Source organism: Psammomys obesus, unplaced genomic scaffold, assembly GCF_907164565.1.
Source record: "Psammomys obesus unplaced genomic scaffold, mPsaObe1.curated_primary_1811, whole genome shotgun sequence".
NCBI lineage: Eukaryota > Metazoa > Chordata > Mammalia > Rodentia > Muridae > Psammomys > Psammomys obesus.
In genome coordinates, this window is record NW_026596039.1 from 4,357,489 (window position 1) to 4,501,667 (window position 144,179).

At 44.0% G+C, this 144,179-nt stretch overlaps 2 protein-coding genes across 2 annotated transcripts in view; both read right to left on the bottom strand.

The window, feature by feature from the left end:
* Positions 1-22,546: 22,546 nt before the first annotated feature.
* Tecta (tectorin alpha) lies at positions 22,547-92,410 on the bottom strand. Its single transcript, XM_055622125.1, has 23 exons — positions 92,347-92,410; positions 89,300-89,433; positions 86,466-86,753; positions 82,670-82,807; positions 82,094-82,259; positions 77,776-78,188; positions 71,442-72,012; positions 68,961-69,553; positions 67,143-67,716; positions 61,258-61,859; positions 52,871-53,432; positions 45,500-45,699; positions 40,926-41,309; positions 38,793-39,079; positions 36,938-37,233; positions 33,826-33,936; positions 32,466-32,668; positions 31,389-31,552; positions 30,688-30,936; positions 25,905-26,067; positions 24,273-24,360; positions 23,899-24,015; positions 22,547-23,276 (listed from the first exon to the last, which is right to left on the bottom strand). Exons 1-23 carry the CDS (start codon positions 92,408-92,410, stop codon positions 23,176-23,178), a joined length of 6,468 nt encoding a protein of 2,155 aa, XP_055478100.1. The 3' UTR covers positions 22,547-23,175.
* Positions 92,411-105,574: 13,164 nt separating this feature from the next.
* Positions 105,575-144,179, bottom strand: part of Tbcel (tubulin folding cofactor E like) — a 60,373-nt gene continuing 21,768 nt past the window's right edge. The window contains exons 3-8 of the mRNA XM_055622126.1: positions 144,117-144,179; positions 138,879-139,060; positions 137,129-137,385; positions 133,275-133,401; positions 131,612-131,728; positions 105,575-109,377 (exon numbers count right to left, since the gene is read on the bottom strand). The exon at positions 144,117-144,179 is cut by the window's right edge and continues 77 nt beyond it. Of these exons, the coding sequence (XP_055478101.1) occupies positions 109,059-109,377; positions 131,612-131,728; positions 133,275-133,401; positions 137,129-137,385; positions 138,879-139,060; positions 144,117-144,179 (1,065 nt within the window). The 3' untranslated portion in view covers positions 105,575-109,058. The remainder of the gene's footprint in view (positions 109,378-131,611; positions 131,729-133,274; positions 133,402-137,128; positions 137,386-138,878; positions 139,061-144,116) is intronic.

Consider the following 144,179-nt stretch of genomic DNA (forward strand, 5'->3'; position numbering starts at 1 on the left):
CGTGGAATATAGTCCAGTTTGAAGTCAATCACCCAACACTACACACACACACACACCTGTATGAATATATACATACATATGTATATTCTCACCTCTGGAACCTATGAAATAGTAGGCATGGATGGATTGTGGGCTGAGAAGATGCATTTCCGACTAGTTTCTGATAAAAACTTTGGCCACAGGAAATAGGCAGAATGGCTCTCACAACACAAGGGCTTTATTTAGATCTATGTTAATCTGAAGTCTCATGAAAAAGTTGAATTTTCTCTTAATTCAGTTTGACAGGTGTTTGGATTCCTGCCATGGGGCAAGCAAGCACTTTGCTAAGTCTGGAGAGTGAAGTACATGAACTCATGTACCTGGGGAGAGATAGCAGTAGGAGACAGACAAGCAGCCAGGCAATTGCCCCAGGGTGCAGTAGGTACCATCCACGCCACGGGCACCCAGGGGCCACTTCCTCAAAGACCTGGATTTGCTGTCTTTAAGGTAACTGATTTTTAGTAGGAAGTCTGTATGTGTTCTCTGTGTTCAGTGTAATATTTGGGAGCATGTATATACTTTAGAAGCTTATTAGCATATACATTGCATATTCTTTTTGGTTTTTTGTTTGTTTTTGTGGTGAGAACACTTAAATTTACCATTGGGTTTTTTTGTTTGTTTTTCTTTTTTCTTTTTCTTTTTCTTTTTTTTTTTTTTTTTGGTTTTGGAGCTCAGGACATTGTGGCTGACTACAGTTGCACTGTGGCACGCAACAAGTCCCTTGGACTTGTTTCTCCTGTCTCAGTGCAGTTTTACTCCTTTCACCAACCTCTTCCCACAGCGCCATTGCACCACCTCTCCCCGAGACAATAGCTTGAGAAGCATTCGGTAGGTTTTGTGTGTGGTTCATTTTAATGTTTCAAAGATAGTATCAGTGAGTGTAAAGTTCAGCTCTGTCTTTTCGTATTCCCCGTGCCAAGAACCATGACAAGTTTCGGTAGGGCACAAGTGCACGGCCTGTGTGGAAAGGGGAATTCTTGTACACCACGCATGAGCAGCTGGAGTAATAGATGTTCGTAAGTGCTTTGCATGTCTGTTCCTTTTAGGTGTAATTAAAATAATTGTTCCAGTGTGTAGGTCACAATATCTGCTGGTGAGCAACTTATAAATATGCTTCCTTTGAGACACTGGAAAGCGGTGATTAAAACACACGGGGTGGGGGATGTTCTGGAATGATTCAGTCGAGCATCACTTTAGATGGTGAACACAGAGTGAGAAAAATGAAAGCACACATCACTTCAACATACTTGAGAATATCTGCTTTTCTCATGGGAGAGGATTTTTCATGTTTCTCATAAACATCTACTAAGCTGCTAATACATACTACTCAAATTATTCTGCATAGCATCTATGAGGCATCAGAAAATCAAAAAGCCTTTTCTTTTCTTTTGTTTTTGTTCCAAGACAGGGTTTCTCTGTGTAGCCCTGGCTGTCTGGCTGCTCTGTAGATCAGACTGGCCTTGAACTCAGAGATCTGCCTGCCTCTGGTTCCCCAGTGCTGGGATTAAAGGCATGTGCTACTATCACCAGGCAAAAGTAACTTTCTTTCTTTCTTTCTTTCTTTCTTTCTTTCTTTCTTTCTTTCTTTCTTTCTTTCTTTCTTCCTTCCTTCCTTCCTTCCTTCCTTCCTTCCTTCCTTCCTCTCTCTCTCTCTCTCTCTCTCTCTCTCTCTCTCTCTCTCTTTCCTGTTGGTTTTGGTTTTTAGAGACAGGGTTTCTCTGTGTAGCCTTGGCTGTCCCGGACTCACTTTGTAGACCAGCTGGCCTCAAACTCACAGAGATCTGCTTGCTTCTTCCTCCCCAAGTTCTGGGATTACAGGCGTACAGCACTGTGCCTGGCTAAAAGTCATTTTTTAACTAGTACCCTATGGCCCTTGTTTTGTCATGGAGTCCCTGGCTTCCTTACACCCTTGCCTAATTTTTGACTGAGATGACAAAGGGAATAGAAGGTGGAAAATTTGAAACCTGTACTGGAGAGGAGAATAATACTGGGTGGCGTGTCTTATCTTCTCATAGAACTCTCAGGATCAGTGTGAGTGGTGGCTCTCTCCCTGCTCGGCAGGAGGTGTCTGGCGCACAGTTATCATATCAAAGCACTTTTTGCAGAGATCATGATGCATATTCTGTTTTGGAGTGGGCAGGGCCTCACTGGTTAGCCAAGCCTGGCCTCAAACTTAAAATCCCCCTGTCTGTGAGTACAGACTCGCTGAAGTGCACACTTCTTGAGATTTCTTCCTGCTTCACAAATTATACCAGCAGGAGTGACATCCTTCACGAGTCCCTGCCGGGAGATGTTGTCCTCTGTCATCCTCACTGATGAGTGGACTTGAAACCCACCAAAGGAGTAGTGAGGAAACATTAACTTCAGCTGCATGACTCTTCAGTTCCTAAAGAAACGAATTAAACTTGACCAATAAAGAATAAGTTAGTTAATACTGGCACCCTCGTTCAACTTGAAAATCAGACAGCTACCACCTGTACAGGCTATTCCCCAGTATTCCAAGGAAAAAATGAAAATATCACAAGGTGGCAGGCTTAACAGTGATGCCTCAATCATCCCTCATTATACTGTGATTTAGAAAAGTCATTTTCACTAATTTAAGTAAAATTTATTGTTTCCAAAAGAACGTGGCTGAAGAAGAGTCTGACAAAGTCGTCACAGACAAAACACAAACATAACATCCTAAGTAAAAAGATGAAATTAAGTGTCTGCATGTGAAAGCCATTACCGTGATTCATTGTGTATATAGTTTACAGAACTGTGTCGAACCAAATGCTAAATTATTGTAGTAAAGATTAGAAAACTTTTTAATGAATCATCCTAGAAAATGACACATCAATTTTTTTAGGATTAAGCCAAAATTTTTTTAAGAGAGATATTTGTATTGTCAAATGCTTAGGTTAGGAAAAAAGAGACTAGTTTAATTGGTTCAGCTTCTGTTTTGAGAATTCATAGGAAAAAAGCAAAAGTAACTAAAAAAAAAAAAAAAAAAAAGGAAACAAAATGAGCATAAATTAATGTGGCAGAAATATGATTTAAAAAGATTAGCAACATTAAAGGCTGGCTTTCTGAAAAATAAATAAAGTTGGGGCTGGAGAGATGACACCGTGGCTGGGTGTTTGCTTTTCTTCCTGGAGTTTGGTTGCCAGAACCCAGGTACAGATACTCACAACAGCCTATAATTTTATCTCCACGGGATCCAACGCCCTCTTCTGGCTTCCATGGGCACTGTACTTCTGTGCACATACCCACACACAGGCACACACACACATATATGTTATTAAAAATTAAATCTTGAAAATATAATAAATAAGTATAATAACTTATGACATAATATTTAATTTTATTTAAAAGTTAATTAAAATTAAATTTGATTAAAAGTTAATTAACTTTAAACTTTTTTCAACAAAAATTAAAATTTTTTAAATTAAAAATTAAAAAAAATTAAAGTTCAAATTGACTCAAGAAAAAAAATAAAGAATTAGATGATCTTACCACTGTTAAGAAATTGATTAGCTTCCTTAGGTTTACAGATTTTAGTATGATTATCCTATATTATGTGTCTAATGTCTGCTTATAAGTAAGTATATACCATGTGTGTCTTTCTGCTTCTGGGATACTTCACTCAGGATGATCTTTTCTAGATCCCACCATTTGCCTGAAAATTTCATGATTTCCTTGTATTTAATTGCTGAGTAGTATTCCATTGTGTAAATATACCACAATTTCTGTATGCATTCCTCAACTGAGGGATATTTGGGTTGTTTCCAGCTTCTGGCTATTACAAATAAAGCTATGAACATGGTTGAGCAGATGTCCTTGTTGTATTCTTGAACATCTTTTGGATGTATGCTTAGGAGAGGTATAGCTGGATCTTGAGGTAGCACTATTCCTAATTGTCTGAGAAAGCACCAGATTGATTTCCAAAGTGGTTGTACAAGTTTACATTCCCACCAGCAATGGAATAGGGTTCCTCTTTCTCCACATCCTCTCCAGCATGTGTTGTCATTTGAGTTATTCATCTTAGCCATTCTGATGGGTGTAAGGTGAAATCCCAGGGTCATTTTGATTTACATTTCCCTGATGACTAAGGATGTTGAGCATTTCTATAAGTGTTTCTCTGCCATTCGATGTTCCTCTATTGAGAATTCTCTGTTTAGCTCCATACCCCATTTTTTAATAGGGTTACTTGATTTGTTGCTTTTTAACTTTTTAAGTTCTTTATATATTCTGGATATTAGCCCTCTGTCAGATATAGGGTTGATGAAGATCCTTTTCCAATCTGTAGGCTGTCATTTTGTTCTAACAACAGTATCTTTTGCTTTACAGAAGCTGTTCCGTTTCATGAAGTCCCATTTATTGATTGTTGATCCTAGAGCCTGTGCTATTGGTGTTCTGTTCAGGAAGTTGTCTCCTGTGCCAATGAGATCAAGGCTCTTCCCCATTTTTTCTTCTAACAGGTTTAGTGTGTCTGTTTTTATATTGAGGTCTTTGAACATCATTCAGAAAGGCAAACAGGATGGACATAGGAAGAGGGAGAAAAAAGGGAACAGGAGCCTATCACAAAGGGCCTCTGAAAGACTCTATCCAGCAGGGTATCAAAACATATGCTGAGACTCATAGCCAAACTTTGGGCAGAGTGCAGGGAATCTTATGAAAGAAGGAGGAGATAGAAAGACCTGGAGGGGACAGTAACTCCACAAGAAGAGTACAGAACCAAAAATCTGGGCACAGGGGTCTTTTGTGAGACTGATGCTCAAAATAAAGACCATGCATGGAGATAACCTAGAACCCATGCACAGATGTAGCCCATGGCAGCTCAGCATCCAAGGGGGTTTCCCCAGTAATAGGAACAGGGACCTTCTCTGACATGAACTCATGGGCTGGCTCTTTAGTCACCTCCACCTAAGGGGGAAGCAGCCTTACCAGTCCACAGAGGAAAACAATGCAGCCAGTCCTGATGAGAACTGATAGACTAGGGTCAGATGGAAGGGGAGGAGAACCTTCCCTATCATTGGACTGGGGGAGGGGCATGGGAGGATAAGAGGGAGGAAGGGTGGGATTGGGAAGGGATGGGAGAGGGGGCTACAGCTGGGATACAAAATGAATAAACTGTAATTAATAAAAATAAAACAAAAATAGAAATAAATTAAATATATTAAAATGTATTCCCCAAAGAAAATTCTAGATCTTCATAGATTTGGAGAGTGAAACTTCAAAATAAAACAAAAACAAAATAGGAAGAAATTTTGATCTACAAAAATAATTGTTGACAAAGCCAAGTATTATCTAGAACTCACAAGAGCCGCATAATTTTGGGTTGAAATTCCATGAAGAAATACGTGTGAATGAAAAAACATAAGGAAGTGTAAACTAATTATTAGCAAGATCACAATGTCAATGGGTTAATAGTAATCTTATCACATCCTTTACTAACATAGGAAGTCTGAGTTTTGAAGTCAAAATGATATGTTCCTGCATAAGTAAAATTTTTGTTCTGTCAAAAATGCAAACTAAGTATATTATAAAAGCTAAGTGACCACCCAAAATGGATACAAATACTATGTTCATCATAGTTTTATAAAGGTATCTGTTTGAAAATGAATCTTTGGATATAATGCAATTCTTATTAAAAAAAAATTCTAACAGTTTTTGGTTGCTTGTTTTGATTTTGGAGAACTTGAGCTGACTTTAAAATCTGTATGCAAGAGCAGAGACCCAAGACTATCTAAGACATCTTAAGAAAGAGAATAAAATAGAAAGATGTGCTCTTTGGTGTATTGAGATGTGTTATAAAACTATAGCAATTTTTTTTTTTTTAGACAATGGTTTCAGGCCATGATAGCTCAATACATAGAGTGAAAAAAAATCCATGTGTAAAGGGGCACTGAAAATCAATGGAGCAAAAATAGGCTATCACGTAAGTAGGCTTAAGCTTCTATTAGCAAGTGGTAAGAAAACTTGAATTTTATTTCACTTTCACAGAAAACACGATCCTTGTACAATCATTATGTAAACATGAAATTTTTAGTTAAAAACATAGGAGAATAGCTTTACTCTCCTAAATTTGGGGTAAGAAATGATTTTTTTTAAACCAACACAGTGAAACACTACTAATTATTATTTATGGATTAAACCAGCTGTATTAAAATTAAGAATTTGTGTCTGTTAAAAAGAGAGAACAAAAATAGATCTCAAGATGGAAAAAGCATTTCAGAACATGTAAGTGTAAATACTGGAATCCAGACTATAAATGAATTATACGACTCAATAAGAAAGTGACAAACAACTAATTAGACAGATGAACAGCAGACACCAGGAGATGACGGTAAAAATGGTACAGGAATTCATGTCTGGATAACTCACCTCGGCAGGAATGGAACGTAAGGTTTCTTTCTTTAAAATTGGGTCCTTATGAATGCAGGTGACCACGTACTGGGGTCTGCCAATAGCCCACAGACCACTCAGACTCAATAGCAGATTGCAAAGACTGATGGCCTGGGGACACAGCTGGACTTGTGCAGGTCTCAAGGAACCATAACAGGCGCACTTGCGCACACAAACAAGTGCATTTGCAGCATTTAGACAAAGAAGCACCGTCCAACCTTTAGGCTCATTGGTTAAGTCTAACATGGTAGGAGTCTCAGGAGTTTCCAAGACCCGAGGCCTAGTGATGGGAAGCTCCCAGGCTAAAACAACGGGATGTTTTTGGTTAGGGCCGGGAATATTAGGTGAAATTACAGTTATGAGCTAACACGGTGGAAATATTGTCAAGCTTAAGCCTAACACATGGAGGCCAGAAGAGGGCACCAGAACCTCTGGAGCTGGAATTAACAAGAAGTGATTTCAGTGTTTGTTGGGCACTGAAATCAGGCCCTGTGCAAGAAAAAAATACATTCTCTTAACTGCTGAACCATTTCTCTCCGGTCCCCTTTACATTAAAACCTTGAAATGTAGTTTCAGACTCAACAGACTTGGGGGAAAAACAACTTTGTAAAACTGGATGTAGGCAAGACAGCACAGCGGTGGAAATCCATTCATGGAGACATATTGGTAACAATCATTTGACAAAACCATCAGCATCGCCCTTGTGAGGGTCTGTATTCACCATTGTCCAGCAAATCCAGCTCATGTAGACATCTGTTGAGAAATTTTTAGGTTTGTGCACCAGAAAACAGGAAGGAAAATGTACATGGTACCATTGTGTGTGGCAAAGTGTTCATGGGTAACAAAGTGGTAAATTGGGGCTTACAATGAATTCCTAAGCCGTGATAAAAATGAATGAACTAGAGCTACATACATCGCCCTGCGTGCTTCTCAGAATGACAAGGATGAGCGAAAAGTTCAAGTCTCTATGTACACAGTGTGATATGATCTCTCTTTCACACAGTGTTAACAAAGAACACAAGCATTGCTCAGGAAACACACACAGCTGTTCAAATCACAGAGAAAGACAAGTGAATGACCACTGAGACAAGGCTTTATAAGCTTCATTGAGGTGGGCATTCGAGGCACGTGAGCTGTCTTTGTTTTGCAGCTACATAGTTGGCACATGAAGGTCATTGCTGTGATAGTACCCAAGAGAAACAATTTAAGAGGGGGAAAGCTTTTTTTTTTTTTTTCCTTCTTCCTTTTGCTCATGGTTTTAAGTTTCGGACTGTGGTAGGAAAGGCAAGAGAGAATCATGTAGCAATGTTGCTGATTTAAGGGTGGTCAGGAAGCACACACAGAGAAAGGCAGGGGTGAGGGAGAAGGCTCTTCCTTCAGGAGCCTGGCTCCATTAACCACTGCTGCTTCTACTCCACCTTCTGGTAGTGATGCCATCAAGTGGCTTGCCTATTGGTTAAGTCAGATCCCTCGTGACTTAATCACCCCTCATTCACCGAATGTAGCAGCCTTCGGTCTACCAGCTGGGACTAAGCTTTTGGTACAGGGACCTTTTGAAGGGACGTGTGATATCCAAATTCTGACAGGACCCATTACGAATGTCCTGTCTGTTATAATTCTTCAAATTGTATATGTACTTTTTTATAAATGTGAAATATGTCACAGCCAAAACATAAATTAAATATGTATAATTCTGTAAATATTTGGACATTTTCTTTGATTACTTGCAAATATGTTCCACAAAACAGCTTAATAAATTAGAAATCACATTCCTAAGCTAAAATAGCATTAACATTAGAAAACTTTATTGACTTTTGCTGATATTTATAAAATGCAGTAGAATTCTTACATATTTCAAAGTTTTCAAAAACAGACTGTATAGACTATTTTCCTTTCTGTGCTGTTATGATACAATAATTATTTGAAATGTAATCCTTTAACAATTTTTGCATGCTTCATAACATATATTTGTAAACTCATGCTGACATTCACTTTGGTGGGATAGTGTAAGTTGAGACAAATGTTTTTCTCTTTGTGAGCAAGGGAGATCTGGCCTCACCCCTCACCTGGACAGCACTGTAGAGCCGATCCTGGTGGCATGGGAGCAGGAAAGCTGGCCCTGAGGATGTGAGAGCAGGAGAACTCTTAGTACTAGGGTGGGCTGGCTCCTCCGCTTCCTGGAGCAGACCTAGAGGGCTGGCTCTGATGGCATGAGCTGGGCTGATCAACTCAGACACCACCCAGGTCCAAATCCAGTGCTATACGTTGGTCCACCCCAACATCTACCCTATCTATGAACTGCTGGAGCAGGTGGGGGGGGGGCAGTCCTGTAGAACCAAACGTGCAGGATCTCCAGGACACGGGGCAACAATGGGATGATATCTGAGAGGAATCCAGATGAGGATCCAGTACTGATAGTATAGCAGAAGTTAGGGGCCTAAACCAGAACAATGACTCACTGCAATGAACATTTGTTTGCAAGTAAAGCTGTTTGGGCAAAAGGGCATACTGTGTGACACACTGCAGCGTCCATGGCAAGATGGTTCTTATTTCTTATTTTTATTTTTTGTTTTCTTCTGGGGCAGGGAGAGGTTGCAAGGGTGGAAAGTGGATATGGAGGGACGGGAAGAAGAGTGGGATTGGGTTGCATGACATGAAAGTCACAAAGAATCAATAAAAAAGTTTTCTTTTAAGTCTCTCTGTAACATCAGCTGGCCTTGAACTCATGGCAGTCCTTCTGCCTCTGCCTTCCAGGTACTTCGATAACAAGTAGATGCCACCATTCCCAGTAAGATTTTTTTTTTTTTAATAAAAAGATATTTTTTTTTCTTAAGATAAGATCTCACTCTACATTACAGGCTCCCCCTTGAAATCATAATCCTCCTGCCTCAGCCTTCTAAAACTTGGGATTATAGGTGGACATCACCCAGCTCCACTACTCAGAAACCTTCCTACCAGGTTATCCAATTGCAACCCATTGGTCAGGACAGGGTTAAGCTGCATCGTTCAAACTGAAGGTGCTTAAGACCCCCAAGAATGCACCCCAAGGGTGCTGCTCCTCAGCATGGCAGCCAGGATTCTGAGCAGTTTGCAGAGGGCCCTAGAACGGCCATCTTTTGAATCACACCTCACACAGTTCTACCACAAGTAGAACTTACCTGCCAGTTTTGCACTAAACTCAGACTTCAGTTAAGAGACAATTTCAGAGAGCTAAGTCCATGGCCTAGCCTATACAGACCTCCTCTTCCTGAAATCAACTTGGATATGATGCCATTGACCTATACGGGAGGGCCCCATAAGGAAGAAACAGCCCTTTGAATTCATGCCAGCAATTGGAATGGAGATGTAATTGAACTACAATACAGGGTGAAGGCAGATCCTGGAGCCTCATTTGTGGTGAGTGCTGGGGCAGAGGTGGCTTCTTGCTTCCTTCTTCACAGAGCATTTATGAGGTAGTGTTTTCTGTTCTCTGTGTCAGGGATAATTATACTATTCTTCATGACACATAGACTTGACAGTCTGGCTCTGCCCCAGCCATCTGATCCTTGGTTTAAATGGGCTGTCATCACTGACAGAAGGAGCCTCCTCTAGACAAGAAGTGACTCATTGGTACGCATTACCAAACAGTTACATCTATTTTTTAACTCTCACACAAAATAATTAGCCCGAGAATATATTTTTTTTAATCCCATAGGCAACTGAGTGGCTTTGGCATTGTTTGCTGGAGAGCCTCGTGGTCCATCCTTAGCACTCGTGTAGCATTTTATCCCATGCCCGTAAAAAGGTCTAAGTTTCTTCTTATAATATTCATTCCCTCTCCTCATCTACTTGCATTTTTTTAATCTAAATGTTCTGTTTTCCTGTTACTGCTTTAAAAAAAAAATGTTGGGCTACCTTGAGAAGAAGGGAGAAAGTAGAAGTAGGAACACAAATGAGAGAAGACCTGGAAAGGTGAGTTGGTCAGGTCGGGCTTAGTAAGTTCAAGCATGGTCTCAGTACGGGCATCGGTTCATTGTACACTCCACCATGAACGCTCTTCTTCCTCCTGTTATTCACACAGTAACTTGACATTACTGCAGCACGTCCTCACAAAGTCATGAGCTCTTTGCGGTTTTGCAGTTGCTTTGGTGTTTGCGCAGTTTTGAGACAAGGTCTTGCTAGGTAGCCCAGGCTGGCTTTGCCCTCCAGCTCCTTCTATCCCTACTTGCCAATTGCTAGTACAGGCCTGTACCACAAATCCAGACTCTTTATGGAGATCTAAGCACCACTGTGTTGCTTTTGCTTACAAAGTGGTCTTTATTGCCCCATAAAACACTCGAGGTGAATCTTTTCAGTTAATTGAAGAAAACAAAACAAAACTTCCCGTGTTTAATTTGGATTACAACTGGGAAACAGGTCTTCTTCAGTTTTTCTTGGAGTCTTTAGGTAAAGGTGGAAAGTTATTTTTAATATTCAGGTATTCACTGACTGAATTTTCTGTAATGCTTGTTTGTGTCCGTGGATGTATGCACATGCCTGTAAGGGTGCATGTGCCCATATGTGTAGAGGCCAAAGGTCCATCTCAGAAGCCATCACTTGGGCACTATCCACCTTGTTTTGAGGCAAAGAGTGCTCTGATTAGTTGGCACTGACTGGCCAGTGAGCTCAAGAAATCTGTCTGTCTCCACCTCCCCAACTCTGTTGATTGATTTTGTTTTTTTCATCTGAGTTCTAGAAAACAACGTCAGGGCTGGGTGTGGTGGTATACGCCTTTAATCCCAGCACTTGGGGAGGCTGAGGCAGGTGGAACTATGTGAGTTTGAGGCTAACCTGGTCTACAAAGCAAGTCCAGGACAGCCAAGGATACACAGAGAAACCCTGTCTCAAAAACAAAAAACAAAAAAACAAACAAAAAAAAAAAAAAAGAAAGAAAGAAAAAAGAAAAACTTAGGTTCTAATGTTTGCCAGGTTCTGGTTGAATTTTCATAACCAGAAGCAAATGTTTGTGGTCAAAGCCACATTTGTATGGCTCAATATCTTAAAAAGAAGCCCCAGCTTTGGTTTGGTTTTGTTGCACTAGTTTAGAATATTTTCATCTTACATTTCTACCTGCTGATACCATTTAGCAAAAAGACCTAAGTGCATTAATAACGGGTCGGAAATGAGTGTTTACATAATTTTTAATAAATGCAATCTGCTCATTTTCTTTTCATTAATGCATTACTGTTTAGTAGCTTTTAATTTCTTTTGCCTTTCACGAAAGCCTACACGCTGGATGATTTTCCTTCTTAAATGGCACTTCAGCATTCAAAACCACCAGTAAGCTCTGGGAAACTATTCCCACAAGAGACTTCTGGAAAAAAAGCTTTTCCAGTAAGTGAATCAGTGTTTTTAAGATGCTAATAACTGTGCTGATTTGGTCCCTCCTTGGATTGCAGTTAAAATTAATTGAAAAACAACCAAACATTCCTACGTTTCACACAGAAAACAAACAGTGTCAGGAAATGGTGAGCAAGCAAAGCAGATCTCATAGTAATTAATGGCACCCTTTCAGAGACATTGAAAACTAGTGACTTAGCATGTGAAGATCTTTTTCTCACCATTTAAATAATTTATAATATCAAAAGGAAAAGAAAAGCTAATTTGATTGTCGTCTTTAATGATTTATCTTATTTTGAGTTACCTGTATGTCTATACCCGTGTGTTGATAGAAGCAGGCCAGTGCAGTGCCTGCAGAGGCCAGAAGAGGGCATCAGAGTCCCTGGAGCTGGGACAAGAGGTGGGAGCTGCCTAGCGTGGGTGCTGGGAACAGAACTCAAGCCCTCTGTAAGACCAGGAGCACTCTTAAGCACAGATCCATCTCTCCATCCTCATAGGAATAGTTGTCTGCTGGCTCACCTTCAGCACAGCTACTCTACAGGGCTACCCGATGCCCCTGAGGTAACACAAGGTTGTTTTTTTGTTTTTCTTAAATGACTGTACAGTTGGTGCACACAAAGACACATGCTCTGTGACCGAGCTGTTCTCTTCCTTAATACTTTGGGAAGCTTGTCATTCATCTGTACATTGTACAGCTCCTCAAAAGGGTTAAATGCCTTGCCTGAGACCCGCTGTGTTCAATGCGGTTAACGGCTTCACCCTGCTTCAAATCCCTTCTTCACATCATCCTTTTTAGTTTCTGGTCACTCTTCAGTCTTCTAAGACGGCTTCTCCCTTTGTTACTAGTCTCTAATTTTTAAAGTTCTCTCTCTCTCAGGCCCTTCACACACTGAGCTGTCTTCCAGAACTCTGATTTCTACTTTTGGTTCCACATATCCTTGGTCTCCATCCTATGTCTCTCTCTCAGTGCTGCCCCGAGTTTAAGATACCATCAGGATGGACATGGCCGCTCTACACGGCTGGTCTGACGAGCTCCTGCCAAACCTCCCGCTGCCTCCTTGGTACGTCATCTTGGATTCCTTACAGACATCTCACACTCAACATGTATAAACTCAGCTCTTGGTTTTCTTTCTCAAACGACTTCAGGTTTCTCCCACCTCGGAGCCATCTATTTCCTCCTACATTCATGTCTCAGGGCGGATGCCAGAATCTGTGACCCTCTTGCACAGTATTGGCATATAACCTGCTCACATTATCCTGAATATCTTAACTTACCTCTGGGTTACTTAGTGCAACACAAATGGTATGTGAGTAGTCGTGATGCTAAATTGTTTAGGAAAATATCAAAAAAGAAAAAAAAAAAACTACAGCAATTAAGTGTGGGAGAGGGCACACTTCCCACAGCTTTACATGTGGAGGTCAGAGGACAACTTTAATGGGTTTCTCAGTCTAATGTGAGCTCCGGAGATTAAACTTAGGTCATCCAGATTTCTTGGCACACCCTTTTATTCACTGAGCTGTCTTACTAGCCCTAGCATAAAAAAAAAAAAAAAAAAAGTAAACTGAATGGCTTTCTCATTCTCCTGGCTACCTTTCTAACCTTTAAGCATACTAAGTTAAAGCACTCTATTCACACTGGCCAAGACTAACAACTCCTCCTTGCTCTGTCCTGTCTGAAACCCTCTCCTGACTCCTCCGTATTCAAGCCTGCCTGCTTCCTCCTCCCCTCCCAGGACAAGTTGTGAGCGTCAGTTTTCTCCTTCTACCATGTGGGTCACGGGAATGGAGTCTTTAAAGGCTGAGCCTTCTTGCTGGCTTGCTCGTGTCGGTCTGGAAAGTCACTTTCAGCTCACGGATTTCCACTTCACACCAAAGCATACTGTCTTTTCTATGGGGGCACTAGACTGGCATGTGTGAGCTTCTAAGTTACTTTGAAAGAGAAGCTGGCTTCTGTTCTGCCTAAACAACCCAAGGCAAAGAGGTGGGCTCTTGTAATGGGCATTTCTTTCCTCCCCTTTCTTCCTCACCCCTCCTCCTCCGCCCCACAGGGGTTTGTTAGCCAGTGTTACATGTTCTAGTGTCCTATCTCATGTGTTTTAATGTAAGCCTTGGATATCATTTTTCTTTGAGATCAGTTTAAGAGCACTCTTTTTTCTTTTTTTTTTTTTCCTTTATAAAAACATTACCAAACCTCAGGGCCCCTTTCCTGTTCCTCGGGCCACAAGAGTTCTTCAAGAAAGTGAAAGGCCATTAATTGGAGACAATTCAGATTCAATAGTCGGTTCCTGATGCCATGAACTTGTGGAAGTAGGTAGAACTTATCCTAAATATCTACATGGCTTGTAAAGAAAAAGATTAAAGCCAAAATCCTAAAACTCACAAGAATGAAGCTTTTTCCTTGCAACTCACCTGGAGCCCTGAAACTTCACACACACACACACACACACACACACACACACACACACACACACACACCTCTAAAGAAATAAAATGGAACCTGCCTGAAGGAAATGGTTTTACAGCATCTTAGGGGGGAAATTATGGCTTTTCCTTGAGGGACAACCAATCCAATTCCTATAGATTGGCTTTAATATTTACTTGCTGGCTCTTCAGGGCAATCCATTAACTTTTTTGTTATGAAATCTTGTGTTTATTCAAAAGGAATAGTATCGAGATACTCTTTTTCCTTTTTTCCATCAGTTTAGCATCCATATTTTGTTAAATTCAACTTTCTTCCTCAGGGCAATCTTGTCTATATACATTTCTCTTCTCAGTTTTCCATTGCAGTAGGTTTTTATTCATGTCTGAGAGGCAGTGTTCACATAATGTTTTCACATAGCTCAGCATTAAGGTAATTTTATTTATCTTGGTGCTGGATAATCTTATGTCAACTTCGAAAACAAACTAGAGTCATCTTAAAGGAGGGAACTTCAACTGGGAAGATGCCTCCGTAATATCTGGCTGTAAGGCATTTTCTTAATTAGTGATAAATGGGGAGGGCCCACCCCATTGTGTGTGGAGTCATCTCTGGGCTGGTGGTCCTAAGTTCTGTAAGAAAGCAGGCTGAGCAAGCCATGTGGAGCAAGCCAGTAAGCAGCACCCCTCCATGGCCTCTGCACAGTTCCTGTTCCAGGTTCCTGCTGGGTTTGAGTCCCTGTCCTGGCTTCCTTCAGTGATGAATTACAATCTGGAGGTGTAAGACAAATAAACCCTTTCCTCCCCAACTTGTTTTTTGGTCATGGTGTTTCGTTGTAGCAATAGTAATCCTAACCAAGACAGCCTTTTAGTACTACCTGCCTAAGTGTTTAAAAAAAAAAATAACCCCACCTTCTCTTGATATATCTTGGAAATGATGATACTTTTGACATAATCTGGCCAATGAAACTAGCTGACGATCCCGTGAGAAGTGGGGACCAGGGTGGGGCTCACCTCAACCTCTGGCCCCTTTGCAACCTCTCTGCTATTCCCAGTGTTTTGTTCCATGATTGAGAAGATCTTCTCATCCTACCTCCACAAAATGAAAGGGCTCTGCAGCTCACATTTTCCCAGCCCACATAGATTTGCTTTTTTTTCTGGTGTAGAGGAACAACTCCGAATAGAATTGGTATAAATAATGTAGGAACCAATGAAAAGGCTTTCTTTCTTCCTTTTTTTCCTCCAGGTGTTTATATAAGTAAAATGTTAGACACAGATGCCAATGGTCGGTGACCCAAGTTCATGTTTTAAGAAAGGACATATTTTTAACAAGTAACCTTAACAGGAAGAATTTTGTTATCATTTTGTATGTGCGTGCGTGCGTGCGTGCGTGTGTGTGTGTCTATCACTCTCTGCCTTACTCCTTTAAGGCAGGGTCTCGTTCTGAAGCTGTAGATAGGCTAGTTTTCAGTAAATCTCAGCAACCCTTCTGACTCTCACTTCCACAGCCCAGGCTGCCATGCCTGGCTTTTTATCTGGGCACTGGGGATTTGAACTCAGTCCTCATGCTTGAGCAGCAAACACTGTGACCTACTAAGTCATCTCTTCAGCAACCCTTGCCGTTTTCGTTGTCTCTGCCACATCAGAACACCTCAGAATGCTACTTTGTGGGGACTTTGATTAACATCCACATTTTACTGTAAAATCTCAAGCCTCCATACTTATCCGTCTTCTCATTCCATGCTCCCTACAAAATATGGGGATCCCTCTCACAGTTGCACTCGAAACCTTCATCCCTATTCAACTGTGGAGATAGTGGTTCCTTTGGTTTTCATGAATCTTGGTGCCTTTTTGGGAGTCTAAGGAGAATGCTAAATTTTGTTGAATCTGTGCTTTTAAATTATAATGCTGACATTACAGTAAAGTTCTTATGGTCATGATGATCTGAAACAACCTATTATAACAAAAAATTATTGAGGGTTGTAGGGTGGAGATTCATCTCCTTAGGACTTAGGCAGCCATTGTTTTGGGGACAGTTTGCCTGCCCAGAGTATATTTAAATTAGTGGTCACCATTGGGTAAATGGTTCACTGTGGTCCAAGGGGATGCTGAAGGTACAGGTTGTAAGACGTTTTGCTCTCGATTAATTTAGTTTCCTGAATTAAAGTTGAATAATGAAAGTAGTTTTCTTTGATAGTCTGCAGGGCAGAGCCTTTCAGAGGCCCTCTGTGGCCGGTTTCTAGGTTGTTTCCTGTTTTCTTCTTCTTCTGATGTCCATCCTCTTTGCCTTTCGGGATGGGGATTGAGCATTTTAGTCAGGGTCCTCTCTCTTGATTAGTTTCTTTAGATGTACAGATTTTAGTAGGTTTATCCTATTTTATATGTCTATATGAGTGTGTATATACCGTGTGTGTCTTTCTGCTTCTGGGACAGCTCACTCAGGATGATCCTTTCCAGGTTTCACCATTAACTGTTGGGCAGAGTGTATGGAATATTATGTAAGAAGTGGGAAATAGTAAAATCTGGAGAGGACAGGAACTCCACAAGGAGAGCAACAGAACCAGAAATTTTGAACACAGGGGTCTTCCCAGAGACTCATACTCCAACCAAGTACCATGCATGAAGATAACCTAGAACTGCACAGATGTAGCCCATGGCAGTTTAGTGTTCAAGTGGGTTACGTAGTAATGGGAAAAGGGACTGACTATGACATAATCTGATTGGCCTGCTCTTTGATCACCTCCCCCTGAGGGGGAAGCAGCTTTACCAGGCCACAGAAGATGACAGTGCAGCCACTCCTGATGAGATCTGATAAACTAAGATCAGAAGGAAGGAGAGGAGGACCTCCCCTATCAGTGGACTTGGGGAGGGGCATGCATGAAGAAGGGAGAGGGAGGGTGGGGTTGGGATGGGAAGAAGGAGAGGCTTATGGGGGGATACAAAGTGAATACAGTGTAATTAATAAAAGTTAAAAAAAAAAAGGAAAGAGAGTAGTTTTCTACAAAAAGACCAGGTTAAAACTACAGTGAGAGCATGCTAGCCTGTGAGAGACATGCCTTAAAAATCCAAAAACTCTGCATGGGTCAAGATTCCGCTTATCTTTAATTAATATTCAGGGCATTACCACTCTTCTCTCTTGGAAGTTCAAAGTAGACGTATATAATCTGAATTTTTTTTAAACAGGCAAACTTGTGTCTGTGTTATTCACATCTCTTTTTTTTTTTCTCATTTTTGTGCTGTGAATATTCTTATGTGACACCCAGGCGCGTTTACATTAGATGCTGAATCATTTTCCCCTTGTCAAATCAGTTTGCCAAATTGCTTTCTGATCATGCCTCTTCACGTGGCAGACTCCTTGCTCTGCATGGATGCGAATATTCCTTAACAATATGTTGCAAGCATCACTGAAAAGATTCATGAAAAAATGTTAACAAATGAATGCTTGCGACCACACATACACTCGTGAGACCACAGGTCCACATAAAAAGACATGAAACACACCTAGGACCATAGTGAATACTGAATTGTAAATGTTTACGAAAGTTATAGTTTAAATGTGGAAAAACCCCCACTGCCCACTGCCCCCTCCCGGCTGGGTCATTGTTTAACCACTCGGTCCCCCCTGGTGGTGCTGTTTGGGAACTGTGGCCCAGCTAGGAGGAGGTTTCTTGTTGTTCTTGGGCCTTGAAGGGGATGTTGTTCCTGGTTCCAGCCATAGCTGTCTGCTTTCTAATCAGCCACAAGGTAAGTGAGATATAGAACAAGTCCTAGAGGTCATAGACAGCTGCATCATGCCATCCCCAGCACGATGGACTGTCGCCCTTAAAACTATGAGCCCAAATGCATCCTACCTTCCTTAAGTGACTGTGTCAAGCATTCTGTCATGACAATAAGAAAAAGACCCAATATAGCAGATAAGCGAATTATACTAGGAGCCTTGTTTGTTCTGCCTTGGGCTAACACATAAGCTAGAAGCAAAATTCTGTGTGACTCTAGTCTTTAAAAAAAAAAAAAAACTTTAATAATCTGAAAAGATTTAATGCAAATATTTGCAAGCCCTGAGGCTATTAAATATGTTATTTTTTTTCAATAAAGTGTTCTATCCCAATTAAAATAGGAAAACATCGCTGGATTTTTTTTTTGTAAGCTGAAATATGGCATAAGGAAATTTAAGAGTTAAGAGGAGGAAGCTAAGAACTCTGCTTTTGTGGGTTCCTGGTTATTAAAGTATTATTCCCATTCAAATATGTCTCATTAGGAACTGCTCATTATGGAATAAATATACATAAAAACATATATATATAACTCATATATGCATACGAGTGGGGCCACATTTTTCCGTAGTACTTGATACTATATATGCTTACCACTTCTGTAATGTCTCCCCCAACGTGGAACATGATTCAAAGCCAATCAATATTAAATACAGTAGGATAACATTAGTCATGGATGCTCCTACATTTGCATAATGTATTGCAATTTCATCTAATGGGAGAATATCTTAGTTCCCCAAATATTTCACAATGGATATTTTATGCTAACAAACAAAACAACAGCTAACCTAGAGGCTGTGTGCAAACAGAAGCATACAACAAAATGTACAGTGAATATTACTTCTCCACTTATTTCCTCGGCATACAAAATTTGATTGCCGAGTTCTTCCTGGAATGATGAGTCTTTTGTATTTTATTTCTATCTATAGACGCTGAGATCTGTCCCTCTGCCATGCCAATGTTTTCTTAGAAGAGAGCCATATTTCAGTGAGCATAATTAAACCATCACCAACAGAACCTTCCATTAGTCAGAGCAGAGAGTTACTGCTCTCCCTTGGTAGATACACAGCAAAGTAGTTTACATTCTGCTGTGGGGGGAAAGGCCACTAAATATTTCATGAGCTCTTCTCAATCGGATTGTTTATTTCACAACATTTTAAAGAGATACTTAATTTTTCTCAGCAGCTATTTTTGTCATCGTGTTAGAGAAATAGATCTTAAGGGCAAAATTTGCATGGGATGCCCAAAGCCGGTATTTTCTCGGAGCAAGGCTTACTGTGGGCATAAAAATAAATCTCATGGTGTTCTTCAGAAGATGCCCTTGGCATTTGAATTGATTTCTAAAGCTATATTGTGGGAATGTTCTGTGTGTAAGGTGTGGGGAGGCGGGGATTGTGATTTGATTGCTGTGGTCTGAGATAATTTGGGTTTCATGATAAATTAAAAATAGACACTAGAGGGTGCTGTTTGATCTTCTTTTTCACTGGGCTGACTGCTGTGGCCGGTACACCCATGCACTGGAAATCCCCCAGGATTCTGCAGGACAAAATTGCAGTGAGATACATGGGTTAGAGATCCCCCAAGGTTTGAAAGGGAGTTGGAGGGTTCTAACAGGGGTAGTTTCTTAATTAATTCAGAATTAGCAAGAAGTAATGCTTTGTACCCCAGTCCTGGCGGCTCTTATCTTTTGATAAGTACTTAATTCCTTTGGTTACAAGGAATTTTATTAGATTTCAAGCTCTCGCTAAATGTCAAACAGTTCTAAAAATAGCTGGAATATTAGGCTCTGTTAAATAATTAGTGCTCTCAAGCTCTGCCAGGAGGATTTTGAGTAAAGCACACACCTAGCACTGGTTAAGAAACCAATTATAGAATCCCCAACTGTCACAAATGCCAGTCCCCTGATCCTCAGTGTTTTCCATGGTATGAAATACTATCGATGAACTTTTCAACTCCCGTTTTCCCTCTTTTCTGCCCTTTGCTGACCGTAGCCCCCCAACCTGCTTCCCTCCTCAAGTACAAAGAAAAGATAAAGTTCTAGAATTATCTTTTTTTGTTTGTTTATGTGTTTGAGATAGGGTCTCACACAGCCTAAAATGGCCTTGAATGCCTTAGGTTATAGAACCTAGCTTTGAACTCCTGACCCGACCCCCCCATCCCCTCCCCTGCCTCCACTTCCTGGGGATTAGGATAGTAGAGATGTACCACCATACCTGGCTCCCTAATTATCTTAAAGTATACTGTCACGTGGCTTATGTTTACCTGGCATCATTTGCTGGCATCAGCATATTTGAAGGCCAGTACAGTACTTGCCATCAAGCCTAAATTTAATCTCTGGGACACTGAAGGCTGAAAGAGAGGATCATCTGGCATAAGTTGTCCTCCGACTTCCACGTCTACAGGTGAGCACACATGGACAAATAAGTAAATGTGAGACAGAAACTAAAGGAGATTCAAAGAAAAGCATATGTTCTCATTTTACAGGAAGAAAATAAAGATGAGGACTGGAGACATTAAATGATTTGTGTTTGGAGCGCAGCATGAGAAGCCGGGGGTGGGACCTGGCTTCGCTGCCTCTCAAGAAATGGGCTAAAGGGCCTGTCTGTGTGTTGTCATTTCTGTGGGAGTATTTCTCAACTCAGAGAGAAGTGCTTGCCCTGAGGACAGCACGAAGCCATTGCTGCTGATTTCTAGCCCCCTTGGCAGGCTCAGGGACAGTTTTCAACTTACAGGGTCTCCGGAAGTTGGTTACAGTCACGGGGCCTGGCCGTAGCCGATAGAATGGGGACAGCAACAGCAAGTGAGCAGATAGAGAAGTGCCTGGGTGAGGGGGAGGGCACGGTTCTGCACAACCTCTTCCCTGGATGCCACACATTATACTGGAAGCATCAAAAAAAAAATAACGACACCTCCACCAACCTTCATTCCAGGAGGCCAACGGACAGCCAAGTCCACAGAGATAAACAAGCAGCCAGCATTTGTTGTTTAAGCCTCGGAGACGTGAGGGCTTGTACTATGGTGCCATAGTGTGACTTATTCTGATTATATACAACCTAAGGACTTCAGCGAGTGAGCAAGATGCCATGGTCAAAAATGTGGCAAAAAAAGGATTTGATTTTATTTTATGTGTGTAGTATGGTATGCTCGTATGTGCACATGCTCACGTGCATATGATTGCATATGTGTGTGCATATTTGCATGCATGCATTGGAGGCTCAAAGTTGATAGCAGATGTCTTTTCGTCATTCTCCGGTTTATTTCTGAGTGGGCCTCTCTCAGATGAACCCGGAGCTCACGGATCAGATACATTTACTAGTCATCTTGCCTCAGGGATCCTGTCTCTGCCTCCCAAAGTTGAGATGACCTGGACACCACACCCTTCCAGCTTTTTCGTGGGTTCTGAACTCTGGACCTTTAACCCAAATACCTGCTTTAAAAGCTCCACCAAAAGCAAGACAAAACAGTTTTCAATTTAGTAGCTTCTAATGACATTGTTATGAGAATCAATAAAGATAAGCTGCTAAGTAGTATTTCATTTCCTTCTTGGATGTTTTTGTTCAAACTTTATCTCCGAAACCGAGCGAGGCATTACTGTGCTTGACCCATCTGGCCTGTCAGGCTTGGAAAGCCCTGATGGTTAAAATAGCCCGTCTGAGTGTTCTGGTCTCAAGGAGCCAGGAGTTGAAGTTTTTGTGTAAACAGAGAGCACACAACCACCATTGGTTTCTGTCCCAGCAAGGATGACTATTGAGAATGGGCTTGGATGGATTGTTTTGAATCCTTTGTTCACATTCATTATTTTCCCCAAGGTGTCCAAGCTGAAGCACACACTAACCTACGTCCATCTGTCCCCATCCTTCTCCTAGCTCCTAGGCACATGTGAATGCTCAAACCTGCTGGAACTTTCTGGTTCTCCCAACAGGGGCAGTTCAGGGAAGACTCTGCCTACACCTCACTTCCGCAGCTCAGTGGCAGAGAGAGGCAGGTGCCTTTGGCAGGTAAGATGACAGCCATTGCTCAGTGTCCATGTAGATGGATAGATAAATAGATACATAGATAGATAGATAGATAGATAGATAGATAGATAGATAGAAAGATAGATAGATAAAATTTAAAGCTTTGCATTTCTGTCTGTTCAGTTTTTCAGAGTTCCCAGATATTATTTCTTTTTAACTGCTACTAATTTGAATCCAAGATACCTTCAAAACAAATTTGAAGTATGGTTTACTTTGTTTCTAACCTTAGAAAGGAAGGACCCCCCCTCCCCCCAGGGAAAGATTTCACTAGCCCTGTATCTTGTAGTTAATTATAGCATGTGCTTTTGTGCCACCTACAAAGGAGGACGCTGCCTGCTTCTCTTCTACAGAGTACCTTTGTGCTCTGAGGATGCTTTGTGGGCACAGGTCGGCAAGGACATCACACACACGTTAAAGCTCTGGCTGACAATGCCCACCCACCCCAGTGGCTACTGTTGTTTCCTTTTTGTTTTCTAATTCTGGCATGCTGCCAGTTTATGAACAGAACTCAACCTCTACAGGAGTGAGTCCGGCTACCGAATAATGAGAATACTTGAACACAAAGTTTATTTAAAGATAAAACACATTTTAAAAAATTATTTGGTTGATTTGTAAAAAGTGAAGGACTGGGTTTGTGGGTTAGGATAGGGTGGGTGAGGTTCTCCAGGTCTGCAAACATTATATCCAGTGGCTGAAGCTGGCATGGCAAGGTGGAGGCCACAGAAGGTGGGGGAGGGGCTAAGCATGAACAGGGGCCAGTGTTTGTACCGTCAGAGCTCACCCTTCTCAACAGCACAGAGGTTCCTTAGAGGAAGTCATAGCTTCAATTCAAAGTTACAGAAATTGCCCTATCTCTAACCACAGGGATCCTGAAACAGCAGGGGACAGACTGACTTTTCTAGCCAGATTGCCCGGCAGACTTCTATAACCAGAGGCTTTTCTGACTGGCTCTTAAACTGAACCAAGGGTCTCCGTTGCCAGCCTTTTGGCATTTAAGGGTAAATGCATGCTCTTTTCCCTCATTGGCTTTGAAAAGCTGCTGTTGTGTACTGTGGAAGAGGAGCCAGGAACGTTGGTGGCCCCGGATCTGACTGCTGGAGGGAGGTGGCATGAGTTTGAGAGGCTGTCTTGACTTGGGGACACACACTTTTATACCTACAGGGACTGAAGAAAGCACCTTGAGTTCATTATGAGGTTGTGCCTGATTTATAGACAAAATGCCACAGTGAAAGCTGCGTCATGATGAGAAGAAGTGTCCAAACTTGAAGTTCAGCTGAAGAATTAGAGGCTGCGGACAGAAAGGAACATAGTAAAACATGTCAGTTCAACAGGGTTCAGACCTGCCTGACAGCACTCAAATAAAAGAATTTTTTTGGGGAAGGGGAAATCCAAATGGCTCTGATTAAGAAAGGGGGGAAAAGTGTTTGGTTTTGGTTTTTGAGATAGGGTCCCACTATACAACCTAGCCTGGCCTCCTGCTCAGCTCCCCAGGGGCTAGGGTTACAGGTGTGTTCCATGGTGCCCAGCTACGGCTAGCAACTTCAGCACAAGAGGATTTGGGTGTCAGATTTACAGCCAACACAGCCTTGAAATTACTGAATCAACTTAGTCTTAGTTGTTCCCCATATCTTTTAAATGAAAGGCCAGGGACCCAAAAGGTTTTGTTGTGGTGGTGGTGGTTGTTTTGGTTTGGTTTGATTTTGTGTGAGTGTGTGTGTGTGTGTGTGTGTGTGTGTGTGTGTTTTGTTTGTTTTTGTAATGGTATAAGGAGTCCTTGGGTGTTTCCCTATCTTTGAGATTCTCTGGGATTTTCATAGGTAAGATGCTAAATGGGCCTCAGTGAGTTTCTCCTTGTGGGTAAGGAATGTTCTAGGTCGCTTAGCTGCCTGCACCCCTCAGAAGAAGCCCACCTCTGCAGCTCCTGCCATCCTCCTGCAGAGATCCCGTCACACAGCTACACAGAGGCCCGTCGAGCCTGCTGGTGCAGATCTGCTCACATCCCCCGTTGTCCTCACACCAGTCTAGCCCTGAAAATGAGAACATGGTAGACTTAATAATAGAAATATCAACCCCGCAACTCATAATCAAGGTGGGGAGGGGCCTTTAAGGAGAGGAAAAAAGAAAGAGTTGTTAAAAGCCAATGAAAAGGTTTTCCTAGAGGACACAGGCACTCCACTCATACTGTGTCCTAATCTGCCGGACACACATCACAAGAGAGGCACACCTGAGCCCTGAACTCCCCTTGACTTAGTCATCTGTAGTGTGTTTTAGGGAACATACATACTTTTTCTCCTAATGGGTCCCACTGAAATGATCTGTTCTTTGGGCTCTTTTGAATAATCTGTGGCGATCCTGGAATTCTGTGGGCAATTCTGAAAGACAGAACACCAGAGGGGGATTTCACACAATTAAGCTGATAACTTATTCTTCACCATGTTTCTACCTCCAAGAGAGACAGCGGCTTCGGCCTCCAGCACTATCGCTGCTCAGATTAATTAGAACCAATGCATTCTTGATCATCGAGCCCACTGGGACTCTAGGCTTTATGTCAAGCAGAATTAAATATACTCTCCACACTAGAATGAGATTCAAAGGGGCTCACTGTTCAGGAATGAAAATTGTTGGATCTCTTCTGATACTAATGTATGCGGCACCATCTGTAAGTAGCTCTGACCATAATTCACATCTCGGTTCTGTAAACATGGGATCAGCATAAAGATGGAATGTGAAAGACCAGGAATGAGGATCTAGAGCAATACAATCTTGAGGACTTAGCCATCCGTGATGAGGACACCTGTCTGGCATAGAGGAGATGATGGGTTTTGCCCCTCATTTGCAACCTCAACCAGCTCCAGACTGTCAGATCCTAGTGCAGATCTGATGAACAGAATATCCTGAGTTTGAGGACCAATGGAGCAGAGCTCAGCCCATAGGCTATTTAATTCAGGATGCATGATGCAGTACTGTCCATGAGACTACTGTGATGGTCCTTACCCAAGCCAAACTTGTCTGTTCAGAGTATAGACATTCTTGGAAACATTTGCAAGGTGTTACAACAGGAGAATAAATACTCCTGATATTTAGAGACCCATGAAGCTGCTAGCACCCTACACGGCACAGCTCAGCTCTCCTATACAATTACTCCATCCAAGATGTCAGTGGCTCCAGGAGCCATGTCTCGTGTGACATCAATCCTTGTGGTATCTCAGAAGCTGAGGAGTGTAATGGAAGTTTTTGTTTCTAACTCAGTTATGTTATGTAAATAAGTTTTTGTTTTAATCCCATGTGTGGGATTATAGTTCGGGTTTGTTTTTTTGTTTTTTTGTTTTTTTTTTTTCCACAGCTGATAACTGCCTCCTGCGGGGTATGGTCTTTATCAGCTGGTAACGGGCTGCCTCATCATGCAGCACAGAGAGGGGCGTGGTCTAGGACTCTGAGAGATATAAATAGAAGAGCCTGGAGAGGGAAAAGGTGGCCTGCGGCAAGGGGCAATTTGGAGAAACCAGAGACGGATTCTGTGGAGGCTTGGAGACAGACCAGAGAGATGTTTCAATGCAGATGCTTGGAGGAGACTGCTTGCTGCTTTTGCTGTTGATGAAGAATTGGTATAGCCCTAGGAAAGCCCATCAACCCTAAACAGCAGGGAGAAGGGACCCTTTCTCCCCACTAACCTTCTCTCTTCTACCTAGGGTTGGGGGTTTGGAAGGGAGAGGCTTTAAGGAACCCCAAATAAAGTAGAGTTTAAAAATGAAAGCAAGAGAAAAGTACATGGACATCATCTACTATGTTCACTCTACCAAATATGACCACTACTCCCGAGTGCTTTTTGATGACCCCAGTGCAGCCAACAGGTATCCACAGCCACTGTCTCGAAGCAAGAGGGGGGCTGAGCACTTCTTTTTTAAAAAAAACTTACAATCTTGCAGGAGTATTTTTCTGAGTCACAGAGGGACACCGCACAGTGAAGATGAACCTCGTCATAATCTCCGATGAATTTGAAGACAGTGACATGAAAACGACAGGTTAGGGACACTCCGTTCTCCTCGATGCCAATGGTGTTATCTTTGATGTTCTGACACCTAATCAGGAAAATAAAATTCATGAAATCCTGGCTCTGCTTTTTTTTTCTCCCTCTCTCTTAGAGGTTAATCCTCATCTTCATTTCAATTTTTCACATCTCACATAAAATGGTTATAAAAGCTGAAAACGACTTTGCATTTGAAAGTGACCTCCCTCCGGATGTTTTGGGGTGCTGTTTGTTATCCCTCCCTCCTGTTTTCACTGTTTGTTTTGAAACATCTCCTGCCACCTTGAATTGTTACCCTCACTGCTACCACCAACAAAATGTCTGTGGGGACCGCTCTCAATTTCCCCACGCTTCAGAATCTCAGCCCGCCCCCTCACAGTGCTGTGTTCTACCGAAGACAATTTAACAGATACAGTCCTACTTCCTCTGTTTTCGCCAGTTAATTATCGATGTTGGCAAGGGCCCTGATTCAAACCCCGTGGGGACTCTTCCCACGCTAAAGTAGGTAGGAGCTGGAGGGAAGGAGGAACAGGATGGATGAACCCAGGAATTGTTTTGGTGGAGGGGGACGGCCTCTTTCCTACCTCCCTGCCTTTTTGAGGTCCAGCCAATGCTCAGTTTCCACCTCCAGCACATCCCCCAGGCTCAGAGATTTTGCTCAACAACTCCTTAAAAGTTCTCCAATGTCTCTTTGCTAGTGTCTCCCCCCCCCCACACCACCACCAGAAAACCTTTCTGCTCTTTGTTCTTGGACCCCAATCTATAGCATCCACTTCCATATAACTATCTCTCATGCTCATGCCTGAGCCAAGCAGGAACAGGTAGCCTTTCCTGAATGTGGCAGCAGCACCCTGTTGAGTTCCTTGAGTGTAGGTATCAAGTCAGTCACCACTGTAGCTCCAGCACACTACACGGCATATTTCCTTTTGTTTTTTGTTTTGTTTTCTTGTTTTTTGTTTTGTTGTTGTTATTTGTTTTTGTTTTTTTGAGATAGGGTTTCTCTGTGTAGCCTTGGTCGTCCTGGACACACTTTGTAGGCCAGGCTGGCCTCGAAACTCACAGATATCGACCTGCCTCTGCCTCCCTGACTGCTGAGATTGCAGGCATATGCCATTGTGCAGCCTGGCTCTACATGGTATATTTGAAAATCATTTTTAGATAGATGGATGAGTGAATAAAAGAAAGAAGGAAGGAGGGAGGGTGGGAGGGAGAGACACAAGAAAGGAAGAATGAAGGGAGAGAGGAAGGAAGGAAAGAAGGTGGGAGGATGGGAGGGAGAGACATAAAGGAAGGAAGGAACTGCGTGTGCGGTTGTGGCCACTGTGAGCCCACAGTAGCCAAAAGACTTTCCAAGTGATAAAGATTTTAAAAGGTGCCTCTTTTTTCTTTTTGTTTCTTTCCCCCCAAGCCCACAGGATTAAATAGCTCAGCAATAAGGAAAATTAAAAATTGAAGTTATCCTTCAGCGTTCCCACACCTATTAGTTTTCGTAATTAGACAAAATGCAACTTGCTTTGCAAAGCAATAGTCTCCTAAATGCTCTGAAAGAAAAACTAAGCATGCCAGTTTTCCTTGTCATTATTATTCATTTGGAGAGTCTAAATCGGTTCAAAGATTTTCAGTCTCCCAATCCTCACAGGGACCATCCCTTTTTAAGCAGGCCCCCACCTCTCTCTCATGTGGACTGCATGTGGTTTAGGTATCAGAAAACCATGCAACACAGCAGAAGGGAGTGGGGATAACAGTCCATATACCTCTCTTAACGTGAGCAAACAAGCCACATGTATTGATTAACTTTTTTTTTCTTTTTCTTTTTCTTTTTTTTTTTTTTTTTTTTTTGCCTGTCTAGGCACTTGAACAGAAGGGAGAAGTTGCCTGCGTCCCCAGATGCCTGGGCTGCTGGCAAAAGCTGGTATTGTTCCTGCCCTCCTCATAGCTGGGGAAGAATGACCGGCCTTCCCCATACGTGAGGAGGTTCATTTTGATGTATATTCCTTAAACCGAGCAGGCTTTCCCACCGGTTCATAGGGGTATGGGGAAAAACAATAAGCACACACCTCCAGGAGAGGTTAGAAGGACTGCTGGAGTCTGGTTCTCTCAGAGGATCAGATAATTTCCCACATAACAACGGTTTAATTTGAAGGCCTTTATTTAGACAGACCCAAGGGTAAGCTGAGATTTATGAACAAGCCTGCTGGCTTGCTCTCCCTCTCTGGGTCAAGTCCATTAAAGACTATTTTTAAAATGCTAAATACCACCTCGTCCTTCAAAGGAGACCTAAAGTTTGTCATTTGGGTTTATAGCTATAGAATGTTTTGTGTCTTAGTTCTTTCACTTTGATAAAGGAATATAGTAAGGGGAGGGAAGAAACACGGGAAAAGAGAAAACGGCGCTGAAAATGCTGTCTTCAAGGACTGAGGGACACCTAGTAGACCCTCTGTGTCTTGGAGGGCTGAACATCTATTCAGAAAGGTGAGGCTTTAGTGAGGTCTTTGCTGAGAAATTTCATAACACACCTGGACAGTGCACCAGGAATCACGGCATTGAGGTCACTGTGTCCTGACACCTATCACAACTCCTTCTCTGTCTCTCGCTGGTTGGCCTCAGGTAACCACCTCTGCCTAACTTCTCTAAGGTGTGTCATCAGCAAAATAGTGAATATTTACAACTTCCCCAGAGCCACACTCCTCTTCTCTTAGACCACTTAACACTTTTCCCACAGTCACAAAGCTAATGACAGCTTCTAGAGCAGCCCTGGCCCACCACAGAGGTAGATGGCCACATGGGCCAGGGAGCTCCCGTGGTGCGTTCTCCCAACAAGGGTGACACAAGATGGGCGAATCACATGTCCTTCCTGGGAGTCTGACCTAGAATTAGATGTGCTTGGCTTCTAGTAATGACAACATATCCAGAATGTGAGGCCAGGATGCCAGAAACTGACTAACCAGCTCAATGACCAAGGGAAACAGATGAATAAAGAGAACAGGAAAGCCTTGACATTTCCTTGAATCCAATCTTCCCTGAAATTCACACATATCTGGGACCGAGTTTATAACCTTTAAATTCCTTTTTTTATTTTTGTATAAGTTAAATAACACTGGCTTCTACCAGTTATGATAAAAACAATCTGATTAGTGTAGTCACCCAAATTAAGAATCCCCGTACTAGGTGATGAACCCACTGGAAAGTCAGATGACGGAATGTGTGGCCTTCTGCTGGTGTACGAAATGTCATGGTGTTTTACACTTAAAGCAAGTGTATGCATATACATGCCATGGTAGTAAAATAAAGGATTAGAAAAATGTATTAGCATAAGCATAAATTGCCTGGCACAAGCAATGTTTTTTTTGTTTTTTGTTTTTTGTTTTTTTTTTGTTTTCACTCATTCTTATTGTTTGGTCTAGTCCTCTCATTCATTAATTGAATAAATTTTGTTGTGAAACCATGTTTCAGGAAATATATGAGGGGTAGACATACAATGATGGGTATAAAAAAGACTGATGAGCAAAAGACCCCTCTTAGGACGCACGCTCCACTTTCTATGGTTTTCATTGTTCACACTCAATCCCAGGATTAGAGGGAAAAGCTCAGAAATAATTCATTAGGTTTGAAATTAGCTGCTGTTCTAATTACTGTGATGGAATCCTGGGAAGCCCTGTTCCGGCCAGCCAGAAGGTGAAGCATTCCTTTGTCTAACGTGTCCACACTGTATGTGCTACTGACCCACCAGCCGTGTGGCGGCTTCTCAGACATCATATTGACTGCTGTGGAATCTCAGTGACTGCGCTAGCAATCTGTGTGCAGTGGCCTGAGGCTGAGTCCCCAGGCTGACATCATTCACCTTGCTCCTCCCATCGCATCAGCACCGTGTCTCCCGAACCCTCACCGTAAGTTGAAGGGTGAACGCACTACAGTAAGACATTTTGGGAGAGACTACACTCACGTGACTTTCATTGTACTATATCGTTTCAATAGTTCCATTTAATTCTTAGTTATGATTGTTAATCTCTTAAGGTGCTCAAAATTTACAAGTTAAACTTTAATATGTAGACATTATGCAGACACAATAGAAAATGTGGATTGTTCAGGAGTATCTACGGCTGCAGGTTGTCACTGGGAGTCTTGGCATAGGTCCCCTCTCAGAGAAGGGGGAACCACAACATTCTGATTTCTTTTTTGACTTTCAACATTATTGCTGTCATTGTTCAGGGGTACTAGAAGCTGACCCAGAGCCTAAGCGCACACTCAGAGACAACTCTACTGCTGAGCTCTACCCCTAATCCCTTCTTTCTTATCCCCACATCTGTCCCAGTCAGTCCTTGACCTTCAGCTCCATCCACTGCATCTTTTATTTTCAGAATGCCAGGTTCCTCTCTAATTGACGGTTGAAGCAGGCTGGACATAATCCCTTCTTCAAAGCATCATATGGTAAATGCCCTATGTCAGGAGATCTGCCACAAACTTGTGTGACTTTAGGAAAGTTGCTGGATCTTGTGCAGTTTATCTCCCGGGGTAGGAGAATGAGATGAATCTGCTGAGACAGAATGCCAGTTCGGTGGGTGTCAACAAAAGTTAGTGCCTATTCCCGCTCTTAAGAGATGACGGAGAGAACGTTACACTAAAAGCTCCGACTCCATTGTCAATGGCAAGGCTGCCATGGCCACTCACTCACCCTCCTTCAATGATGAAGTACCGAAGCTTGTCGTTGCTGTCTCGGGAGGGGGTGGCGTAGCATTTGTTGAGCGTGAGGATCAAGTGTGTGGAGTCAGCTCCAACCACGAAGACCCCCACATAGAGCACATCTCGAGTTGTCAGCACAACCTCCCCCTGGCGGTAAGGGTGTTTGTAGGAGGCGTTTTTGTAAAGCGCCATCTTGGTGGTGAAGCTGCCCTCTTGAGTTGGAACTGTCAGGTTGATGACACTAACAGAGAAAGAATCATATATGAGGCAAGGAACCAAAATATAAATAGAATAAAAATAAGAGCCCCAATGTTATTTATTCAACTAACTGCCATTTTCCAACTTAAAATGTAGAGGGAAGGCAAGGCAGGCAGTTTTAATGTCTAAGGCTGCCTTGTATAATTTGGTCCCTACACGGGGCAATTTACATATAAATAAAATTAAATAAAATAAAAAATTCAATTTATCAGGCCCCCGAGCCAAATTTCAAATGCTCATTGGTCACAGGTAGTTACTGTATCACATAATTCAGATATGAAGCCTTCCCGTCATTAGTCTAGAGCATCTTGTTTCCAGAAGCATGAATTATACTTTCCCCGGTGCTTCAAAGACAAAAGCTAGCAATGCTGATGCAGCTAGCCTTAGCTGACAAGAAGAGAGAAAGCACGAGAGCAGCCCATGAAATGCTTTTACCTTAGCATAGGCTTCACAACAGAGTCCAAGGAGATCTTGATATCCAGCTCATATGCACAGGAAAATTCCACATTGATCGTGCGGTCCCTCGTGATGATGTTTCCCGTGTTGTTGGCACTTTCGATCCAGATTGTGTTCTTGTACATGATATGAGTGCCATTGGACTGCAGGTCAAGGGGAGGTTGGAAATCATTAAATACGAAAGTACGCAGCCAGCAGTTAAACTCCATCTCCCGGAATCACAGAGAGGTGGCTTTGTTCCATACCAAACCCAGAGGCTAGAATACATCAGCATGGAACCAGCCTCAGACCAGCCGGGAGAGAGAAGTGTAGCCGTAGACATGAACAGTGCCTTTCAGCCTGATAACCTTGAATGTCCATGAAAGACTGATTCCATGTACCGCTGAATTCCAACTATAATCAGATATCTGTTGGAACTCGGGTTAGACAAAGCGTGAGGTACTGGCAGTGACAGGTGCACATAAATTGAATCGGCAATTCTGTTTCAGTCCTTGACTTGAAATCTCTCTGCCAACAAGCCTTTGACCAGGTACATGTACAAGTACCAGCCGAACAAGTGAGTTTTGCCTCCTTAAGCCATTCTCCCTCTGATGAAAGCACTAATGGACAGAGGCGAAATCTTTATTACATCACAGGACGGAACAAGAAGAGACGTGAGGTGCTTAACCAAACACCCAATGCTAAATGTTGGGATCCAACTCCTTTCTTCAGCTAATACCCTTATGACCTAAAATAGCTCGACAAGGCTCTATTTACCTAGGAAGGCAATAGAAGCATAAGAGAGGGGATGAAAGTCTTGGCGATAGAGAGAACAGAAGATGGCAGTGAGCAAACCAAGAGGGGGGTGTACCATTTAGCATGTTCTTTCAATTCACTCAACCACTTAGCCCCAAATGATGATCGTACTTCCTGTCTTTGATTTTTGTATATTCTCTCTGCTACTCATCCACGAGTGTATTTCTAAGCAGACTGCCCGGACTGTAAGGAGGATCAATGTACAAACTCCAGGAGATGTCACTACCTCAGCCCAGTGCTCCTCCCGCCCTGTCTTCTCACCTGCACAATGTTTCCACAGTTCCCTTTGGTGTTGTTGATTTGAAAGGAGATAAAGTCCTCTCCCTCGATGCCAGTGCATTGCCTGTCATTGATCCTCACCCCCTCTCTCTCAAAGCCCAGCTGGAAGAGCTTGCACTTAGATATGGACACTTCCATCTGGGCTGCCTTGCAGGTCACCTCTGCGTCAATGATGTCATGGGAATCTGTGGAAACAGGAGGACAAGCCTGTCAGCGGGAAGTCAGTCAGCTGCAGGGGTGGGCTGGGGCACCCACGGCCATGTTTCTTTAGAGGCAGGAAACAATCTCCACTCAGAGGCTGTAAGCATTTCTAATTAAGCTTTGATCACACCAAATGAGTACATGAATGCATTGAAAGCAATAACTTGGGCGTTGGTGTAGGCTTATTAAAAAGATAAGAATGCTAATAAAGTGCCTTTTGTCTTTTCTGTAGAATCCCGGGCCTTCCTCCCACACACCCTGGTGGCAGGTACTTCTGTGTAAGTGACACACAGAATCTGTCACAGTGTGTCTGGCTGGGGAGCAGATGCCTCAGGAAGAGCAGTGCTGGTCTGACCTACCACCTGCTGCCCTCAGCTCAGCAGAACCCAGCAGGACCCGGCGGGTGCCAGCAGAGGCTTTTTCTGCGAGTATATAAGCACTATAGAAACAAAGAAAAAATATCCTCACGTGCCTAGGTGAGGTGCACTGTCCCCTCCTAAGGAACATTCCAGCCAATTGGGATTTTATCATGAATGATGCTAAGTTTAGCATATGATTGTGAGTTACTTGGTTTGGAAAGGGTCGTGGAGCCAAAGGCCAGAGCACTTCCCCTTTAAGCTGACTTCCAGTTGGGCTCAGCTGAGGACAAGCCCATTTCTAATCCTGGAGAGCTAAGGTTAGGAACAAGAGAAGGAGTGTTAGCTAGCTACTGTTCACATCAAACATTTCAGCTGTGTCTTTAGGATCAAAAATCTTTGGGCCAGATAATGCTAGCTTGCAGTCAGTTTAAGGCACCTGGCACACCCCTCCTACTTTCTTCTTGTTGGCATCAAACCACTTTAGTTCTTTGGGAGTCTAAAAGACCAATTTGGATCTCTCTGATGTTACTAGGACTCAGGTAGGCCTGACTGATTGCATCCACAGACATATTTGCATGTTTGAACCTACTGAAGAAAATGGTGCAGCTCTGAGGAAATGAACATCAGCCTACTTTGAAACTGTCCGATTGTTTCCTGGCTCTTGAAAACTTTGCTTTTAGATTTCAAACAGAGTAGGGGAGCACACACAGCCCCCTCACTGGCACTTTCCCTGATAAGCTTCCTCACTGGGCCTTCTGGGTGGAGATGTGCTAGTCACTCACTGTTTCCATAGGGGGGCGGCTCAATGCAGCCACACAGCTCTCCTCCATTGTCCAGCTCACAGGTCCTGTTGGGACAGTCCGCCCCCACACAGGGGTCTTCAACCACTCCTGCTAAAAAGGAAAACACAGAAGCACACAATTTGATTTTCACACCTACATGCAGTAGCATTGGTTTCTGCTCCAGATTTGACACAGTCTAGTCGGGGAATGGTCAGATGAGTGGGCGCCTGCAAGCTGACAGATAGGGTGAGCTCTAAAAGTTAATGGCAAGTGCTCATGATTGGAAGTTTACTGTGGCTCTGCACTAATGCCTCAAGCTGAAACTGAATTAGCATGATTGGCTCTCACAGATATTCCTCAACCTGAGTTTATAACCCCAGTTTAATAGCTAAAACTTACCCAAGGTTATTCAGCGAGGTAAGGTATAGAAATAAAATACTAAAATACAGACTTTTATCTACCAAGTAATTCTGTAATTTCTGCACCTGTCATATCATATCACAACGAATATATCCACATCATGTTATAGCTAATATCTTTTGTATATATTATAATTACTTGAATTTTCTATACTTATAGAAAAGCCAGATCCAAATAATTTGTTTCTCTGTTTCTAGCACCAGATATCTTAGAGGCAGTGCTCAACAAATATTTGTCAATGACAAAAGCCTTAGGACTCCTAAGATCGCAGAGAGACCCCTCCTAGTGGGACTTTTTTTGATTCATGGTGCACCTTCTCCATGAATATCTACTTTATTTTATAAAATGGGCAAATCAACAACTATACATAATTCTCCAACTAGATCAACAGTGCCATTTTGCTAAAGGGAAAAAAGAATACAGGTAACGTGAAAGCTTGGAGGATGTAAGCACCATTGTGCTGTTATGAAGAATATTTCTGTAGCAGGTGGCTCTTCCTGCAAGTACTCCGCACCTCCATTTGACACTCACTAACCAAGAGCATTCCCTTATGGTGGTTCTCAACCCGTCTAATGCTGCAACCCTTCATAGTCCCTCATGGTGTGTTGACACCCAACCACAAAATTGTTTTATTGCTACCTCATCGCTGTAATTTTGCTACTGTTATGAATTGTAATTTAAATATCTGATACGCAGGATATCTGATATGTCACCCCAAAGAGATTGTGACCCACAGGTTGAGAACCATTGCTTTAAGAGATTTATTTCCTTACGTGATGAATCTCCTTTCAACCAAGAGAGAAGAATCCTTTTCAATGTGCCATAGCTTTTTGTTGTTGTTGTTGTTAAGGAAACAGTTGCTCATCATGAGCTAACATTGCTTTGAGAGGTTTTGGGGGGTTCAGAAAGATCACACAGGTCAGTCACAGAAAATAAGCTCACAAGATCAATTGTATACGCTGTATTAATTAATAACAAGACTAAGCCAGTAATCTTCTACTAAGCAAGTAGATTTTTTTAAAGTGATTTCACCACAGACACATGCAAAAACAAGACTAATAGCAAAACCCAGGGGCTGGAGAGATGGCTCAGCAGTTAAGGGCACTGGCTGTTCTTTCAGGGGATCCAGGTTTGGCTCTCAGCACCCATATGACAGCTCACCACCATTTGTAACCACATTTGGAGGGATTCAGCTCCATCTTCTGTCTTCTTCAGACACCAGGCACACACATGGTACACATACGTATATACAGACAAATATTCAAACATATGATTAAGAATATTTTTTAAAAATGTACAGCCTTCACTACACACACCTTGGTCAATGTGGCTGTCAAGTCTTTCTAGTGAGGGACTAATTGTACACAGTGAAAGAAGATGGATGGCTGAGCCCTGTGCCTTAATTTCCAGAAAGACAAGTGAAGGAAAGGCATCGGCATTATTTAAATGTATTTATTTTGAGAAGGCTTCCTGTTTTTAAGACCCTCTCACTACCCACCCGATGTGTTCTCTGTGTGACACAAGAGCAGGCACGCAGAGGGCAGTCAGCAAATGGAGTCAATGGCTAACACAATGTGAGAATGGCCAAAGAGAGCGGAGATGATGAGCAGTTCATGGCTCTCAGGAAGAAGAGCTCATCGCAAAAGGTAGAGGTCCATTTCTCATTTGACAGACAAGGTAAAAACACCCTCTTACAGAAAAGCTGGTGCCTGTGTGTGTGTGTATGTGTGTGTGTGTGTGTGTGTGTGTGTGTACAGCTATATCCAGATAAATTTCAAAGTTCAAACACTTAACTTTAACATTATTTAAGTTGCATTTCTTATGAACACAGTAGAGTAAAATATTAGTTACCAAACAGATTTCCAACAGACTAGTAATTTCCTTAACAGTTTCTGAAATTACCAAATATATACTGTAGTTAACTAAGTCGTTTATCGATTTTAGGTTCTAAATTGAGTGTACTTCCACACTTAATCATATTTACTCTATAGATTCAACAGTGTTTATGTGTGGCTTGGGAATGGTCCAGGTACATACTGGCTCTTAGATGCCCTCGGAGTTGGTATTGTATGTCTGACTCCAAACATTTATTCTGTTGGTCACGCTATCTTACCGTATGGACACACATATACATACTATCCACTTATATGTGTCTGTATAAATGAAGATTAACTCCACTTATTTGATTAACACAAGGAAACGGTAAGCATTATATAAATTGAAGTTTCTTACTGCAGAAAATACATGAACTAGAAACTTCATTCACCACCTAGTGTAGTGTACGGACCCTGTAGATATCTATCTGCGGCTTCCTTTGAAGCCAGATGGAGCCAGGTCAGTCCTCTTGCCACTTGCAATTTCCCTGTCTGATACGGAAGTGATGGTGGAGCAGAACTGAGAAGTAAGAGCAACCGGGAGTAAGTAGGTACCTCCACAAAATCAGTAAACTGGTGCTTCTCCAACTCAGATCCCCGTCTTCTTCCCCTTGCTCTTCAGATTCCATCAGTGGACAAAGCTGCAGGTGGGGCAGGCACCCCTGGAAATGTCCCCTCTTTGCCTCTCAGGAGCAGCTCCCAGCACTCTCCCCTCGTCACTCTCCCCATTGAGCAGATGGATAAGTAAAGATGGGGCGGACCTGACATCAAGCGAGGCTACCCACCTAGCACCCACAGAAATAAAAGAATTCTCTTACAGCAATTCTCTTTCTCAATCCACTCGGTGCTAAGGATGCCGAAGGAGCGGCAGGCTTCCCCGTAGGCAGCCAGCGAGCCACACAGCTGGAACTTCTTGTGGTTGTAGCAGCCGTCCAGGTAGCAAGACTCGTAGAAGGGGAGGGGGTCGAGGAGCCCATAGCAGGGCTGAAAGAAGCCCTTCATGTCGGTGAGCTTCAGGCAGTAGCCATCACCCTGCATGGCCTGGATGTGCACATTGTCACAGGTGGCTGCGTATTGTGAGAACTGTAGCTCGTTGCAGCTGGGGGCGAGAGGTCTGGTCAGAATAAGTGAAGCAGAAACAGCCATCTGAGTTCTCCCATAGAAGGTAATACCTCACCTGCTGCACCTGTAGGGCTAGCCCTGACGTTAATATAATATACAGCCATCAACGTTAACTAGCAACATGACCTCGGGAAAGCCAGGCCCTGGGGGTCTCTCTCCACTCAGAAAAGTGAAATAACTTCTATTGTTTCTCACTGGGATAGAGAGAAGATAAAATACCAGACTGGACTAGCAGCCAATGTGCCACGTGCCAACAGGTATCGATATAACAATCATTCACACTTTGATGTCGTTCATCGATATCATCGCCATAATAACCATTGCCAGTGTATGGGCAGAATAACAGTAATGATACTTGCAGAATTAAAGACCCCTAAAGAAACTCAGGAGCTTCTAGCCAGTTCCAATTTAGCCGTCCAAGATCAAAAACAAAACTTTCACAAGAGGGCTGTGTGCAGCTGAAGAGAGTTGACAGAAGGAGAAAGAAAGCAAAGAAAGGCAGGAAGAAACAAAACGAAATGAAAATAGAAACACAGACGGCTCATCCAGTGGACAGCTCTTCTTGGTGGGAAACAGAATGGCTTAAATGTCCCCAAAACAGCTGTTCTACCTATGAGTCACTGAGTGGGACTGAGGGAGGCAGCACCGAATTAGGAGTCAGGAATCTAGTCCTGACTTGGCACTCACAGGACCTCCTGTGCAAATAAGCCAGTTAGAATGTTTCTCCAAGCAAAGAAAAATACCCAACTAGATGTGATGGTCCTTCCCTGCTCTGAGTCCTGTAAGTCACAGAATAATCTTAACAGGTGATCTATTATTCAGTGTGTGCTCAGGGCAAGGATAGGTGCTTAGAGCATCCTTTCTACAGCTGGGTACTTGGATAGTGTCTGACATGAAGGGATCGGGCCATTGTCAAAGCAAAGAAATGTCAGGAAGTAGAAGCATGTTTACAGAGCCGGAAGGGTGTCTCCATGGTGCTGCGGCCGAGAGGGACTCTAAATCAATATCCTTTATGATCGTTTAGCTCTGTCTCAGCTAACCGGAGGGGAAGAGGCTGTTTGTCACCTCTACAACCCATGTTTTCAAAAAGGCTCCCTTGACTCACAATAACTTCTGCCCACATCAGCAAAGCCTTCTAGGAAGAGTGGAAGTTACTCAAGCAGCCCCAGCACTAGGGAGCAAAGGACTGCATTTCTACTTCCTTTCTACCTCCGAGTCAACTCTTCACCCCACTCCCAGTAGGGGATCCTAAGTCTCAGGTATATAGCTGGTGACATCTTCATATTTTTAACCCCAGGAACACTCTTCCGAGTAGCTGAGAGCAGAATCACATGATAATTTAGAATTACATCATCTGAACTCAGCTCGTGTGGTTGAAAAAAAAATTACTGGGGCCTCCAATGTGTCTAAAGTCCAAAGGCTAAACTCCCAGTTCTGTGTGGCAGGAAGGGAGATGGATGCTAAGAAAAGCAAACCCCTGTTCACACCTCTGGTGGGTGCAAGGAGACTGGAGCGATGAGAGTGTGGTTTGAATTTCTGGGGTATGCTTACCTCTTCTGCATGCCATTGGTTTTCCAGCTCTGGGCCAGCACCACACTGCTCACCACTGGTTTTCCCCGCAAGGTCACATAATCATCAGTCATGTCTCCATTGAAGTTGCCACAGAGGCCACACACTTTGTTCTGCAGCCTCTCACTGATGCTGATTTTAATGACATTAAATCCGTTGTAGTATATCTGGATATCAGGGCTGGTGTCGATCACCAGAAACCCCTCGCTACTGTAGATTTTGGTTGCCAGGCCAGTTACAAATGGAACATTTACTTGTGTGCCATTCACCTATTAGAGCCAGAAAGACAGGAAGTTGTTACCAGAGGGCTAGGATTAACCCATCTTTTCAGCAAAGAGCCAGATTTTGCAGGCCCTGTAATCTCTACCACTGCTATTCAACTCAGCCCTTGTGCTGGGCCATCAACCACCATGTGTAACAAAGTGGGTGGCTTCCAATAAAGCTTTATTTGCAAATTCATGCACATTAACACATAGACACAGCAAGTGTCTTGGCCACAGGCCATCTGACAATTCCTGCTGGAGTTTAAGGACATAGGCTCATCTTGCAGTTTCCCCACAGGGAGCAAACTGTGGGAACATAAGAGTTAAGACAGAAGAAAACATCAGAAGCGTATTGCTTTCCATGAGCAGATAGATTTTTGTGTGTTAAACTTTCCCCAGCATCCACCAATTACTGAAAATGACCTCATAATCTTTTTCTAAGGGGAATCCAACCTGGTTACAATGGACCTGGGGATCACTGATATGTTCATTGTTTTCTTATTTATAATGTGCAAACCTGAGGTCTTCCCAGGTGTCTTATAAACACAGTATTTTCTCTACTTGTCATTTTCCTGCTTGATAACATTTCCTAGCCCTTGGGACGGTATATAACATGCTTTTCTTGTACTTACAAAATAAACCGGATTTCCCCCCTCTGGTTATTAGTAATGCTGTTCCATTTTTTTTTAATGGCTTTAAAAAATATCTGTCTTTACTTTTTGGCTAACTTGAGGCATCATTCAGCAGTGATATCTGTGTCACTCTCCTGGTGGCCACTGTCCCCTCTTCTTGTATTCTCGGCCAGTGCAGCTGTGTCTGTGCAGGCCAATTTGCAAAAGGAATTAGAGTGTCAGGAAAAGTAGCAGTTTTCCTGGAAGCTAAAAGCAAGCAGTGAAACCCAGATTCTTCCTTTTAAGCTTGCAAAAAGCCAGTCTCTTGCCTGGCGCTGTATACTAAGCTCTTTGATGACTCTCTAAATAAAGGCGCATTCAGTGCTAGATTTGGCTGAGCTGGTTGTGGAAGGCAGATAAGAGCACTATATTCCAGAACATGTCAGTGTGGCTCTCTCTTCCTCACACCCCACCTCTTACCTGAGCTCACTGCGATGGAGCCTGGCTCCATCTTCTGGGTTAACCTGATGTGACCAGTCTGGTATAGGTGCGGGCTGCGGTTCAATAATTCATAGGGCAGTTAGAATCTTCCTAAGTGGAACGAGCAGGGTATTCAAATCAAATATTGGTTATGGGGATGAGCAGGTCTTTCACGTGTATTTAGGTAAGGTCTTAGATTTGTAAGCAAAACCAACCAAAGCAGTTGCTTGGAGGAAGAACAGACCTTAGATAAATGTGACATTTTCTTTCAGTTTGGAATGTCACCGTGGGGCCTCTGGTAGAGACATTGGCTCTGCTGGGCTTTATTTAGGTCGTTGCTTTCACAGGCAAAGGCTTACCTTCCCTTTTTGGAGGAAGCATGGCAGAAACGGGGGTTGATCTTAGAATAAGCGGGCAATGCCAAGAATAATTGCAAAGGCTCTTACAAGCTTTTAAAAAATTAATCCAGAGTGAAAGCTGACTTATCTAGCATTTTATCACCTGGAGCTCGGCTGCGGCCCTGACGTCATTACAGCCTGAGCTGCTGAGCTTCCCGCCTTCGGAAGCATCAGTGGCAGAGGCGGTAGCCCATTCTTACACCCACAGGAGCCTCAGGCTTTTAATTCTCTGGTGCAAGGACACTTGGAACAGTCCCTTATCATTCTTCAACTCAATTACTTGGGATAAACCATGGTGAACAGCCCGCTACCACACCGGGGTCGCCTTGGCACATTTTGTAAGAACGGAGGTCAGGTTGTCACCTTGACAGTGTTTCGGTCATTGATGAGAATCTGCTCCTCGTTAATGTAGAAATAGACTGGCGAGATGATAGTGAGGTTGGGGGAGGACCACTTGTCGAAGTTGATGATGAGCTGGAAGGAGATGTCGGGCAGTTTCTGGCAGATGGTGGAGAGCACGAAGGCGCAGTTGGCGGGGAAGCGCAGGAAGGCGCCATCGAAGGTGCGGAAGACCCCGCCCCCTGCCGCCAGGCAGTAGGAGGTCTTGGTGCTGAAGCAGCCGCGAACCCCACTGCGCAGGGCACACTCCTCGTCCGACTTGCATTGGCGTGGGTCGCACTGGATCAGATTGCGCCTGAAACAGCGGCAGCGCCGTGTGCAGTCACCGTTCCAGAAGAGCTGCTTGGGCTGGAAGAGAGGTGCCATTCGAGTTAAAGGTGAACTCAGAGAGCAACAGAACAAGAAAATTTGAACACAGGGAACTTCCCAGAGACTCATACTCCAACCAAGTACAATGCATGGAGATAACCTAGAACCCCTGCACAGATGTAGCCCATGGCAGTTCAGTGTCCAAGTGGGTTCCATAGTAACGGGAAGAGGGACTGCCTCTGACATAATCTGATTGGCCTGCTCTTTGATCACCTCCCCCTGAGGGGGGAGCAGCCTTACCAGGCCACAGAAGATGACAATGCAGCCACTCCTGATGAGACCTGATAGACTAAGATCAGAAAGAAGGAGAGGAGGACCTCCCCTATCAGTGGACTTGGGGAGGGGCATGCATGCAGAAAAAGGAGGAAGGGTGGGATCAGGAAGGAAGAAGGGAGGGGCTTATGGGGGGTACAAAATGAATAAAGTGTAATTAATAATAATAATAAAATATTAAAAAAAAAACGGTGAACTCAGACAGCAGTCAAGGTTGGAGACCCCAAAGCTCAGTGTAGCCTCCCTTTAACGCCAGAGAGCGGAGGGGGGCTGCCTTCATTCAAACGCTTATCCCGTTTACGCAATTCGGAGGCCAAATAATATGCAATTTAGACTTTATTGGTCTCATTCAGGACTCTGGAATCTTTATGGCTGAACTAATCAGTGCCTACCTGAGTGGAGCTGTTAGAAGTAGGTAAAGAAGAAAAATACATTGTAGATTTTCTTAAGCCTGTGAATCATGCTTCTAAGAAATATAGGCTGCACTTTAAGATGAAATTTAAATTCACTTGGGAATCAGAGACCAATCAAAAGAAAATGATAATCAACTCGCATGATCAACCATTTCAACATTTTACAATACTCGCCCTTCCAAGAACTTCCCTCACTCTAGCCTACATCAGATTTGCCTCTATTGCACATGCTTCCACTTCTCTCTGGGTGCTAAAGGTGAGCTGTCTAGCTAGGGTCATACAGGAAGGCTCTGGGTTCCCGCCACCGGTAAGTCAGCCCCAGCCCTCAGCCTCCTTCAGAGGAATTACACAAAGTTGGTAAAGTGACTATAGCACAGTGTCTCCTGAACAGGAAGCAACCATTATTACTTTCTTCCCCAGATGGCCAACAATCTGTAGACACCATTTTACTCTGTAGGGTTTATATGCTTAATCTTGTACTTGCTCTAGATTGGGAAGGTTGAGAAAGGGTCATGGCCATCCACATGGTGGGATCACAGTAACTGGACAGTAAGAGCTGTCTGCTGCCTTTAGGAACTCCCTGCCTTCAGGCTAAGCATCCCTTGTCTTAAGTGCTAAGGACCAAAAAAGTTTGAATCTGGGAGTTTTCCCGATTTAGGAGTAATTGAACATATGTGGTGAGATATCTTGGGAATAGGATCCAGGTCCAAACATGAAATTCATTTATGTTTCATATATTCATTCTACACTCAGCCTGATAACTTAATACATTTTACACCTCTTGAGTCAATGTTTCATAGTGTGCTTTTTTTTTTTTTTTTTTTAAGTTATAGCATCAGGTCAATGCTCAAAGGGCTTTATACTCTGTAGCATTTTTGTGTTTCAGATTTTTGGATTAGAGACGTTTAAGTTATATCAATTTACCAGACAATACTACCCAGAAAAGATGTTTTAAGACACACAAAGAGGCCTATGATTCTGCCTGGCCACTGTTTTCTGTTTAGCTACAGACTTAACTATACCCTGCTATTGACTGACTGTGATTCAGAGTCAAGGGTGAACAGAGGGCAAGCTCTTCCAATCAGGGCATCATTCTTCCTCCAAGAGACAACATCAGAAGCCAGGTCTTTGCTCCTTCTAGATCTGCACCATAGCCCGGGTCCCTGCAGCCTCACAAACCAACTTCCTTTCTCTTATCAAATTTATATAGTAATTGAGTGGTTGGTCTGGCCCCTGTTTGATAAGAACAGGGACATTTCATTGGTGGGAAGGGAAAAATAACCCGATGTTTGTGGATATGATCAAGGGTAAATAACTCATCCACAGAAGAATTTGATTGTGAAACCACCATCAAAGGGAAGTGCCTGGCCCCATGCTGCCTTCTCTACCTTAATTAGACATGACAACGACAGCTGGGTGATTACCCTACATGCTAATGACTAGATGTGTTCTCTTTTTATTTCCAAAGAAATCTGCTGTATAAACAAAGCCTCCAAGCTTGTTTGAATTGAGGCAAATAGATGTGGATTATTTGTTCTCTGACTTTGCCACTTCCCAGACATAAGCAGTTGTCAAAACCCACTGACTTCCTGATGAAAACCAGATAATAATGCTTATAGTACTAATAGCTGCCAAGGGTTGTTATGAGCCTTTCTGGAGGATTCCGAGTGTTTTTATGTGCACCATTTCATTAACATGGCTGGATTTTTTTTTATTTGCAAAATGTTCCTCAAGAGAACAAGAACCACCACCATAACAACAGCAACCACCAATTATTGAAGGGCTGAGTGCCAGGTACCAGGCTGAGCAACTAGCATGGGGCATTTAGATGATCTCACTGAGGAGCCACTTTGATCCACATTTCAGAAGGACAGAGAAATGTCACAGTTGGTTCAATGTCCCTTCTCCAACAGCAAGATAGCTAGGGCTAAGCTCAAGTCCTGTTCCCTTCTGCCACTCTGACCCCCGTGGGGGGGCACCAGACACAGCTGGTACACACTTTCGGGCCATCGCCAGGCTGGGGGCAGAGTGTAGACGCGTGCTTTTTGAGTCTGGAGCCTGGTTATAATGGCTCCCAGGTGAGAACACCGAAATGGTTTTCTTCCACACGTTTTTGCCTCTTCCTTTCAAATGATCTTCTTAAGAGTTAACTTGGGCCCCAGCTCTTCTGAGAAGCCCTCTTATTAGTTCTACTATTCTATTACATTCACCCTGTCTTTCTAATATAACCTCCAAATGTCTTTTCCAATGAAAACGAAATTGAGCATAATGCCTACATTTCTATTCTTTTATTTATTCCCCAAATAAAGGCAGCTCAGTCAATCTCAAATGACTCAATGCATCTTTACAGAAAGGAGACATTATTTATTTTTGCCTAGTTGAGTTCCAGTTCAGACACTTCAATTAGATTTCTGGCAAGTGCTCCCACCTTCATTTAAAATTGATCTGCTCTGCAGGGTATCGTTTTTCACTTGTTGATATGTTATTTTGTAATTGTTCCCTTCTTTAAAGCACAATTTTTGTTTTTCTCCTGAAGAGGTATTTTTAAGTCTCCTAAGCCAGGAAACACGCTTCCTTGTCCTCCACAACGCTACTTGCTACTGGAATAGTGGTTGGCACATAGCCAATGCCTGGTATGTGTATGTTAATGGTCTACTCGCTCACATTTAAATGAAGACTGGGCGTGAGGCAAAATGACTAGCTGAAGATCTTCTCATCAAGGTTTTTCTTAGTTTAATGTTATGGCATGTAAAATATTACAGGGCTAAGGATGTGCCTTTGTGGAAGAACACTCTCCTAATGTGTTCGAGGACCTGGGTTCTAGCCCCAGGACTGCCTCTTCCCCAAATCTAAATAGTGAACAGTTTTAGCAAGCCAATATGTTTTCCTGAAATAAGTGGAGGAGGGGCTTCTTCATTACCATTCTGTTTACACATCCTGCCCCCCACCCTGGGGAAGCAAAAGGTGGGATGAATGCTGGAGGTGAGCAGTCTAGCTCCTCTGGGGATGCTATCAGAATGACAAATGGCACGTGTGTGGGACTTTCAATAGCCGGAGAGGGAAAGCCACCCCTCCCAGCCTTCCGCCCCATATTTTCTGCTTAAAACCATCCTTAACGCAGACAGCTACAAATGTCAGATTCACAGCCACTGTATTTTCAAACTAGAGTGCCGTCAGAAGCTTTCAGACAGAGATTTACAGGGAGGCAGTCAGAAGGGCCTGGAGAAAAGAGTGAGGGAAAGGAGGAGGCCTTGCCCGTGCAGAGGACGTGAGAGCCTGGGGCCTGGCTGCCATTCCAAATCTCACAGAGAGCAAAGGCCTCCCCAGAACATTACTGAACTCCTCAACTTCAGCTCACCTACCCCACATTCATCATCATGGAGCAGGAGGCTTTGGCAGTTCTGGCTGCCCCAACCCCTTGGCCTTGGAGAGAAGCCAGCCTAGTCTGGAGGGAGAGGCCAGCTGCCTGCCTCCCGTACCCACCTCATAATATTTGCCATCCGAGTAGCAGCCGCAGTTGTGGGGCAAGATGCAGCTCTTGCCGTTGAGGACATAGCCCGCGTCACACTGGCAGCCCTCCACGCAGTAGTGATTGCAGTCGCTCTTCAGGCGGATGGCAGCGCAGCGAGGCTGGCAGACGCTCACACAGCTCTCGTAGTGGCTGTTGGGGGGGCAGGTGACCGCTGGAACAGAAGGGACCAGTCAGGTCACAAGGAGCCATACATGGCTTTCTCATGGCCTTGCTCAGGGAGGGAGAGGGTATGGGGCGAGGGAAGAGCGGCGAGGCTTGCCGAGTTCCCTCATCCGAACTCTTTGCTTATGAAAAGCATTTGCCCAGTTCCTTACTGCTTAAATGACAGGCTGCCATATGCAGAAGGAAGGGGCCGGAGTCTCCTCACATAATCTTTGTCCTCTCTTCGGTATTGGCTTTCGAAGTCTTTATTGTCTAGCACTGTGAAAACCCAGCGGCCACAACGAATCCCCACTTGAGCTAGACAAGGCTCGCACACTAACTGAGCTCCCAGGCTTCATTCGTACTGATCCTCTTATTCACACCCCACTTACCCAAACTCCCCATTCTTCAGGTCCCACTTAGAGAATCATGAGGTAGCACCCTCATAGCATTCACCCGAACCTCCCCATAGAACCTTTAGTCTAAACAGGTGGTTTATCAGCAAGATACTCCTGAGCCACATGATCTCTTAAAATGTGTGTGTATATGAGCATATTGACCTGACTCAGTTATGTTCTATGTTCTGAGATGCATCTAAAACTGTGTGTATGGAAGGCAGGCAGAGTACTTGTGACTACTCTGGAGTCCTGGTATGAAATGCAGACAGGTTTTTTAGGCTCTCTGTCCTCAGCTTCTTTGTGAACATAATGCAGAAACCAACAGCACCTGAGTTTGTATGCTTAGAGGAGCTCTGGGTACACAGTGTTCAATAAGTATTAACCAACCCTTAAAGCAAGTCTTGCTTGAGAGTTTTATAGCTGCTGCTATCTTAATCAATGCATGCTCAATGCACAACAACCATTTACATGGAAACTTCTCTATGATATATGGAAGGTTTCGGGGGCCATCTTTTTATCTAGTGGTAAATAGGTAGAGTGTATAGTCCTAAAAATTTTAATATAAAATATGTTTATATAAGCACTACCACAGTATGTTATGTATATATATATATATACATACATATATATATATATGTATGTATATATATATATCAAAAAGTATAGTTCAAAAGATAATGCTGTCATGTCATAGAAAATACAAACAGCCTAGGTGCAATAACTTAATAAATCCCAGTGGATTTTTGCTCAAATTGTCTATGCACGTAGAGGTATGTGCACGCATCTTATCCACAGCTTTGGTTTTTCACATAAATGTGAGCATAATCTACAAACCTTGCCACATACTGTTTTTTTCACAACAATATTTCTTCCATTCAGTCTTGAATTATTGTCTCTGCACCGCTTCATGGTATGTATCTTTCATATGAATATCATTGAATGTGTATTTTGGCCCTCAGAAATTAGGCTGTAGAAAAAGTTCCTCCAAGTGGATTTTTTTTTTCTGAGACAGAGTTTCTCTGTGTAGCCTTGGCTGTCCTAAACTTGCTTTGTAGACCAGGCTGGCCTCGAACTCAGAGATTCACCTACCTCTACCTCTCTGAGTGCTGGGATTACAGGCATGCACCACTGCCAGACTAAATGCACATGCAACAGAAACAGAGTTCTTTTTTCTTTCACTCTTTACATTTCTAGAAATCAGAAAACTTGGCTGTAGTCACTGAAACCTCAGGAAACCCAAACTCCTTGTACAACCTGCCAGGGCAGTGAGGCAGAGGCAGAGATCTCTGTGAGTTCGAGGCCAGTCTGGTCTACAAAGCAAGTCTAGAACAGCCAAGGCTACACAGAGAAACCTTGTCTCGGAAAACAAACAAACAAACAACAACAAAAAACACTTGTAGGAACTTTTTCTACAGCCTAATTTCTGAGGGCAAAAATACACATTCAATGATATTCATATGAAAGATACAAAAAGTTCCAGAAATGGAATTTTTAAGCCAAAGGATAGAAACACCACCACCACCATCATCACAATCATCATCATCATCATCTTATTGTTGTTGCTGCTGCTGCTGCTCTCCTACTGCAGTGCTAGAGATCCAACCCAGGGCCTCCCTCACACTAGGTAAGCACTCTGCACAGAGCTGTGCCTCCAGCTCCTGAGGCCTTTGGCAGACACCATCGAACTGTCCTGACAGGTTTTCCAAGGGACAAACAAGGAGATTGGGTTCCCTGAGGTTTCAAAGACTACAGCCAAGTTTTCTGACTTCTGGAAATGTGGAAAGTAAAAGAAAAAGAGAGCTCTCTTTCTGCTGTATGAGCATTTGGTTTGCCTTTCTTTGAGCCTTATTATCTTTTCATTTGTTTATAATCATTTTCCTGTCTCCTGCGAATTGCCTTTTCTCATCCATTACACACTGTGTTGTTGAGGTTTCTTCTTATTAGACCGTAAGTGGCTCTTTATAAATTAAAAATGCACTTTTGTGTGTCGCATGTATTATAAAATATTTATCATTTGTCTCTGACTTTGCTTCTTTTTTTTTAAGTGTATTTTTTAATTATGTTTTTGCCATGTAGAGATGTAAAAATTTTATGAGGTCAAATTTATCTGGTTTTCCTTAATAGCTTTGAGTGTGTGATTGGGGGGAAAACCAAAACTCCATTGTTTCATTCTAGTACTTTTATAATTCCATTTTTAAATGTTTAATCTTTATTCAGTCGGGATTTTATTTTGTATTGGAAATGAAGGAAAGACTGAATTCTTATTTTTTCCCCCAGAGAGTTTCCCTACCATCTCTTTGCTATTTATTACATTAGTTTTCCTTTTCCTCAAGTTATTTGAAACCGGCTTTACTGTATACTGATTTGTATTGATTAGGATCAGGGCTTCTCAACCTTCCTAAGGCTGTGACCCTTTAATACAGTTCCTCGTGTGATGACTCCCAACTATAAAATTATTTTGTTGCCACTTCCTAACTGTAACTTTGCTCTCCTTATGGGACATGACGTAAAGATCTTGTATTCAGGAGACCTAATATGTGACTCCCAAAGGGGTTGTGACTCACAGGTTGAGAACCACTAGATTAGGTGGTCATGTTTTTGCTGACATGTTCTTTTTTCACCAGCTGGTTCTCCCACCAGTGTGTTTTCTTCTTGTTGTTAACTTGTGCTAGCTAACTTGTTCCTGTGTATGACTAGTGAGTATTAATCAATTCATTAATACATATAAAACATTAATACTATTACTGAAAAGTATTAATAGTAAAATTTAGCTATTTTCATATCTGGAAAGGCACTCATTTCTCTTTCTCCATAGCAAAGACTCTGGATTCTTTTCCGGCATCCAAGCAGCCGAGAGAACATGGTGAGGGAATCAATGGACACCTGACTGTCAGGATCAAATTTTTAAAATTTAAATGCTGATTTACTGCTCCTCTCACCCTCGACACGCGCTTCTGAAAGCTGGAGAATGATGAGTGGCCGTGAGGACTGTGGTCAAGAACGTGACTCTTGCTGAGGCCAGTAGACTTGTTTAAAACTGGGCCTGGGTGAACAGCAGGGTACACAGATCTCCCAGAAAAGCAGCGTGACAGGGTGGGATGAAAAACACTTTGGAATCAGACTGATCTGGCTTCGAACCCTGGCTCTGCCATGAATTGGCAATGGCAGGGTCACCCTGTCACCTTGCGCAGGTCCCTTGTGCTCTCTGAACTCATTTTCTCCCCCATAAAATGTGGGCAATACTACAGCTCTCTCCCCAAAAAGCTGTTAAAATTAGATAGTTCGTGAGCTGCTAGTCCATTCTTTCCTTTCCTTGAGCAACAAGGTGCTTGGTATTTCCATGGTTTTGATGGCATCATTAATAATAGGAATAGTTGTTGTAGCAATTAATTTCTTAAAAATAAACAGCAATTTGTTGGATTTGCAGGGAAATAAGTAAAACAAATCCTTAATTACTAAAATCTGATAAAAGGGAAATCCAAAACGATGGTGCTAATCAGTTTTGACTGCTCATATACATCAAGTGCTTAGACTGGGCATCAGAGAGACAGCAAGTTCTTAATAGCCAGTAGGGCAATTGTCTCTGAACACACTTCATCCCTTTTCCACATTGCTTTCTTTCTGGACACTGCCTACTTCTCAGTTCTTCTCTAGAAGGGGTTCACAGTTCCACATGCCTCATCCTGAACAGGGCCTGGCAAATGGCAAGAGCCAGGGAGCACTGTCCACTTAGCTACGATTTGCACCTTTTACTGTGTTCTCATCATCCTCTTCTCCAAGTCCCTCATGGAGTGACTAAAATTAACACAACAGCCTCAGCTGATGAGGTTTTAGGTGGGGTTAGTAATTAAGACAATTTATCTTCCATTTTCCCTCCAAGGCCATTTGTTCAACACGAGTAGAGAGGTTTTCAATGCATTTACAAATAAGGTAATTGAGTAATAAATTATCCCATTGATAGAAACAGCCAATATTGTTGAGAAAAATTGGCATTCTACCTTGTTACCAATAAAGCACATGTTGAATGGGCAATTTGGTTTAACTCCCTCCCCCCCCCTTTTTTTTTTCTCTGAAAGTACCATTCTTATACCTAACATGAGAATAATAAATTGGGTTAACTTTTAGAGAAATGATGACTTCAACTTCTCAGAGGTCAAAATCACCTGAGATACAAAGGCCCTTGTCAGAGCAGGCTTTCTTCTGAATGTCTGAAATTAGAAACCTAAGCCACTTACAGCCATGCCTTGTCCCCTACCCCATCCACATTCCATCTTCAAAGGATTGGCTTGTTATCTAGTTTTAGCTTTTCCCTTTATCATTCATGACCACCGTCCTCCCACCTACTCTGTCTTTTGGATCTTTACCATTGTTTCGAAATGTTGAAACAGGAAAATCTAAGCCACTGTGCACTGGAAAACTTTCTCTGTCACCTGTTGGCTGTGATGTGTTAGCCTGGGACAAGCTAGGGGCAGCTGGTCTACAGCAGGGGTGGATTCCAAGATTGAGATTGAGGTGGGCAGACTTGAGTCTCAATGCCATCAATAGAAGTCTCCATGATTAGGTTAACCAATGTACACAGGACACAAGCAGTGCTTAGACAGAGTTTTGAAGATGTAAGAGGACTAGGTCACAGGTATGGAGGACAGGAAGAAATGAGAAATAATATTCATATCTTTTATGACTAGTCAAGCTCTACCATAGAGTAACTTTGTCCTTAGATGGAGATTCAAAGGACTTCCTACTGGAATTCTTTTTCTTTCCCATGAGTGACAAAAGCTGAGGCCTAGTCTTTGAGGGAGAGGTCTTGGTGATGTTATCTCCTTTAATGCATTTTCCTATTCATCACAGCTAGACATAGTGGCATTTGGCATACATAATACTTGTTTGTCCCCCAAACCCCCTGCCCAACCCATTTCAGCCATCTCAGGTCATCAGAGCCAATAAGCCAGACTCCAGAGAAAGACCTGTGACAGACCTCAAGAAGAAGCAGTTTCAGTCTCAGCTCCCCTCCAAACATGCTTTCCAAACATGATCCTGTGACATGCTAAGGTCTCTCTGCCACGAGCCTGGTTTTCTGATTTAGAGGAAGTCAAGCATGCGAGTCCCACCGTGATAACTTCAGTGAACCCTCAGTAGTCCTGGAAATTGCTCTAGCCCTAGATATTTTATAGGCATATTTGTTTGATTGAAGAGACTACGGTTCGTATGGACAGTCATCCACAGACATCATGTCCCTACCTTCCTTGCTCAAGAGCTGAACTTGGATGATATAGTCTTGGAATCTTGTCCCTCCTTTCCCCCTCTATCCTCCCCAGTTTCTATGAATCCAATGGCTGTGTTGATTATCCAATGCAGACCAAGTTGATTATTAAACCACCATAGCTCTGCATCCAAATCTCTCCTTTCCAGGATGGAAATTAGAATTTGTTCTCTCTGAAGCCTGCTGCACTCCTTACTTGGAGCTCTGAGTACTCAGCGTTAATTTGCAGCCATTTTATACAATCAGACCTTCCATATAAAGAAATGTGCTATAGTTAATAAGACTGGGATGAAAAATAGGCTGTGGCAGGGTAACTAAAGACTCACAGTGATTTTGCCACCAACGTTCTATGTGCACATGCTGAATGTAGGCAATTACTCTAGCTAACTCTCTTCCTAATAGTCCCCTAGTGGAGCACATGGAGCACATGGGTGTTGGGGTGAGAGGGCCAAATCCTAACCTTGTCATTGAGACTGTCTACTCTTAGTCAAGTTACTTAATTCCTTTGAGTTTCAATTTCCCTTGCCTAATTGGGTTATTGAAAGAATCGATGAAATGACACTGATAGAGTATTTTTACAGTGGGATCAACTCACAGCAAGTCATTCATTTAATACCTCCACCTAACATGTATTATGTGCTGGGATTCCAATGACCTGATTTGATCCTTCTGATGTTTCTGTGGATAAATGGTACAGGCAGCATTACGGCTGCTCTTCGGAGAAGAAGCTACGTACCAGGGAGGAGAAGTGAGTTGGTTTCAAGGTTACACTGATTCTTAAGGACCAAGCTGAGGCTCGAATTCATGAACTCCACTCCCTATTCTAGTACTCTTTAATAGTCTGCCATGTTCTGTAGTCATGAAGACAAACATGATATGTGTGTATGCTATACGTATATGTATATATATTATATATATCAAACAGAATGACATGTATGTAAATTATGCATGCATTGATGGAGGTTCTAGAGCAGTGCTTCTCAACCTGTGAGTCATGATCTCTTTGTGAGTCCAATGACCCTTCCCCAGGGGTCACATATCAGATATCCTGCATATCAGATATTTACATTACAATTCATAAACAGTAGAAAGACTATAGTTATGAAGTAGCAAAGAAAATAATTTTATGTTGGGAGTCACTACAACAGGAGGACCAGTATTAAAGGGTTACAGCATCAGGAAGGTTGAGAACCACTGATTCTTCCCCCATTAGTTTCTGGGAAACATTTTATGATGTACTTGGGATTCAAATGAAGCATCTGATGTTCTGTGTTTTAGATATATGGTTTCCTTCCATCCTTCGGGGTAACCCATCAACTTCATGGTGTTGACCCCTCTCTACTAAGAAAGGAAACTGTAGGAGGTTCCACCTTCCGTTTCAGATAATGGACTCAGTTCCAAAGTGCATACCCTAAAGTCTCTCTTCTCAGTGTGTTCTCCACATCTATGGAGTTGGAAGACCAGCCTCCCATACCAATCAGAAACAAGGAGGAGCAAGAAAGAGAGAGAGAAAAAGGACTCACAGCAGGATGTGTAGTTCCTCCAGCCAGTCACTGCGATTCCTTGAATCTGGCAGGTGCTGGCATAGTTTTGTAGCCAGCTGCAGGCTGTCTGCACTGCACCGCCATCGATACAGGAGTCAAACAGACAGTTTTTGTAGAAGAAGGTGGGGTTGACTTTGCTGTGACACTTGGCAAAACCAGCATTCTGGTTGGGGATCAGGCTGCACAGCTGCTGTACTTTAGAGAAACCTTCAACTTTGGCACAGGATGGACAGCGGTCCCCACAGCCTACTTGGCAGAAGGTATCCCTCTTCACCCAGCTCTGCCCAAACTCATTGATACTTAGTGCAAGCAATCCCATAGGCATCTCCAGGTCATCATCAGGGTTGCCATTATAGCGTCCACAAAGGCCGTAGGTGCTGTTCTGCATGCTCCGGGGGACAGTGATAGACAGGAAGGTTTTCCAGTCATACACAACCTTCAGACCAAAGTCAGTTTCCACTACCACATGAAAGCCGAACGAAAAGATGTTTATCTTCCCTTGTCCTAACTTCAGGGGCAGGTACAACCGTTCATTGTTGACCTGTAAGAGACAAACATAAGAAGAGTAAAGCCCAGTTAGCGTAAAGATTTCTCAGCCTTCCTAGTCATTAGGAAGGACACCTACCACAGGGAGCTTTCCCAGGTAAAACGCGGGCTTTGTATGTAGCATTGTTTATGCCAGTCAATGTTATTATTAGGATTTTGAACAGACTTAAATGACTATCCTTTGTACACTAATATAGCTATTTATTTCAGTGCCTTCTGTTTATACAGCATTATTTTCCCCTAGGAGTTCAAATTGTTTTCTCTAAGGTAATGGGAGGATAATAAAAATTCAATTAACATTGAGAATAAAATACCAAAACCTAGAACTCCTGTGTTTCTATTTCTAACTCTACTGTGGATTTATTTTAGGTAAGCTCCAATTTATTAATTCCATTGGGATTTTTTTTTGGAGGATGATTTCACCCTGTTGGTTGCTCTGCTTGGTCTACCACTCATGACCCCTCAGGATCTTTCTCATCTTCACACCATGCTCCCATGTCACCTCTCCAATAAAGCAAGATTTTTCCTGAGTCTAAGGCCATAGCTCGTGGGATCGCTCCCTTGCCTGGGCAAACACAGCATGTTATATTTATAATTCTCTTATGTTCTCCTCTACTTTGGGTCAAGATCAAACATGTGCACATCGCCACTGAAGTATATACATCACAACCTGCCTTGTGTTATATGCACTTCTGCCTCGCCTGCAAGATTATAAGCAACCTAAGGGCAAGAGCCATTATGTCCACCTTCTCCTTATGACCTCCTATATGCCCCACAGTTTGGTTCCCAAACAAACTAAGCACACCATCCTGCCAATCATCTTCTTTGATTCAAGTGTGGAAGACGTTTTTCTTGTCCTGACAAGGACCTTCATTTCCAGTCACTGTGGCTATGGTACAGTGATAATTCAGATGTCCTTGGTTCACACAAGGGTAACCCCTGGCCAATGAATGACCTAATCGGTGACTGACTCCACGATGTAGGTCCTGTTCAGAGTATCCAGCATCTGAGTATCTAAAGCCACCAGTCTTTATCTCTTCTCCTAGGCTTTCCCTCAGTTTCTTAGGAAGCTCCATACTGGAGTTTGGTTCTAAGGGACCTTCCACAAGATACTGAGAAGGTATCCTTCCTTTATACTCTTTCTCTAGGTCAGTTTTCACCCCTCGACACTCAGTTCCACTTTCTCTGCTTCTATGCATATTTGTCTAGGCAGAATCCATTCATCTAATAAACATTAGCTTGGCAACAACTGTGTACCAAGCATAGTGCTAGGCTGATGCAAGGGCTGGGCCCTTTTCTCCAGCATATAGCAAGGCAAGGACTTGAACAGATAGGAGAGCATTGATAAATGCAGTGATATCGGTACAGAGATACATGGGCCTCAGACTCAGCCCAAAGAATCAGTGGGGCCTATAGATGACAATACTCACACGGAGTCTTAAAGGGTGGATGAAGCAAAGAGGAATGAGAGTGAAATAAGGGAATTCCAAGCAAAAGGAATAACCCGAGCAAAAGTCTTGACAGGATAAAGCATCTTAATAACAATAAAGATGATTGCACTGTAGTATTGATGGAACATCAAATGCAACTTGGGAGTAGAGGATGAATCTGAAGACAGAGATGCTGGAAGGACGTCAGTCAAGAATGGCCTCATTTTTATGTCAAGAAGGGGCAGAGGCCATGACAGAAAGCCCTGCCCATGAAGATCAGGCTTTGGGTGATGGGAAGTTATCTAAGATGTTAACAGGAAAATTTAAATAGAATAATGAGATCAGAAGTCAAATTACAAAATACACTATACACAAAACAACAATAAGAAGTCCAGAAGAAGACCCACAGAGGAGTTTTGTTAGGAAGGAAGCAGGAAGAGGAGAGAGCTTGAGAAGGGATGGGCTTTGGTCTAGAGTAAGCATGTTTGTGGGTAGGAGGGAAAGACTATAGAAAGTGAAGGCTGAAGACAGGGGAGGAAGGAAAGAGGGCAGACAGGCCACATTTGTGGAGTTAGGAACAGTGGGAAGGACAGATGTCCACTCTGGGTTTGGGGAGAATGAAAGGTGAGTCATTAAGAGACAGTATTCCTCAAGGATGGAGGGAGGAGAAAAAAAGGGTGGGACACAGCTCTTTTTCCAACAAGAAGCCTACAAGTAGAAGCAGGTGGGCAAACAGATGCCGGCCCAGAAGATCACCAGGGAGGTAGGGCCCACCCTAAAGGCTTGCGGTCTTAGCTAATGAATGCAATTTGCTCTTCTTGCACTCTGGGCTCTTTGCTACGTGATGTCACACAAGAGACACCACTCCAGCAAGACAAAGTAATGGGATTAAACACTACAAATGTCACTGGCAAACACTACCTTGAGAGTAAGTATGCCCTCTTACATGCTCCCTGTCTCTGTTGCCTTCTGAGTGCTACCTCTGTCATAGCCCACTGCCCTGACTCTCTCTGGGAATAAGGAGTGGGGGAATAGGGACACCAGGCACAGGGGGGCAGGAGGAAGGCAGAGGTTGATATTGCAAAAGGGTTTGGTTGATGGAGATAAAGGTACATCAGAGGGTGAGTAGAAAACACAAAGATGTGTATGGGGATTGTACAACACACGTAAGACCCTCCATGTCCAAAAGGAACTGGATCTATCACCCCTGAAGATACCAACTCCCAGGATGTTCCAGGGCATTTTGTGAAATACTGGCATTCTATTTCCCTAGAACCTGCACACATTGCCCATAAGCTATATTCAACCACATGTGCCCCAAGATAGCTATGAATACAGCCCAACGCAACATCATAAATGTACTTAAAGCTTCATGAGTTCTTTGGTTGTTGTTTGCTTGCTTGTGTATGTGTGTGTGTGTATGTATGTATGTATGTATGTATGTATCTGTGTGTGTGTATGTGTGTGTGAAGTGTGTATGTGTGTATGTGTGTTTGTGTAAGTCGGTTTGTGTTAGCTGTGCAGATGACGTTTTATGGCAATATCAAAACGATGGACAAACCTGCAAGAACCCCGTCAAGGAATCTGCAATAGTATGGTGCAGGTGCCATGTTAACAAAGCTATACCACACAGTTAGGAAAGAATAGAAACAACCTGCACATATAGGCTTAACACGTAGGTTAAGCCTATGTTCTGAGAGCTGTGGCGGGAGCTGTGACTGGGCTGGAAATGAGGTCACGTGTTAGCGTTTCGGTGATGGTTTCTTCAAATGACTAACTCCGGTTTCCCTCCGCAGGCTTCAGCCTCACACCCCACACTCCTCGGCCTACTGTCCAGGTCGACCCGGATGCTTCCCTGACCGAGGTGCTCTCAACTCATTCTCTTCCCGGTGGATGGCTCCTTCAGGTTTGGAGCTGGATCACCTCTTCCACGAAGCCCTCCCTGAAGCCCTAAAGCGGACCGAGACAGCTTCTGTTCTGTCTTATGGCCCTTTGGGCAGAACATGCTTAATGTTAATATTAATTAATGTTGAGCTTAATGTTAATTGCATGCTTAATAATTACACTGACATTAACTGCTAACAGGTCCATCTCTCCCATTAGACTCTTGGTTTCTTTCTTATAAGAGAAACATGTTTATTTTTACTGTTTTCATTTTTGATGCCATTGTGTAAAACATTCTTTGGCAGAGGAGATACTTCCTGTATAACCATGAGGACCTGGATTCGAATCCCAAGAATCTATAGAAGGCTAAACACACTAGCACTTGTCCTTAATCCTATCTTCCTGTGGGAAGGTGAGCAGCATAGACAGGAGAATCTAGAGATGTGTCCAGGCCAGCTAGCCTGGTGAACTCAATGATGAATGAGAGACAGTATCTCAAATGAGGCAGAATTCCAGGACCAACATCTAACATTGTCTATGACCTCCACATGCTTGCTGTGGAGTATATGTGTGTATTCTCAAAATCATGAATGCATGCACACACATAGATTGATTTTTTTTTTTAAATTTTCAATTCTTAGTACCAAACAGCTTGTTGAACCAAACTTTACCAGAGTGAAGCCTGAAATCCTACTAAGAGGATTTCTGAGAGGATCCAGAAACCTTGGACAATGAAAGGTGTGGCTTACTGGCACCTGGGCTTATGGTGTGGGAGGGACCAATTCTGTCTAGATCTGACTGTGCCTGCCAGAGCCCAAGCTCGCCTTCTGTGGCTCACCCTCAGGACCCCAGCCTGGTCTATAGAGAGCTTGTTTAGTTCTAGCTGCATATGACTTTGTTGGTTTTCTCCCTTTCTACAGCACAGTTAAGTGCACAAGAAGGTCAGAATCATAGAAGAATCTCATGTCCCAGGGAGTGACTTCTATGTTACCCTCCATTTCTACGAGCACCGGTGGTGACCTGGTGCCCTGGGCTATAGAGTTGGTTCTGCACTTTATCTCACACTGTCATGATGACAGCTATTATTCTTCAGCTACAGTGACTAATAATAACATCGTGGGAGAAACAAATGCAAATCACTGAATAAGCAGGTCCTTGTAATGCATATTAATAATTCAGACTAACTGCTAAATCTATCCCATGGGTTCCCAAAGTAAAAAGCCTCCAGTATATCCTGAATTCGGCCTTCTTGTCAGGAGTCTGAAGACTGCCTTCTGTTCCCAGCATGGCACTTAGAAAGAAGGGTCCTGGCCAGGAGTCCTCACACCTCCTTTATCCTTGGTGTTCGTTTCTCTCTAGTTGCCCCTGTTGTGAGTGACATTCTGTAGCCCAGAAAGATGGACTGAGGCCTTACCCAGTGGTACCACTGAATGTAGCCTAAACTGGGAAACACAGTCTTTAAGGATATAACCAAGATGAAATGAGGTCATGGTAGATTAAGCAGATCCCCCCCCTCCATCCAAAGATGACTGTCCTTAAAAAGAAAGAGAAATATGATACTGAGACCTGGGTGGCTCTTATCCATGAGTGCATGTCATGAGATTGGGACAGGGCCCATTCCTGGAAGGTGGGGTGACTGTGGGGCTTAGCCCAACGGTGGAAGGGAAGAAAAGGTAACATCCCCATAAGAATGGAAAAATGATGATTTCCTTTGAAGGAGAGAGGAGGCTTGAGGGGTTCATGAATATGCTGGCTAGTGAGGTTTTTGTTGGTTGGTTAGTTGGTTGGTTGGTTGGTTGGTTGGTTGGTTGGTTGGTTGGTTGGTTGTTTTTTTTTTTTTTTCAATTTGACACAACCTAGGGTCATTTGGGAAGAAGGAAAAATGCCTCCATCAGATTGTGTGTAGGCAAGATTGTTTTTTTGTTTTGTTTTGTTTTTGTTTTTGTTTTTTTTCACTAATGATTGCTGTGGAAGGGCAGCCCCTGAGCTATGTATAAAGCAATCCAGTAAGCAGTGTCCCTCCACGGTCTCTTCATCAGTTCCTGTCCTCAGTTCTTCCCTCGGCTTTCTCTGGTGATGGACTGCAGTCTATAAGCCAGACAACCCTTTTCTCCCCCAAGTGGCTTTTGGTTAGTGTTTATCACAAAAACAGAAAGAAAATGAAGACAATGAGAATCCAATGGTCTGTGCAAATAACAAGGAAGATTTTTTTGAAAATCCCACCACAACCTGTGCAGTATTATATGTCTATCCCTTCACCGCCGAGAGCATGCAAGACAAGGCAGAAGCAGGACATGCTGTGAAGTAGGTAGGCAATGCTTATCAGCAGATAAATGCATTCTTAAGGGGAAAACAATCCAACAACCTTAAAAGGCAAAAAAAAAAAAAGTGGCAGGGTAGTGAATATCAAAGAAATGATTACCTGCAAGAAAATTTACAAACCTAAGGATAGAAACGTATCAGATAAGGTAAAAGGAGAAAAGGACAACAGTGACGTAATACATGGACAAAGCAGATGATACCTTTGTTTTAACCTCTGAGGAAAATGTAACATGCAGGAGGTGTTAGAGAGTAACTTCCGCTGCAGGGACATCTGCTAGAATGTTAATCTCGGGCCTGGGGAAGTGACTTAGTCAGTAAAATGTTTCTGTTCAAATTCCCAGAAGCTACATAAAAAGCCAGGCTTGGTGACACACTCCCCGTAACCCCAGCACTGGGAGGAGGAGGCAGGAAATCCAAGAGTCATGTTGGCAAGCTCATCTAGCCAATTAGTGAGCTCCAGGCTCAGGGAGAGATCCAGCCTCAACTGGAGCTGGAGAGATGGCTCAATAGTTAAGAGCACTGGCTGCTCTTGCAGAGGACCCCGGTTCAATTCACAGCACCCACATGGTGGCTCAGAACTATCTGTAACTTTTTTCAGGGGATCTGACCACTGTGCTCTCTTGGCCTCTGTGAGCACCAGGCACACATGTGGGGCACATACACACACACATACATACACATATACATATATACATATGTACATACAGACAGGCAAAACACCCATATACTTTATATAAAATAAAAATGAAAAAATAATGAGCTGATCAATAGAGGAAGACACCTAATATTGACCTCTGGCTTACACGCACACACACACACACACACACACACACACATGGAGAGGCATGGACACAGACACACACATATGCACATGAAATTTTTTTAAGGCAATGTAATGTGACTAAGAGCCAAGCCCGTGGTATAGTCCTTGCTAGCCTCATTGGCCCATTCAATGTCTCCGGTTGCTAAAGAAATGACCAGTCTCAGAAGGAAACCCACAGAAACCTTAAAAGAAAGGGATCACGATGTCACCTCATTCATTCACTTGACGAGTGTCACTGTGTATGGGGCACAGTTCCTGTCCAGCCTGGGCCCCACACTGAGACTCTCTGTCAGAAACAAACAAACAAAAACATACCAACTAACAACAAAGTAAAACTGCTGCCTTAGATGGTAAGCAATTGTCTAATAACAGTAACAAGGAAGGCAGTTCTAGCAACTGTGCCTTCTCTGTGTCCAAGCTATGCAGATCCCCAGCGATAAGGGATAAGGGATAAGTGAGGAGGACACCTAAGCCAATTCTAGCCATTTAGCATAGTCCACTTTATTCCAACATGCAAAGAAGAAAGCCTACACAATGCAAAAATGTCTGTTGGGATGATGAGTATACCACAAACCCGTGAGGCCCACATCAGGAAGGCTCATCCCCTAAATCAGCCCCTCAGAGCCACTGGCTAGCTGGCTGGTGTTCAGCCTGGGGTTCAGATAAGACAGTGGAGCCAGGAGGGCTGCTCTGCCATGGAGGCTGCTGTCTACAGGCGATTTGAGGTGCTCATGGGACTTCTTGGCCCTACCGCTCCTGTGATTGTAGTTAGAAAAGACTCCGTGAATGAAAGGGTGGAAGGAGGGACCTGAGGCCCTGGTGAGTAAAGACAGTGTAGAGAGGGCCCAGGTGCTCCAAACATGACCAAGAGCAGCCGACAGGGGGAACGGAAGCCGTCAGAGCAGCCAGAGCTGGCAGATGCCATGTGGTTCTCAGAAGAGGAGATGGCAAATGAGGACGCAAGTGTCACTGAGAGAATCACAAGTCTGTACCAGGCATGTAGTTTCTTACAGACAAATGACAGCCCTAGCAGACCACTGGACTGCCCAATGTCGCACAGCATAGCCCACATTAGATCTTTCCTCTGGATGATGCAACCTGCTACGATCTAAGGTGGACTGTTCATGCTGCCTCTACTCTCTCACTTTGGTGCCCATGACTTGGGCAATTCTTTCCTCTCCAAAGCTGCTTTTTGATCGGTAAGAAAAAGCAACAGAAATCCCCCCAAGGCCTCTCTCTAATCACCGGCTATGATTGCCTTTGGATTCTGTACCACCATGGCTCAGCAGCACCCAGCTGGCCTGGAGCGCTGCCTCCATAGGTGCTGAATCCATTCTGGAGGTTGGCCTTTGACTACTCACCAGCACAGTGTGCTTGTAAGCCCGGTGAATCACAATGTTGAAGCCAAACACGGTCACATCCACCTGCTTCACCCACAAGGCTAGAGATGGGTCCCGGTCCTCGTTCTTGGCTGTTACAATGAACTTGGGAAAAGAGTTTGAGATTGACCTGCTTCCCGTGGTGCAGAGGATAAGAGGGCAACTGGTCTGGAAGTCAAAGGGGTAGCCATCAAAGGTGAGGTAGTGGCCATAGCCGGAGATGATACAGGACGCATCGGTACGGGGCTGGCAGTAGTATAAGCCACTCTCTTCCATGCAGTATTCATCATCCTGGCAGGGAATGGTCTCACAGTGGACACTGTTGTCTGTGCCATTGCAGTAGCAGAAGATCTGGCAGTCCTGATCTACCCAGAAGGTCTCATTGGTGGCAAGTTGATGTCCCTCAAAGTTGCAACCACACTCGCTCCGAGTCACACACTGGCTGCCCAGCAGGGCGTAGCCTTCATCACATTGGCATCCCTCAGAGCAGCTATCCACACAGATGGGGCCCAGAGTCAGGGTCTCACAGGTCTCGGTACACGTCATGCATTCCTCAAAATGGCTGTTCTCCGGGCACTCTAGAGCTGAGGGTGGTCAAAGAGGAGACAAGTTTGAGAAGTGAACAGAGGGCAGAGGCAGAAGTGGGGGTGGGGCGCACACACGTGCATGTCTGTGTGACTGCATATGTGTGTGCGGTAACATGTGGGTTCACATTTATATAGGACAACAAGCTCAATGAAGCCATATGATTGGGTACTGTCATCCTCACTGGCATGACCGAGGGTCAGGGACCACTTACAGGCTCCGTTGTGTACTTGATCTTTTGTGCAGAAGATTCATTTTCTATGAACCAGTACCGAGCACCTGCTACATGTGGGCTCCCTCTTAGGCCCTTTTGTGTGTCTCATCTCAACCACCGGAATTTAGACAAGTCATTTTATCAGTATTCTATAGGTGACGATATGGGAGACCAATGATGCTACTTATCTACCTAATAACGAGGCAGGGCTCAAACAGATGCCTTGTGTGTACTACAAAAGATGTGTGTGATGTGCTACAAAAACCCTTCCTTTGTGGTCATAGAAACCTGAGGATGACGCTCTCTCAGTTCTGGCTTGTGAATATCTCTGAACTTCAGTTTCTCCGTTGTTGTTGTTGTCATCGTCGTCGTTGACAACAGCCATATTTATCTGGTAGGATTGTTTGGAGGATCAATAATTTAATATGCTGAGTGCACGGCAGAATGTTAATAAATGCATGCCCCCATCACCTCTTTGGGCCATCTTTATTTTGAACAGATTGCACTGGTCCAATGTCTTTCTCTTTGTCTTATTTCTCTGCATCTGGCACCCTGTGGCCTCCTTCACCTCCTTACATTGCTCTGTATGTAGCGATCCCCTGCCTCTCCTCACACTTTCCTCTGCCTAGATATCCCCCTACAAAGCCACGTCTTGTGATTCTTTCACACTTCTATCCAAACCACACTTTGCACCAGAAGCCTTCCTTGTTGGATCACGTCTCTGTCATAGAAGAGTATGTGCGGCTCTCTGTGAGGTTGTGTGTAAGCAACCCACTTCACCCCATGCCTGGGCTGATGACAATGTGACAGGAGCAGAGACAGAATCCAAGAGCACAGAAGAATTCTGCCTACAAGTCTGTGGGTTCTAAAGATCTGCAAAGGTTCCCCCCTCCCGCCTCCTCCTCCTCTAGGAAAACAAGATCCTACTCAAAGAACTTTCTTTGCCTCTCAGCTATCCATCCTTCCTTTGCAGTGCCTTACAATCCAAGGACGTGAAGGACACTACAGAGAAATAAATTGCATGAACATAATAGCTCTGCCCACGAGGACCAACTCGATCGTTCTGTGCTGTGGACTGAAAGCCAATCTTTTTTTTCCCTCTAGGCTAAAGGACTCTCTCCCTTTCTGTTGACCACAATACCATACTGCTTTGGAGTTGAAGGCTGGTTCAACACTGATTATATATGTCTGGATAGAGAGATTTTCACACTTGTCTCTAAATTATGAATGCTATAGCACTGACTGCAGGTTTATGGGGAAAGCAAATAACATGACTTATTTAAATGGCTGTTGCTTATGACTTACTGTGTTGTCTGGATTTGTCTGAAAGTCTGGAACATAGAGACGTGGAGCAATAAAACTTTCCCCTGCTCCTAAAATCATTCTGGGAAATTACTTAATTAGGGAGCCGGCTCTGCCAACAAGAGGGCTAGTTAAAAATGTCCAAACACAGCGTGATTGTCTCTTTCCAAGCTCAGACAAGCTGCTTCTTGTTCGTAGCTGTAGCTTCCTCCATTTTTTAGGACCTGGTCATAATATGCCCTTGCTACTCCGACAGCTGACTGATCACGTGTGCACACTTTGGTTAATCTCAACAGAGCGAAAGGAACAGACAACCCAGAGGGTGGGCCTGGTATAAGCCTGGCCTCTTCCCAATGTAGCCATGCTCCATGTGGACACCTCTGCCGGAACCCCCTTTTAAATGGCATTTTCACGAGCTGCCTCTACTCCGCTAGTCTGAATGAGGCTTGGTGGAGTGTCTTTCTCAGGAGTCCTCACATCCAGGAAGATGGGGAAGTGTTCCAGGCCAGGCTAGGCTGAGTGCCACCAAAATATGCCCTGCATAGCACAAAACAACCCATAAGCATTCCCTGCCAGGCAGAGGCCAGTTGTCTAAAAGGATGACCTGGCAGAAGAAGATCTGGGACGAGGGAATTTGGCAACTCCACACTACGTGTGAAATTCAACCAGAAAGCTGGGTGTGAGAGCTGGGTCAGAAGCTCTGTTAGAGAGGCCAGAAAAGGAGGTGGGGGAGAGCAGATCACAGGGAAGAGGCTTTGGGGAAGTATTTCAAGATCCCACTAGTAGGACAGTCAATAGGAACAGAGTAGCTCTCCCGCTGAAGGTGACTTTGTGAAGAGTTCAGCTTCTGGACTCATGGCATCTGCTGCTAGTTCTTCTGAAGGAAGCTGAGGCTCCTCAGGAACATAGCTACCCTCTCTTAAGTTGACAGCCACCAGGCTAGCTACATACTCATCGGATTTCGGAAGTTCATAAATCAGAGGTTTAAAGGTGTGTGTGTGTGTATGTGTGTGTGTGTGTGTGTGTGTGTGTGTGTTGTTGTTGTTGTTGTTGTTGTTGTTTAACTGCCAAAAGAGTCTATAGCAAAACAAAGATATCCCCAAGAGCACTGGGTAACTGGCTCCTCCATGTTGGTCTCTCTAATACCCCTCACCAGAAGGGAGTAGAGCTTCTTGATGTAAGGGCTGAATGCCACCCAGGAAGGAGAGAATTCAGAGATAAATGTGAGCCTCCTATTTGATCAGAAAGTAAGAAAGGATGTAACTCAGTTTAAAGGTTCCCATGGGCCAAACATGGAACAATTTTAACACCAGAAATGCCTTTTAAATATGAAATATAAGGATTTAAAAAATTAAAATCCATGTCTATATTGAAGAGGTGAGGTGAGGCAGACAAGAGGTATGAGTGGATAGCTGAATGAACTGAGGGGCGGGTGGGAGAGATGGGGTGGTTCTTGCCTACAATAGGATGGTGATCCTGCCAGGTAACACAGGGAAGACAGGGTTGGACCTGAAAGCTGTGAATCAGTAATCACAGTGCAAAAGACAACACAAACCAGACTTGACCTTAGGTGCTGAACCGGGACAGAGATTCTGATGGACAGCAGCATGGGTGCATGTCAAAAAAACTCCCTACATTTGCTTTTTTTGGTTGTAAGAGAAAAACACCCAGGGCATCTACAGAGGGGACGTTCCACCCACACCTCGACATCAGCTTGCTCCTCATCCACAAGGGGGCAGGCTTGACAGAGCCTTAGTCTGCATGTAGAGCTTGTGCAGGAAGTTGAGTGGGGTGCACACCTGAGGCTCACCATGAGGGACAGACACCGAGTCTACATAAGGAGCCATTCTATTTTAAAGGGCAAAGAACACTAAGGGACTGTTCCAATCAATCAGAGGGCACTAAAGAAACATGCATTAACATCTGAACCTAGAGTAGATCTGTGCAGAGGGAACAAGCATAAAAGGTACTACTGAGTCAGATGACAAAATTGGATTGTGGAGGTTAGCTCTATCTACATTAAATTTCCTAAAGTATTTAACTGCACTATGTTACATAAGCAAAAGTCCTTAGTCTCAGGAAATAGCTACTGCAGCTAGTGAAGAGGGGCAACTGGTTGGCATCTCAAATGTTCCCCAAAGGTTAAAGGTTTGGTCTCCAACACATCTTTGGGGAATTAGGGGTGTGCCTCGAAATAGATAGTGGAATCTTAGTCCCTCCTCCCCTCCTATTCACATAATGAACAGGTTTTCTTCCCCGCCTGCAGCCCACCATGCTGTGCTCTTACCCACAGGCCCAGGAGCCATAGGGGTAAGCAACCCTTGAGCCAAAACCTGGGCCAAAAATAATGCTTTTTTCTTTGTAAGCTGGTCACCATTAGGTACTTTGTCACAGTCACAGAAGGATGATGAAAGGGTCATGCAAAGTACTCTCAGATGGGGAAGTGGATGTAGGGAGAGGAAGCAAAAGGGATAAACTAGGTATAACAAGTTTAACCTGGGTAATAACTACAGAGGAATGCTCACAATTTCTATATAACTTTGAAACTGTTTTAAAATCTTTTTTCTTTTTTCTTTTCTTTTTTTTTTTTTTTTTAAAAAAGATCAAACTAGGGGTTGGGGATTTAGCTCAGTGGTAGAGCGCTTGCCTAGCAAGCACAAGGCCCTGGGTTCGGTCCTCAGCAATGGAAAAAAAAAAAAAAGAAGATCAAACTAAGGGTGGATTGTGGCAGAGAGATACACAGACCCAGAAGTTGGAATCTTTGTGGTTTAGGTTTTGGTTCAAAGCAAGTTTTTAGTGGGATAGAGCGATGTTTAGAAGTCCCGGTCAGGCCTCCCTCCCTCTCCTTCATGGTTCCACCCTCTCTGCCCCTCCTTTCCCCTTCTGCTGCTTCTGATAAGCTGGGTGTTGGGTATCTTGTCTGCTCAGGAGTTGGTCTAATGACTACTTATATCACCACTGCCCTGCTGAGAGGGATCACACACTCTGGGGACAAAATGAAGAGCCAGGTACACGGGACTGTCTTAATAGCTGTTCTCAGGCTTGCCCCAGGAGAGACGCTAATCTCCAACACCCTGGAAAGCTACCGGCTGATTGGGCCCTGTCAAAATGAATGGGACTCTTCTTCACCCATGGAAAGTACCCACAAAACCATCACAAAGGTTTCTGATCCTTCAACCTGGTGTTTGTGCTTTCTGTAGATAAAACCACCAGTCAATGGGATGGCTAGCTTCTCTACCATGAAAAGATGTTGTATGTTTAGAAATGAAAAGAAGGGACTTGGAAGGTGGCTCAGTTGATAAAGTACCTGCCACACAGATGTAAAGGCCTCAGTTCAGATCCCAGCATCCATACGAAAGGCCGAGTGCCTATAACCCCAGCACTGGGAAACAGATGGATGCCTAGAGCTCTCTGCTCAATGAGTCTAGCCAGTCAGTGAGCTTTAGATTCAGTAAGAGACACTGTCTCAAAAGATAAGGCTGGAGGGGCTGGAGAGATGGCTCACCAATTAAAAACCTGCATTGCTCTTGCAGAGGACCCGAGTCTGGTTCTGGTTCCCAGTGTATACACACACACACACATACACACTTACACAATGAGATGAAAATCAAGATGAGAAACAGTCTAGTTTGGGGTAATGGGACCAAAGACAAGTCTTCAGACTCCCGTTGAGCTCAGCCCCGCGAAGAAGAGGTCCTGACTAGAAAACCATGGTAGAGCATTCATTCTCCAGCCCTAGCCTCCCCGTGGTGCAGCCCTAACTTACGGCAGAAATCATAGGTCCTCCAGGGGCCCACCTCCACATCCGCATTCTTGCAAGCACTGGCATAACGGGCCACGGAATCACACAGCTCCGACTCGTTGCCTCCGCTCTGGCACAGGCGGAAGAGGCAGGTGCGGTAGTAGGCAGTGACGTTGACGACGCCGTGGCACTCCAGGAAGGAGCTATTGGAGGGGTCGTTGATGATACCGCACCGGGAGCGGCCCCGGTAGAACTTGAGCAGCTCAGAGTCATTGTTGCAGGCCTTGAGCAGGTCCCCACACTCGCCATTACAGATTTCCTCAAATGTGGTCCAGCTTTCCAAGAACACTGCCAGGTTGTCGGTGCATTTGCCATTGGGAAGGCAGAACTCGTCACTGGCATTGGCGTTGAAGAAGCCACACAGGCCCCCGGTACAGTTGAAGTACACGGTGGACAGCCGGATGTACAACAGGCCCACGTCAGAGTACTGGACTGTCACCACGCCCTTGGACTCCACAGTCGTGCTGTTTTTGTTTCGATGTATCTCCAGCCTCCCCGAAGGATGGAAAAAGGGTAATTCCACATCTTGACCATTTAGCTGGAAAATCAAAAGCACTGGCATCAGTGGCACAGACCTACGGAGGACCCAGTGCTTCTGAGGCTGGGAAAAGGCTGGCTCTGTGCCAGGGCCAGCTCCTTGAAAATATCAAGGAGCTGATGGCGTACAGAAACTGCACACAGGCACCAACTGTTTATTTACAAGCTTGTTTCTTTCTTTTGAAAGCCCCGTTTTCACATTATTTTAGTGTGTCCCGGCTAGTCCCACACAAACACACTGAGTGAGCTGTCTTGAGGGGCTGTGCTCCTCCTCCTGCCAATCTCCCTTCAGGCACCATTTCCCAGACAGAGTCCTTCCTCCACACCTTCCTGGCTCCTCCTTCTGCCATCAAACTTTAATTTGCCTGTGTCCCAGGCCCTCGGGGAACCTTGAGGAGAGCTAATGTCCAGTGTCCATCTACCTCTCTCTCTCTCCGCTATTCCTTTACTAGATTAATCTCTGTCAATTTACTAACAGGCCAAGAACACAGACTTTTCTTTCTGTGGGTTGAATGATGGTGTTTTCCAAATGACACTCGATTCACATTAGACAGACAGAAGGGAGAATCCTTTCCTGACACCGCCTCATCTCTGCCAAGTCAGCTGTGGGACCTTCATTTAGCCCCTCGGCACCTTCTATGGAATCAAACGTTGCTCTAAGCGACCCTCAAGATTCCTTCCGGAATGAATGAGCCTGAATGCCTGATCATGGGTAAATTAGCCCGTGTCAGAGGGATAGAAGGCAGCATGGCAGGTACCCTACACTGTGCCATGAACTTCCTGATTACAGCATGAACAACATAAATGACAGTAGCCCTTCTACTTGCCCTTACATCTCCCTTTGAAGCTGTGTGTCCTTGCAGGAAGTGTCTTAACCTTTCTGTGCCTTGGCTTTCACAGCTACATCATAAAGGTGATGCTACAGCCCACTTCTTGAGAAAGGTTCCGGATAGTGCTTGGCACGTAGCCATTTATGAGAACTTGCTCTTACAAAGAGTGAGTTTCACTCTATCTAATTCAGAAAATTGCAACCTCGGCTCCATTTCTCCTCCTCCTAGAGTCTCATTTTGGGTCAATCATTAAAGAAAAAAAAAGCCACCGTTTGAGATCCATGTCCTTTTTTTTTTTTTTTTTTTTTTTTTAGAATCAACTCCTCATAGCCAGAGGAAGAAAGCCAAGCCAGATGAAAAGGGCAAGTTCCGTCACTCCATCCGAAGACCCTCGAAGGAAGCAAGGAAATCTTACCTTGACTTCCAAAGCCCCAACTCCTCCTATCTTGACCTCTTGTTCAGCCACGAGGATCCGAAGACCCCGGAGCCAAGCAGGCCCTGCATCAGGCTTCTTCTTGTTGATGTCAATTTCCAAGTACTCAGGACGCTCGGGGCAGGTCTTGAGCAGCGTGTACGAGAACTCGGAGGGGAATGCGTAGGCGGCCCCATCAAAGGTGTGCAGCACCTGGTTCTGGCTGAGCAGGCACACCGTCTCCCGCTTGGGGAAGCAGCCCTGGTAGCCGTCCTCCACAGCACACACCTCGCCGCTGCGGCAGGTCTTATTGAAGCAGTAGACGTCCCCTCCCTCTTCGCATAAGCACTGCACCGTGCAGTTGGCCGTGGCCCAGAAGAACTCTCCCATGCTGTAGTAGTGGCCGTCGAAGTCACAGCCGCACTTGTGCAGTGGGACGCACTGGCTGGTGCTCAGGACGAAGCCCTCGTTGCACTCACAACCTTCCGTGCACGGTGTGGCACAGTTCTGAGAGGCCGTCAGGTCCGAGCAGGTGTCAGGGCAACTACTGGTGCATACAGAGTAATGGCTGAAGCTTGGGCACCGCACGGTGGACGCTGGTGCGGAGAAAGGAAGACAGCTCAGTCACGGGTGAGTAGATTCGAATCCAGCCAGCACAGGGGCTGGGGGAAAATAAAAGTGCTCCTCCCGTATCATTCGGGCCCCAGCGTGAAGGTCACGTGGCCACTTACTGGAGAAGAGACTGGAGGGGGCACCGTAAGTACTGACACCATTGCTTTCTCTAGACGTTGGGGCTGGGAGCGTTTATCTGAACTTGAACTCACTGAAATTCACTTCCAGGTTGTCTTGTCTTTACTAGATTAGCCCTGCTCCTCAACTGAGAGTTATTACTTGGCGATCCACAGTCATGAACATGTTTTCAAATCCTCCACCAAGGGCATAGGAAATTCCTTGATTTTAAAGAGCATGGCCCATTCTTAGAAGGAAATAAAAGTTTCAGGAGAAATGAAAATTGTACCCGTTAGAGGAGCAATTTGAAGACATGAAATTTCAAACAAGAAGGCACTTAAAATACCTGAGTGTGACCGAGGCAGACTGTGGAAATGAATTCCTGGGACATTAAACATGAGAAAGAAGCTGAGAGAGCGGCAGAGATTGTGTGCCTGTTCCTCTGGGAGGCTGGCTGGGAGCTAGCTGCCTTCCCATGGCCCTCTGTGCCTTAGAAGCTTGCTTCTCTTTATTTCAGAGTGTTCACATCTACATAAATGTTTGAGTTTAGTTGAATCTAGCAGGAGTAAGCCTAGTAAACCATTAAATATAATTCATTCCAATAAAACACACACACAGAGAGAGACAGAGGGAGACAGAGAGAGAGAGAGAGAAAGAGAGAAAGGTACAAGAGGAAAACCACTAGGAAAGTATACAACCATTATTCATAAAAATGTAGTTGGGCAATTTGGATGCTCTTGGATTATATAAGGCTCAAAGAGAAGCCATATTCAACTTGAATATGAATTATGAGATGGCTGGTCTGGGTATAATAGAGGCTGGTCAGGCAGTCACACGGCAAGAGAGATACACTGTCTCCTGGTAGTGCGGCCAAAGAGCTGAGATTTGAATCTGACACATGATGATTTATGGGAATCCAGCCCACTCTTGTGGAGGGGAGCTCCCACTGGCCTTGGAATTCAGATAAACTTTTAAATCTCACCTCCACAGACTCTCAAAGGCATAGGCAGTAACTGTCTATTTACTCGTGAGAAGGGAACCAAGGACCAGAAAGGAGACAAGTTGTTATTGTGCTTCTACAGAAGAAGAAAAAGGGAGGTTTAAAGAGGATAATGGAGTAGAAAGAAATAGACAACTAAACAGTGTGGGGAAAATGTCATCCAATAGCCGATCGCAGAGGAACCTGGATTCTCCCACCCACTCAGGCCGTCTCCTCACCACTCCTGGCTAGAAAAGGGCTTCCTCATTGATAGTCTGTATTCCCTGTCCACAGTCCTTTCTCTGAACAGCAGAGGTAGGTGATGCTGCAGAACAAATGGCACAAACCATGAAGGTTCCAGAGGTGGGGAACTAAAGCAAAGGAACTAAAGAAGTCTCCACACAGGAGGGAAGCTACCCCCCTGGGCAGGTCTGTCCCCTGGGCCAGCATCTGTACTTCCTCCACAGCTACTCCAACTGTGGGATCAACTCAGCCTGGGTCATCTAAGGGCTGCCATCCCGAACATGTGGTTTCCTCTACTTAAGTATTTTCTGTTATTCGTTTCCTGTTTCTAGATGGCTTATGTTCATCCATGGCATTTTGTCTCCTGGTTCTGACATTGGGAGGGGTAGAGATCTCTTCACAGTTCATTCTGTATAATTCGTGATATTTCAACACTATCCTCACTCTTGGACCATGGGTCTGGAGGAGGCCTGAAATCCTATCCCTGGCCCTGGCATGAGAGACACCTTTCATAGGATGGCATGCCAGCTTACCACACCCAGTTTGGGTTCTCCAGTCTCCGATTGGGATGCCCAGGGCTTGGCACACCAAGGCGTAGGCCTGAATGGCTTGGCAGAGGAGTGTGCCGTTGTCCCTCACGCTGCAAAGGTCGTACACACAGCTGTGCACAAAAGCTGTGGCATCCACGACCGTGCCACACTCCCACAGGGGGCCGTCCGTCTTGTTGAGGAAGCCGCAGTAGTCAGAACCAAAGTAGAGGGCTTCGGTGGCAGCATCGCACTGAGTACAATTGTCCACACAGCCCGAGCCACACTTCCAGTCGGCATGGTAGACACGCCAGCTCTCTCCTAGGTCCAGCACCGACATGGCAGGCCTTCCATCTGGGCGGAGGAAGTCATCCAGTGGGTTTTTATTGTAGTTCCCACACAGCCCGCAGGTGGAGTTTATGTAAGAGCCTGGGATGGAAATGGAGGCGTAGTGCTGGCCGTCAAACGTCACTAAGAGCCCAAAATCTGTTTCCACAGCAGTAGACATGCCACTCTGGTAGATTTTCACCGCCCCCAACTCTAAGGTGACGGGCAAAGAAGTCACTAGGTCATTAACCTGCCAACAGTAACAGTAAAAGGCAGGTGAGCAGGTGGCCATGCAGGTGCTCCAGCACAGGTTGGCAAGGGACAGCAGAGCAACTGTTTAGGAGAGAATGGTCACCCCATGTTTCCAGGCTTCCATCGGCTTACCTCTTACTGTGGCTAATGTTCGGGGGAAACACTTAAGTAATGGCGGGCTGTGGGCCAGACAGCACTAGGCATTTGTGCTCAATAACTCTGACAGTTCTAGTGCCATTGTGCATGCCTCTGGGGACTGGCTGGCACCATTCTAGCCTGGCTCTAGGCTGATTTCAAGCTTTTGACTGAGAACTGGATCACCTTAATTTCCCTTTTTATTTCTCTGAAGATCCACTAAGTCATGTCTTCCATGACCCCCTCTCTGCCCTTTGTACCCACTGACCCTCCTGCCAGAGGACACATGGTTGTACCAACTTTGGTATGCTGTTGACCTTGGAATCCACCCTTGGGTCTTACTCTAAAGGTGTTGGACTGTAACTACCTTAATTCTGAACTACATCATCCAGTCACTCAAAACCAGTCAATCTGAATACTTGCTAAGTCCCAAGCACTATGCCAGGATCTAAGGATAGGGTTAAAAAAGTAATTCACCCTTGTTCTTCAAGGGGCTCTCAGCCTCCTGGAGAAGAGGAAACACAAACAGATATTTATAGTTGTCAGTTTTAAATAGGAATCAATGGATGCAATGGGAGAACCGAGTCAACACTTAGCCCCGCCTCAGGGACTCATGCAAGGTTTTCAGAGGCAGTTAAATCTGACTTGAGTTGGTAAAGATAAACTCAAGTTGCCAAAGAAAGGCACCCTGGGGTGGGTGTTGAGCAGAGAATTCCAGGACAAAAGAATAAAGGCAGGAGATTAGAGGTAACTGGGTGTGATGAGGGCAGTCATAGGATAGTCAGGACTGCAGAGAGAGCCAGTAGCCAGGGATAAAGCTGTAGACACAAGCCAAGCCCTGGGGTTTCTCTGGTGTCAAGCAATGATCCATGAACTGAGGGTTATCAACAAGCGAATTGGTCAAGATTCCCTTCCTTGTGGAACCTAGAGTTTACCTAGTTTACCAGACTATGCACTGGTAAAACAAAGGCATACAACATCTAATGATGTGTGACTGAGTATTATAGACCCCATTGTTCAGAAAGAAGGCTTGTAACTGTTAAGTGAATGATGACAGCACAGCTCCATGGGAAGGTGACCTCTGAGAGAGGAAGAAGCCATGAACTGTGGCACTACAAAGAGGGATCAACAAAAAGGTGGGGGCGTTTCTGGGTGCTGTAGATATCAGGGTCTCTATGTGGCTGAGCAAGAGAGGGCAGTGGTAACTGCTATCAGGCAGGGTAAGAGCCAGAACAAGACAGGGCTTTGGCTTTAGCAAAGTGTTGAGCCAAGAGGTATTTAAAGCAAAGCATCCACAGGATCTGACTTCCACTTTGAAAGAACCCCTCTGGCTCCCACACTGAAAACAGACCTTGAAGGGCCTTTAAGCCTTGTTAAAAAACAAGACAACACAAAAAGAGCTGAACTCAGTAGGGAGAGAGTCCTCCGAAGATTTGTAAACAAAGAAATAACACAGGCAGATTTGTATCTCAGGAAGCTCATCCCCACCAGGGCTGGCAGGAAATACTTGCTGAACTAAGTCAAGATGAGAAGCAAGGAACCCAGATAGACAGCTGCTGCCAGGGACCAAGAGAAGCTAGGAGTAAAAGCTAAAACCAGACTCAAAGTGGGAGGGACAAGCTGTGCGGCCCACTCAGTTTTTCCTCACAGTCTCTCCTGTGGTTGAATAAGAACTGGGGGACATCTAGAGAACAGGAACAGGTGGCTTGAAATGCTTCTAACAGAGAGTCGAGTTTGTCTTCACACCATGCTCAGCTTCTGAAGATGCTCGTGTTCAAGAGCTGGGTGGAATGGTTAGTCCTGCCAGAGTGCTCAGTGCGCTTGACTTTAAACACACATCAACTTTCCAGGCTGACCTAGACTCATACTGGTGTCTGGCATACAGAAGAACAGGATTTGCCCCTTCCATATGGTCATTACATTCTGAGTTGGAAATGATACTGCTCTCAAGGTTTGCTGATGTGTATGTGTTTTCTGAGACTGAAAGCTGACCCTCAACAGAATTACCCTTAATGGTCTACTCACAGTGATGTAGGCTCTGACTACTAGTCTGTGCCTCAGAACTCTGATGTCTTCTGCTTATTACTTAGTTTCAAAGCCACTACGTTTATTTTTTAGGTATTTGTCATAGCAGCACCCCACTCCTGGTACCAATGTTCTGTCTTACTTGAGTTACAATGAAATATTTACAAACCACAGAATATTCAAGAAGCTGTAAAATCCAAGATAGGAGTGCCAACAGATCAGTGCTTGTAAATTCCAGTTTTCTGGTTCAAGGTTGTGCATTTGCATGACAGTAAAGGCAAATTAGCTTTTTATGGCCTTCTATAGGGCACTAACCATATTCATGAGGGTTCTTACCTCATCACTTAATTACTTCCCCCACATTCCATCTTCTAACATGAGAATGTATAAATAGAACATCAGTGTACGAATGAGGAGGGCATAAACCTTCAGACTGTAGCAATGGTAGAAGCCTGAACAGTCTGAGAAAGAAACTGTCCTGCAGTTAGACATGAAAGAGCCAAGAAGTTGGGTCATTTGCTTCTCTATCTCAGGTAGGGTTAAGCCAACAGGAGTGCAGAAAGCCATTCCATAAGGGAGGTCAGCTTGCCAGAGTACTGAACCCTGTCCATGCTGAGGTGGGGAAAAGTAAATCTTCTCCAAGTTTGGTATAATTTCAGATTCTAAGCACATTGATTGCTGGGTGCTTCCTTTCCTTTCAGCTAAGCTCCAGCTCCTAGTAAAGAGACAAAGTCACCTATGCCTCAGGAGAAGCCCACCAGTCTCTGGATTTTGCTGGAGTCCCTGCACCTCTGAGCCCCACAGGGTTCCCAGTCTTTGTTCTCATTCCATTTGAGAATGACATCACTACAGTTGCCCACAAGTTACATTTGGAGAGCTTTGCCCCGGGCGTGAGAGCACATGGCACTTTCTTTACTCCTGCCACAGTTTAGTCACCATGTTTATGCCCCCCTAAGGCTTAAAGCATGACCTCCTAGAGAACACTAACCTTGACCCAAGATTTATTGGTTCATTCCTACCTTTAATTCCCTAGCAACAGGCAGATCTCTTTGCTTTTCCTTCTCCTTGTGTTCTAGGCATTTTTTCTTGTCAACAGGTCTCTCCCAGGGTGTATACAGGGACAGGGTGAGGGGATAGAAGGTATCACAAAGTGAAGGTCTTGGAAATGACAATATGGAACTAGCATGTGCTGAATGCCTACTGTGTGCCAGGCTCTGTGCTGGAGCAAAACCCTCTGTTCTATTTATTGTTCTTATCATCTCCTTACTTTAATTGAGGATGGAGCTGGTGACAGAAGCCTGCTGAGGTCCAAAGCCATCTTTTACTTCTGATTCCAGCTGCCTGTATCAGCTAAGCGTGGAGACAGTCCAGTCTATAGTCTAGGTGCCCAATCTAAGGGGCACAACTTCTCCCACTTACAGACAAAAAAAGAAGCTACAGTCCACTTTGATGACAGTGATGGCACAGGTACTGGGCAGGTACCACTCCAGAGTCAGAGATCTCCAACCCCTATGGGCTAGATAGCCTGCCCATCTCCCTCAAGTACCCTAAAACATTCCGGTTGATGTGAGGGAGAACCAGAAAACCTGTAATCACTGGGAAACACTTGTGAGGCATGGGTGTTTAGTTAGGCTGGCTTGCTTTTAGCTTCATTAGCATATGTTACCCAGGTTGTTATCAAATTTGATCATTTAAGAATGGATTCAATGGAGAAAACCCCATTGAAAGAATGCTGCTGCTAACTCAAGAACTGGAGACACAGCTCAAGAAAGAGGACCTATAGTTTGCAAGGACACAACTTTGGCCATTCCAGGCTAAGCACAATATGGCTAGGAAGTCAGCTGCTTCCCAGGAGTCTGGGCTCCTTCCTGTTTCCTGGGCCTCTCCTTGGCTGTCCCCACATCACCCTGGGTAAGGGCTCTGCATCTATCTCACCACCCTGCCTAGCGTAGCAGGTGTATTCAGAGGCACTGGAAACCATTTGGCAAAAGGAAAAGGACACCGTTGTTAGCTTGCAGTTGGAGTCACATAACCTTTTCTTTCTGAAGCATTGATATTCACATCCACATCTCCCTGTCGCTACAGAAAATTGAGGAATCCATGCCCTACGCCTGGACGGTGGAACAGAGCCATGCAAAATTAGCAGAGCGGTTGGGCCTGAAAGAGATGGCAGTGTCCTTTCTTTCATTAAAAAAGAAAAAAGGAGAAAAAAGTCTGAGTGAGAAAAAAAAAGAATTTTAATCAAAATGTAAAGTAGAGACGAAGCATGACACTTTCTTTTCAACTACTGCTATCATACATATCATTTTTTTTTTTCCACAACACAGGCAAGTTGGGAAAGCTAGTGAAAAAAAATTTATCCGGAAATGTATCTATCCACAAGGATAAAGATGATGCTCCGTGGCACTATATAAATTTACAATGGAAAAACTCCAAACTTCTGTACTAGAATCCTTCACTGATATATGAACCTCTCCCTAGAGAGACTAACCAAATAGCAAGTGAATTGGCATTTCAACCATGGCCATAGCTCACTTCTCTAATTATAAAGCGGTTGAACTGCACAGACTTGAGAACGGCAGAGCCGGAAGAAGTGGAATTAGTTCCCTGGTTTTGCCTTTTGTTGGACATGCTACAGCAATTAAAACTACAACACGTTTTGCATTAGTTCTGGTTGATAATCTATTTAATGACCATGCATCAGGGTTAAGGATTGCATGGGATATAGCTATCACACCTTGTGGTCTCCAAGTTATGACTGCTTGAATAAATACATGGTTACAACAAGGTCTTCATTAACATCATGAAAATTGAGGGCTTCACTAGTTGAGTAATTGCTAGTAGCTTTTGGCTTTCCCTCTTCAGTCAATGCCCCTGAAACAAGAGTCATTTACATATGCTAAACAGAACAGCAGAGATTTGTGTTCTCTGTCAGTGCGCACAGGAGTGTGTGTGTGTGTGTGTGTGTGTGTGTGTGTGTGTGTGTGTGTATAGGGGAAGGATTCTGCAGAGGGGCATTTGGGTAACACTTTGCTGGGATATTCCCAGATAGGACTCAGTAAGGATACCACGAAAATCGGTCCAGGCGATGCCTGTGAGGACATCAATCAATATGATAGTTTTTCTGTGAATAAAACAAGAGTTCTTGAGCAAACAACATGGAGGCTGAAGTGGGTTGAGGATGACCCCAAGGCTATACTGTACTAGGGTTAGGCACTCTGGGATTGCACGGTGTAGCCTGGGCATGACCATATGACTTTAATTACTGCAAACCAAGGCTATGAGAAACTAAGCTTGTTACTGTGACTTCTGAGAGACACATACATGGATGCATGTGAATATATGTACAAGTGTGAGCATGTGTCTACCTGTGAGGAGAGTAGGAATGTGAATATACCTTTTTTAAAAAATATGGTCTCACTATGAGGCTTTTGCACAAATAAACTTTGGCTTATTGAAGCATCTTCCAGGCAGGAAAAACATCTAACTGTTTGAAATTATAGAAACACAGACAACAAAATGGTAGACAGAGGAAGGTTTGCCCGAGGTTCAAGCTCCTCCGATCTCTTCATCTTCCCATAATGTTTGGAGAGGGTCTTACCTTGACTTTTCCATAGCTTCCTTTAGGAATGAGAATCTTGTAGCCGTTGACCTCAACAGAGAGCTCCTTCACCCACGAGACAGCAGAGCCCCCTCGGTGCTCATTCTTGGCTTCCACGCTGAAGAAGGGGAGGCTGGAAGTCTGTAGACACTGTCGGGCCAACAGGTAAGCACAAGAGCCTTGGAAGTGGAAGAGGAAGCCATCAAAGGTGTGGTAATGCGGCTCCCCAAACACCACACAGGTGCTGGTCTCCACTGGGCTGCAGTAGAAGAACCGGCCCTTGGGTTCGCACACCTCATAGGGGCTGCAGGAGGCCTCCTGGCAGTAGATCTCATTGTTGAAATCCAGACAGCGGCACTTGATGGTACAGTTCAGGTCATCCCAAAACACCTCCCCTCGACGAAGGAACTGTCCTGGGAATAAGGACATCAGAGCCAACACTTACTGAGTACTTCCCCTCTGTGTCAGATACTGGGATAAAAACTTTGCTTTGATCATGCCTTCTCTTCCCAGTCACGAACCCACTTAGGTAGGTATTTGAGTACAGTCTGGATGCTTTGTACTTGTTAATAGCTTGCCCCCTGAGATTCTTACTCTTTATGAGCAAACTGTTATGTATCCCAAGTGTTGCTGTTTAACCTTGTCTAAAAAATTATTCCTAGCTGGCTGATTAAAAGGCCTAAATCTGGGCATGGCGGAATGAGGTAGGTGTGGCCAAAGTTTTCGGGCTTTGGGAGAGGTGATTCACGGGAAGGAGACAGATGGGAAGAGAGAGGAGAGGAGGACGTCCTGATGGATTAGCATGGAAAAAGAACCACGTGGGCTGGGAGGATGGACTACGAGAATGGTGTGGATGGAGGGGGTGATCCTGAGAAAGGATAGTCAAGTATTTATGGAATTATGGATGGGAGATGGGCCACATAGGAATGATTAAAGTGGTGGCATGGGATGGGGCTGGAAGATATGAGCTGCTGAAGGTGGAATATCTGCCTAGCCCAAGGTAAATAAGGCAATTATGAAATCTAACAGGTGTCTGTGTCTTATTGATTGTAACGGCAGGTTAAATAATACCGTCATAATTTTAGGGCTAAAAATAATAAACATTATTAGCTCAATACCTTTAATTTACCACAACAGGTAGGGATTAGTCACTGTCACCCTCATTTGACAATCAGGGAAACTGAGGCTTTAGGGCAGTTGAGTTTGAATAATTCATTCAACACTGCTCAGCAACTTAGTCAAGATTCCAAGCTGAGTGGGTCTGAACCCAGTGTAAGTTGCTGGCATTGTCACCTCCCCAGCTGGTGAGCGAGCCCACATTCAAGCACAGACACACTGCCTTCATCTGTGGGAAAGTCTCTCACACACAGGAGCCATTTCCTTTTCAAGAATGTGAGGAAGGGCATTCCAAAAACAGATGCAGCTGATAGCAACAGAACACAGCTATCAGTTGCTTATTTGCTAATTTGTTCACTCAATCAATAGTCTTGCAGCATGTTCCCCAAAAGGTCAACATCACAAATCACGAGGCAGACATAAATTCCAGCTTCCTGGGAATATTCTAGAAAAGACTGACCTCTCTGTGCTACTTTCAAAGGTTCATAAATCCTACAGATGCTACTTGGGCTGAACTTAAACCCTTGCAAGTTGCCCTTCCTGCAGCTCCAGGCCCTACCCAAGTCTGGTATTCCTCTCTAAATTCTGAAGAGAACTTTCTGACCAAGTCTAGGTCAGGAGAAGGACCAGGTCATCGAGGACAATGGCTTGAAGGCATGTGCATAATAAGTATTCACTCCCATTTATTTGATGGACATTTGATCTTTAAATCATTACCCTAAATAAATTATCTAACACACACACACACACACACACACACCAAGACTCCTGAATATCTGGCAAGCTATAAAAGCTTACCGGCTTACCCCGAGCAGAAGACAAGGGTATTTTAGAAACAGTTCTTTCTATATTTGTACAACAAGAATGTGTATCAATCAGCAATTATGCCTCCTACCTGTTGATATTTGCACCTAAAAGGACACAATAGACATATTCGTATTCCCAGTAGGCTGTGTGCGTCAGCCCTTAAAACAAGCCTTAAATCCCCCAGCACTTTGGCACTAGCTCAAGGTTGCATATATTATAAGAACATTTTCTAAGCATCATTTCCAGTCTCTATGTTTCCAGGCTTCCAATAAATGAGAGCAAAATGTCTCCGAATGGAGGAGGTTTGGACTAAAAGGTAGATGCTCTGTGATAATTTTGTTTGTGAAATGATGTTTTAATAAGCCAGCTCTATGGAACCGGGCCCCTTGCCTTAACCCAGGCCAAACCCCGATCTCATTAGATTGATAGACGTCCAGTGGCGCAGAAAAATGCACGAACACTGTGTGGAGATTGAATTTGTCCTGCATCTGAAACCCAAACACATAACTCGAAGGGGAAAGAATGCAGTGAGAGTGAGGACATTGGACACAGCTGGCATCGGGCCATCTCCATCTTGCTGCCAGCCATCATCACAGCGTTCGCTCCCGGGACACAGGTAAGAGGCCGCCACTGAGAATTCATGTTCAGTCCAGCCATTGAACTCATCAGCTCTTGGACGGAAGGGAAGAAGTGTTGGGGAGAGAGTCTGGTACATCTTAGGATCTTGTAAAGGGGTGAGAGATGAGGAGGCAAGGAGACAGACTCTCACACCTATGGTAAGGAGCGCTGTGTTGATCCTCCCACAAGGGAGATGATCACAAAAATCATGGGGGACTTTGGGCCTAGAACCCTTTCCATACAGTTGAATACCCACTTTGCTTCAGAGCACTTACTTGCTATTCCAGCAGGTAGGACTTCACAGAGCCCTCAAGGCAAAGATGCCCAGGTAGGTGACCTTGCCTTAGGGCAAAGTCAGAGGTTAGGCAGTCAGGGGGAAGAAGCAGAAGGCATGGGAACTGCAGACCAGATGTAACTGGCTTTCCTCTATATTAACATTGAAGCTGAGTTAAGAGATAGGTCTGGTAGCAAAATATATAGACCATGCTCTCTACCCAAGGACGAGAGATCTCCTTATCATGATGCAAAAGGTTCTTACAGATCTGCCATCACTTTGCCCAACACTTCCTATGTTTCCACACCACCCTGTATCATGTGTACTATATGTGCTACACCATGTCTCCATTACATGGCTATTACATGTGTCTATTTCTACCATAGTATTATCACGGGCAACTATGATACCTGCTGACATCTCTGCTGCCTGAAGAGCAGCTGGGATACAGTGGATTTCTCTTACATTGTTCTTCAGAAAGATAAACTGAATGGACAGGTGGCTTGGTGGGTTAGTGGATAGACAGATGGAGGCATATGAAGAGAGGAATTGATAAGAAGAATAACACATGATTGGGGGATGGGGATAGGGGAATGAGTGGCTAGAAGGGTGGATGGAGATGGGCGGCTGGAGGGACGGATGTTGGATGGGTCACTAGGCAAGTGGCTGGAGAGGTGGATGGATGGGAGAGTAATGGAGATGGCTGGGTGGCTGGGTGAACCTCAGATAAACGGACAATTTTTCACTTGTTGCTGTAGCCTCTATGACTACATGTGGAGATATTATCCAAAATCCTGTTTCCTGGATACTTGTGAATACGTAGGAGGCAGGAATCAATACATGTCGATACTCCTGTGAGAACTCCAGGGCTTGTGCACATCTGAAGAGATTTGGTAGTTGAGAAAAAGACACCATACTACAGAGGCCAATGTGGTGAGAGCCCGCTGAGGAGGTGCCTTCAGATGGACCTGGAGCGGCCTTGACTCCCCAAAGAGAATTAGAAACACCACTAAAGCCCTGCCACTTTTTCTTTCTCCTTATACTAGGAGCTGCAAATTTACCATTACAGGGACCTGGCAACAGTCCAAGTTCACCCACTCCTGTAGAGCTACAGAGTGCAGATGGCAGGACAAGAGTAAAGATGAAGAGAGAATCTTAAAAGGGGGGGGGCACTACAACAACAAAAATAACTCGAGACAGGAGGGCTCCCTTCTGTCCATCTGGCTGAGAAATCACTCAAGGCCCTGCTCCGCTCTGGAGAGATTCCAAACTGGTAGCCGCTCGCACAGCACAGGCAAGGGCTTCGGAAGTGTACCACATGCAGAGCTGCTCCCAGGGTGATGAATGTGTGTGCTAAAATTACCTTGATCTCCATCACGCAGCTGAGAGATGTCAAAAGAGTAAGGCATTGGGAATGAGTCCGCCCCGTAGCCGGAAAGCTCACCTGTCAATCTAAAAGATCCCAGCCCCAGCTCCATCAGAGAAAAGAGGAAAGCTTTTTACCTCTGGAGGTGCAGCCATTGGCCGGGTCAATTTCCTTCCCATCAACTTTAAATGCCCAGCGTCCCGGAACGTTGACATTTGTGGTTTCTTGAATATTTACAATTTCAGGGGTTCTTGACCCCGGAAGGCTGAAGAAATTTGTGAGGTTTCCGCCATTAAATCCCGCCTGGAGCGCACACACACACACACACACACACACACACACACACACACACACACAGAGAGAGAGAGAGAGAGAGAGAGAGAGAGAGATTGAGATTTTGAGCACTCATCATCCCTATTAGTTAGCTGACCCAACTTCTTTACTGTAAGAATTCGACACAGTTGGAAACAAAAGATTACTTTTTCCTGGACTCCATGAAGCCACCATTCAAGGTGTGAAAGGCCTGCCTAGTTCACTCCATACCCAGAGTAAGGTATCAGAGTTGGACAAAGCTAGCCCCTCAGTGCACCTACAAGATCAGACTCGTGTTTCTAGAGCAAAGGTATTAGCAGGACTGTCCCTGATGCTGAGCAAAGCAAGCAAGGGTTGCGGCAATTTAAATCTACAAGAGGATTATACTGAGAACTCCTTACCTGTGCCATCACACCTCCAAGGCCTGTCAGAGGGTCGCCACCACTCGCTGTCCCAGTAGTCCAGTTGATTTCATAGTAATTAAAGAGTGTGAATGTGTAGGAGCCGTCAGACACCAGCACGGCCTGGAAGGTGTTCACCTGCAAAATATGCAGAAAAGCTTATGATTCATGTTCCCAGGAGCTCATCACCCAGTGGTGGCTCCCCTCACTATCACTATCCCCTCCCCCACCAACAACCACGATGTACCCTCCAAACCCCAAACAGCTCTGAACCGCACTGCAGCCCAGCCCTCATGCTTTGTCTTCTCTCGAAATTTGTTCTCGCCTCCAGTGCAAAAGAGTCAGATGTGTAGGACTTCGCATCCAAATGAGAAATTCCCTGAGATAAACCTGGAGTCTGACTCAGTGCCCCTGCCTTCCCCCAGTTAACTCTCTTGGACCAAAACAAAAGATTCAGAGGCCGCATCTGAGCATGCGATCACCTGAGATCACCCATAGATGGCAGCATGAGAATAAAGTATAGGAAAGAGTCAAGCCAGGGATCTCAGCACAGCAGAACAGCAGGGCAGGGCAGGGACACAGTGAACCCAAAGCTCCATTAAAGTGGTCCTCTGGAGTGGGCTCTCTCTGTTCCTGGAAAACATCGCTAGTCTGGATGAGATGTCTCCCCCTTTTAAAGATGAAAGTTGGAGAAGTGATTTTTAAGAAGCACTTTCTGGAAAGAAATTGTACCTCTAATTGAGCATTTATGCATTACTTTGTATCTGTAAAATCCTCAGTGCTCAGCTGTAACTCAGACCGAAGCAAAGATGGGCAATGGCTTGGGTTCATTCCACTTAGAGCTAAGCAACTGAGGACTACGTGAAATGAGCTGCTGGAAACTGGGCAGCAAAGACAGGACTATGGAACGTGGGATTGCAGCCAGAGCATGCAGCCTACCTCTCAGAGCGTGCTCACTCCATGCTACCTTAAATCTTAAAATTTTAAGAGGACAGAGATGTTATAGAAGTCCAAACCTTGCAAATGGTTCTCAGATATAAGCTGCATCCGGCTTCAGCCTTTACTGATTCCTTTTCCTACTCCCTATCCTTGGACCTGTGTATTCAGGAAGTGCAAATCAGAACAGAATTAAAAGGAGCAGTTAAGCCCTTTCTCTATCCCAGCCTCTTCCCAACTGCCTGATGGAATCCCAGTTAACATTCTGTACAAGAGCAGAGGAAGACCCAAATTCCTATCCTGTGTAATCAGACTGGGGTGGAGGATCTTGGAAACCCATTCTAGACAGTCCCAGGGAGCAGGACCTTGCTAGTAAAGAAAAGCCCTTTTTGTAAAAGGGAGCCTTCTCCTCCAGTCCTGTGCCTGCCACAGCTGATGGTGTTTATGATAGAGTTGGCTGGGTATATGGCTTCATTCTTTGGGCCCATTCAACAAAAGAGGAAAAGTGGGACAAAGAGATGAATGATCAGTAAACTCAAGGTTTCTACAAGATGACTAGTGGGGCCAGATTCAAAGGATAGATGCAAAGTCAAGGTCATGCAAGGTTTGAAGCTAGGCCCTTTTCATAGCAGGATTCCCCTCAGAACTGAATTTTATCAGTTGGAATATGTTGGAAATACCTTTGGCTCAAGCAAGTCTTGAGAGCAACTCAGAAAATCACTTCATCACTTCTTACTCCTAAACCAACCAGCCACCCAAGACTGACGACATCACTCATGAACACACTCACCCCACCTGCTCTTTGCTTACACACTCATCCCTGTACACACATAGTTTTCCAATACTCATTCTAAGACCTTTCCAGATCTGTTTTTGAACAATCTTGTTTCTCAAGAATTCTTATGTCAATTTCTTATGACACTCCCTGGAGGAAACAACTGAAGAAAGAGTTTAGGAGCCACCCTACAGAGTCCATTGTGAAGCCTTTTCACTGCCTCTTAGGGGGTTTGAACTCCTATTATTGTCACCCTGGAGCACAGCAATTGTGGAATTTTTTTGTGGGGATTAAGAAATAGCTCATGCTGGGAGAGGTGCCTCACGCCTGTAACTCAGGGAGGCAGAGACTGGCAGATCTCTGTGAGGTAAAGGTTGGCAAGTCCCGGATAGCCAAGGCTACATAAAGAAACCTTTTCTTGAAAAACCAAAAACCAGAAAAAGAAAAAAAGAAAAGAAATAGCTGATTACATGGTCCTCCTTAAACACATCCATTTCCTCTTCAGTTGGGCTTCCGTGACACTCACTTTCTTCTCTTAAGATCCCTGTAACACCATGTTTAGTGGACCTGGCGATTGGTGGTTTTGGGTGGAATAGGCGGGCCCATTTTAAAGGTTGGGATGGATGGACATTTTGTGTTCTACAGAAACCATCTTTTTTTTTCCCCTCCAGGAGCTCAAAGCCCTTCAAAATCTCATCACTCATCCTCAAAGAAAGAGATCGCACCTGCTTTAGAAACTCACTCCAAACTACAAAGCAGAAAGTATCTAAATTATCTCGCGATTTTTACAGGCAGTAGAGGTTTATGTGGGGGGAGAAATGGTGGTCAGCATTTGATGGCCATTTCTTCTCTCCCCTACCCCTTCACTGACACTAAAATTTATCGATTGCTGGCACCTTGCATTCTAACGCTGTAAGATATGAGGCTTAAAGGACATAAAACATCGCCGGAGGAGTCGTTACTGATCCATAACGTGACAGAGGCAAACGTATGCTTCTTTGGAGGTTATTTCTAGCCAATGCATCTGCTGCTTAAATGTGTGTCTCTCTGTTCTGCAGGACTTCTAAGCAATAAAGTGCTTTGGGCTGCTCTAGTCAGACAATGCTCAAACACATTCTCATTCAATCCTAGCTATGAATTGCAAGAGCAGCACTTTTTAACCTCTCTCTGCTACACAGAAATTTGTGTTCCACCCCTGAACAGTCAACTCTTGCCAGGAAAACAGATGGAATTAGAAATAACCCTAAAAAAAAAGAGAGAGGGGAGATAGTTGTTTGTTGTTGTTTTTTTTTTTTTTTAAGTGTCTTTGCTTACTAGGAAACTTAAGTTGAGGATGCATGAGATTGAAATTTCAAAAATCTCCACTACCATAGTCATCCAAACAAACTGTACACATTCATGGAAACTGGGGTTTTGTCCCTTTAGGCAAAAAGTTGATTATCTCTATGATATTACCAGAGATAATCTTTTTTATTTGACTGCTCATTTGGGATTTCAGAGCAGATGCTGAAACTTTATTCAGGAACTGCTTTAACTGCCCACTCTAATTAACATCAAATATGAATCATTTCGGCCCTGGTCACAAAAAAAAGTCATAACATAATAAAATGAAACAGGCTGTTTGTGCTCCAGTCCATCACCCTGCTTTTCTCTTGCTACCAGATTTTATGGAGAGGGAAGAAAAAGCAAATTATCAATGGTGAGAAACATTTGTGCCCCTGGCAAGAGAAAAAGACCTTTGTTTCCCCCACAAGATTCCTAATCACTGGGCCTGGAATGAGTCTCTATGCCTTGATCACTCGCTCACAAAAGGGAATGCTACCTACTGCAAGAGTATTGGCAAGAGACTCCTTTTAGACACTGGTAATGAATTGTGACCAGAGTGACACATCTGAAATATTTCAGCTGATTGGACTGGTTCATGCTGATATTTTCCTCTGTTTCCTGGAAAGCGGGTGGCAAGACCCATTAGTTTAACTCAAGCGAACTGACATTCCTCCATTCGACCAATTTGATTCCTGTTCAGTCCTGAGAATGGACAGGACGTCAGAGACACAGAGGAAGGTGGAAAAGGTGGATGATTACAGGGGTGGTACTGCTGCCTCCGTAAAACGTGACTTCCTCCCAGGTCACAATGAAAACCCAAGTGGCAGAGAAGGTTGTCATGTCTTTGAAGTACTTCCTGATGTCCTTGGTGGCTCTCCTCAAGATGGCAGGGTCCATGGTCTCTCTGTAATAGATCTCACCCCGGATTCCATTGTGCACATCTGCCCAAAATGGAGCAATGAAGGCCCTCCCATCCGTCAGGGGAAAGGACTCCGGTGTAAACTGGCTCACTAGCACGTTGAAGGAAACAACACCATTGTTATTGACCTACAAAAATAAGAAAGGTTTTGCACAGTGGACCCGAAAACAGAAATTTCAGAGTCACAAACCAAGACAGACATACAGCCAAACACATGAACGAAAAGGGCTTTTAAATGGCTGGCTTTGAAGCCCTGAACAACACCTCCCATTGTTCACATGAGGAGGTTCATTTACTCCCGGACACACTCATTGGTTTCCTTTCACTTTCAATTTGTAGTCAGAGTCAGTCCTTATTAATAATCAGCCTCATTTTCATGTTCTCTGTCCTATCTCTATTTGCATTTATTAAGTCCAACTGGGCTATGGAGTCTCTCTCTCTCTCTCTCTCTCTCTCTCTGTGTGTGTGTGTGTGTGTGTGTGTGTGTGAAAGAGAGAGAGAGAGAGAGAGATATAAATTGAGATTATTAGGCTAACCTGGAGATAATGGAGACAAAAAAATTGTTGAGAGTCACAGATGTAAAACAGAGAAAAACAAACATGAAAGAATAGTTCAGTTTAATAATTGAATAGCTCCACGGTGTAGCTCGAGTCTTACTGTGTAATGAAAGATGAAGCAAACACTCCTTTGGTGAATTCAGATCTCAAGGTGCTGTGGGGGAGACATTAAAACAACAAACAAGCAAACAAACAAACAACTTCTCTTGATGTCATGACTACTCCTTCACTCAGAAAAAGAACAAGGTGAAGGCCTAAAGATGTCCAGTTTCTGTCCGGCTCCTGTCACTTGAGAGCATCTTTAAAGTATCTCTGAATAAAAATGGAGCAGTTCACGTTGTATATGTAAATGACGACCCAAGTTGTGTATGTAAATGCAGGCTCCTGCATGCTCGGTTAATGGCTCAGTGAAAGCAGGGAATGACAAAACCTTACTGTACTGTGTTCCCTCAGTTCACTTGGGACCTGAAATCAATCCTGTGTCTGAGAGAAAATGACTTAATCCGGTGGCTTGTGTGACTTCAGTGACAGAAACACATGTGGTGGGAATACTTGCCGTCCCCGAGCAGAGAAAATCTAGGGATGATTGCCCTCTGTGTCAAATTGTTTGCTATAGTCCTACCAATCAGCAACAGGGTAGACATTACTGGTGACCCTAGTCCTATGGTGAAGGCTTTGCAGGGACTGAGGGTACCTCAGCTTGTGTTGGAGGAGAGCCCGTGAGGTTTGGAATGTGGCATGGCCAGAGAAGAGGGATGTTGGGAACCTGTTGTCTTCAAGCAGCAAAGAGCCACACAGAGGCCTGCAAATGATTGGAGGATGGCACTACACAAAGCACTGGGAACTTGGGGTACAGCTTACACTCAAATGATCCTGGTCTGTCTTTCTGCAAGACCATGAATTTTTAAGCTCGGTTGTAAGACTACACAATGGAAGACAAAGAGAAACCGAATGAAACACATGCTCTAGAGGCCTGGGAGGTTCTCTCAGGCACAGTTCAGAGAGGCCCCTGTTGTGAGAACATAACAAGCATGCTAGGATGCCAGAGCCATGTGTTTGCTAGGGAGAAAGAGGTGTAATTAAAACACACAGGCTCACCTGAGGAGGAAGCTGGCAGAGACTCGTGTGTTTTGATATATGCTATGGTTGATATCAGTGGCTCTCAGACTTTCGTGGGCACCAGGATTACCTGGAGAGCTCATTAGGGTAGATTAGTAGGCTCTCTTCCCCGGTTTCTGAGTCAGCTGGGGTCGAAGGTGACAGCACAGGCAAGGCTGCCGGTGTTTCAAGAGCCCTTAGGTAGTGTGGTGGGAGAGGGAGTGATTTTCTAGCTATACACTGGAAACTGCTAAAGCACCAGACTCAGTGGCAGGCATGGAAATGCCCCTCAATTTCATTTGTTTGTTCTTCCAGGGCAGGGCACAGACCTAGGGTGGGATGTGGCCGAATCTGCCTATGTCTCCCTCAGCCTAAGAGGGAAGAGACAAAGCCAGATTCAGCTTCCCCGGACCACAATCTCCCAGGCAGCAACCCCAAACATCCAAACTACAGAACCTGAGAATGCAGATGCCCTGGAGAGCTCTGACTGCCAGTGAAGCTGCTTCCTAGCACAGGCTTGACCACAGGACCCTCTGCCTTAGCTACAGACCTAATTCTGTCAACAACTTTTATGCAATCGTTGATTATCCATCTCTCATGCTCTAGTTCGGCTTCGAATTGGTTGGAAGCCCAAGAAGAGCAGATGTCTAAACTTTTCACACTCCCCAGAAGGGAGCAAAAAAATGATACTGCCCCTATTGTGGTTCATTGTATCTTTTTTTTATCTTGTTGAGTGGCAGAAATAATGTGCATGGCATTGGGCCTCGGCTTCACTTCTGTGTTTAATCACCCACAAAGGCAATTTATTGCCCTGTATACTCCTCCACTATGAACATCAGCCATTAAATATATCTTTGACTTTCTTAATCATAAAACCCATCAGCTCATGAAATCTCAGAACTTGTCGCTTTGGACGCCAATAAATCCCCAATCCTCAGGGCCCTGGAAGAGGATTTTTAAGGTGCTTTCCTTTGTGACAAACAAAAGGGAGAGAGCCCAGGGGCCGCCTCTGCACTTACATAGACGGTGCGGTAAGGAACACCAAAGAAGAAAACCGGGATGGCCAACTTAATCTCAGATGAACTTCCATCGTCTACTTTAGGGGTTTTGGTGTCATTCTGCCAAAACGGATACATGAGCTCCCTGGGCTGAGCTGTCGAGAGAGATAGTGGTTAGATAGGTTAGATGGCAGCTGCCTCTTCCATTTGGCAAACTACTTCCCTCCCACACACTAAAGCCAGCTCGTCTGAGCATGATGTACAAGCCAAAGGCAAGGCAGACGGCCTTTCCACTCTGAGCCTATGCTATAGCTAGCTGACCATCTTGTGCCTCTGGGAAAGAAGAGAACAAAAGGGACAGTCTCTGATTAAGACGGAGCCCCATGTGCTTCATTCCTGTGTGTCCATGCATCAGAGAGATCAGTGGTGACAGTGAGCAGGAAGGGCATACCACCGTAGGTACCTGGAGCTCTCAGGGTACAGATGGAGAGAATGTGGGTGTAGCCACAGACCCTCCCAATCTAAGAATTCTACTAATTACTAGGATGGTTGTGGCAGCTTTTCCTACAACTCCTTTCCTTCCTGCCACACAGAGCAGAAGGCATTAAAGTCCAAGAGGAATGGTAATTGGAACGGGCACAAAGGGAGGATGAAAGGGTTAGTAGTAACTGCCTGTGAGTGACCTTGACTGAGACTGGCCCAAGGAGCTCTGCCCAGTTCTATCTACAAAAAGCAAATATGGAATCCTCCAGCAGAGGGATGTGTGTATGTGTGTGTGGGTGGGTGGGGGGAAGCTGGGGTGTGGAGTGCTGGAGTTTCCCATGCAAACTCTTGCAAGGTGTGTCCCAATTGTTGGGAAAAATAAGACAGTGTCCCCTAGGGCCAGAGCTACCAAGCACCCGGTACAGCTGCACCTCTGAAATAATCTACAAGTCATGTCTGGATCACTTTTCTCTGTCTTTGTTCTTTCTTGTATTGAATGAAAGTTGGACAACAGAACTGTTTTCTTCCTTTGAAGATTTATCTGTAGTTTTCTGGGGGTAGGGGTGGGGGTGGGGCAGCTGATCCATGTTGGATCCTGGCCATAGCCCTCCAGCCCATCCAGAGGCTGATGCCCAACGTCATGTAGGCCCTCTCTCCAGGAAAGTCCCTGCTTTGCACTGATGTAGCTGAAAGGATTGAGAGAACTGGCGAAGACCTGTTCTCCCCATTGGGGAGCCTTTTAGTGAGCAGACAACAGCCCCTGAAAAGAGCTTGAGTTGCAGACAGACAGCAGCCAGGAAGGCGAGGCAAAGCGGCAGCTTCCTAGTTCTGGATGGGGTGCGTAGGTGTAGGCGCACCCAGACAAATGTTCAATCTCTGCCTGGGGGCAGCAACCCCAAAAGCAGGTAAACTAGTCGAGCCATTAGTATTCACACACTGTCCCCACAGCTCAGAAGTTTCTGGGAAGCTGACCAAATGCTAACCTGTAGGAGATGCTGTAGCTGATTTAATTCAGGAGCATTCAGGCAATGATGTGTGTTGGATGTCACAGTCAGTACACAGAAAGGCTCTTCGAACATTTTTACTTACATTATGGTAACAAAGTGCACATTTCTAGGAGACTAAAAACTTCAAAAAATTCTTTGCCATCTTTAAACATAGGTACTTAGTAAATTTGAAGGTGATTGTCTTTAATTACTTCTGCATATAGAGTCAAACTACAGGTTTGTCCTTCATGGGGAGCTTTTTGGGAGTCTTGCCTAGCATGGAAAAGGGCTCCAGTTCATATGGCATAGTAATCATTTCATTAACCAAAAGTTAATTGGTATTTTGTACAGCACTGAGCAATTTGCTAGAGAAGGTACAATCAAAACCCTGTTTAAGGACACAGAAAACATTGGCAACAGAGACCCAACTTCTCTCTCTGTTTCAGGATGCTTCACTTAGTTTGTGATTTTGATCAAAAGTAACAGAAGTTTTCCATCTTAACATTGCAGATAAGTACATCGCATAAGGTACAACCTCAATGAAGATTTGTTGAATAAAATAGGGCACTCAACAAAGGGGCGCAGACATAAACAAGTGATTTCCATCTCAGAACCTACTCCTATTGAAAATAGAACTATTGGCAGCGAGGCCAATCGATAGTGTCAGAGTTAACAACGGAAACACTATCCCCACCAAGGCTTGCTCTAAACTGGGAATCACACAGTAAATACAGTCATGTTTCCAGGGTTTTTATCTTTCACCAGAGAAAATTACACTTGCTTGCTGTAGCGGTGGAAGATGGAGCCACTAGGATTATTGTAGGGAAATCACTCTACTGTTATTTTGGGTTCTCTCCTACAACTATCGGTTCACCCAGTCCTAGGACAATGGGGCTGATCATAAAGAAAAGGTTCATCTAAGACCTAGGACCATGCAGCAGTTGAACTTAACTAACAAAATAAAGGTGCTTTGAATATTAGTCCTAAAAGATCAAGACTTACGTTGCTTGCCCTAGATTTCTATTCTGGAAACCCACAAGCAACGGTAGGAAGACATACATGTGGTCCTTCACTAACTTATTGGAGATATAGAGAGAAAAGAAGGGATCATGAGGGATGAGGGAGTTAATTAGCTTATTTTATTTGCAGCTTTAAAGTGCTGGCCGGTGTCATAGGTCCCTGAGAAACAAGACGTCATCACCAAGGCTACTACTGTTACTTCCTGCCTTTGGCTTAAAATAAGATCATTCTTTAAAGTCTCCAACATATACTAAATGGCTAAATGGGGATCAGTGATGAGAGAAGGGGTGGACACCCTCACTTCCTACAAATAGTTACACTAGAATTAGTCTGAGTTATTTAAAAGAACTTCATGAGTATATACAAATTGTGTTCGAAGTTAAATAAGAAAAAGTGAGCATCATTCAAAGTTAATGCATTTTACCCTTGACAACAGAATTTAATTTACTTTTTTTTTTCCTTGTCGTATCTGCAGACACATGTACACCTGCCCTTGCAATTATGGTGCCAACAAAAGTGTCTCTTTATAAATTCAAGAGCATGCTGATCAAGAGCGTTATGAGATGCTGGCGTACTCACCTTGGTGCTGTACAAGTGCGAAGATGAAAGAGACCCAAATTCTAAGTAATGATGAATAATTCATCCTGGAATTTTAAAAAGAAAAAGGAAAAAAAAATCCCCTGCTTGCCAGAGTAAATAGAACACCAGGTGTGTTTGGTGGCAAATCCCAAGACACACCATCACCATCACAGAACAAATTCACATCCCAACACCGATCGTTCAGAGTAGGCTGTAATTCCCAGAAGGCTCTTGGGTCCTCCTCAGTTCAACACTTGGGTAACAAAGTAGACCCCCAGAAGAAGGCTGCCTATGAGTGTAGGTTGTCGGGGAGTTAGATGGGAGTAATGCAAAGAGCAAGAGGAAGCTGTCTACTCAACTAATAAAGAAAAACAGCACCCAACTCCAAAAATGCAGGTCTCTGACTGGGTCTCTGGGACTCTAACTTCGGCAAGACCCAGATCTCCTAATTTTCACAGAGCTTTCTCCATCAGGATCCAGGAAATGCTGGTTAAAATACCACGTGTTCCTCCAGGTAGGAGGACTCAGAGTATGCCATGCCCTCCTCAATGTCATGGAGCCAAGCCATCATTTTACTGAGGGGACTCACAGGTGGTCTGAGACCGTCCACTGACGTTCCATGGTGAAATGAATAACTGATGGCTACTTTGGTGATTAGAAAGTAGCACACCAGAGTGGCTCTTTGGAAATACAACAGAAATAGAACCCCACACCATACCAGCAACTCTCGTTAGTTCCAGGAAGTTAATTAAAAGAAGAAACATCACAAAACCGAGCTCATTTGCATGTTAATTTACAATCAGTTGAGCGGGTGGTGTTACCCTCTGTTAGGAGCTCCGATGGTCCTCTCCGCTCCAAAAAGCTGAGATGCCAACACACACGCAAGCTGCAAGTTCAACACGCACCTGCTTGAGAACCAAAGTGCAGACCAGGAAACCAGCTCCCAACAGACAGCATTCTTAAAGATAAACACCTCCTCTTATCAGCTGATGTTATCAGAATCTCTCAGCCAAACTTTTAGGAAAAAAAAGCAATGACTCGATACTGTGACAGTCTTATGGCAAAGCTTCAGTTGTCAGGAATGCACACTGAAGTCTCAAGCACAGAGTAAACACTAGCCAGCTTGGCCGCAAATTGCAGAGGGCTTCAGCAGGTATCAGACACAGCTTTAGCAGAGGCAGGTGCCTTGCAAGCTTCAGGTTAAGGCCTTTGGGGAACAGGACAGAGAGCAGCAGGGAGAAGGATTCATTTAGATATTTGTATTTATGAAAAGCGTCACTAACCTGTTCTGTCGAGACTGGAGGAATTGAGTGAAAAATATTAAGTCAAATCTTGGTGAGCCCAGAAAATAAGGTACAAGAATTCACATTAGTTCTCCTCACCTTGCTGCCAATTATTTCTGATTCCTGAAATGACGTCCGAATCCCATACTCTTAGAACCAACAATTCAGTTAAGTGCTGCGCTAGAGTTGGGGGAGCGCTGAGTTGCAATCAAGTTGCTTTCTATTGATTAAGGAAAAGTAAATCTGAAGATCAGTTTCAGGATTGCGTAGAGAGGCTTTTTCCTGAAAAACTAGACCTCCCCCTCCTTTACAAAGAAAAAAAAGTGGATTCAGATGGAAATGTCAGGTACTTGGAGCTGAAACCTTGGTTCTCTCTGATCAGAATCACTTTGCACTGAAAAACACAAAAGAAACCCTCCCTTTCCCTTTTTGTACCCAAAAGAAGGCAACTGTCTAGCATTACAGAATTAGCATCCACCAGCATGGGAGTAAACCCAACAAAGGGGCTCCCCCCACGTTTAAATGAAGTCGGTATTCTACTCAAGTTTTCTCTCTCTTATTTCTTTTTCCTTTCTTTGTTTCTCATCCTCCTCTCTCTCTCTCTCTCTCTCTCTCTCTCTCTCTCTCTCTCTCTCTTTCCTGTTAACATACAGGCTCTACTCTGCTTTTCCCCCTACAGATAGGAATAAAATATTTAAGGAAACTTTCCCAAATGTGTCTAGGTTCTTTATTCCTTCTTCTCTCTCTGATTCATACACAGATGCACAGTAGCATTTCCCAGGCAAAACTTAGCGAGGGAAAGGAAACTGTGCTTGTGACACCAGCACTGATGGCCCTGAGGGTCTTCCTAGAGGAGGGTGAGGGTGAGAGAGAGAGAGAGAGAGAGAGAGAGAGAGAGAGAGCATGCTTCTCCTGCTGACAATGTCCAGGAGGAACTTTGGAAGGCAGTTCCAACAAAGGAAAACTGTGTTCAGCTGGACATTTGCAGGATTCCAGTAAGCTAAATCCAATCCCAATTCATTCGCTCTGGACAAATGCACATACAAGCAACATTAAAGGAACTCAATAGGCTGTGTACACACACACACACACACACACACACACACACACACACACACCTCTGAAAGAATAATAATTAAAGAAGACATCATGAATGTGGGAGGGGGAGTTCGAGGGAAGGAGGGAGGGGTAAGAGTGATACAATCCTCATGTACAAAAATCTTAAATTTTAAAGAAAAATTTAAACATTTAGAAGACTGCAAAATAGCTGTTGTTACCACCACACTAAAATACTCAAAGTAGAATTCATAAAAAAAAAAAAAAAAAAGAAGTAATTTAGATGCAGCAGGAAAGTTCCCCTTGTAAATCAAATCAATGAGAATTTTAAATATGTCCGGATTTTTCTCTGGCCAGACATTGAAATGTTGCTTGGACTAGAAATAAAATGAACCAAAACAACCGAGCTTTGCATATGTTGTGCTAAAAGGACAAGAGTGTTAGGAGAACCAGGTTTTTACACTAAATTTCCCCATCTTTAGCCAAAAAAACTGATAATTGTGTAGGCGTTGCACAATGCGTTTATTCTTTCACTGGTAATGGGAATTCTCCCCGTAGACCCACTTAGAGATGCCGAATGGATCCTTTCTTCCAGAAGGCACATATTTATGTAACCGAAGACATGGGTTTTTGGTGCCTGTGTGAAATAGAATTAAATTCAAGTCCTAGACTCACCTGGAGCCGCAGAGCCCTTTCCTGGTCCAGAAGAAACTCTTAGTCCAGTCTCATCAGACCTAAATGTCCAGAGGCAAAACACGGTCTTAAAACCTCAGCTGGTGACATATACTAAATGCTTCAGTTTCCCATTTTCATACACCCAAGGGCGTTTCTATCTCAGCCCTTTCGATCCATATTAAATTCTTTATCCTTCGTGAGGGGGGACTGCTGCGGGGATGGAGGCCATCAGGGCTGAACCAGATTCACAAGATGGCAGCAGGAGTGAATAAGAACAACTTTGGTGAACAGTGGGCACCAGGTGCTTTGGAAGAAGCTGGCCTGGCTCGTTGCTCGCTGGGCTGGAAGCTGGTCGGTGGGGGCGTGCCCTGGTTGCACACTCGGTGGTCACAGATGGATGGATAACAAAAGCATCTATTCATGGCAAGATATGTGTGAGGCACATAAAGATTCCTGCCAGGATTTAGACTGGGGATAGATGAAGTTGGGGTGGGCTGGTATCAGTGACCTAAGGTAGCCACGCTTTACGCATGTGGCATAGGTTGACACTGCTTCTTGGTCGACAGAAAAGACACTGGGCAAAGAAAGGAGCAAAAACGAATTTCCTTAAAAGCAGTTCCTTAAAAACAGTTGTCACGCACTGAATGTTTCTGTTTTGTGCTCCAGGTTCTTCTCTATGCCCTTTTTGTGAAAGAAATGGTCGATTAGAGCAACTGCAAAATGATGCAAGATGTCCTGTTGGGAAGGGTTTGCTCCAGAAACTCCTGTTGAGTGACAAGATTCTGTTAGGTGCTCACATCAAGCAGTTCTAATACATAATAACATCCAGGCCTACATGGGGAGAGAAGATATAATTTACATATGCATACACATATGCATAGTGTATGATTCATTATAATACATATTTATATATACCCTATGTGTGTACATAGAATTATATACAGATATCTTTATATACACTGTCGTGTGCCACATGACAATATTTATGTTCACAACAAACCACATGTTCAACAGTGGCTGCAAAAGATTATACCACCAAGTTACGTTGTAGTCATCTTTGTGTAAGAACTCTATGACATCTGCATAAGGACACAATTGCCAGCAATATATTCCTCAGGAAGCATCATCATTACGAAGTTGAGAGATACATGCGTAATGGGGGTGATGTCCCCAAAGACGTTCACTCCCCTTGATTTCTCAAAACTTCTGGGTCCTCAGATACACCCCTAGATACACTCACTAGCTGACAAAATTTCTCCCTGTGAACATATAGCATAGAAAAAAAATTCCCCACAAGACAGCAAATGACCTGGCCTAAAAGCTGCTCCCACCTCATCTCCTGATTGAAGGCCCAGACTCAGGTTCAAGTTGTGTCTAACTTAGATCGAGTTGTGAAGGTCTGAGAGGAAGGGACCATAATCCTGAAGGAGCTAGCACACTGGCTTAGGATGAGTGGGGAGCATCTAAGAGACTGAATTTTGAGGGTGCTCAGCCACCCTCATACAGTCTTGGCACAGAATCAGGGAGATTCATTGACTCTAAAGATAATGGCTTAAACACTGGGTCAAGGACCCCTGGGAAAGCTCAGGCATTTACTAGAAGTCTGGAGAAAGTGGTGGACCAGATCCAGTAAGACTGAAGAGCCAAAATTATTGCAGCAGACAGCAAGAAAAGGCTCTGAAAGTCTCAGTCAAGTGAGCAAGCTAGGACAGACGCCTTCTACCACCAGTGAGACATACTTCTCATGCAGGAATCCACAAGGCACTGGGAAGCTAAGTGGGGCTCCCCTCTGCAGGCACTGATCACAGAATCTAGCTCTTTGGTAGCCATGGAGATGATGAGTCTCTGAAGAAATGGAGGCCAAGTGATGGCACCTCCTACCTGAAGCTCGGAGGGAAGCAGAGGTGAGAATTTTCATGATGACAAAGACGAGATCAGAGTGAAAGTCAAGGGAATCTGATCCACAAAGAGCTCCAGGGACAGTTAACAGAGCACGGTGGCCAAAGAGAGAGGCCAGAGAGCCACCGAGGGTGTCTGTGCTATGTGCATTCTGAAAAGCAGGAGAATGATTAAACAAAGGTTGACAGCAGTTTCCCTAATCAGTTGTGATGTCTAGCTGAGATTGGTGGCACAGGCCTGTAATCTCAGTTACTTTGGAGACTGCAATAGGAGAATCTCAAGTTCCAGGCCTTTCGGGGTGGGGGGCGGGGAATCAAGGCTAACCTGGGCAACTTAATGAGATACCTTCTCAAAAAAAAAAAAAAAAAAAAGGAAAGTAGGGCTGGTAAGCAGCTCAGTGGTAAGGTGCTTGCCTAGCATGTTTCAGGCTCGAGGTTCAATTCCCAGTCTCATCAAAAAGAACCAGTCACAACCTCTGCTCCACTTCTAGATGCAAGTCATTTTTCAAATCTAGAATCCAAGGGCTGGAAAAGTAAGTGGTCCCCAGAAGGAAAGACCCTTCAGTGACATGGGAAATATATATTTGGATGATTCCCCCAGCTTATCCAAATAAAGAGACTGTAGACCTGGGAAAGGGGCATCTTGGACATGTTAAGGACTGGTGGAGAAGAGGTTCAAATCAACATCAGTTGCCGAAGATCCTGAGAGAATGTAGTAGTCAGAGACCAGGGGAGAAAAAAAAATTCCAGGCAAAGCTTGGCTTACAGGGGTTAGCAGACCCATCTAGACAACATTTTCCCAGTTGTGAAGGTAAGTGATAGCCTAAGAAACAGCCCCCTCCATTTCAGGCCCCTCCACCCGAGATCCCTCCTCCCCAGCGCCCTCTCTCCTAAATCCCCTCATTCCAGCTAGGGCAGTGAATACAGAAGAGGATGCATTCTGGGCTGAGGGGGAATCAGTCGGCCAAGATGACTGTCACTCTTAACAGATGAGGGATGGTGGGGTCTATCATGTCTCCCATCTCAGGATGGATGCTGGAGACTGGCAGGCTCATCGGAATAGTAGCTGCTTCGCCAATATGCTCTCTTTTTCACAGCCAACTAATGTGGCTTCAGGTACTGGAGTGAAACACTGGGAATGAAGGTCAGCAATGGCTTCCCTTAAGTGGAACAAATGGCAACACACATGCACAGCTTTATCCCTGAGCTTTGGGAAGTCTCCCACTGCTATGGGCGACTTTGAGTATGATTTGGCAGCACCAGAGCCGGTGGTGAAGCTTTGTTTCTCAGTGCAGAGGTGTTGAGAGTTGGGCCCCAGAAGAAGTGTTTGGGTGGAGGAGTGTTAGGGGCGGAGCCTCGTGAACTGTCCTGTGAGAGCAAGCCTGATAGGACAAGGCCCCAGGAGAGTGGGCTGTTGTTGTAAAGTCTCTGCCTTCTCTGTCTGTTCTCTCTTCAGCACTGGCCTTTCTGCTTTTCACCATGCCTGAAACAGCATGCCAGAAGCTGAGCAGTGCCAGCATCACACTGTCGGACTTGCAGAAAAGAGGCCAAGAAAACCTCTTTTTAAAAATAATTTACCTGGTTTCTGGCGTTCTTTTATAACAACAGTCAATGGGCCAAGCCACTCACCTTCTTTCATAATATAGTGCAAACTGTCCTGTACCATCTGGGCCTCCCAGTATATCACACCGATTCACTACACAGTGACAAACTTTAGCATCCTGGGCACGAGGAGCCAGGATAGCAGCAGGTTAGATGTCTTGGTACCATATGCTCTAGAAGGTGGAGCATAAATCCACCAGGCTCAAGGACACTGTTTAAATAAAACTTTCAAAACTTGGTGGCCAGAAACACGTTCTCCAAAGTAAAAGGCAAAGCACTTACTTTGTAGCTGCAAAACAATCTCTTTTCTTTGTTTAGGTCTTTGGGTTCTGAAGGCCATATACATTCCAGACCTAGGAAAATTGTTCTAGCCCTGCGGGGCAGAGAGTGGGAACAAATTCTGTAGCAGTTCCAGGCTACAATGCAAACAGCTTTACCGCTTGGGCCACAGGTCCAGCAGACCCTTTGATGTTGGAGATGAAATGGAGAGTTCATAGCAAAGCCCGGCGGTTAAACTACAGTGCAGGCCCCTGGTGTTCTGCAGTAAGGTCATGCCTCTGGCAGCAAAGAGAGACGCCTCTTTAAAATCAGTTCCTGACATGTGACTTGGTGCCTCTGATGAGACGTTTGCCCAAGAAACAAATGACCATGTGTTCCTTCTTTTATGATTTGAACCCCATTCGACCGCAGCAATCTATCCTGGGGTGGAAATGATACACTGAGAAGAGTCGTGAACAAGCTGCCCAACTAGGTAGTTTGGGTTCTATCGCCAGCGACAGCGGCATCAGTACCCCTGCCCCAGGATCTCACATCCGGCCATGTAAATGAAGGTATATATGACAGACTGAGGAATAGGTGTGTGTGTGTGTGTGTGTGTGTGTGTGTGTAGCTCTGTGACATCCTCATATGTCTTGTGTGATACTCTTGGGGAGTCTCATGAAAATGTTGGTGACTTTAATAATGAGGAGGAGGCATCCTCCCAATGTGTGGAGTTTGGATACTACATTGTGTCATGTACTTTGTGCTGACGGAGAAGTGTTTTGAGGAGTCAGTATGTACAAACTCAGAGGCAGTGCTGAACCACATTGCCAGCTGGACAATGGCTTCAGAAGTTGGAAAGCCGGTGACGAGGGGGCCCGGAGTAGAGACATGTGAATAGACAGAAGGGAATGAATGCGAAGTGTGAAGATCTTTGTGCCATATATACACACCCACGAGAGCATCTGCTACAGAAGAGGAACTCAGTAGACAGAACCACTCAACTGGCAGGGTTTTTCAGTGGTGGAACAATGGGTACATTTATAAGGTGCCACACCATGAGGAGGGGACCAAGAGTGTGAACACCCATTTAGCAAGGTTCTCCTAGTGTCTCCGATCTCCAAATGTCCAATCTGTAGGTGACAGAGCACAGCTGAGCCCCTGATATGCCACTGTTTCTCAGGGACAGCGACTGGCCTCTTGGCGGCAAAATGATTGAATTGAACCACTTTTTTTGTGGAAGAATGAGCAGAGATAAAGCCCTACTTCAAATATTTATAGTTTAGATATGAAGTGTCCTCCAAAAGGCTCATAGATTCAAGGCTTGATCCTGATGTTCAGAGGTAATTCTTTGGAGAGGCAGCTAGATCCTGAGGGCTTTGACAATGACAAATGCTCCATGGGTTTAACATGTTTTAAAGACTATTGGGAAGTGACAGAATTGTGGAGGAGTAACTGGTTGGAGGAAGTCTATCACTGGGACATGTCACCATAGGGGACATCTGGTCCTAGGCTTTCCTACTTCCTCTTTGCTTTCTGGCTTTCATGAGGCAAACAGCCTCTGCAGCATGTTCCTGCCACCATGACGTTTTGCCTTAACCTACGGCCCAAAGCCATGGATCTAATCACTCGGTCCCAGAAATCTGTGAAATGGGAAAGTGCTTCCTTCCCTAAGGTACTTGCCACAGTGATGAAAAGTCTGCCTAATGCATGTGAGCATGCTTTTCTTGCCCAGAGGCTCCAACCAGCACTACTAATGGAAGGAAGGATTGCAGGATGCTAGATCCTGAGCAACTGCCTAGGAAAAGCATTTCACAGCAAAGCACCTGCCACTGTGGGCCCCCGGCAATGGGTATACCGGTTAGACCATAAACAATAGCATGGCTGAGAGGATGCCATCCTATGTGGGCAGTGAAGTCAATTGCTCGTGCAGCAGGTATAGAGGTCATGGCAGGAACCCATGGAACCACAATCGAGGGCACCCTAGGCTTCTTGTGACAACGTGCACAACATGAACAGGAGCACATAGGGTTGTAGTTACAAAACAAGTTTAAGGAGGAAAAGTAAAATAGAGTTTGGGTGCTTTTTTTGGTGCAAAGGGCAATTGCTGAGGAGTTACAGTAGAAGGAAGAAGGGAGTCTACAGACACCAGTTATGGCCCCTTAAACAACTGCAGGGGCAGGGCAGCTGTACATCATGACCTCTGCCTTCCTCTTCCCAGCTCCCCTCAGCAACAGAGGAGACTCAGAGGAGCCTCTCGCAGCTATGCATGGAGAATTGGAGCTGTTCTGTGGAGAACAAGTGAAGGCGCTCCTGTCAGATCCTTTAAAGAAATCCACAGGAACCCAACTGTATTTTCCTTTGTCATGTCATCCACTTTGAGGATGTTATAACTCCTTTTCTAGGGAAAAATTCACATATGCAATAGATTATAATGACACAAAAACCCAAAACCAAAGCCTCCAAGATTCTCACATTTGTAAGTACAGCTTTCCTATTGCCTTCAGATCTTCATTCCTGGTCCTCTGGGTTGACTTCCAGAAGATGGGATACTCAAAAAAAACAATTAGTTTCTCATCTTTTTGTTATTTAGAACAGGGTCTATGTAACCCTGGCTAGACTGGTATGTGCTATGTAGACCAGGATGACCTTAATCTCACAGAGATCCATCTGCTTCTGCCTCCTAGGTGCTAGGATTAAAGGCAAGCAACCAGAGTCACTTAATTTGATTTTCTTTATTGGTATGTGTGTGTGTGGGGGGGGGGGGGGGGCATAATATGTGCGTGGAGGTCACAGGATGACTTTCAGGAGTCAGTTCTCTCCTTCCACCTTTATTTATCTAGGTTCTGGGCACAGCTCACCACGCTTCCACAGCAAGAGCCTTTGCCTGCTAAGCCACCTTGCAGGCTGTTTTTCATTCTTAAAAACAGTTTTAAAACCCAAGGTAATATTTCCAAAATTTTTTATATTTTTCCACAGATCACGGTGATATTTAATTGCACACTGTAAATATTGAGTTTAGATGATAAAACAAATGCTTTAGGATTCTACTTTTAAAATTTATTATTTCCCTAGGTTCTATTTCTTTTGTTCTGGTCACATTTGTGCTCTATATTCTGGGTCTTGGCCAATATTCATACGAAAAATATGATGTTGGATCTTTGAAAATCACAGGAATGCTTATTAATGTTTATTTATGAATCAGAATACTCCCCAAAGGCTCAAAAACAAAAGATGTTCATATCTGAAATTTTAGTCATTTTCTAAAACCAACTTAAGAGTCTCTAATGGAAAAATTCATCATTATGGAGCCAGGCAGGTCCTTTACCACAGAGCTACCTTCCTAGCAGCAGCCAAGCAGTTAAAATAGTAAGTTCTAAATAGACTCACAAAGTGAAACCTCAGAACTGGCTTTATTCGAGTACCCTTGCTTACACACTGAGATTGGATGGGCACAGGCTGTGTTCTCTGTGCCTCAAGGAACAGCATATGGTTCTCCTACAAGACACTTCAACGAGACAAAGACAGCTCTGACTAAAGCTTATGAGAGGCAATAAGCACAGGATTTTAGGGCACATGATCTGCCTTCCAGGGGCACTCAGAGGAAAGAAAGTTCTCACATGTTATTAAACACAAGTTACCACTTTATGTCTTCCGTGGCCGAGATGAAACCTCCAAGCCCTGACTCCAGAGGAACAATGTTTCTTAGGATAGGTGATGTGTACAATTCATGGTGATGATGTACAGGTCAAGTGGATGTGGTAAAGAAACAACTTCAGTAAAGTACAACTTTGGGTGTGCCTGTGGAGGGCTTTCCAGAAATAGCTAGATCTGAAGTATTCTGACATAATTGTCTAATCCACTGACAGACTCAGAATCTGAGAAACTCTGACAGGCTGGGGAGACTAGGCCAGTCGGGCCTGCCTGGTTGAAGAAGTGTGACTCGGGTGATGTGTCTCTCTTGGGTCTCTCTTGACCCGGCCTTTTCCTGCCTCTTCTCCATCACTTTCACCCTGCATTGTGTTCTGTCTCCCCATGAGCTCAGAACCAATAGAGCTGACTGGCCTCAAGTCTTTGAAAAGTATAAACGAAAATGAATCCTTCTTCACTTATGCCAGGTACCTTGTCAGAGTAACACAAAGGCTGACTAATACTACTCATGATGTCTGCCATGTGTTGAATTCAAGTGCTGGGATCTGCATACCCTGACTGGAAAGGGACCTTATTTGTCACAAGCCCACACACGGTGAAGTCGCAGACTCTGCAGGGATGTGCCAAAAAATAAACCATGGCAGCTTTATGTTATTTGCTTTTGTTTTATTGAGACAGGGTCTCACTAAGTAGTCTTGGTTGGCCTAGAACTCTCTATATAGACCAAGCTGGTCCCTAATTCATAGAGATCCACCTGCTTCTGTCTCTCAAGTATTGGAGTTTAGAGGTGCAAGCCACCTTGCCTGGCCCTTTATATGTAAATTTTGTATTATTCTACTGGAGAATAATTTGATAATATCTATCAAAGTTACAAACGCTGTGGCATCTGATCCAGTAGGAATACAGTTTATAGACAATTTCAAACATACAAAAGAACATGTGCTGCTTACAGCAGCAAAGTGAAACCAGGAGAGAGAAGGGAGACTTAACTGTCAAGGAACAAGACATATCAATACGATGAAAATTTACATTGCATAAAGAGGCTACAATGATTGTGTCCTACTACAAAGACATCTACAAAATATACTTTATGAAAAACAAAACGACAAAAAAACCAAAAGCCTGTAACAAGCCATAATCTGCATCCTTTTCTGTGTAAAATCAAAGCAACTAGAATGTATATTTGGATTAGCTATTATCTGTGTAAACTCTGGGAGGAGACCAGAAATGAACAGAAGACACAGTAGGGCTCCTACAACCAGGCCTTTCAATGTCTACCTTCCTGACATTGCTTAATTTTTGAACCTTGTGGAAGTTTCCTGTTTGGAAATTAAGTTTGAACCTGTTAGCGTCGTCTCTTTGTAATATAAAATAGGAACATTAGAACAAACTGAATTTCAACAGAGTGGAGACAGTTCGCACCACCCCTGCTGTACTTCCTGAGTAAAGCAGACACCCTCAAACGTGCCCATGGCATTTTCTCCTCAGTTCTTCCTGTCTGACTATCTCATGGCTGCTCTTACTCAACGCTGTAACTGTACTACCTGAAGTGACTAAAAAGCACTCAGGATAAGGAGTGCTCATCCAACTGTAGTTCCCTTGGAACACTGGGGTGTCCTTGACATTAATCTCAGGTGGAACAGAGTCTCTCCCACCTTTGGCTCCACTGAAACCAAGAATGACCTGAGGTAAGAACCCAAATTACCAGTCTCCTTACACCACATTACTAGTTCATTTACTTTTATCAACAGCATCAATAGCGAGTACCCAACATGGCATTCAGAGAAGCAGGGATCTCTGTGGACAGGTACCAACCACAATTCCAGAGTTGACACAGGAGTCTATGAGGCTGGACTCAGCACTGCCAGCTATACCAGAAGTTCTGCTCCTGAGAGAATCCACACTGAACAGGGTCTCACTGGAGTGCTCTAGATGACAAGGATTACAACAAAGGTGTGCAGCACAGGGCTTCAGCGCCCGCTCTGCACACAGCTGTTAACTGGCAGGACCCAAGTGTCACTTACCAATTGTGTTGCTTTGGACATAAATAACCTACCTATGTCATCAATTTCCCTCATTAGGAAAAAAAAAAGAAAGAAAAAAACAAAGCAAACAAACAAAAACCCCCAAAAAACCAGGCACAGCAGTGTCTGCCTCAAAAGTCAACTCGAAGGGCAAAGAGAATTCCTTTTCCAGAGGGCTGGAAAGGGACATGTGACCTCAGGGATCACTCTGTGACACTAGTAAGTGGAGGAGGTAACAGCAGATTCAGACAGAAGAAATCACCTTCAACAGAGGACACCTATGAGCGTCTGAAGCCAAGAGGACTTCAGGGACATTATCCTCCAAGTACAGAAGCCACACTTCTGGACCCTTAATTCTCAAAAGAATGTTATTTCCCAGCAGCTTGCTAAGAAATTATTGATAAACAGATAAGGGTAAAATGCCCTAAACTCCAAACTTGTCGAAATTATCTTTTGAAGAAAAATGACCCTAGAATAAAAACTGACAAATTTGTACTTTACTAAAATGAAATTTTCAATCTTATTTAATAAAGAGGGTATTAAATAGAAAGATTTGTCTCCAAAGGACAAGAAAGCACTGTAGAAAGTACATCAGAAATCTAAACTTTTGCTAACAGAAAAGTAAAATCTCTTTAAAAAAAAAATTTTTTTTTTAATTGCGATTTTTCAACCTCAGCAAAATTTCCATTACATTTGGCAAGATGGCCAGACTCTTACGAGCTTGGGCCAATCCGCCCAAGAAGGCACTCGCAGAACCATTGTTCACCTTTAGCTATGTAAAGATAACTGCATTATCTTTGCTCAGAAGAAACACTCAGAACACAAGGAGTAAATGGACTTGAATTTTTAATTTTTTAAAGATTATCTCTCTATATATATTAATAAAAAGTGCAAAGAATAGACCTTCATGTTTAAATTATATTCTAAAATAAAATATATATATTTATATTTCCATTAACTGCAGGAGACAACTGTAAGGGGCCTGAGAATCCAGTCCCTGTCACTACAATAAACATATATTTTAAGGAAGCACCTATGAAAACAGGAGAGTTCACAACATTTGGGGACACAAAGCTTCTGGGCATTCTCGAAAGCAGTTTGCATTTCAGTCTTACATGAAATGAAGGGGAAAATCAAATTCATAAACAGAAATGACAGGACTTAGAACTACAGCGCATTCTGGAGTCATGTTTTACCTGCCCTGGGGCCTAAGCTGACTAAGCCACACTCCCAGGTGTCAGGGAAAGCTATAGGTGGCAAGGCTCCCATGGCGATCAACACTGCATAACCAATTGTCCTCTGCCCCCAGCATGGCTGGTGGGGTGACATGGCTAAAATCCCAGTTGGAACTGCATTGGCTTAATTAGCTGCTTTTTCTTTTTCTGGGTGTAGCATTACAGCCCTCAGCTGTGTGGCTTCATTTTCACCAAAAGGTCTTTAAGAACAAGGGGCATTCTTCTCTGCTGCTTTCTTACGCATTTACAGCAAAGGGCTGCAGAAACAGGCAACTGTGGACATTTCCCTTCCTTTAAAGCAATCTAGGTATCTCAATAATTCAAACTAACAAATCCATTTGGACCACAGCTTTGGAAGCTCCATCCCCAGGGAGACCCTTGGTTTGGATTTGGCTTTCTTGTGTTATTCCTTTCCTTTTTCACAACTGAAAAGAATCTCTACTTTGGAAAGGCATGTTTTATCTGCCGTGCCTGAAGGCACATCTCTGTAATACCAGTGAGGACAGCATTTTGCCTCCTAACTGTCAACAATATGTTCCCACCCAATCTGATGAAATCAGTATTAACATACAGACAAGCTACAGACAAGCATGATGTAGAACGTGCAGACTCTTAAAGGTCCATGGGCTCTTCTCTCCTCCTTCTGAATCTGTTACAAAAATAATTTTGGTTATAAATGTCTACACAGCACCGATTTTATTTCAAAAGCAGCTTTCCTCAGCCACCAAAAGGAACCTGTAAATACTCATGCTCAAACAGCTTTGATCGTTTCTTCTGTACTTCTAAAAGGCCAAGGATTGTACTTGAGATTTTCTTAATTGGAAATGATTCAGCAATTACTCAAACCAAATTACAATGCCCTAAAATTACCTACACCAGTTGGATTGGATGAGAATCCCTTTACATGCAACTGTAATAAAGGATTAGGCCTGCAGCAGATAAACACTGTTGTGTAATAATAGAACACATGAGTCTCAAAGGGTAAAAAAGCCTCTCTTAAAACTTTTGTCATATATAAAATATCTTATCGCGCAAAGTGTAAGTGCTCACTCTGCCTGCTGCCGTGGGACGATAGTGGCTCCAAAGTTCAAAAATAAGAAATGCATCTGTTTTCCCAGGCTGACAAAAGCAACGTCTCCATTACAGTTTCTCTCACAGACTCCTCCGCACTCACGCGCACATACACAAAGCAAACAGTCTTCATCTTCGTGACACTGTTGCCACACTTTTTTTCCTATTTCCAAAAATCTGTCAAGAAAATGCGATTGCAAAATAACTGTCCTCGTCTAAACCGGCCTGATCCCCACTGCTCATTTGTAGGATTCTGAGACAGTCTGAAGCAGGAGAACCGGCTTCGTCCATCTTTCTTAAACCCTTTGGTTTTCACCCTTAATGCTGCGGTGAATGCAGGCCTGCCTCAGGAGGCCTGAGTCAGCAGCTTCAGAGATGCTGAACCTGAAGTGCTTCAAGAGAACAAACACCTGCCACATGGCGGAGGCAACGGAAAAACACAACCCACAGGAGTTTCCTAAAGAGTTTACAAGAACTTAAGCTTGTAGGACGGTTGGAATCACATAACAAAGGTTAAAGGTCAAAACAACCCCCTACCCCCACCCCAACCAACCAGGTCGACAGTTGCATTTGAGAATCTCGGCTGCCTCCCATCAGTAGCCTGGGTAGACCAAACCAAACCAAACCAAACCAAGCAAAACAAAAACAGTAACAACAACAAAAACAAAACAAAACAAAATTCTATACTAAAAAAAGAATTTACATCTAATTAACAAAGAATGGAAGGGCAAAGAAAAATATTTCAGAGTAGGAGAGTGAGGGGCTGGTGTTGAAAGTGCTTTATATCCACTTCTGCAAAAACACCTGGGACGTTTTGACACTGAAACTTCACTCAGATATCAGGCAAGAATCATTCCACAGGGGGCGTAAAAAGAAATACAAAACAAAAACAGCTGTCCAATCATGACATCACAAAGTCCCAAGAAAAAGGTGGGAACCACTGTTCCCTTTGATTAAAATCATTTCAGTGACAGTGCAAGGACAAGGGCTTCATTCACATAGATGGCACAGGCCGGAAAGGCCGCCAGCTCATTCTCTCCCAGTCCCTCCACTTCCTTCACACGCCTGGCCAGTTGACCAGCCAATTCTCTGCTACGGAGTGCATACCCAGAACTCTCGGGCTATAAAGCTGTCAGGAAATACATTCACTAAGCATTAAGGAAAGACACCCAGAGCAGGACGCGCGTCAGGTGTGGCAATAGAGCATTGATCTAGCGTGGGAGGGGCCTCAGGGCGGGGCGGCGGTGGTGAGGTCAAAGCTCTTCGCTACGCCCACACTTCCAGAAGTTTCCACCAGGTTAACGCTGCTCCATCTACTTCTCTTCAAAACCTAACGGAGTTCCTGAGATCAGAATCAGGCTCAAAACACTTAAAATGCTCAAAACCATTTAAAACCAGGGATGAGTGGGGAAAACAAAGCAAGCCAAGTTAATTACGAACAGAATAAAACTACCAGGTAAGGGTATGCGAGTCAGATCGAAAGCCGGAACCCCAGAAAGGAAAGGGGGGCGGGGAGGAAGAACCAGAGACCCAGGTGCTGGCCATTCCCGGGAAGATCCCCATCTCTGGATTTGAACACTGTGCACCACCCCTCTGGGGGACCACGCAGTCTTTGCGCCTAGCAGGAAAGAAGGAAAGAGCCCAGTGGCTGACAAATCCTAGCAACACAGTAAGAAGTCGGTGATTTCTCTGTCATCTTTCACAAGAGAGAGAGAGCGAGAGAGCGCATAAAGACTGGAGATGCAGCCAGGTCTGCTGACTGAGCTGAAGAAATCTGTGGTAGAAAATACCAAAAACAATCCCCTACCCATTCTAGGGGAAGAAAATATACAAAACCCCTCCAAAAGCTAAACAAAAACCAAAACAAAACGGAAATGTCTTTCCTCCTAAAGAAAAGCTTGCTGGAAACAAACACCCTGCAGGAAGTCCTTATGTGAGTTTTTACAAGGCTGGTAGAGGTTATTTTGTTTTTGATTCTACAAAAATTTTATCTCCATCCCTAATGCCAAAAGAGTGCAGTGCTCGTGAGCTGTACTTCATCTCTTCTGGACCGAAGGGAGCCTCATGGTCAAAGTAGTAGAGAAGCATGCTGCTTGTGGGCAGCTGCACTAGAGTTTTTAGCTGTTTCTTCAGTTCTGCTACTGTCTGGTCCAGACGGATGCTCATTTCTTCCACTTGGTCATTGAAGTGGACTTCTACTTTCGCGCTGCTCTGGGGTCTTAGGTCCACTTCTGCCAAAGGCTCCAATTTCCCGTATTTTGTAATGAGCTCATGATACCTAGGAGTAGAAAAAGAACAATGTCTCCTTAAACTACTCATCGCAACACACAGGTAAACTACACTGCTACCCTCAGCACCTTTTCTCATCCTGTCTATGACTGTCCCTTCTTTCCTACTTGTCCATCTAGCTACTGAGTGGGTGTTGTGGGTTCTGTGTCCTGACGCAGCTGCTCTGCTGAGGTCATTGAAAACCATGTACTCACAGATAGAAGCATTACTCCTGAAAATGGTCCCTATGCCTATGTTACTTACAAACCAGCTTAAGGGGGCTGAGGATGTCTCTCAGAGTGATTACCAAACATACATGAAGACCTGGACTGCATAAAACAATGTATCCTACATTCATGTAACTCAGTACTGGGGAGGTAGAGGTAGGAGGATTAAAAGTTCAAGGTCATCCTCAGCTACACAGCTAAGTCAAGGGTAGCCTTGGCTTTTCGGGACCCTGTCTCAAGCAATTGAAGAGAAATGAATAGTCTGAGAAAGAAAACCACCTAGAGAATCAGACAGTACAAAGGCAACAGGCAATAGTATAAAGCCAATCCCTCCACAGGTTGTCTTTTCTTGTTTTCTTTCTTTTGAGACAGGATTTCTCTGAGTAGCCCTGGTTGTCTTGAGTGGTATATACATACATACACACACGTCTCTGTGTGTGTGTACGTGTGTATGTGTGACCACTGAGAAAGGAAAAGGCCTAACTAAACACCTGTTTCTTGGTAATATAGGGGAAGTAGGGGAGCAGTTTCTCAAAGCTCCAAGAAGCCATAATTTATAGAACAACACATATGTTTCAGCTATTATCTAGATCTTTCAATAAAGCCTTATTTGAATGTTCCAGCCTGGCCTCGGCAAAATACAAGACAGTTATGAAAGGATCAAGGACTCATTCCTGGAAAAAGAAGACCATAAATAAAGATATTGTGCCATCAGGGCAGGAATAAAAAGACAAAGCACAGTAAGAGGACAATGGATTATAAAAGTGACAACAGGGTCCCCAATATTAAATTCCTACATGGACATTTTTGTATCCACTACCAGTGTTGGAGGAATTAAGTCTGATTTGATGGAGGATATGAGTCTCCTGTATACCAGAGAGGGGGAAGGATTCACCATTAGTTTTGCCATAACTAAGACACTCTAAGGTTAATTAAGGATCAGAACTCCATAGTCACGAAGCACTATGCTCCAGTGCTCCCACTCTCCTGGCTTCCACTCAGTACAATAATGTCATAATACGGTTAGTAGGACACTGATGACACGGGAAGACTTTGTGCTGAGAGGTGGAGGAGAAAAATGGGGCATAGTAAAAATAGCACAGGCCCTGACTTTCAAGTCTATGTTGTGATTGCTATGATGACTTTGCAGCCTGCACTGTCCTCTGGATCTGCTTCCTCATTAGCAAATGGAGGATGCTAAGTCCTTCTCTTTCCACCTGAAAGGCAGCCATAAATAAAACAACTGGTGAATAACCAAACCCTTGTACATTCTAAGTTCATATACAAATCAAGTATTAGTATTGTATCCCTGCTGCTATGGAGCTTCTGACAGTAAAGTGTACACACACCCTAGAAAACCCAAGACTCAAGTCTCCTCAAGAGGGACCACAGCCTGCAGAACTGTCTCCCAGGGCTTGAGCCCAGATTCAAACAAGCAAGAGCTCTGGACAGTTATAACAGTAACAGAATAAGGAGAAATATGAAGCATTTTTATTTATTTAGGATATCTTAAATCACTTTAGACCTTCCAATCTTCAAAACTTGTATCTATCAACCTTAAAACACCTTCTTAGACCCTCAAATATTTTCCTAGAAGCTTTCCTTCATACAGCCTGCATTTACCAACATTAGAACACTTTCTTAGACCCTCAAACATTTTCTTATATCTTTATAACTTAAAACTTCTGTATCCTTAGGCCTTGTATCCATGAGACATAGGTGAGACTGCTATGAACATTTACTGTCTTTTAGCTAAAGGAATGGTAAAAAAGAATTACATCTGGTTTTTTTTTTTTTTTTTTTGAGTGTGGTAACAAAATAGACTGTCTAGACCTGATAGTAGCAGCTCTAGGATTAAGGTCTCCTACATATGAAAAGGACTGAGAAGGCATCTGAAGCCTCCCTTGACAGAGGCTGGCAATATGACCAGAGGAAAACAAAACCTTGCTCTTCGGACGCCTTGACAGGTCACTGACTCCTACCTGCCCAATGGGAACAGTCCATTAGTCCATTGCTCCAGATTCTTCTCTGGGATGTCTTCTTGAGAACTTCAGGTTTCTATATCTAGTGCCCAATTTAAGGGTCTCTAAGTTCACATGCCTCTGCAACCAAACTTGGCCTCAGTTTTCCTTAGATGACAGATCCAAAATAAAACCTTTTAATTACTGCCAGAGATTGGGTAAATGGAGGTTCCTATTTTCAAGGAGGGTTTCTCTTCCTCCATCTCTGTTCACTCTCTCAAGTTTCAAATGTACACTTAAAGGGATTTTCTCCCTAACAGACTTCTAACTTTGGCTTCTGCCCGTATATATGTTTCAGTATCCTGTCAGACCCAGGTGTCTCCTACATCCGTGACAGCACCAAAGCAACACCTACAGGTGCTTCAGTCTTGGTCTAACCTCCCTCCAGACTGCGACAAGCTGGACCTGTACTTTCCCGCCCAGCCACAGATGTTCTCCCCGATTCTGCACAGCCTCAAAACAGCCTGCTCTTCCTCGGCTTGGTCAACATTTCAGCCTTTTGGCCTCCCTCTCACCACCAGTGTCAGCAGGAAGTATCCAGAAAAGATTTTTCGCCCATTGTCCATTTATTATTAACAAAAGGCTGGAATGGTGTGCTTTTAGGCCTGGAACAAACAGCTCCAGGTTCTCCCAGCATTCCTCTGTCCCTATCTGCTGCAGTGCATGGCTAACAAATCCCATCCCCTGGACTTTCCAGGGCAGGGCCTTCCCCTCTTCTTCACCATGAAACCTGGACATTTTGTTATCTCTGTCTGTCTGTCTGCCTCTCCCTTACATGACAACCAAGAGCTGCTTCCAGGGAAGCTGCATTTATATGATTTAACTTGCCTTGCACGAGAAGCAGTCCAATGTCCTTGTTCCCTCCTCACCACCCCTCCCTACCTCCTTCCCACCCTTTTCACTTATAGGAAAAGGAGGAATGTTACTTTACAAATCTTGATGTACTAGCCCACTCCCAGTTTGCTTAGGCACCTGTAATGTCATCACTGGTCACTGCTGCCAGGGGCCCAGCAAAAAGGACCCCTGCCTCTTCCCTACCTCTCTCTCTCTCTCTCCTCTTTCTCTCTGTCTTCACACACTCAGAGACAACTGTGATCCTGCTACTCAAAAAATGGCAGTGGGATCCATATGGTTAAATTACCTGACCACAACTTAAATGTTTCTCCTCTAGACTACAGAAAACTAGAAATAAGAGCAATACCCCAGCCTCCAAACTCTTCCTAGAAGAAAAGAAGCAATGACAAAGGGGTCAAGGAGGGCTAAGACATGCCATGTTTCAGCAGCCTGAGACATGTCCACTTTCATACACAAACAACATAAACCACAGAAATGGAAGCACATACCACAGGGAAAAGAATGGAGGGAAGAAGTTAAAAGCAGAGGCAGAATGCAGTCTAAAAGCAAACACACAGAGAGAAGAAAAGACACCAGATGCACTGTGGTCTAGGAATCAGTCAGCAGAAATATAAAATCTAAGAAGTCAAGGGCATGGTGAGAGAGGGGTGGGTGCTGGCTGCCATTACCCACCAGGCAAGCCGGCAAGCCAAAGCCACTGCCCCAACCCAATTCTGCTCAGCAATAATTTTAGGTAGGAGAAATTCTGAAACAAGAAAGGATAGAATAAATAGAGTCCATATGAGTCCTTCCAGGGCGGAAAAAAAAAATCAACAATGGGATTAGAGAATAATAAACCATAAACCTACTTCAATATGAACTAAAACTTAATAATGATAACTTTTGTATTTCTAGACTCACTTGACACTGCAGACAAATGAATAGATTTCAACCATAAACACTATCTATATGTCAAGCCATTTCTGGTGCAGCAGCCAGCCTCACTGCTGCAAATGAGCAAGTGCATTTACAAGCTAAATGATCTCTAGTGGGCACACCATCATGTCCAATACATTTTACGAAATCAACATGTACAGAAGTAGCCCATGGCTACCCCTAGTTACCTTTTCTTCCCATCTTCCATGTCCTAGTAAACAGTGTGGGAAACTATCCAATTTTCTAGCCAAAAACTGAACAGTCAGTCTAGTTCCTTCCTGTTGTATCTCTTCCCTCCACTGCCTTTAGTCAATTAACAGTTTGATTCCTTTCTCCTAAATGTGTCTTATTAATCTATTTATAGCTCTCTTGCCCCCATGTGCCTTATAAATTCAAGTAACTCGTATTAATGGTCCTAATTGACACATTTTCTTTTAATACATAAACCAGATGATTTTTGTCTATATATGTTGAATCTCTTCCCAGTAGGCCTTCCTATACTGCAGAATTTAAAAGCGGAAAACTACATTTCCCACACTCCCTTGCAGCATGGCAGTATCTGCCAGTATCACTCAGCTCTGCTTGGATGCAGCAGACATGGCATGAGGACAGTCCGGGTAGCAGCTTAGTAATCACCAGACTCAAGTTCAAGCAACATTCCTGGAGTTAAGAGCCTGGAAGCACCCTGCTGATCTGGACATCAAACAGGAAGCACAGTGCTTGAGCTGGGCACCCCACCCCGACCCCAGGTCTACTACAGAGGTTAAGAGTGAGTGCCCTTGGAGGGCACTTCCATATAATTCTAGAGGCAAACCCAGGGAGGCGGCTGGAGTCTACTCTTCTAGCTCTTCTAAGGTTTTCTATGTATGTTAGGCACTACATGAGACCCTTTCTTAAGCAGCTTGTGAATTTAGGGTGGCTCCAGGACAGACTGTCTTCATTTTACAAAAGCCAGGTACATTTTAGAAACACATTTCCTAGTCTTTTAATCTGGGTATTTTATCTGTTACTCAAGTCCACCCAAGCTGCACTGGGACACCTGAGATTCAAACAGCATCTGCTCAGTGTCTTCCCAAAGCTGTGGTCTCAGACGACTGAAATGGTTTCTGACTATAAAGTATTCTTGAAAACCAACTTCTCAACTTACAGCCTATGGACCAGGATCTTCATCTAGCCATTAACAAGCATTCAATATTTACAAGCCTTGCTTCTTAAGTGAGTAAAAGTCCATGTACTGTGTACTTGTGTTCAGAAGTTCCTGGTAAGGATCTCTTCTTAAATAACATGTGGGGCTGGAGAGATGGCTCAGTGGTTAAGAGCACTGGCTACTCTTCCAGAGGACCTGAGTTCAATTCCGAGCACCCATACGGCAGCTCTAGTCCCAGGGGATCTGATGTCCTTATACAGATATAAATGCAGGCAAAACACCAATGCACATGAAATAAAGATAAATAATAATTTTTAAAATGTAACATGTAAAACATGGAAAATTCCCAGTGGCCCACTTGGTTAAATATAATCCCTGAAATAATGAGAAGAAAAGAATTTGTCTTTGCTCCTGAGGCAGTATGAGTGATTCAAAACTATATCCCAAGTATCCTCTGGCCACCACTATCCAATTTCCGCTGCAATATACCTTATGCCTTCTTTATATATACACCTTCTGTATACACAATATACCTTCTCTCACTCTGACACCACACCATAGCCACAGCATAGCACAGAAGGCATCTTAATGTTCTGTAGCAGATTTCACACTTTACTGACAGCTTTATTAAAGCCACAGTTACTCTACTTACTCAGGCACGTAAGTATCACATGTTGGAGGCAGAAGGAACCTTACAGATCATCTGTCACATACTTTATAGAAATGTAGTCAGAGCCTGTTCATTAACCTGAAGCTTCAGAGCTAAGGCAGACTGAGAACACAAGCTTTTCTCTAGGCCATCATTTCTCCTAGCTGGAACCCCCTCAGTGGCTCCCTGTAATAATGAGCACTCTTCTAGAAACTTGCTTCTCACTCCTGCATTCAAATGTCCCTTTTCAATTGTTCTTCAATGGCTCCTTTATTCTTCTCCCCATTTTTTACTATGTAGACCATGTGGCCTTGGGCCTCAAGATCCTCCAGTCTCAGCTTTCATATCGTGGGGCTGTGGGAGTGTACCTAATTTCTCATTCTGCCACACACACCTGTGTGGTCCTAACGTTTGATTTCTCTCTGTTCAACTGCCTCCATTGCAAGACTTATTTTCTTGATTAGCTAAAGCTATAGACCTTTCCCACCTGACTTCCTCAAGGGTCTCAATTTAAGACACTTCTATTAACTGCTTACTCTTACCTTCACATACAGCACAGCATCTAAATAGCCTCATTTATCTAAATAGCCTCATTTTTTTGTATCATTAAAAGAACAAATTATTTAAGGGCCCCAGGATGGCCTTGAACTCACAACCTTCCCACCTCTAAGCCCCTAGTGCTGGGATTATAGGCACGTGGCACCACACTTGGCCAAATCACAATTTCTTTAACTCAAGGTTGCCCAAATTATCAGTTAAGGGCTGAAATGTGATTCCTGTGATGACAGTATTCACACAACTGCCACACAGCAGTTAAAATTCTTTCAATCTACATACATCTACCAACACAACCAGGACTGTAATCAAAATGGCTTCCTAAGTTCACCTTGTAATGCACACCTCTCCAAACTTAAGGAAGCAATGAGTTAACATCAAGGGCATACAACCCAGGCTAGAAATGTGTGTGTAGATGACAAATGAAATAGCATCTGAGAGAAAACTAAGAGAAAAAAAAGTGTTTTATCATTCACTGGTAAGTGACAAACGTGAATTTAAGAATTAATGAGTGTGCTGTGGTCCACACACACAGGAGGCAGAGGCGAGCTGAAGACACTAATACCCCTGTCAGTAATGGCAGGCATGAAGAAACAAGCATAAAGAAGCCATTAACAATTCTGAGTAGTACGAACAGCATGACCTAACTGGCCTCACAAAGACCACCCAATAACATACATCTATTTCTAGTGTATATGAAACAAGATCTACCATATGCCAAACAGGCTATCACAAGCAGTACCCGAACAGTTTTCTTCCCCACGTGTGTGCACACGCATGTGTATGTGTATTCACAGAGCCAAGTGGACAATCTTGAGTGACGGGGTCTCTCGTTGACCTGGAGTTCACCAATTAGGTGATACTGGCTGACAGCAAACCACAGCAAACCTCTAGTCTCAGCCCAGCCTCCCAAGATCACTGTGCACACCACCACATCCAGCAGATTTACATAGCATCCCTCCCTGCAACACACACACATCACATACATACATACACACACCACATACACATACCACATACACATATAAACACCACATACACACACACACACACACATACACACACACACACACACCACACACACACACACACACACACACACACACAACACCCTCCCTCCTCGCACCCACAATGTGGAGCAAATCCAGAGCCCTTTCAGGTGTTTAAGTAAACTGGTTGAATGAATGTAGGTACATAAGAAAATGCATAGAACACATACACAGACACACACACACACACACACACACACACGCCATGCCCCGGCTGTGGCGCAGTACTACAGTTCTGCGGGACGCCACCTCGACAGGAAACTGGGTGCTATTATTTGTCGAATATTCTTTTTGCAACTACATGTGAGCCTACGGTTAATCCTAATAAATATTTCAATTAAAAGGGGGCTACAGACTGTATAGATTCTATGGGTGTGCTATTCTAGAGAAGCCAAAACAACAAGCAGTAGCTGACAGAGGGTAGGAGCAAGAAAAAAAGGTTGACGAGAAAATATTTTTTAGACGATGAGAATTTTAGACTCTAGTTTTGTGTTGAGGTTACATGATGACACTGTCAAAATTCAGAAACATAAACTTAAAGAGGGTGAGAATGTACTATGTGTCAGCTGTAGGGCAAGAAACCTGATTAAGAACCATAATGTGGGGCTAGAAAAATGCCTCAGTGGCTCAGAGTATTTGCTGGCAAGCAGGAAAGCCTGCATTCAGATAGCAGTATCCATGTAAACAGCTGGGCCTAACCTCAGCACTGCTGAGGGTGGGGACCAGGAACTGTTGGGACAGCTGACCCCTGGCTCCTGGCTAAGCGGCCGTCTATTCCAAAAGGAATAGGGCAGAAAGTGACAGTGGAGGGCACCTGGTGTCCTTCGGCCTATGCATGTGCACACATCACACCCCCCCTCCCACACCCCTCCCACATTTATTAAAACTTAAGATGGATCCTGATATAAGATAACCACTTAGTAGGATCCATCAAGATAAAGGGGAAAGGCAGGAGGGAAATTACTCAAAATGTAAAAGGTGATGAACACTGACAGTGTGCTTTTCACGTGGCAAGAGTCTCCCTAGGGAGTGATGCTGAAAAGTAAGACAGCACCTCGTCACCTGCTTGGTGACCATCTTTGCACAGAAATTTAGCACAGAACTGCAGTGAAATTTTGTCAGGAAATCCCTATCAGTGGTTGCCTGGGGAACCAAGTATTTCATGGCTCCTAAGCATGAGTAGAAAGATGTTCTTTTTGCTTCAAGTTTAAATTTTTCATCCAGATTTCATGTGGAAGCATTGTCCATCAAGATGAAAATAAAGTAATGCAGAAACTAAGACACAGACCTCCCAGATCAGAAGAGGAATGACAATGTGTAGAAACTCTAAAAGCTAAATAAAATACTTACTGGAAAAATATGAAATTATGAACCCAACTCATTTTACAAAGCTCACGCACCACTTACAAACCTGGAAGAGCAGAAAATTATCACAGGTCAATTTTACATTTGAAAATAAATGGAAACATTAAAAACAATGTGAAATTAAATCCTACCTGCTTATAAAGGATATTTCTTATTCCATAACTAGCTGAACACTGGAATGCAAAAGTGGTTCAAAGCAAACATAGTGTTAAAATCCAGACTAATGGAAGACCATGTTAATCAAAATGCAAAAAGAACTTTCTATAAAACCTAGTACAGTTCAGTGACCAAGGAAGCACCCTAGAAAGCCAAGAACAAAAACTACCACAACTCAGTAAAAGTCTAATTTCATATCAGAATGCTTCATACTGAACCTTCAATTGAAGGTTAGACGGCTTCTCTTGCTGCTTTTTGGTCTGGGTGGCTCTAAGGGCTGACTCAGAGTCCCCATCGCACATGCTACGCAGGTGTTCTACCATTTGAGCTACACCCCAGCCTGCCTGTCATTTTAAACATCCCACTAGAGGACCTATTCAAGGAAACGAAATGAGAGGCACAAACTTATTTGAGGAAATAACGGTGTGCAGAGAAACCCCCAAGAAAGTAAATATGAATGACTCCATATGCCATTAAGAATGACAGATGACCAGCATGCAGAACCGTCTGTGGCCTTCCTATTCACCAACAATGACCAACTAGAAATGGAAAAAAGGGTCTCATTTGAAAGAGTAGCAAAAGTTAATAAAGAACCTAGAAAGGACCCTAACAGTGTGCGGGACTCTAAAAAGCAGGAAGCGCTTGTGAAGGACACAGGATGTTCCTATTCCACAGAGAGCCTCTGCTAACGCAGGGCAGGCAGTGAGGCATGGTGCTCACTCTCTCCACCTATGGCAGCAACTCACTGTGTTCACCACCTAGCTACAGCAGGGCTTTTGGGATGCTTACACTCCTAAAGCCTACGTGGGACAGAAACAGCCCTACAAGAACTAACAAAATCTGAAAAACAACAGTAGGGAAGAGGCTTACTCTTGCTGGGAACTAAGACAGTGTCACTTTGTGACCTTGTAGAGGTACAAGTATGCATAAATATACCCAAATATACCGATGGACCAGATCAGGGACCTGAAATACAACCATGAATAAAAATGCAAGACACAGGACAGAAGCAGCATCACAGACCATGGAATTCATGCCAGGAGGGCAGGGAAGGGGAGCCCTCATGTTCTGTGTGAAGTGACACAAACATCAATTCCACACAGCCACACTGCACATACAAAATTTAGGGGGGTATTGTAAGTGATCTTCAAACAGGAAAAAGGACTCCCTTTAACGTGAAATGGGCAATAGCAGCTGTGGCTGCATGCACAAGACCAGCAAAGGCTTGAGGCAGTCAACTGCATCAAGGATGGGAGAGGGACTCACAGAGTGACAATCCTAGCTGTTGGTAAGAATATAGCATAGTGTATCAATGTACACAGTTCTCAAAGAGTATATATATATATTTTGAGAGAGGGGTTTCTTCAAAACCTCTATAGCCATGCTGTCCTGGAACTCATTTTGTAGACCAGGCTGGCTTTGAACTCACAGAAATCCACTTGCTTCTGCCTTCAGAATGCTGAAATTAAAGGTGACCACAGGCCTTTAGAATACAAAACTGATAAATCTGGCATTAAAGTTTAATACTGTTTCCAATAAAACACAAACTGAAAAGACCAGGTGGAAATGCTAGAGATCATGCACTTCACTGACACAGAAGTGTAAATTCTACTTCATATTTTGTAGGTGGTTTTTCAAAGGGATGCCAACGATCCTCATCGAGCTTTTGGCACAAGGAGCTGGAGAAATGGCTCAGTAGTTATGAACACTTACTGGTTCTATAGAGGACTCAAGCTCAAAACTGTTCTAGGGGATCTGCTGAACTCTTCTGACCTCTGTGGGCCCCTGCGTTCATGTGCGCATGCGAGCGCGCGCGCGCACGCGCACACACACACACACACACACACACACACACACACACACACACACAAACGCACGCACATGCATACACAATTACAAAATTAAATCTTTAAAAAATAAATTAAAAAATCTTGCTCTGGTTACTTTACAACGAAATAGGATTGGGGGAGAGACAAAAAGCATCCCAATTTTTCTGAAATATTGTTTCTTTTTAATTGAATACAGTAAAAATAATGTGAAAAGTTAACTCTCATTAGTTCCTAATAGTGGAAAATGAGTGTTTTATTATTCTTAGCATTTTTCAATATTATTTTTCATTCTAAAAAGTGGAAAAAAAAACTACCCATCACCGCCAACAAAAAGATAAAGCTTGCTGTTTGTTCTGGCCAAAGCTAAAGCTCAGAGAACAATGACAACGTCCCCAGAACCAGGAGACTTGGGAGGCCTCATTCCCCCTCGCCTTTGCATGTATACTGAAATACTCATCTGTAACTGCCATCAAGATTAGGAAGGCAGCTACCTCCTGCTGGGCTGAGGCTGAGAAAGAGGCAAGAAGTCAAAACCAAATCCTGGGTGACTGGAATGACAAAGCCTGCAAGCCACAGAGAAAGCTAACATTTCAGAGGGTCTCCGAGGAGCCAGGAGGAGAAAGCCCCTTTTGTCTCCTGTCAGACTCTCAGATGAATGTGAGCAGTGCTGTGTCACCACCCTGACGGAGGATGATGGAGCTTGGCAATGCGGAGAACCCCAGGAGACCCGCCTTCAGGGGAGGAATGTTCTTCTCAACAGCAGGTCCTCTGTGTGGAAGGAATATGAGGTAACGGACACAGTGCACTAGGATTCCTCCAGTGTCGGAGACAAAACGGGCCTTCATCAGGGTGGTGCCAAATACAGCCTGCTGCCCTGTCTCACAGTCACAGGGAGATATAATCAACTCGGCTAAGAAAAGCCATTAGTCGCTAGCAGGAAAAAAACCACTCTCCATACTTCACAAAGCATACCACTGGTGACAACTAAGTAAGCACTCGAGGAACTGGCAGCAGAATCCTGGACATCATAAAGAAGCCTTCCCAGGACATCTCAAGGATCCCCAAGGGCACAAAGTGAGGGACCAGTTTTTGAGGGAGTGAAGCAAAGAAAAGCTTAAGGAAGCTGCTCCTGGCCTTGCCCCTGGTCTCTGACAGCGACATTCCTGTCCATCAGCTGTTGTCTGGAGTCTTGGCTCTTAGAACTCTTTTGATAAAGTATGAAATTTTAAGGTCTGGAAAAAATACTCCAAATCAGGTCAGTTGCTTCCCCCTACTGTGCTTAAGAAACAAGATCTTTGTGCCCCCAAAGATATATGACAAGTCAACATCCAAAAGGAAGTTGCCTCCTTTCCTCCTTTTCTTCTCTCTTTAAAGTGAAACAGAGGGCTACATATTAGTTCAGTGCTAAGGAAACAATTTAAATCCAGTCCCCAGAGGAGAAGGAGAGAGGAAGCAAACACAAGATAAAGGGAAACCAGGAAACAAAAGCAGTGTGACAGACATCTGGTAAAGGACAGAGTAGGAACAACACACATGTGCTAGGGCCCTGAGCATGAGGCGCCCGCTGCCTCACTCATGTTTGTATTCCCCCAGAGGGATTGCGACTGTAAATACCTGAAAAGGGGCAGAAATGTGCAATGTGTTTTCCGAGGATTAAATTCCATAATTTCGTATAACATGGATATCCTCTAAAAAAAACCTGCAGGGTCCAGCACACAGACTGTTTCCTACAGTCTCCACTGGTAATTCATTCTCCAGGTCTCTCTCAGGCCCTCCTGGTAAGCAGAACCTTTGAACGGACTCTCCCCACCCCCATCAGACTTTCAGCAATTTCCTACTCACAGTAAGAAAAAGGACAGGTAAGGACTCAGCAGCCCGTCTTGGTCTCTCTCTTACTCCCACTTCATTGCTTCCCACAGTCCACTTTTCACTAGTTTGTGAAAACACCATCCAGAATATCCTCTCTCACTTTCAGTAGGTTAACACAAATGTTTTCTAGGGAAGGGTAGTCTTTTCCCTGACCCAATCACATTCCTCATGCTATGAGTCATACACTGAGCAGTACTACACTGGCAGGCAATGTTCTAGGTCCTGGAGAAAGAGGACGGCACCAAGCAGAAAACGTTTCTACTTCTGTCCAGTTGACAGTACCATGTATGGGAGGGATGGAGGGACTGACATAGGAATGGACAGACAATATAATGCAAATCAAGTGTTGGAAACAGACGAGTAAAATCAAACTAAGTTAAGGGAATCACGGGAGGCAAAGGTGGTTTATTTTAGCTAGGGTGTGCTGAGGAAGAATCTCAAATAAGGTGACAGCAAGAGAGAAAGCCACCCAGGGAACCTGCTTGGAACAGTCCAAACTGGGAGAGAGTACCAAAGCCTGAGGTGACAGTGAACTAGACATGCTGGTCACCAGCAAGCAGGTTCCTGCTTCTGTTGTTTGAAATATATAAACCTGAGTTCACGTCAACCGGTGGGCTCACAGCCAGGTTACCCGGCTGTGTAATAGCACAGTACAGCTGAGACGCAGTGAAGATTTGGACTCGAGAACATGACAGACAGAACTTAGAAGCCATATATGGATAGTTTGTGAAAGCCCAACTTAAAAAGAAAAGAACCCAGATGGTCTAGAAAAAGGCCAAGGAGAAAGAAGTCTGAGTGACTCCACAGCTGTCCCAAGAGCTCAGGGCAGGAACGGAAGAAGTGAGGAGGGAGCAGAGGGGCAGATGTGTGGAGGAGGGTCGGGTGTGGCTGGGAACACATCAGAAGCTTGATTTCAGACACTATGTTTCAACATCCAGGTGAGATGCCAAGCAGATTAACTGGGAAGAGTGGTCTGTAATGGAGGGGCAGGTCAGGGTCATGAATGTGGCAGGGTGATGAATGCACAGATGGCATTTAGAGCCACAGGACTGGCTAAAGGTATGAAATGGATGAGAGCAGAAAAGAAGAATGCAAGGAGGCCCTAAAGCAAGCCTCTCAGGTATTGCTGTTTGTCCTTGCGCCCCCAGTTTCTGGCCCAGTACCTCTTGGTTTATATAGCAAGTGTTCAGTAAATAAAGCAAGATGTCCCTGAACCCCAGCTAGGATCTCCAGTAAATTCCTAGACGTTCTCCTAGTGAAGCAGAAGAATCCAGTAGCTGAAACACCGCCAGCCAGGAGAGGACATCTTTCCAGCCACCTGCAGCACACTCAACTTACCGTGAGACAGTACACCACCGCTCCTCCAGGCCCTGGGAGGCAAGGCACACAGAGGGCTCTAAAGAACGGGCCTATTGACCAGCAGAGCAGACATGGATGTGCAAAGGCCAAGAGACAGAGAACAGAGGGTTTTCTTCTTTGCTTGTTTCGCCAAGTAAATAAACATGCAGCCTATGTCACATGACTCAGTTCCATGCTAGTCGGTTATGTACCATAGGAAGGCATGGCAAGGAGGCTCCACCCAGCAAGAGATGGCAAGGAAAAAGGTCACTGAGCACCTGCAGGCAATTACTGAACTGTTACACTTATAAAACACACAACACTGAGGTATGGCTCCCTTCTGTGCCCTGAACATTTTATTCTGGGGTAGGAAAACAGACTCTAAATCTCTGGATCGTCCTTAGTGAGTATTGCTGGTGAAAGGACCATTCACAACCAAACAGATGTGGAGAAAACAACTGACTCACCAGGTAACTCTGCTGCCCTAAGGGACTCTCATCCCGCCATCATGGCCCTTCATTCGTCACTCAGAGACAATCTGGCTTGCTTTCCGTACTGATTCTAAGTTAGGTAAAGTGACCTCATGTCTAACCAACACAAGGCAAGGAATCAGAGAGAAGGAAGGGCTCAGGGAAGCAAACTAGGGAAGACTGTGGTGGAAACCAGAGTAGAGGAAATCAAGTTGGACAGCCGATTCAAAAGTACCGCTGCCACCAGCAGTACGCCAAGCCACAGGAAGAGAAACATCTTCTCCGAAACAAACGGACGTACCTTTTCGGGAAACTAAAACCCTACTGATTCAGTGTAAACCCTGGATTTCCTAAGGAGTCACTATGACTCTAGTGCACTAACGACACTAGGGATATGTGCCTTCATCAGTGTTTTAGGAAGATGTAATGTATGTCATTGGAAGAGCAAAGGGCGAATACAGTGCTAACGGTCTGCTCATGTGTCACCACGCTTAGTTTACAATGCACACTGAACACACTGTACTTATGTATACATATGCTATACATTGTCTTGTCTGTCACTTCCTCTTGTTGTCAAGCATAAATGCCACTAAAGTTCCTTTAAAAATTTTATTATACTCATTTATGTTGTGGATGTGGGTATGGGTGCGGGCTCCACGGCACATATGGAGGCATACCAGGAATTTTCAGGAGCTAACCTTCTCTTCTCACCGTGTGCACACAGGAGACAGAACTCAGGCTGTCAGGCGTGGTGGCACGCACCTTTACCTGCTGTGCCATGTCACCAGGTCCACAGGTCCTTTTTAAGCGCGTAATAGTTCTGGCATTTTATGGAGCATCTCAGGGGCTCAAAAATAAATTCACCAAGAGATTTATATAAGAACTGCTGGGGAATAAGCATTGTAGTGGATGACAGTTATCTAATATCTGAATATGCTTCTGTCAGGGCCTTTCGGGAAGAGGGAGGAGTCAAAACACGGGGGATACAAGCAGCTGAAAGAAGCTCAAACACGAAAGAGAACATATTCTTTCTGTGTTTCCCTAACAACTAGAAGAGAGAAAATGACACAAACCCGCCATTTTAAATCTTAAGTACTAAGCAAAGATCCAGGCATGGCAGCTTGTGTGTGCTTATTGTGTGTGTGTGTCAGTGTGTCCACATATGTGCAGGAATCCATGGAGGTCACACGAGGGCATCGGATCCCTGGAAGTGGAGTTACAGACAGTTTTGAGCTGCTTTGTGGGTACCAGGAATCAAACCTGGGTCTTTTGCAAGTGCAGGGAGCACTCTTAAGTGCTGAGCCACCTCTCTAGTTCCTTCAGAGGTTACTGGCAGCAAGTACAGATCTGAAAACTCATGGGCAAGCAAGTACAGATCTGAAAACTCATGGGCATGGCTACAAAGGTCTGATGGCAATGTTGGCTTGTCACCTGCTGAGGTCTGTCAACCTTCACTGTCAGAAGCATGTTGCTCATTCATGGATCCAGAAATCTTGGCTGGGCCTGGCATTCCACTGATCCTGCCCAGGAGTAATTCTCTAATCTTCTTGTAAGTTCTGTGAGCCACACAGCATTCGTTATTCTCTTACTAAATTCCGACCTGACTTAACTTGTCCAGAGTTGATTCTGTTGTTTGCACTAAATTAGTAGCAGGGAGTAGATGAATTACAAGCAACAGACTCTCAGATAATGGAGGGCAATCTGTGCTTGGTTTCCGCCCAGGAAAGGCCAGTGGGTATCATATTAGTGCTCACAGAAGACAGTCTTTAAATCCTCCATGTGGTGAAGTGAAAGAACTAATTATCACCCATGGTCACGTGGAAGGCTCGGGGTGACTGAGCCCTTGCTGCCAAGAATGAAGAGCTTATGAATTCAAGGCCACGAGGCATAGCACCTGCTAGCTTATGTGCTTAAATAAAAGGATATTACAATGAAATCCCCATAAATTATGTCCAGGGAGGAGACTGAAATACATACAGGTACTATTAAAATATCCAGTCAGCCATGGGGATGCATGCCTATTGTCCCAGCACTCACAAGGCTGAGGAAGGAATGTCAAGAGTTCACAGCTAGGGGCAAAAAAGATGGCTCAAGGGGTTAAGAATGCTCCCTGCTTTTCCAGAGGACCAGACTTTGGTTCCCACCACCCTTGTTGGGCAACTCACAAACTACCTGTTAACTCCAGTCCGAAGGAATCTGAACATCTTTTCTGGCTTCCATAGGCACCCACACAACTGACCTCCCCAACATATATATAAATTAATTTAAAATAAATAAATAACATGCGTTTGAGGCTAGCCTGGCCTTCACAGTAAGACCACACATGCCCACATACAATTAAAAGCATATCTAAGAAGTAAAACATCTTTAGAAGAGGGCAAGCAGACTGCAATGAAGGTGTATGGAGGTTTTGACACCCCTGCTAACTGTAGCCCTCCTAACACTGATTAATGAGTCTGTGCCTCTAAAAGGCCTCCATAAGAATGCACTAGTCTACTTATTCTGCCCTTCTATACATATATCCTGGCTAGCTAGCATCAGATCATGTCACATTCAGAGACGGTAGTTACAAAAAGACTCTGGTCACTAAGAGATAGATCCATTGGAAGTCTACAAGTAGAGCCTGAGGACTCAGGCCAAGGGAAGAAGGGTGCATTTAGCTCTTAGTGGCTCTGTTGGCATAGACACTTGACAAAATGTCTGAAATATGATCGCTCCCATTGGTAGCTGAGAGCAAAGCATGTGGCCAGTTGGCTTACCAGAAAGTGGATTAACCATGGCCTATGCTAAAGGAAGCTGAGATGCCAAATAATGTGTAAGAATTCAAAGCCTTGAAGGACATAAGAATAATACAAGTGATCATGTTACCCCTACCTTCCCTCTACCCATCTTCTATTGATGAAACCTTAGAAGGACCCACAAAATACTTCCTACTTCAAGGCCTTCAAATGTAAGAGGAGTACCACTGCTTTAAAAAAAGACTCCACAGGGATGCAGGTAAAGGCTGGAAGCTGGGCTACCTGCTTCCACCTGGAGGACAGAAGCAGCCAAGCAGTGGCATTTAAGTGCCAGTGGATGGGAAAGTCAGGGTAATTAGCGACAGACAGGAAGGAAGGGTCGTTAAATAGCCTGTGACTGGGGCTCTAGGGGGAGCTCAGTCAGTACAGTTCTTGCAACATAAGCGTGAGGACCTGAATTCAGATCCACAACACCACTGTAAAAGCCATGGATCCCACACATATACAATCTCTGAGACAAGAGCATTCCTCGAACTTGTTGGCAAGCTATTCTAACTAAATCTTTGAGCCCCAGCTTCAATGAGAGCCTGTCTTAAAAAGTAATGTGGAGAACAACTGACAGCAGATGCCAATTTCTTGTGTCCATATTCACAAGCACATATGCAAGTACACATTCTCTCTCTCTTTCTCTCTCTCATGTGCATGCACACACACACACACACACAAAATGAATGCATTAAATTAAACACTGTGTGAATCTTTTGCAGCAGTGAATGGATTGTGGAGGCTTTAGGATCACTTTAAGAAGCCCATGAACCCTGTTCAACTACAGCATTCAACTAAAAACAACATTGCTTCTCCAGAGAGGACCACAGACAGTGTCACCATGGGAGACCTGGTGATGGTGACTCTCTTTACATCTCCACTCACCTCTTTACTTGGGTCAAAATGACTCTCTGGAAGCAGAGTCGAAGAAGCTGTGCAATTCCAAAGACTGACAGTGGAGCACATGGCATAGCACAAGATTCCATCCCATAAACAGCTTCCAAAACAGCCTTTAGACATAAGCTTTATGAGGTTTCAAAGCTCGACCCTCAGAACAACATCCTCCTGGAAACTGCACCTCGCAGCTACCCATGCTCTTTCTAACACCACCAGGCTAAATGCATCACCCAAGAAAGTTTGTTGAAATGTCAGCCAAGGTGGGTGATTAAGTGTCAGGGGAAGCAAAGGAGTCTTAGTTAGGTGTGGATGGAATCCAGAGGTTCTCTTTAGCATCTCCATGTACTGCCAGGGCTAGCAGAAGAATTTTCAAGAATGAAACTACAGATATGTAAAACTAGGAAGGATGCAGCCTCCAATAGAAACAGCTGGCTCTAACTGTACTGCCTGAAGTCAAAGATAGCTGTAAGCAAACAGAAACGGGGTACAGGACGAGGGAGCAGCGAACGAAAGCAGTGAATACCAGCTGTAGCCCTAGGACCAGTATATAAAATAATAACATTAATCCACACTTACATTTTGTTCATTGTTATATCTATGTACATGTTGCAAATTTTAATTCATTTTCATTTTCTTTCTTATTTTCCATCATTCTGTATAAGGTATACCAGAGTGGTCAACTTCACTACTGAGCCAGCAGGCATCATGACATAAAACTAGGTAATATGGATGCCAGCCCAAGGTCCAAGACTTAGCAGTAAACACAGTGGTTCATAAGACCTGGACTATGCAGAGACTCACTTCCATTTGCACAGAGATCACGTTAAGGGTGTGTGAGAACCGGGAAAATGAACACCCAGATGTTGGAGTGTAAGAAGTAAGTTGTGCTGCTTGTGCTGCTTTTATCTGGGCAAAGTGTGAAGCTCAGGATGCTGGGAATGCAGCTCGGGGAAAGTGCTCACCTAGCAAACCCGGGTTCCTTCCTCAGCACCGTCCGTCATAAAAGCAAGCAAGTGAACGAACAAACACTGATGTTTCAGTATTTCTCAAAAGTAGTTCAAGAAAGTGCCAGAAAGTTCCATGGCGCTTAAAACAAGAGTGGTCGTCATATTTGTAGTCCCCATACTAAAGAGGCAGAGACAAGAGGGCGTAAGTTCAAGTCCACCTGGGTCAAAGTGAGAGCGCTGATTAGAATGGGAGCCTCGCCAACTCTGGTTGCCCTCATTGACCACCCCTACAAAAGCACCAGTCGCATAGTAAGAACTTAGTAGAGATTCTTAAATGAGAGAAATCAACAGCCAACGACACAGCTGCAGGTGTCAGAAGAAAGTCCCGGCTCCAGGGTGTCCACAGACAACTGTGCAGCGCTGACACGTCAAACAGGAGCTGACGACATGGCTGTCCACGCTTCTCGGTTCCTGCCTAACAAGTCTTCCCAATACCCTTATAATACATTCCCCTGCTGATTAAAGCTAATCAAGGTTGATTTCTATGATTTTCACACTAGAGCACTATTACAGAGGAATAAAGGCACTGCAAGATAATTACACCACCAGGGACAGAACAATTTTACACACACGCACATTTTGTCCATCTCTATCTGCACAGCTATTATCTACAGGTATTAGTAAGTCAGCCAAGGGAAAATAGATATTGGGCCATACTTTAATTTTAAGATCTATTTATTTTGTATGCTAGCATGACCATATGTTCCCCTATGTGCGTGTGCATATATGTTTGAGTATGTTGGTGCAAATATGTGTGCACATGCTTAGCCCGCACACCTGGAAGTGCTAGCTGGTACTCATGCCATGAGGTGCGTGATGGGCACAGGACAACTTCAGGACTGCCCTGTGTCCTTCCACTATGTGGGACAGATTCCCATTTGATGAGGCTTGGAGGCAAGCACCATCACCCCCTTACCTGATAAGCCATCTTGCCAGCCATGGACAGAGTTTTTTTTTTTTTTTTTTTTTTTTCTTTTCTTTTTTCATTTAGTTTTAACTGCATTGAAAGGCACGATATATCCTCCCTCACACCTTGCTGTTCTAAGGTCATTTAAAGAATCTTAAGAATTTTTAATTTCTCTAACGTTTTTAAATACTTGGGAGTTTAAGTATTTCTAACAATCACAAAAATTATTATCTTTATGCGAACTTACAGCCCTATGGAATGTCTACCACTTAAAGTCACAAATATTCATCTGTAAATATTAATTCCTTTGAGGAGCAACATGTCCACACAGCAAGATGACTCATAATCTTGAGCATTTGTGGAAGTAAGATTTAACTAAGCTGTCTCATGTCCCTCCCTATGGACACCCGGCTCCTTTGAAATCTCATCCAGTAAGGGCTCATGTTATTCCCGAAGGTTTCTTGTTGCTGTTTTGCTGTTTTTGCCATCTGGGAGTATTTTGTTTGACTGTTCATAGTGGGTTTTTGTTGTTTGTCTTAAGACATTTAGTCCTTGCTAATCTCAAACTTACTATGTAGCTAAGGATAGCCTTGAACTCCCAACTTTCCTGCTGGACTCTTTAATGCTAGGGTTACAGATGTAAGCCACCACACTTAGTTTCTTCCTTACGAAGTCACTTTATCTTTGCGCTCCTGGTGCTACTACCTCCCCACGTCCTGAGGTCTGGGGTTACGGGTACTTGGTGGTACCACGCTCAGCTACTTCTTTTTCCTTTTCTTTTTAGTATTTCAAGGACAATTTCTTCCTTCTTTCCTTTCTTGCCTGTGTGTGCATATGTATATGTGAACGTGGGTGCACAGGTACCTCCGTGTGCACGTGGAGGTCGGAGGAGAGCCGCAGGGATCAGGCCTCACCTGAGACAGTCTCACTGGTGTTTCCCACTGTGTATGTCAAGCTCGCTGGCCCAAGAGCTTCTGATTCTCCTGTCTTCCCTCCCAGTCCCCACAGAGGCTAAGATGTCTGCACTGTGCATCGACCTCCACATGTCCTCCTGCTTTCTTAGCAGATGCTCTCTTCTGCTGAGCTGTCTCCTCAGCAGGCTTCTCTTTTCTTTTGCTTTCCTTTCCTTCCTTCCTTTCAGATTTATTTATTTATTTCATATATATGTGTGTGTGTGTGTGTGTGTGTGTGTGTATGTCTGTGTGCCACATGCATTCCTCACGCCCTAGAAAGTCAGAAGAGAGGGTTGGATTTCCTGGCACTGGAATTGTGGGCGGCTGTGAGTCATGTGGGTGCTAGGAAACAAACCTGGTCCTTTGCAAGAACAAGTGCCTTTAACCACCAAGCCACCTGTCCAGTCCCCAGCTTCTTGTTAAATAAAAAAGGCATGTAACCTTTTCGGTAAGCGACTCTATTTGTCAGTATTGGAAACCTGTTGTCAGGGGCATCTTTAGTTGAGTATTTGGAGACATGCACCAACCACCCTTCTTTCCACCTGTGGACTAACTAACGGTGGTTCTGCGCACTAGCCAGCACTTCCTCCTACAATCCCCACAGCACTAACTCAGCCCAGCAGCCCTCTTGTTACCCAGCACCCCGTTCAGGTGTCTGCCTTGCAGTCCCTTCCTCACTGGCCAAGCCTGCTGCTCTGTAGAAGCTACCAAAACAGACACAACAGTCCAAAAGCAAACACAACAGACAAGAATGAGCTAGTCTGAGGGTGGATGAAAGTGAGCTCTGTGAAGAGGAACTGGCGACACAGAGCAATGTGTGGGAGAAACAGGTGTTAGCCAGGCACCAGCCCACCGTCCACAGACTGGGGGAAGTGTACCGTGGCAGTGGTTCTCAACCTCCCTAATGCTTTAATATAGCTCCTCACGTGAGCCCCGAACACACAAACATTTTCCTTGCTGGTTCATAACCGTAATCTTGCTGTTGTGAACTGTAATGTAAACATCTGATATGCAGGATATCTGATAGGCAACCTCTGTGAAGGGGTTGTTTAATCCCAAAAGGGTCGCAGCCCACAGGCTGAGAACCATGGTACTATGGGAAAGAAGATGAAATGTCTGTTTTATGTTTTCTTTTCCTCTTTAAACCTATTGCCAAAGTCCTCTAGGAGCTATCGATCAGACCTTGTCCTGAGGCAACTGCTCGATGGACTGGTGTTCTGCCGAGCCTGCCGCACTGATGAGAGCATTTTACCTGAACGGCACTTCTTCCTGTGGAACGTCCACGTAGTACCGGATGAAGAACCTCTCAGAATCTTCTCGCTCACCATCAGTGACAACACTGCCATTGAGTTTGGAAACGGAGGGCAATCTATAAATTAGAACCAAAATGAAGGCATTTTAAGGAACCGGAAATAAAGCAATTGGCTGCCGTTTTTGAAAGGACATAGCTGGTGGGGCCCTGATCCTGTGTGAGGAATGATGTGCAGTGACATCATCAAAAGAATGAAGTGAAGAGTGGTGCATTTTCAGATGTGACACCAATCTTCTGTCTTAGATCTAACTTTCTAGGCACAACTCTAGGTCACACTGTCTAACATAGGTACGTGGAATGCAAGCCGAGTTATAGGTCTGAACAGCCCCACCTTAAAGTTTGCTATTACTTTTGTATGTATATGTGTCTATGTTCGTGCATGCACTCACATGTGCGGGTGCCCGTGCAGGCCAAAGAGGTAACAGATTGCCTGCTAAAGGTGGTTGTACACCACCTGACATAAGTTCTGGGAACCAAACTCTGGTCCTTGGAAGAGCAGCACTCTCAACCACTGAGCTGTCTCTCCAGCTCCATTTTAAAAAACATAAAATAAAGGTAAAAATTTAATGCTATATTTTACAAAATTCAATGTAACCAGAATATAAGCATTTCCACGTGTAATCAATATTCTAAGAAGTAAGTCATAAGGCCTTTTAGAGTCTCTTACTCATAAAACTTAGGAGAGAACTAGTGTCTGTTTCATATTTCAAATTAGCCATGACATTGCTTCAATGCTCACAGCCACCCAGGCTGGGGGCTGCCATGTTAAACAGCACAAGTTCAAAGTGCAGCGCGTAGAATATGAACACATAACTCAGGAATCTTCTTACAGTTGTACAAGGACTGTGTGAGGAGCATAAAGCCCAAAGCCTACCTAGCCTGAGACTCAGGCTTCCCCTCTGACTGCGGTAAGATGTACCTACATGGCAGTGTGGAGCATTAGCTGGGCAGGAGGATCAATACTGTGCTTAGGGGGGCACTCCTCTGCAGAAACCTCAAAGCGTACTGCCCGTCCTCCAGGAGCTCCGTGTGGGGTGCATGTAGAGAGCAAAGCAAAGCCCTGGGGCTGTTTTTATTTTAGCCAAAATCTTTTCTTCTGCTAAAGGTTCGTGCAAGCATACACGGTGATGGGAAGCTGCGTGGTGTGCAAAGGCAGGGAAGGCAAGGAGCACACAGAAGACAGTAATAGCTGCCATTCTTAAGTGAATGAATATTCAAGGCAAAAAGCTTGAATGCTCAGATGGCTCCATTTCCCAGTGTGTCTGCACTGTACATGACCACTATGTTACAGGAAGTAAGGATGCCTGTGTCAGATGATTCTCCATCACTAGGCTTTCCCCTCATTGCCCAAAACAGGCTTTCAAATGTCCTAAGAATTTAGAAAACAAACAACGCATACTTTTTCCAGGAGAATTCCCCGCAGTGGTCTCGGCAAGACACCTATGTCTTGCTCTCTTCGGTGCATCCTTTCTTATCCAGGCCTAAGCTCTACCAGCACAAGTACAGCCTGCTCAGGAAATGGGACAAGCCATGACATCCCCTAAGAGTATACTGCCCTTTTAATGCCCCTTCAGAAGGATGTAAAGGCAGCAGGGCAACACACCTGGCTACCACCAATTTCCTGCGCTCCTCGGTGGTATATGGCTGTAGAAGTGGAATTCCTAGCAATCTTACTTCTTCAAGCTTGGGAAATGAATTTAGTTTGTCAATGTCTTCCCAGGACTGCAAACCTAATTGGAAAAAATATATATATTATTTAAGTAAACTCAGAAAAGTACAAAAGGAAGAAGATAAACACGGCCAAGCAGTTACCAGCCATTCCTGAAATGCTGAGGTGGTAACAGCCAGCCAGATGCTGGTCCCTTTCCCGGGACACAGGGATATGGTTAAACTCCAAAATACCTTCCCTGGAAAACAGGCCCAGTGCTGCATGCCCAGACTTTCATCTGCTCAGAAGCTAAAGCAGGAGGACCTCGAGTTCCAGGCCAGCTCGGGCAGAAAAATAAGCAAGAAAATCAACAAGCAAACCCACTTTTCCAGGGCCTCTCCCATCCTGTGAGCTCAGTGGTGAAGGACAGAGAGGCTTCTCCAACATCTTCCCATTCCCAACTCCACAGTAATGGCTTCTAGTTGGGTTGGCATGGTTGTTTTTAGCAAACAGGGTACATGCTATGACTTTTCTAAAATGCGACTTGATCAACTTTTACTTAAATGCAGACTCATGGTCTATGAATGCTAGAGGTGATGGGGCATACCAAACTTTGCCCTAACACACTCTAAAATGGGACAAGTGGAGGAGAACCAGAAACTAAGACTTACTGCTTTCAAGCTACCCCCATGCTGGTGACAAGGAAATGGGTCAAAATCACTGCCATCACAACCTGACCCACGAACACAACAACCCTAAACCCTGAAGCAAGGAGAGCACGAGTCAGCCTAAGGCGCTTAGTTCTAAAATGTTTTTCTCTCCCTGGCTGTGCGCAACTTTATCATCCAAGCTAATACTTGCTGTCTGACTCTGACAGGCTTTCACAAGGCTGAGACTGAGGAACAGAGAATTAACTGCTTTAAAATTTCACTGACCTTCAGCAAGGGTAAAGTGGGAACATATGAGGACTGGGCACATAGCTATCCCAAGTCACAGCTGTCCTCTCCCTGACTAGCGGGCGCTTCCACTTAGATGCAAAAGAGGTATGTCAAGGGTCATCAGTTGTGAAATATAAAGCTTCCATGTGCAAAATATCTGCTTTTAAAATTCCTTCCCAGGGGCCACAGAGATGGCCAGACAAAGGTACCTAACACCAAGGCTGACAACCTGAGTTCAATCCTCAGGACTTACATGGTGAAAAGAGAAAGCTAACTTCTTCGAGCTGTCCTCTGAGCGCCACATGTGCGCCATGGCATGCACATGTCCATTTACCACGCCAACACACAAAATAAAAAAGTAGGTGTAATTTCCAACCCCACCCCCCACATTTCCCACTCACAATCATAACCTCTATAGTGAATTAAACTGAGTTTATGTCTGTTGTAACACAGTTATTTTTAAGTATGCAGTTGTTCTAAGAAAACTAGGTCAAAAGAATGAGAGTAAAAGTCAAATTGGGAGGGCTATTTATTTATTTATCTATCTATCTATTTATTTATTTAACAAAAGCCCACTGATGGAAAAAGACAAGAACTTTTAAAACTTAATAAGCTAAGTCTGGAACAGGACTGTTAGCCCATCTACTCAAGGGGCTGAAGCAGGAGGGTCCTAGATTCAAGACCAGCTTGGGTAACTTAGTGAGATTAGCACAAACAACGCCCCAGGCTCAATCCACAGCACTGAAAACAACTTAACTGCAACTTAACTACAACCTAACAACCCAAGGAACAGCATGACCATCCACTCAGAACTCAACAACAATCCAAATAACAACCACCTACAACCAAACCACTAGCACCCTAACCAAAATCCAATTTATAACCAACTAATCAACCTACTGTGTAGCAGGTTCCTCTAGACTAAAATCTTCCATCTTGGAGGAAAATGCTTAAGACAGGATGTTCACAGGGAGGTGAAACAACAGGCCCATTCTAAAGGAAAGTGAAATACTACAGAGAAGCTCCTTAAGACAGGAAGTAAACCACTCAGGACAGCTTCAGGAAATCCCTGAGACTGATCAGATTCACTTGGGTCCATCCATTCCCAAAAGTATAAATAGTAAAGACTGCTGAGGGTCAATCTCAGACCATCCTAAATGCCTGGAAAAAGCAGAGACCAGCCAAACTGTCTGGAAAAAAATAAATAACAGCTGAGCTGCCTAAAGAGGCCCAGACCACTGAGGTACCTGGACAAGGGCACACTCCAAATTGTTGAGCTTCCTGTAGGTGGTTCAGTGTGCTCCAGATTTTCAGTTTTTGTGAACTGTCACTTGTGCTGTGTGGACTTTGGTGATCTAACCATCGTTGAGTCATTTCTGTCCTGTAAGTAATCCCCCCATATTTTTATAAGGAACCTCAGTAAAACTCATCGGTTCATCAAGATGGACTTTGATGGTATCTGTACTTTGGTCTTTTGTCAGCCTCTTTTCTTGGGTGTTTGCTCTCATCTTCCCAAGACTAGTGTCTCACAACCCAACACAACTAATGACCCAACTACATACAATACTAGTAACAACCTCACTATAAGGAAAAGTACAAAAATCCATCCACAGACAGCAGACGGCAAGTAAACAGACAGAGAGTCTTTCCCATTTGGCAGTTAGTGAACTTTATACTCAACAAGCTCACCCCAAGACGCCTTTTAGAAGTCAAAGCACACATCAGTGGTAACCCCTGAAGCTGACATGCACATAGAGGAACACAACTCTCATTCATATGTGGTGGAAATGGAAAATGGTGCAACTATTTTGAGAGTTGGGGTTTCTTAAAAAACTAAGCACAATCTTACTGCATGATTCAACCATCACACCCTTATTATTTACCTAAACAACTTGAAAGCGTATATATGCTTGAAAATCTGCACAGATAGTTAAAGTTTCTCAAACTTGAAAGTAAACACAAACCCTTCAGCAGATGATGGATAAACTATGGTACACCTAGAAAACTAGTATTATTCAGGGCTGAAAAGAAAGGATCTGTCACGCCACGAAAAGCCATGAGGGACTTAAATGTAAATTACTAAGTGAAAGAAACTGATTTGAAGAAGCCCCACTTTGTGTTGTTACAAGTAAATGAAGTGCAAAGAAGGCAAAGAAGTAAGTGCAGAGCCAATGGCTAAATGAGAGGCCGTCAGCGTGAGAAGGATAAGCACACCACGTGGAGGAGTGTTCTGCTCACTTCTTAAAGCCCATGCTGCACCCTAGGGGAAACTATGGACTCTCAGATGCATGAAATGTCAGAACCAGTTCACTGATGGTCCTGTTACAAACACACCAGTTGGGAGTGGGAGGTAGATAGTGGAGGCAGATTGTACATACATGGGAGCCATCTGCATTGCGTCTCCTACTTAAGTTTGCAGGGAACCTAAAGCTGGTTTTAAATAAAAATTGTTAACACATATTCATTCTTGTAATGCACAGGCTCCAAAAGCAATACAATGATAGTAAAAAATGTATAGATGAACACTTAAAAAGAATGACAGACTAGGATTCCTTACCCTGCACCTAGGTTAAAATGAATTGGTTTATATTCTTTTTCCTCTTTTAATAACTACTTCATCAATTTCACTTTACTCCTTTTATAGTATGACCCTTTTTCATGTATAAAAGAGAAATTATGGCTGTAATTCTATGCTTCTTAGTACTTATTAGCATACTTATGAAGAAAACGATTTCCTAAATGCAGCTGATCACTGGTACCTGCTGGAAACCCAGTGCTACCAGCAAAGCTATGACTGAAATACATTTTTACCATATTCCACATATGAGCTTGATCAGTCTGACACAGAACAAGGGTAAGCCTGGGCCTCACCTGACTTGTGGAGGCTGATGGATCGCAGATTAGGGAACAACCTAGCCAGGGAGTCAGCGGGCTCCTCAATAGCATTCAAGTGATTGTTGGCCAGGACCAGGGTATCCAGTGAAGGGAACATGACACCCAGCTTTCGGATTTCAGTCCAGTCTTGGAGGTTATTGTCTGTTATGTGTAGGAGCTTAAGGGAATGACAGCAAACAGAAGGACAAGACACTGTTTCATAGTCATTAAGGCACAGGAAGAGCTCCTCCAAACTGCAGAGAGAAAAAGAAACATCAGTTGAGTTTTATCTTTACACACACTGCCATGCAGTCACTAACTAAATGATGCAAGTGCCAGGGACCCAGCGGGCTGCGGCAGGAAGAACATCAATTTGAGGCTAGCCTGGGCTACAGAGTGATACCCTGACTTAAAAACTAAAAATAAATAAAAACCCACTATATGTGAGACTCTGACATGTATTGCAGACAAAATATAAAGGAATATTCCTGAAGCTGAAAGTAGTGTATCGCTGGGCAGGTAAATCTAATGTGAAGCAAGAGACCGACAGGAGCTGCTGCTCCATTATCTGTGTGTGCATTTAACCGAATGCCAAAGCACACAGCACAGATTCTAAGCGCAAGAGTGTTTTATGTAGTGACGAGCCTGAAGTGGAAGTGAACAAACCAGGATAAAGGCTGCCCTGCTTTCGAGGAACCATCAACTTAACTAAGCTGAGAAACAATAGGAGAAAGTTCCAGAAACAATGTGGACAAATGTTTATAAAAAAAAATAACTGCCAGATTCCTACCCCATGCCAGGCCTTGTGCCAGGAATGCTAATATAATGGTATCCATTTCACAGACAAGGAAACTGAGCCCAAAGAGGTGACAGAATTATCAAAGGTCTCAGGGTTAGTAAGTGACATCTGAGTTTAGACATTAATTCAACTGCCACTCCCACTGGTATAAAGTCAAGCCATTCTAGCACCTGAGAAGGAGAATGAGCTCAAGGCCAGCCCCAGCTACAGGGGAAACTGAGGCCACGGCTCCTGGGCTTCACGAGACTCTGTCTCAAACAATCAATTCCAGCAACATGCTGGACACTGTACATAGCGCAGAAAGCTCATTAGATTAACAGTAAGGAACTAAGGTGCAATGTGAGGGGAGATCCGTGGTGTGTGTGTGTGTTGGATATTTTTACATTTAGACAAGCAGAGAAACTACAGCTTCACTTCTTACTGTCAAAAGTTTCCTCTGCACAGATATATGCATAAACAGACACAAACAGAACAGAACAAAACATTTCTGGACTGACAACCCAAAGTATAATTTCTTTCTTAAATTATTGAAATGAATGCCAGGTTCCCTTTGCATCAGGCTGTAGAGGCACTTAGGCACCTCAACGTCACCATATTTTAGAGATACTAGTATTGTTTTCCCTCCAGAGGGAAGGGCTAAAGCACAATTCTTAAGTAGGGTACTCGGACGACTAAAATGTAGAAAGGCTGAGGTGCTCTGGATGGCAGCTCCTTCTTGGGATATTTCCTCAAAAAGGAGGTCATCCCATGTCTCCCAGCTATGTCCCTGGAAAGGTGAGCGGATCACTCCACATCCTCACTCCAGTGACTTTGTTTTTCTGACCTTTCTCCATTCAATCTACAGCTCTAGAGTTTCTGAGGTGAGAGATCTGCAGGCACAGACTGCGACATGCACTCCCCACCCCCTACCCTCCACCCGGTCCTACCCCCCATGATCTGTGGGCTTACTCTGGTAACTCCTGCAATATTGTGTGCACTGTTTCCCAAGATGCTTTGCTGTTGTTGAGGACAAGTTTGCGAACCCCAGAGAAGGAACCAGCGCATGTTCTCTCTAAAACCGACAGACTTAGAGGATTGGAACTCAGGTTTAGAAATTCCAGCTGAGGAACATTTGAAACAATCTTACTGACCTGCGGTGAAAAGAGAGAAGCATGAGTCAAACAGTAACTGGAACTGTGGTAGAGCAATCACATTCACGAGTGACTGAGGGAGTGGGTCCAGGTAAAGGGCCCATTACCTCAGGGAGTCACACTTTACAAAGCACCTACAGAGTAGAAGTGACTTCGACAAATTGAAGCAAATAGTTTATTTAGTCTGTTCCCAAGAAAGCGTAGGATAGCTGAGTTAGTGGCACAGAGAAGGACCATTAGCAAGGACCCCATTCTGCCCAGTATGATGTGCTCTTGCAAAAATAAGATAAAAGGATACTTCAGATGACATTCTAGGCTACATATTTTTAAAGAGCTAAGATTAGGCCACGCGACTCTCTTTGAGTGTGGTCTCCCTCGCATTCTCAGCACCAGGTTAAGTGTATGTGTCTTCAACCCTCATTCCCAGGAGTCCTACAATCATCTATGTGTTCAAAACTGACTGACAACGCAGTACCACTCAGGGATGCTTCAGTTTGTTTCCGAGACAAATCAAACTTTAAAACATATTTATGCAAAAACCCAAAATGTCCAATATAGAACAATAGATAGGAGATAGATAGATAGATAGATAGATAGATAGATAGATAGATAGATAGATAGACGGACGGATGAATAGTTACTGGTGAAGGAGAAAGCATGATCACCAGTTTATGGCTTACTCAGCATCTTATACAATCAAGTAGAGCAGGACATTTGACTGGTCTAACTATGCACTCTGCGAAGTTGTCTTCACACAGCCTATCTCATTAACTCTTAATCTGCCAAATGTGACTTTTATTGTGACAAGTGACGCACTGAAGCTCAGAGATGCTGAATAATTTGAGTACAGTCCCACAGCACATGATGAGTATGACCTGGAGAAAACGAAAAGCAGTTGAAGAGTAGGTGGCATGGCCAGTCAGGACCAAGTGAAGAAAGCATGGAGTGATGCTCAATGCCTACAAATGTAGTAAGGTAATGTGGGAGTCAGAAAAGAGCAGTAGGAATTGATCTCAAAGTGTTAAAAAGGCTTGGTTCAAATCAGTTTCTAACACTTGCTAGCTGACTGGTTTCAGACATATCATTTAACCTTTCCAACTCTGTTCCCTCCCTGGTAAAATGGAGAGAGTACCCGGATGTTCCAGGACCGACCGTGTACAGGACTCCACGGGAGATCACCTGGGGCTGAGATCTGAGCATCTCTGTTTTCAGAGCTATGGAGGAGATGAGTAAAACAGAGAGACACAGGCAGAACAGGGGAGATGCAGCAGCATGAGGCCATGGCATCTGCCTAGTTTAGTGAGATTAAGTCCAGGACGGCTCGCAAGAGTCTGCCAGAAGGAGAGGCCCTCCCTGTTCATCAACTCTGCACACTAAATGTTTCACAAGTGAAGAAGTGAGCCACTCAATAAGGAAGATGCACTGAGCTGCTGTTTAAAGTGTGAGGGACCCACACTGAGAATATTCCCTTGCAGTCACCTCTGTGGGTAAATGTTACCAAACAATAATGCAGTACAAGGCTAAAATCTGACACCCAGGCTGTGACTACAACACAGCTTAATAGCTTGTACAGTGACCAACAGTATACGGACTCCGTGTCCTAAATACCAATGAGAAGGACTTTCATACAGAAGACAAGAAACAGCTACCAGGGGGGTGTGAAATTCTGCTTAATAAGTTCAAATAATAGTATAACACCAATAAATAGACAAAATGTAAAACCTCCTCCCTCTGTATTTCTGTAATAAAAAAAATGAGTAACTTAAAGGTTGTGCAATAAATCTGGGCTCTCTCAAGGCTAAGGGCTGTGTGATGTTCTCTGTACCATTTACACTGGCCGAGTGTTCAGTGAGGACACTGGGTATGGCCCTAACACTAAACTGGACACAAGCTTGGGAATCAGCAGGAAAAGTTATGTGTTAGAAACAAGTATTTTCTTTTAAAGTATCAAGATCAAAAAGGCTTCCTGTGTAACCTCACACTGATGGTAAGAGTTGTGAAAATACAGTGTTGGTTAGAGTGATAAAAATGTCTTTATGATGGAAAAACTTCCCAACAGCAAAAGCAACCCATCCACTGAACTTCTAAGGCAGTTCTTGGTATCTTTAAATTAAAAATAAAAAGACTCCCCTAGCTGGAATGAGTTGAGTTTGGTCATGTGCAAAAGCTGGACGATGAACTTGCGTTACCTCTGAGGCTTCTGCAGCTCAGCGTTTCAGAGGGGGTCCCTACCCTGGCATCTATAAAGGAAGAAACTAAAGGTGTAAGGAAAATGGGGAAGGGATTGATGACAACAATCTGAAATTTATGCCCAAGCTTTTCTCTATCTACCTCACTTGACTAGCTAACTCCTCCCTCCTCTCAAATACTTGATTCAATTTCTTTTAGAAAATGGTTTTGATAAGAAAAAGAAGGGAGAAAAGAGATACATTGGGAAAGGTTGAACAAAATTCTACCCAGCCAAAAATTCAAGTTGTAGCTAAAAAATGCAATTGCTTTATATACAGGTGCCCAATTAAGAAAGGTAGACACATTTTCCCTCCCTTGAAGGTATTACATTTCTCACCCATATGTGCTTTAGCCTCAGATATACAGCAGGGAGGAGCTTAAAAGAAAAGAAATGGCTCATAACATGTAACATTAGCGACCACTCAAACTCAAAGAGCACACTGCATTACTTAGCTCCACACTGCTATGTTAATACAGGCTGAATTCAAATGGGTTAATGTCTAGAGACAAATGATCTTTTTCATAATCAGACACATGGGTTGTAAGGGGATTGAAATGTGATGTCTTAAAACCAGTGACCTATGGATCATTTGTAGCCTGGCAGAGTTTAATTAAGGCAAAAAAAAAAAAAAAAATCAATACTCTTTTGCCGTTGGTTCTTCTCTAGTCTCTTTATGCTCTGATATATACTCTGTAAGACCGAGATCAACTACAGTTAGGAATAAGGATTACAAGGAATGGTGAGAAACCTGAAAGCAACAGGAGCAACAGGCTACCAAGTACATTGGAGGAGCTTAAACAAAGTGCAGAGACATTCCAGATAAATATGCAGCCCCTGGCTGTATGCAGTGCGGTCTGGGAAATAACACAGACCTGTGCTAAAGAAGAGAAAAGACTGGGTTCCTAGTGTAAGCTCCATGTGCTGGTCCCTCCTACAGACAGCATCCTTCGGAGGGGTGGTCACATCATTGAACTGCTCACCAGTGAGCAAAAGTTCACAGTCAGAGGTCAGAGGTCAAACACAGCCTGCGTGATGTTTTGTTATCTTCCAAACAACAAACATAGAGGATTCAGCAGAGGACAGAGTCAGAGGAGGGTCTGGTCTGAACACCTTCCCACCCCACCCCCAGGGCTACCAATCTACCAACGCTAGGGAGACAGCTTCAGCAGGACTGAGGACACTCACTGGTCTGAGGGTTAGCAAGGTGGCCTTTTCTGCCCCAGGGCAGCATGAGCAGATCATGTCTGGTGACTGGGTGTGTCAGGACCAAAAAAGTACAGATTAGGGTTTGTGAACAGTGAGATATGTAGTTTGCATATGGATAGAACTACTTCTCCAGCCTGAGGAATCTACGCTTCATTTATAAAGCAGGTGACAAGAACATTCAAGAACTTTGATAAAAATCTTATCAAAACAGGAACTATCACTAAGACACAGACACCAAATTTGACAGTGGAACAAACACATAAGAAAAGCTGAACAGTGTTCACAGGCTTTTCTTAAAAAAAAAAAAAAGAAGGCTGTTTTAGCATTTGTGTAGCACTTGATAGCTACAAAGTATTTCAAAGGCTAATTACTAGCCCCGTGTGCAGAAAGAGTTGCAGCAAGCGACCTTCACCAATCCATAGATGCAGTCAGTCATTCCTTAACAGAGTCAAGAGGCATCTAACTCTAGTGTGCCGGGTGGTGGTGATTTTAAAAAGGCAGAAATCATCACCAAAACCAACCTCACATTCTCTAGGAAAACTGTGGCACCTGTGAGTGAGTAAACCACCACGATGGGGTAAATCCTTTGGCGGCAGTGGGCAGATGCTCGGAGGTAACCTGACACAGGGGTGGCAACCCTGGTAGAGGCCAGCAGGTGACAGGGAAAAGAGAGCAGTGGGTTTGGCATGAATAGAACGAGGAAGCTCCCATACCACGTGCTTGAGATGCGCTGAGCATGGCAATGCGGGTCTAAAGATAGACAGGAAGTTCTAGAAACAGCAGAGAGCTGTGTGATCAGGGCTACTCCTCAGGACTCAGACCTTGGTTGCTAAGCAAGGAAAAGCAGGGGAAGGATGTCATGCCACAGAGTCCAGCATGATTCCTTCATACAACAGTCTGTGGTGTGCTGGGCAATGATGGAGGAAGCACAATACTGCGGGCAAGGGAAACCCCCTGAGGAAACTTCTCCAAGTAGTCAGAGCAAAAAATTATGAGCATAATTTAAGACAAGAGAATGAACCAAGTCGGAAGAACTTACACGTTGTGGTAGTTAGTCTGAGAAAATATTTTAATCAGGTAGGTAGGTAATGGTATCTATAGTAACAAGAAGGAACATTATGATGCTGTTATTGTGTAGTTAGAGATACTCTGAGGTCAAAAGGCATCAGTTTTATCAAACTACCTGACACTTGATTAATATAAGGAAAGTTCTGAGGGATTTGTCACAGATTTCAGTAACAAGAAAGTGAGTATGATCTTTGCTGTGGCAGAAGCTGCGGCAGAAGCAATTCTAAGTCAGTCTGTGGAGATAAGCAGAAGTGGAAGCAGGCTGTGAGCAGAGGACAGCAGACTGAGAAACTGAGAAAGCGGTTAGTGGGCGAAGCCTCTGCACACTCATTAACCTTTCAATCCCTGGAATACAATGTGTCCATGTTACTCACAGAAATAAGCACTGACTGAAAACTCACCACAGGTAGTTGGTGACTTGCTGTTTACCTTAACATAGAGAGCAAGAGAGAGGCTCGAGTGAGAACCAGAGTCAGCAGGATGTAAAGTGACGTAAGCATGAACCTAATGGTTACCGACGCCTTTCCCCAAACACTGGTGCGCAAGCTTTACCTCATGCCAGTCTTCGAGCTTGTTGTCAGAAAGATCCAGTTCTGACACATGTGCGCAGAAGGC

What these genes read in the sequence shown, in the direction of transcription:
- Tecta (XM_055622125.1), bottom strand. Translation starts at nt 92,410, where the DNA reads ATGAATTATTCATCATTACTTAGAATTTGGGTCTCTTTCATCTTCGCA. An exon ending in TTCCTTACCGCACCGTCTAT is followed by an intron (nt 86,754 to 89,299) that starts GTAAGTGCAGAG and finishes TTATTTTTGTAG; the next exon opens with GTCAATAACAATGGTGTTGT. An exon ending in GAGGAACTACACATCCTGCT is followed by an intron (nt 45,700 to 52,870) that starts GTGAGTCCTTTT and finishes CTTCTGTTCCAG; the next exon opens with CGGTCACCTGCCCCCCCAAC.